The 130998-nt window shown below is 40.9% G+C and overlaps 3 protein-coding genes, 2 non-coding genes and 3 pseudogenes across 7 annotated transcripts; 3 read left to right on the forward strand and 5 right to left on the reverse strand.

The window, feature by feature from the left end:
- The first annotated feature begins 31479 nt into the window (after window positions 1–31479).
- APELA (apelin receptor early endogenous ligand) lies at window positions 31480–56763 on the forward strand. 2 transcript variants are annotated; one of them, XM_025873913.2, is made up of 3 exons: window positions 31480–31694; window positions 33047–33136; window positions 55009–56763. In XM_025873913.2, exons 1-2 carry the CDS (start codon window positions 31619–31621, stop codon window positions 33133–33135), a joined length of 165 nt encoding a protein of 54 aa, XP_025729698.1. In that variant the 5' UTR covers window positions 31480–31618; the 3' UTR covers window position 33136; window positions 55009–56763. The 2 variants fall into 2 exon arrangements, with proteins under 2 accessions (XP_025729698.1, XP_073747332.1); XM_073891231.1 differs by lacking the exon at window positions 55009–56763 and adding an exon at window positions 46592–46696.
- Window positions 51544–51616, reverse strand: TRNAK-UUU (transfer RNA lysine (anticodon UUU)). Its single transcript has one exon. It is a non-coding gene; the product is annotated as a tRNA-Lys (tRNA).
- A 2593-nt stretch (window positions 56764–59356) lies between the features above and the next one.
- On the forward strand, window positions 59357–59824 carry LOC141372552 (ubiquitin-like FUBI-ribosomal protein eS30 fusion protein; annotated as a pseudogene).
- A 2381-nt stretch (window positions 59825–62205) lies between these two features.
- On the forward strand, window positions 62206–72723 carry LOC112825768 (tripartite motif-containing protein 60-like). Of its 2 annotated transcripts, none has more exons than XM_073891232.1 (2): window positions 62206–62502; window positions 70737–72723. In XM_073891232.1, exon 2 carries the CDS (start codon window positions 71079–71081, stop codon window positions 72498–72500), a length of 1422 nt encoding a protein of 473 aa, XP_073747333.1. In that variant the 5' UTR covers window positions 62206–62502; window positions 70737–71078; the 3' UTR covers window positions 72501–72723. The 2 variants fall into 2 exon arrangements, with proteins under 2 accessions (XP_073747333.1, XP_025729705.1); XM_025873920.2 differs by lacking the exon at window positions 62206–62502 and adding an exon at window positions 65148–65250.
- Window positions 65080–65493, reverse strand: LOC112825918 (large ribosomal subunit protein eL31-like). Its single transcript, XM_073891233.1, has one exon. It carries the CDS (start codon window positions 65491–65493, stop codon window positions 65119–65121), a length of 375 nt encoding a protein of 124 aa, XP_073747334.1. The 3' UTR covers window positions 65080–65118.
- Window positions 72724–85108: 12385 nt separating the features above from the next.
- LOC112826290 (U6 spliceosomal RNA) lies at window positions 85109–85212 on the reverse strand. Its single transcript, XR_003208900.2, has one exon. It is a non-coding gene; the product is annotated as a U6 spliceosomal RNA (small nuclear RNA).
- A 15108-nt stretch (window positions 85213–100320) lies between these two features.
- LOC141372553 (tripartite motif-containing protein 75-like) lies at window positions 100321–101703 on the reverse strand (annotated as a pseudogene).
- Window positions 101704–104841: 3138 nt separating this feature from the next.
- LOC112826006 (large ribosomal subunit protein eL39-like) lies at window positions 104842–105001 on the reverse strand (annotated as a pseudogene).
- Between the last annotated feature and the right edge of the window lie 25997 nt (window positions 105002–130998).

Genomic DNA, 130998 nt, shown 5'->3' on the forward strand with positions numbered 1-130998 from the left:
AGTAATTCTCAGTGTGATCGCCCAACCAGCAGCATCAGCATCACCTGGAAACTTGGTAAAAATGCAAATTCTCAGGCCCCACCTTCGACTATTGTGGTAGCCAGCCTCCAAGATGGTCCTCAATGATCCCTGCCTCCTGGTATGCACATCCTTGCACAGTTCCCTCCCACATTGTACCAGGGTACAATTGTGTCCTTTGTTCTGTGACCAATGGAATAAAACAGAGGCTTAAAAGACTGCAGCTTTTGTCCCATTCCCCCCCACCCCACCCCAGCCCATCTCCATCATCTCTCTCATCACTTGCTCTGTAAGAAAACAGCTACCACGGAGAGGCCTATATGGCAAGAACTATAGCCTTTTGTCAACAGACACATGTATGAGCTTGAAAGTGGATCCTCTAGTCAGAACTGACAAGCTAAGCTTCTCCCAGGCTCCTGATCCTCAAAAATGGCATGAGGGTTTAAAAAGGATTTTATAAAGAAAGAAAGAGGAGCACCTGGGTGGCTCAGTCGGTTAAGCGTCTGCCTTAGGCTCCGGTCATGATCCCAGGGTCCTGGGATAGAGTCCCGCATCGGGCTCTTTGCTCTGCGGGAAGCCTGCTTCTCCCACCCCTTGCTTGTGCTCTCATGCTCTCTCTCTGTCAAATAAATAAATGAAATTTTTTTTAATAAACAAATAACTAAAATAAAATAAAAAGAAAGAAAGAAAAAGGAAAAAAGTTTGTTGTAAGGTACTAAGTTTTGAAGTAACTTGTTATACAGCAATAGCTGGTTAATATGACTATTGAATCAGAAACACAAGGCAGGGCCCAGCAATCTGTACAAGACACAGGTGATTCTGATGCAGGTTTCAGTCAGACACCCACTGGGTAGGGGAATGTAGAAGGATTGCAGAGAAGCACTAGAAGCAAGTGAGGTCATGCAACAAGGTTGTGTATTAGATCCGAGGAAATGCGGCTCCCTAGGGACAGAGTAGGCAAGAGAGTAGACTTTAACCAGAGTTAGTGTTTTACCAAGGTTTCATATCAAAGCAAGAAGGCAAAGGACTGGGGGCAAGCTAAAGAGTGATTATAGATGATGGAATTTAAGCTGCATAAGAAGGGAAGTAAAATGATGGGGTAACAGACTGAAAACTGCTACAGAGGCTGGAGAATTGAGGCGGGTGAATCAACGGTGAATACCATAGAGAAGTATTTTATTCACCACCCTAGACTGAGTCTGGAAAAGGAAAGAGATAATTTAGTGAGGACTGAAATTCTTTCCTAATGGAAGAGGACTCTGTATCACAATGAAGCAAGCAGTTGCTGTCTCTCCCAGTTCTTTCCCAACTTTACAAGACACTCACACTGAGAAACACATTTGACATGGTGGTCTATTGCAAACACATGCCTGTAACTAAAACAAGTTTCACCCAACAATACTTGCCCTGACTATAAACCCATGACACACTCTATATTCTAGAATATTCTATTCCAGTCCCTTCTGCTCCATTCTAATCCACCCTGTTTAAAAAATTTAAAAATGATTTTTTAAAAACTTCTGGTTATAGCTCATTAAATTGATTTTAGATTCTCTAGTAGGTTCCAATCCACGGTTTAAAAAATCTCAGGCTACATCAAGATTGTCCAATAGAAATAAAATCTGAGCCACATGTGCAATTTTAAATTTTCTAATAGCCCCATTAAAAAGTAAAAAGAAATAAGTGAAATTAATTTTAATAACATGTTTCACATAATGTAACATATTCTAAGTATTACCACTTCAACAGGTAATCAATATGAAAAAACATTAATTAGAAGAGACATATTTTATGTATTCTTTTCATACACAATGTTTAAGATTTTATCTATTTTTTTAAGATTTTATTTAAACATCTTTTTTTTAAAGATTTTTATTTATTTATTGACAGAGAGAGAGAATGGTAGAGAGAGAGCATGAGATGGAGGAAGGTCAGAGGGAGAAGCAGACTCCCTGCTGAGCAGGGAGCCTGATGCGGGACTCGATCCCGGGACCCCAGGATCATGACCTGAGCCGAAGGCAGTCGCTTAACCAACTGAGCCACCCAGGGACCCTAAGATTTTATTTAGTTATTTGACAGAGAGAGACACAGCGAGAGAGGGAACACAAGCAGGGGGAGTGGGAGAGGGAGAAGCAGGCTTCCCGGAGAGCAGGGAGCCCAATGTGGGGCTCAATCCCAGGACCCTGGGATCATGACCTGAGCCGAAGGCAGGCGCTTAATGACTGAGCCACCCAGGCACCCCAAGATTTTATTTTTAAGTAATCTCTACACCCAACATGGGACTCGAACATACACCCTGAGATCGAGTCACATGCTCTACTGATTGAGCCGGCCAGGCACCCCTCATATACAATCTTTAAAATCCAGAGCATATTTCGCATTTATGGGACATCTTGACTTCACCTAGTCACATTTCAAGTGCTCAATGGCCCAGTAACTAGTGTCTGCTTTATAAGAAGCACAGATGTCCACAATACTATAATATGATAGTGAAGAGCAAAAGTCAGAAAGATCTGGCTTCCAAACTCAGCTTTACCACTGATTGGAACTTGATTAAGTTACTTCAACCTCCTGAGGCATTTTTTTCAACTTTAAAATGTGGATAAAACAAAACCCGTCCTTACAGAATTGAGAATTATATGAGATTATGTTATAAAGTGGTTTCAGTAGTGTTAGCTGCTACTTCACACTCTCCAATTCAAATTAGTCAAGTCGCTTGGTTAAACAAAACCAAATTAAACTTGCAGTCTGGGGCATTCACTCCTCGGATATTTATGGAACTTGTAATACAAAAACAGTTTCTTCCTATAATGGAAACTTCGATCTTGGGAAATGAATTTTCAAAATATAAATTGTATTTCAACTACAAGAAATGTAAAAACAAGAGTATTAATAAAACATCATAGATTCATATTACCTACAGGTAAATAGGAAATCCTAGTAGAGCAACTGACATTATTTTTTAAGATTTTATTTATTTATTTGTCAGAGAGAGAGCATAAGCAGGGGGAGAGGCAGGCAGAGGGAGAAGGAGGCTCCCCGCTGAGCAGGGAGCCCGATGCAGGGCTCCATTCCAGGACCCTGGGATCATGACCTGAACCGAAGGTAGAAGCTTAACTGACTGAGTCACCCAGGCATCCCAAGCAACTGACATTTGAGCTAAAAATTAAACTTTGGGGCAGGGCTGAGGTAAAGAAGTAAAACACCCTTAAAGGCTATGGGCAAATCTTGTGCTCAAGCACAAAGAAATGTGTGAAATCACAGCAACAGTGAACATGTACTGTGGGCCTACTGTGTGCTCTGTACCAGCCATTCACCAGAATTATTTTAGTGCATGACCCCTTCAGGGAAGAGGAAAGCATTGTTTTTCCTTGACTCCCAAAGGCTTGTCCTGATGCCAGTCTTGAGATGAGTTATGAGAAAGTTTTACCATCCAAAGGGAAGTTAGAAAAAGTAAGAAAAATGTAAAGATTTTTTATAAAGCTACTTCGACTTAAGTTTTAAAATGTCCTTTACTTTGCAATTGTGGTCTTCCTAACTTTTTGGCATTATATCATTTCTTTTACTAAATGAATGTGACAGCCATGTTCTTATAGATTTTTTTCTTTTTTTTTTAATATCCTAGCTCTTTCCTTCAGCAAATATTCAGTGAGTGTCTTAGTCAGTTTGAGCTGCTATAACAAAAATGTCATAGGTTAAGTTGCTTAAACAACAAACATTTATCTTTCATAGTTCTGAAGGCTGGAAGTCCAAGATCAAGGTGTCAGGATGGTCAGGTTCTGATGAGAGCCCTCTCTCTAGTTTGTAGATGGCTACCTTCTTGCTATTTCTCCCATCAGAAAGAGAGAGATCCTCTCTCTTATGTCTCATCTTATAGAGGCACTAATCCCAGTCATGAAGATTCCACCCTCATGTCCTAAGCACCTCCCAAAGGCTCCCCCACCAAATGCCATCACACTGGGCTTCAATATATGAATGGGGTGGGGATGGGGGACACATTCAGCCTGTAGCAGTGAGCTTTTGCTTTTTTGCCAGATGCAGTAATAAGCACTGGAGATATATCAGTGAACAGGAGTTAAAAAAAAAGAACCTCTCCTCACAGAGCTACGGTCTAATGGAGGAAACAGATAATAAGTAAACTAAGAAACAAACAAACCAATATTCAAGATAATTATAGAGGGAGATATGAATTAGTAAGTTTAAAACATGGATGGCATGACAATAATTGGGACTGCCTACTTTGGCTGATGGCATCAGAAAAAGTCTTCCAAGGGAATAAAATTAAAACTAAGAAAATAAACTGGAAATAAAACAAAATACCTGGTATAAAAACACTAATTACTGTGCTCGTTGGTTCCTTCTTTTAGTTCTGAAACCGATTCCAGTGTTGTGGGAGGAGAGGGTAGTTGCCCTGCACCCAGCAAGCCTTTCTCAACACCAGCAGGGTGTCCAAGAAGTCAACTCAATTCTGACACTATCTACCCAAAGATAGCATCAGATTCCATAGGTTAAGGGTTCAGTCCCACAGACTATCCTCCCCACCCCCCTTCAGATACCAGTCACAGGCCCGGGTTGCTGCCTGTGCTTCCGACTGACCGGCTATACATCAGAGAGTCCAATGATCTCCTCCTCATGTTCCATTAATTTGCTAGAGTGGCTCACAGAACTCAGAAGCATTTTACTTACTAGATACCAGTTTATTATAAAAGGATGTAACCCAGGAACAGCCGGAAGAAAGATGTGCATAGGGCAACATATGTGGGAAGGGGTGTGGAGCTTCTGTGCCCTCTCCAGACACCTCCCAGACCTCACATGTTAGTAACCTTCAAGCTCTTTCAAGCCTGTTCTTTTGGGGTTTTATGGAGGCTTTAACACATAGTCATGATTGATTGAATCATTGGTCAATGGGGATTGGTTCTACTTCTAGGCTCTCTCCCCTCCCCAGAGGTCAGGGGGATGGGACTGAAAGTTCTAACCCTCTTATCACAAGGTTGCTTTTCTAGAGACCAGCCTCCATCCTTAGGTGATCTAGGAGCATTCCAAAAGTCACCTCATTAACATAACAAAAGATACCTTTGCCACTCTAATCACTTAAGAAATTGCCTTGGAAATTCCAAGAGTTTTAGGAGCTCTGTGCCAGAAATGAAGATAAGAATTAAATACATATTTCTTATTAGAAGTCACAGTATCACAGTTCCCCAATCTCTAGAGGCTCAACAATCAATTATATTGGACTGTAGATCTCATATTCCAAAGCACTAAGCTATAGCAGTATGATTACTTTTTGGCTTTAGGAAGATATATTTAGCAGCACCAAAGAGGTTGCATCAAATGGAGAAGTTTAGCACAGAAACAAATGAGGAAACTATTTTAAATAAACCAAGACTTGAATAAAGTCAGAGATTATGGTGGTGAGGTATTGTGAGGCCAGAATTAAGGCAAAGCCTTAGTTAGAAAGGCAAAGTCAATAGGGTTTTCTGGCTTGGATATGGCAAGAGGTTATGGGAATATCACAAAGGATTCTGAGATCTCTTGCTTTTGTAGGCAAGATTGTGATGTCATTAACCAGGATAAAGCATCTGGGGATAACAGTACTATGACTTGTTGGCCACCTGCTGTTATGTCAGATTGCGTGCTTCATAAACATGAGCAACTGGATAAATCTGGAGATAGACAAAGGCTGGATTCACCCATGGGACTATGAAGTAAAAGGTACTTTAATGCCTGCTGTAGGCTGAATGTTTATATCTCCTCAGAATTTATCTGCTGCAACCTAATCTCCAATGTGATGGTATTTGGAGGTAGGGGCTTTGGGGTGTGATTAGGTCATGAGAGCAGAGCCCTCATGAATCAGCTTAGTGCCCTTATAAAAGAGACCCCAGGGAGCTCCCTTACTCCTTCCACCATGTAAAGACACAGTGAGTGAGATGGCCTACTATGAACCAGGAAGTGGGCCCTCAACAGACACTGGATCTGTCAGTCTTTTGTGTTTTTTTGTTGTTGTTTTTTGTTTTAAGATTTATTTATTAAAGAGAGAGAGAGAGAGAGAGACACGCAGGGGGAGGGAGAGAGAAACTTAAGCAGACTTCATGCTGAGGGTGGAGCCCGACACAGGACTCTTATCTCACAACTCTGAGATCATGACCTGCACTGAAACCAAGAATCAAATGCTTAAAGGACTGCACCACCCAGGTGCCTCAGATCTGTCAGTCTTGATCTCAGACTTCTAGCCTCCAGAACTGAGAGAATGTTGTTTAAGCCACCTAGTTTAGGGTATTTTTGTTATATTCTAGGTGTTATAACACCTAGAACCACTAAGACACAGCCTTTCTGACCATGAACAATTTTATTAAGAAGAATAATGTAAAATCACAATTACAAATTTCTAGGACCCTCCCACAGTCTTGGAAAATACCTGAGCAAGCGGAGAAACCTGAAGCTTATGCTTCATTACCCTGGTAAATCCTCCTTTGAATGCCCATTAGATAGTGAGTTTGAGGGGCACCTGGCTGGCTCGGTTGGAAGAGCATGTGACTCTCGATGTCAGGGTCGGAGTTCGAGCCCCATGTTGGGCATAGAGATTACGTTGGAAAAAAAAAAGATGAGTTCAAGTTGCCTTCAAGACACCCTATGATAACATAACTGGAGAGTTGGAATTTGGGGTCTGTAGTTTGCGAGAGATGGCCTTAGGAGTCATTGGTCATGGTTAAAACCTTGATAGATGGTACTGTCTCTGAGGGTGAAAATGTAGAGCAAGGAGCAAAGAGGGTCATGTGTGGAGTTTTGGGGTAACACAAGGTTTAGGGAAGAATTAATAAAGACACAGTGTATTAGTTTCCTACTACTGCTGTAACCAATCACCAGAAATTTAGTGGCCTAAAATAACATACATTTATTCCTTACCATTCCGCGGGTCAGAAGTCCTAAATCCATTTTACAGGGCTAATGTCAAGGTCAAGGCAGGGCTAGTTTCTTCTGGACCTTCTGAAGGGACAATCATTTCCTTGCCTTTTAGCATACAGTGGCTGCTTGAGGACCCTTCCTTCTCTTAGCACATCACCCCAATGTCTGCTTGCATCATCACCTGGCCTTCTCCCGCTCTAACTTTGACTGCTGCTATATCCCTCATATGAGGACCATTGTGATGACATCTGGCCTATGGGTTAATCCAAGATAATCTCTCCATCTCAAGACACTTAATTTTTTTTTTTTTTTTGGTAAGTAAGCTCTACATCCAACACAGGGCTTGAACTTGAATTCATGACCCCGAGATCAAGAGTCACATGCTCTATTGACTGAGCCAGCCAGGTGTCCCTCAAGACCCTTAACTGAACCAAATCTGCAAACTCTCTTTTCTTACAAAAGATAATATTCACAGGTTCTGGGGATTGGGACATGGATATATTTGGAGGCCATTACTCATTCACCACACATAGTAACAAAGGAAACTAAAATAGGGCACCTGGGTGGCTCTGTTAGTTAGGCATCTGCCTTCAGCTCAGGTCATGATGGCAGAGTCCTAGGATCAAGCCCCATGACAGGCTCCCTGCTCAGCAGGGAGCCTGCTTCTCCTTCTGCCCCTCCTCTGCTCGTTCTCTCTCTCTCTCTCTCTCTCTCTCGCAAATAAATAAACTCTTTAAAAAAAAAAAAAAAGGAAACTAAGATAGAAGGGTAATAAAAGAGAACCAAAAAAAAAAAAAAAGGGTAAATGCAAGGAAAGAGAACGCTCAAGGATGTCTGACTTATCTGTGTCAGTTAACTGAATCAAATAAAGGTACAAATGGAAAAGCACTGGGAGAAGGGCATTAGATTTATTAATAAAGAACTTTGCCAGGTTGGTTTCAAGTAGAAACGATATCTCAGCAAATTGAAGGGCAAATGGGAGTGGAGGACATAAAGCCAGTAACGGTTGACTCGGTTATTTCAGGAAGAAAAGGCGGAAGATTTATTTAAGAAGACAACAAAATCCAGAGAAGTGTTTTGTTGTTTTCAAAGGGAGAAAGAGACTTGAGCATGTGCATACCCTTACAAAGAAGCCAGCGGAGAAAAATGGAAGAGAGAAAGAGAAGCAGAAGAGGGTGCCGAGCAATCAGTGGAGGGGGCGGGGGGGGGGGGACATAGCTACAGTACCCTGAGCTAGGCTCTATCGGTAAGTATGAAGGAGAAAACTGAGCAAGAAATGGCTGAGTGGAGGAAAAATGTAACATCAAGTAATCACTCATACTGCAGTAAATAACAGTCTTTAGACTCCAGATGCATAATTTTAGATACTTCCCTTAAAAAAAATTCATCATGAAGAGATATTTGCATTCCCATGTCCATTGCAGCACTATTCATAATAGCTAAGATGTGGAAACAACCTGAATGTCCACTGATGGGTGAATGAATTAAGAAAACGTGGCACATACATACAATGAAATATTCTGAGCCTTAAAAAAGAAGGAAATTCTGCCATATGTCACAACACAGATTGACCTGGAAGACGTTATGCTAAGTGAAATAAATCAGTCGCAGAAGGAGAAATATTACATGATTCCACTTATATGAGATATCCAAAATAGTCAGAGCCTTTGCTTATGGAAGCAAAGAGAATTGTGGTTGCCAGATGCTGGGCAGAGGGGAAAATAGGTATAAAATTTCAGTTATGCAAGATAAGTAATTTCTAGAGATCTGCCACACAGTAGTGTGCCTATAGATAACAGTATCATGTTGTACACTGAAAACTCTGTTAAGAGGATAGATCTCATGTTAAGTGTTCTTACCACAGTGAAATTTTCAGAATTCAACATGGTAAATATTCACTGTTTTACTGCATACGCTGCATTAAAATCATTTGTATTGCATAACTAAGAATATTTTTGTGGAGAAAATTTTAAAGTACATATAAAAACAAGGAGAAATAAGGGTGCCTAGGTGGCTCAGTCAGTTAAGCATCCAACTCTTGGTTTTGGCTCAGGTCGTTATCTCAGGGTCGCGAGATTGAGCTCCACCTTGGGCTCCACCCTTGGCAGAGAGTCGGCTTGAGATTCTGTCCCTCTCCCTATGACCCTCCCCCACACACACATGTGCTCTAGCTTTCTCTCAATTAAATAAACCTTTAAAAAAATAAAATAAAGAGGGGCGCCTGGGTGACTCAGTTGGTTAAGTGTCTGCCTTCGGCTCAGGTTATGATCCCAGGGTCCTGGGATGGAGTCCCACATCTGGCTCCTTACTCAGCAGGGAGCCTGCTTTTCCCTCTGCCTGCCACTCCCCCCGCTTTTGTTCTCTCTCTCTCTCTCTCTCTCTAATAAATAAAAAAAAAAATCGTTAAAAAAACAAATAAAATAAAAATAAAAAGTTGTTAAAATTTTGGCACATATTTTTCTAAATATATACATACTATATTCCTTTATGTGATTTTTTTCTTCAACAACGTGATTATACTTTACAGTATGTTTTGTAATATTTTTCCCCATTTGCAAATGTTTTATAAACATTTTTCTTTTCTTTTTTTTTTAAAGATTTTTTTTATATATTTATTTGACAGAGAGATAGAAGCACTAGTAGGCAGAGAGGCAGGCAGAGGGAGAAGCAGGCTCCCCGCTGAGCAGGGAGCCCGATGTGGGACTCGATCCCAGGACCCTGGGATCATGACCTGAGCCGAAGGCAGCCGCTCAACTGACTGAGCCACCCAGGCGCCCCTAAACATTTTTCTTTTAATAAATATCGTCTTTTTATTTTTTTAAGATTTTCATTTATTTATTCATGAGAGACAGAGAGAGAGGCAGAGGGAGAAGCAGGCTCCCCACTGCGCAGGGAGCCCTATGCGGGACTCGATCCCAGGACTTGAGCTGAAGGCAGACGCTTAAGGACTGAGCCACCCAGGCACCCTAGACTTTTTTTTAAATATAGACATGTTAATGGCTGTCTAGCGTATTACCGTATTGCTAAACCAGACTTGTTTAACCGGTCTTCTATTTGTTAGGAATTTAATTTTGATTTTTAAATACATAACCAGAGCTGGATTGATATCTTTGTATAAACATCATTGCATATTTGTCCTATTTCCTTAAAAAAATTCCTAGACTTAGAATCACTGGGTCAAAGGTCATACACATACAATATGCATGTGATCATACATATTGCCAAATTGTCAGAAAGGTGTTTAAAGCAGCTTTTTTTCAATACGCCAGCTGTGACTGTCTCCCCTTAGTAAATGTTATACAGCATGTTATGAAGAGTAGGTTCTAGAATGGTATGGTCTTTGTGTGAATCCTAACTCCAATACTTATATTAATGTTTCCCTGCTGTAATCTTGGGCAAGGAATTTAGTTAGCTCTTCCGGGTTCAGTTTCCACATCTATGAAATGAAAATAATAAGTTTCCAGGAACGCCTGGGTGGCTCAGTTGGTTAAGCGTCTGCCTTCAGCTCAGGTCATGGTCCCAGGGTCCTGGGATCGAGCCCCACATCGGGCTCCTTGCTCAGTGGGGAGCCTGCTTCTCCGTCTCCCTTTGCTGCCCACCCTGCTTGTGCTTACTCTCTCTCTGACAAATAAATAAATAAAATCTTTAAAAAAAATGTTTCCACATCATGGGACCATTGCCAGAGTTAAAAGTGAAAAGAGGGGCGCCTGGCTGGCTCAGTCAGTAGAGCGTGAGACTGTTGATCTCATGGTCTTGACTACAAGCCCCACACTGGGGGTAGAGTTAGGAAGGAAGGAAGGAAGGAAAAGAAATATACTTGACTGGTGCCTGACTTAGAGTAACCTCCTTATAGTTATTATAATTATTTTATCTGCTTTAAATTATATTTTTATTGATAGTGAGATCAATAACAATTATATAAATATTCAGTTTTCTATTTATTTATTGTCCATGCTTGTTTTTCCTTTTGTGACTTGACTGTTCAGTTCCTTTGTCTATTTTTATTGGAGTGTTCACTTTTGTTCTTGATTCATAAGTGATTTATATTTTAAGGATAATAACTTATAGGACATATTTAGTAAATATTTTCGAAATTCGTCAGTTGAATCTTAAGTTAGCATTTTTGTGGTTATCAAGTAGAAGAGTTTTTTCAATTTTTTATTATGAAAATTTACACACAAAAAAGTTGGAAGAACAGTAAATGAAATACATTTACCAAACAATTAGATTCAACAATACTTTAATGAATGTCCTTTATCCATCTCTATATATTTTGCTGAGACATTTCAAAATATTTTTGCAGACATCATACCACTCCCATCCACACGGTTTACCATACCCCTCCTAAGAATTGAAACATTCTCATTTTTATCCACAAACATCATTGTTTCAAATATTGGATACAGCTAGTTTAGAGAAGTTTTTAGTTGTCTCATTAAAACTCTAAGGATAAACAAATAAATAAATAAGCCTATTAGTCTTCAAAATCGAAGCTCTTTCAGGGACTAAATTCTCGATTCCTGTAAAATTTCTAGTAAGCCTGTAATAACCTACAGAAATCACAAGTGAAAATAACCAGATCTGACTTTTGCCCACAGCAAACTTCGCACCATGGCTCTGCGAAGAACAGTAGAAGCACAGAGTTCTCCGGAAGCCATGAGATGCCCAAATCACCCTTCATCACCCGGCTCCCTCTCTTTTCTAAATATCCCTCATAAAGTAATTCAAATGAGCTGCAGAGCTAAACAGAAGACACCTGGGAGCAACTGCTTGAAAGGCAGTTGTGGAAGTTGTTAGCCTCATATAAACATGAGCAAACAGACCAAATAGCAGCTTGAAATATTTAGTTTAACCCTCCGTGCATCTACCGGATGTGCAACTCATCCGTCTGGTAATTACCTCCCATCTCCTACGCACAAATCTATCTGCTTCAAACATTCCCCAGGGGAGCAGTCTTCCTTTATTCATCTGGGTGCAGGAGAAAAAGAAGGCGTGATGTTCCCGGAATCTTTGTGCAACCACATATGCAACAGAGACAGATTTGTGTTTTTTTCCAGCCATTTCTCTTTACTCAATATTCCACCAGAAGAAGGGAATATTGTTATTGAAATCTAAACCAAATGATGCAAAATAGAGGTTGTGAAATATGTGCTCATTTTAACTCTCCCACTAATGTGACTATTAAAAGTTAGGAGGAATTCAAATATTTTACTTTTAAATATGACTTAGCAGAGCCTGGAAGTCATTAAAGACTGCAGAGCTCAGCACCTGTTCAGTGACATCTAATGAAAAGCAGAAACATCTCCCTTTAGCCATGAATTCTAACAATTTTAAATTATTACCAGTAATGGGCCTGAAACCCATTATGAAAAGTGTGGGGGTTTTGTGTCCTGGAATTTATATCACCAGCAACTCCTTGGAAGCAGGAACTTGGGCTGCATCTGCAAGAGAGGAGGCAGCATCCCCAATACCTTGTAACCAACTGGGCCTTCGTGACAACCCCTTCCAGCCAGCCCAGCAAGCTAAATACAAAGGGTACTTCCTCCTTTGCTTGGCCACACTCCTTCCTTGCATTTAAGGACTAGCTAATACCTATGATTATTTACAGTTTATGGGATCCCTTTGTATAAATTGTCTTAATACAGGACATGTAAGGGCGCCTGGGTGGCTCAGTCACTTAAGTGTCTGCCTTCAGCTGGGGTCATGATCCCAGGGTGCTGGGATGACACCCTGAGGACTCCCTGCTCAGTGGGGAGCCTGCTTCTCCCTCTGCCCCTCCCCCACTGCTCCTGTGTGCACACTCTCTCTCAAATAAATAAACTATTTAAAATATATATGACGGGTGCCTGGGTGGCTCAGTTGGTTAAGCGACTGCCTTTGGCTCAGGTCATGATCCTGGAGTCCCCGGATCGAGTCCCGCATCGGGCTCCCTGCTCAGCGGGGAGTCTGCTTCTCCCTCCGACCCTCCCCCCTCTCATGTGCTCTCTCTCTCATTCTCGCTCTCTCAGATAAATAAATAAATAAAATCTTTAAAAATAAATAAAATATATATGACATGTAATAGACATGCAACCGAGTTCTGCTAAATCAATTTGCTCATTTTTCAGTATTTCACAATGATCCTTCAAGAGAAGATGGATGAATAATATACCCATTTAACAGGTAATAAAAGTGGAGCTCAAAGAGACTTCATGACTTTTGCAAGTCATACAGGAAAATGATGCTAGGTCTGTCTCAGGGAGTAAGTGACAGCACTGAGACATTACCAAATTTTCTGATTGTCAACCCGGTGCTTGTGCTACCTTGGCTCTTTAGGTAGCACTCTCTTTTCGAAAGCGGCAAGGCTCTAGATATTTCTACCCTGGGCACCATTCACCACTAGGGGGAGCAATCTGGGAGGGGCTGCAGGAAATGTAGGCGCTGACATGCTGCTTGGCTACGGTTGAGTCAAATCCCTACTAAATGGAAAACACAGACATAAACATCCATCACTACGAGAAGGAGCAAGAGAACATGGGTGTTTCACAGAACAGGGGGTTAAGGAAATGGAAACCACACTGCTGAGTTTCAAAGAGACATCATTAAACTCCAATACAGAACGCATTTCAGGTAGAGGATTAAAGTCAGAGCTCTGGAAAGATAATTAGACATTTGCAGTGAAAGTACCAAGATGGCTAAGGATCCGGGAATCATGAAAAGCTTAATGTTACGCATTTCAGTATGTGATGCCATGTCCCCCTAGCTTCTGCCACTGGATAAAAAAGATTCTATTTTGTTCCTTCTTTTTATTGTCAAATCTTTGGGGTACCTGGCTAGCTCAGTCAGTAGAACATGTGACTCTTGATGGGGTTGTAAATTTGAGCCCCAAGTTGGCATTGAGATTACTTAATAAAAAATTTGGGGGAGGGGTGCCTGGGTGACTCAGTTGTTAAGCATCTGCCTTTGGCTCAGGTCATGATCCCAGGGTCCTGGGATCGAGCCCCACATCGGGCTCCCTGTTCCGCGGGAAGCCTGCTTCTCCCTCTCCCACTCCCCCTGCTTGTGTTCCCTCTCTCACTGTCTCTCTCTGTCAAATAAATAAAATCTTAAAAAAAAAAAATTGGGGGGATGCCTGGGTCGCTCAGTCGGTTGAGCATCTGCCTTCTGCTCAGGTCATGATCCCAGTGTCCCATTGAGCTCCTTGCTCAGTGGGGAGTCTGCTTCTCCCTCTGCCTGTCGCTCCCCCTGCTCATGCTCTCTCTCTCTCTCTCTCTCTCTGACAAATAAATAAATAAAACCTTTAAAAAAAAACATTTTTAAATCTAGGGGTACCTGGCAGGCTCAGTCAGTAGAGCATGTGACTCTTGATCTCAGGGTTGTGAGTTTGAGCCCCACGTTGGGCGTGGAGCCTACCTAAAAAATTTTTTTAATTTTAAACTAAAAAATAAAAATCTTCTGTTCCTGGGGCACCCGGCTCCCTCACTCAGAAGAGCATATGACTCTTGATCTTGGGGTTGTGAGTTCGAGCCCCATGGTGGATGTAGAGATTACTAAAAAAAACTAAAAAAAAAAAAGTTAGGGGCTCTTGGGTGGCTCGGTTGGTTAAGCATCTGCCTTCAGCTCAGGTCGTGTTCCCAGGGCCCTGGGATCGAGTCCCACGTTGGGCTCCCTGCTTGGCGAGGAGTCTGCTTCTCCCTCTCCCTCTGCCTGCCGCTCCCCCTGCTTGGGCACTCTCTCTATCTCTCTGTCAAATATGTAAATAAAATCTTAAAAAAAAAAAGTTACAAACAAAATCTTCTATTCCTTCTCTCACACCTCCTACCCTGACAGGCGAATCAGGCAGCAGGAGAAGGGATTAGTGGATCATGTTATCAAAATGAAAGAACTGGACGTTTTGCAAGATTGTGCTCACACTGAATGTCTTTTGCCAGCCATTGTTGTCTCAACCTGAATGTAATTTAAAGTGTAGTAGAACTGCCATTAATAGTGAAAGTCAGGGCTCTCAGCTGGCTCAGTCAATAGAGCACATGACTCTTGATCTTGGGGTCGTGAGTTCAAGCTCCACGTTGGGTGTAGACATTGCTTTAAAAGGGGGGAGAAAAATACTGAAAGCTGGCATTTTGTTTGCTAGGCCCTGTACTGAGTGCTTGACCTGCATTCTCATTTATTCTTCACCCCTTTCCTACCAGACTTGGTCTCTATTATCAGAAAAGAAATCTTAAATACACAGTTAACATGAGCTAAAATTTGCACCCAGTTTTTCTGATGGAAGATTATGAGGCTCTTAACTATTATATTATACTGTCTTTATTGAAATAAAATGGGATATCCAAAAATTAAAATAAATGAAAAGACAAGGAAATAGAAAAACACATGAGACATTATTCACATTCTTTTTAAAAAGCACATTTCATTTTCTTTTTTTTAAAGATTTTATTTATTTGACAGAGATAGAGACAGGGGGAGAGAAGGAACACAAACAGGGGCAGTGGGAGAGGGAGAAGAAGGCTTCCTGCTGAGCAGGGAGCCCGATGCAGGGCTCGATCCCAGGACCCTGGGATCATGACCTGAGCCGAAGGCAGACACCTAACGACTGAGCCGCCCAGGTGTCCCTTTTTTTAAAAGGTTTTATTTATTTGTCAGAGAGAGAGAAAGAGCACAAGCGGAGGAGAGGTAGTGGGAGAAGCAGGCTCCCAGCTAAGCAAGGAGCCAGATCCAGGACCCCAGGATCATGACCCAAGCCGAAGGCAGATGCTTAACCGACCGAGCAACCCAGGCATCCCATCACTTTCATGTGAAATATGCAGATGATGTTTCCTGTCACATGCACAAAATGTCACCACTGGGGAACTATGGTGTCCACAGAGGACAGCTATTACAGCTTAGGATTCTCTCTCCCCCTCTCCCTCTGCCCTTCCCCTTCCCTCTCTCTCAATCCCTCGCTAAGAAAATTAAATTAAAATAAAATCTTCAAAAATATATATATTTTTTAATTTTCTAAGTTTATATGAAAATTACTTTTCACATTTAAATTCCATAGAAAGAAATGGCTGGGAAGAGTAATGGTCAGAGAAGAAGGCCAGCAATTCAGTTAAGTCTGAATTCATCCCTCCCATGCCCCACCCACCACAAACACTAAGTACTCTTGACTTGTCCATCTCAATACATAGTAAATATAGGGGCACCTGGGTGGCTCAGTCGGTTAAGCGTCTGCCATCGGCTCGGGTCATGATCCCAGGGTCCTGGGATTGAGCCCCACATCCAGGTCCTTGCTCGGTGGGGAGTCTGCTTCTCCCTCTCCTTCTCCCTGTCCCTCTGCCGCTCCCCCTGCTTGTGCTCTCCTGCTCTCTCTCTGTCAAATAAATAAATAAAATCTTTAAAAATTATATGTGTATACAGTCAATATATTCTGATAAGATCTCTCTTAATGAGAATGAAACTAACACCAGCTACACCAAAAAAACACATTATCTTATTCTAGGACAAAGAAAAATAGAAACAGCTTTGCAACTGAGCAATGTTGTGGAGTTAAATAAAGTCAGTCTAGTAGGTTCTTGTTTCATGATTTAAGATTTAATTCAGAACTTTATTTTTTATACACAAATGGAAACTAGTGAGAAGTCGAATGCTGTTCTTCTATGAGTCTGAGCACCAATTTTAATTAACTGGAAACCATTAACAGTCCTCTCTTTATTCCTTTACTGTCTTTTTAAAAAATTTTTTTTCAAGAATTTATTTATTTATTTGAAAGAGAAAGCATGTGTGCACATGAGCAGGGGGGAGGAGCAGGAAGAAGCAGACTCCCCGCTGATCAGGGAGCCCCATGCAGGGCTCCATCCCAGGACCCAAAGATCATGACCTGAGCCAAAGGCAGCCACTTAACCAACTAAGCCACCCAGGTGCCCCCTTTGACTGTATTTTCTACTCAAAACCTGGATTCCTTCCAAAAGGAACTCCATTAATTGAGGGGAATCTTTCCTAAGTTTTTGTTTCTCTAGAAGTAAATATCACATATTACCCTAATTTGGAATAATGCAATTTCATAGCAGAATATTTATTTTCTCTATGAATCATTTATTTATTTATAAGTTATTCTGAGCTCTCATTTAAAAAAAAAAAAGGAAAACATCTAGAAACAGGCACAATTTTTTTAGGGCTATTCATTACAGGACAAAATTTAGCCACAGAAACATTCCCATGCTATTACTCTAAAGTACAGAATGAGAACAATTAGTCATCAAGTGCGTAGAGTGACATTTTCATTAGGATACAGGGCAACATGAGAATGGCCAGAAGAGGGGACAAATTTTTTTTTTCTAAAAAAGGGAAGGAATACTCCAAAATATGAATAGCAACTGCCTCTAAGTGGTAATATTATGAGTCCTTTTTTTCTTGCTCCTTGCACTTTTTCTATACTCTAAGCCTTATTAAATTTGACAAGGGTACAGAAAGATCAAGGACTCAAAATTCCAAAATCATAACGAAGGAGGTTTAGATGTTATTGATCAGGAGTCATAGTGCCAAGCTAGTGAGGTAAGTTACTGTCATATGTCCCATATGCGACCCTTCTGTTAGCGCAGGCAAATTTCACGGAGAATGAGACCAGCAGTTTTGCCAACATGATAAAATAATAATTAAGCTCAAATACTTCCTTGTGCTTAAACCCTAAGATTTCAGAGGAAATAAAAATAATATGAAAGGGCCTTTTCGATACCCCTTCTGTAGTTTATTATCGGAAAGCCTGGACATGGTTTTGAAACCAAAGTAATTGATTCCTTCAGACCTAAGTGTTTTAGTTTCTCAGGGTTTAAAAAAAATCCCTGAAATGGGTACTATTAATCTAACTTGTAAAGTACATAGATTGAAGCTTTATACATTTGCATAAATTAAAGGTACCAGTCATTAATCCAGAGCTGACCTTTGTCACTTGGGGGTTGTTTTCGGATTCTCTGGACACAAAGGGAGTGGACAGTATATTTGAATGACTCCCTTTGTCTGGCATTTTGTGATCCACCAGACAGGTCTTCAGCATACAATGAGGCAGCTCTGGGCGGTATTTTCTCTTCTGTGTGGACAGTGACGGAGTACTCTTGCGGGATTTAACCCTTACCTTAGTCTGGAAGCCGTGCAAATTAGATGCTTTCCCAAAGTAAGAAAAATAACTTCCCAACTACATTACAATATAAACATTTGCCCCTGAACTTAATGCAGTTGAGTCATAAAAATGGTTTGTAGCATGGGTGGTCAGAATATAAAAGCATATACAAAGAAGATGGAATCTACTCTGGAAAATATAATTTCCCAATCTGGCAAAGGCCTTCAAAAGTCAGCTATTTTTTGAAGAAATGTTAAATTACCTTCTGTTTGTTCTTTATTTTTCAACCCTTCTTTGCTTTACGATTACTAAAAACAAATCAGTTCCCTTGTACATAGTGCAGATATAAAGTGCATGCATCACTTTTTTCTATTTTGCTACTTGGAGTTAGGTGTTTGGGACTTATAAAGGTTAATGTTTATGAACACAGGTGAAGGTATTATCATGCAGTATTAAAGCAAAAGTCGAGGGGTTTCCTGCGGTGACAACAAAGTCTTCAAATTCCTCTTCTCCACAACAAAAATGCACTTTGGAGTTCCTGTGGTAAAGCTTGGATGTTCAAGTCTGACTGACAGGGTAAACACAGAACAGCAGATGGCAGGACTCCTGTAGAGAATGTCTTTGCATTCCTTAGCCATCAAGTGCGTATTGAGTACTTAACTATGTACCACACATTCCTCTAGGGTCTACGGATAGAATGAGCACAGAAGACAAGATCCCTACTTTCAAAGAATTTATATTCTAGTAGGGAGAGACCATCGAATAAATAAATAAATTTAAGATTGCATTAAATGTGCCAAAGATAAGAAAACAGGACAGTAGGAGAGAATATAAGTAAAGGGAGTGGCAGAGAGCACAAGGAAAAGCTACTGTACAGAAGGAAAAAGTTTTCCTTGACCCTCTTAGTGTCCCTGGCTGGGTCTGAACATTGAAGTGACAGAGTAACAGGAGAAAAGCATATAAATTTATTTAATATCAGTTTTACATGACATGGGAGCCTTCTGAAGAAAATGAAGAACCAAAGAAACAGGTACTTCTATGCTAGGTTTGATGAAGAGTGGACAGTCAGGTAGATATGTGACAGGGTAGAGTATGAGCTAAGTTTAAACTGGAGGATATTTTAGGAAGGCCTATTTGTTCAGATTTTTCTTGGGGCCCCATTGACTTAGGAGATAAGGATGCACCTTTCCTCTAGGTATAGGAAGGGCACCTCTCACATAAGCTCTTTATCACCTATTTCATGAGGTATGGGACGAGGGAACGTCAGAGTGAACTTCCTGCTTCGCTATTTTCTCAAACTCCTTCAGCTTAAGATATTTGGTATGCCAGGTGACATATTTTGGGGTATAATGTCTTAAACCCCATCACTATCCATGTGAAGATCTGAAGAAGAGATTTCTGAGAAAGGGAGAAAGCAGGTGCAAAGACCCTGTGGGAGGAAAAGGTATAGGTTTTATAAGCAATGAACCATACGAAGGGAAGCGGAAGAGTAGAAGGTAAGGGTAGATGGATAGGTTACGCTACAAAGGACTTGGAAGGAATTGGGGCCATATTTGATTTTCTTCTGTGTAGGAAATCTATCCAAAATGCCTCTCACCATTTATGACTTTGCTCACAAAGAGCATTTTTTAAAGATTTTATTTTTCTTTTAAGTAATCTCCACACCCAACGTGGGGCTCAAACTCACAACCCTGAGATCAAGAGTTGAACTCTGTACTGACTGAGACTGCCAGGCACCCCACGATGCATTTATCTTTATATTCTTAATGTTTATTCTTTGTACATGCCCAGCATAGCTGAACTGTGTTGTGTTGAGAGTAATTTCCATATCGGTAAACCAGCTACTTTATTGGAAACTGCAGGTTAAACAGTGGTTATGAGTGTAGGCTCTGGGTCTTAAGTCTGACCCAGCCTCTTAGTCCTCAGGAGGTAGGCAAGTTATTAACCATTCTGTGGCTCAGTTTCACTGCTAGTAAAATGGAGAAAGAGGAGTGCCTGGCTAGCTCAGACTATAGATACGATGTGACTCTTGATCCAGGTCGTGAGTGAGTTCAAGCCCCATGTTGGGGGTAGAGCTTACTTAAAAAAAAAAAAAATGGAGAAAGAATAGTTTCTCTTTTTTTCCCACTTTATTTTATTTATTTATTTATTTATTTATTTATTGAAAGAATAGTTTCGCCTTCCTGGTGTTGTTATGGATGATATAAAACAATGTATGAATTCGTGGTGCTTGTCACATACCATGAGTTCACTAAAAGGTTGCTATTTTTATTATTGAAGTATTTGTTATTGGTGAACTGAACTTTTCTGTCAAATGATAAAATAGCCATATCAAGGATGTTGATTTAACGTCCCCGAAAGCTGTATGTGGCACCTGTGCTAAGTCACTGTCTGAACTATATAACTCAGCGAGCATATTTGCGGGAGGGGGGTGTGGCTGGCTTAGTTGGTAGAGTATGGGACTCTTTTTGTTTGTTTGTTTTTTAAGATTTTACTTATTTGTCAGAGAGAGAGAGAGAGAGAAAGAGCATAAGCAAGGGGAGTGGCAGGCAGAGAGAGAAGCGGGCTCCGATGCAGAACTCCATCCCAGGACCCTGGGATCATGACCTGAGCCGAAGGCAGATGCTTAACCCCCTGAGCCACCCAGGCGTCCCAAGGCATGGGACTCTTGATCTGGGGATTGTAAGTTCGAGCCTCACTTTGAGTGTAGTGATTACTTAAAAATAAAAATCTTTAGAAAGCCTATTTGCTGTTAAGTCATTAGCTGAAGTTAGACCATGAAGTCACGTTGGCATTCTTATTTATGAATCAGTGCATCCTATCTATTATGTACTTGAACAATACCACTTAGTAATGCTATTTATGTTGAAAATAATTGGGTCTCTATGTGTATTCAAGAGGGGCTGGCTAGAATCTGATCGACACTCACTCCCAGGTGGAAGAAGGAAAAACCATTGGTGTGGGAATAAAAAACATATTACCTTTCACTAACCCACCATAGTGGGTTTGTAAGGGCAGGACAAAATTTGCTAACACAGATCTTCATGACAATGTGAGAGATAGTTTATGCAAACCACACCCAGCATTATCCATACTTCATTTTTAATCTGTAGGTAGCATTGAGAAATCATTAAAAGTAAACGGTCTCCAGAAAGATAGAAGAGAAAGCCAACTCTTTAGTAATTCTGCCTTGAGATTCCCCCCATTTTATTGATTGAAATGAAATGATTAAAAAAATGAAACTAAAAAGGAATCTGAAAAACAGAACAGGGATTCAGTAGAAAACAAAGTAAAGAGGTCAATCACCTTTGTCAATTTTATTTTTAAAGTGAGGTTTTAAAGAAAATAACACTCCATTGTCCTCTGCTACAATCAGGAGGAAACATTGATATGTTAACGACCCTCTCTGCCTGTCTTGCTGAGGTGTGATTAGATGACTAGCAAAGTATTTTGAAAGATTGTAACTCCAGCTCCATAACTTGCTTAAGTCCGTTTAACTTGCTATGGCTTTGGGGTTACATTTTACCAAGAGCAATCATGTTGTATGGTAACTACATTTGCAAAACAGATTTTCCTAGAACTAAACAAATACAGACTCCATCGAAATTCCTTCACAGTCAAGCTCTCTCCTTTTAGCCTCCTCTTTGTCCTGGTGCCTCTGCTCTTTCTTTCTCTCCTTACATCTTCCCATTCTTCCCTTTTACTTCACACTTTAGTCTTTTCCTTTTCAAATGACCAGATTGCCATAAACATTTTTCCTTCACACACACACACACACACACACACACACACACACACACACACACACACACACTGCATCTGCTGCAGATCGGCTTCTTCCAAAAAGGACAAAGGGTCAAGTTAGAGAAGCCATTCCTCAGTTTGCTTCTAGAGATTTGGCAGACTGGCTGAAACCAGTAGAAGTGACTGTCATTACAACTCTGCAGACAATTAAGTAATTGGATCCGTATGTGCTGGCTTACAAGATTTTAAAAAGAAGTTAACTTCACAGTGGAGTTCTGATCTCAGTAAGAAAGGGCGCAGAAATAAAAGGACACACCTATAATTATTCATCTAGTTTACTTCTTCCCAAGTTAGTATACCAGTCTTTTATAGAGAATTTGTATTCGTGCTATAACAGATTTTTGTGCTTGTCTTATAGAGGAATTGGACGTCTTAAAGTATTCACGAGAAAGTACTAGCCTAACCTAAATAAATTTCTTTAAGTACATGCCTGCATATTCTATAACTCTCTATTATATTTCTAAAAATAACATTTGACCAGGAGTTTAGCAGAGTCAGAAATCCAGGATGATTTGTTCACTGGAAGACAAGTGCATTAATAAGACATAACATTCAAATAAAGCTTTATTAAAAATACAAAATTATCTTCACTGTAAATACTTAGGGAAACTTCACCAAGTTTAACATGTGATAAGGATTGTTTTACTCCTGCATCTGTGGAGAAGTAGTTAGCAACTCTGTGGTCTCGCTGCCTGGATTCAAATGCTAGGTGTGTTGTTGACTCACTGTATAACCTTGGAAAACCACCTCATCCCTCTATACCTACGTTGCCCAATTCATAAAACAAGTAGAAGAGGGTTGTTATGAAGATTAAGTCAGTTAATTCAAGTAAAGTTCCTATAATGCTTGGCATATAGCAGGTGATACAGAAAGGATCTTTCCCGTTAAACTTGCTTCTACCAAGAACCATAACTGGGGCATGTTTGTTCTATCATTAACTTGCTTTGGTTTCAGCAAGCCATCGGATGCCAGTTTTCTCACTGAGAGAAAGAGAGCAGATTGGACTTCATTTCTTTCTTTCTTTCTTTCCCTTTTTTTTTTCCGACTTCATTTCTAATATTCCTCCTAGATCTATTTCCAGGACTTTTATCAGACTTCAAAAGCACATAAACTGGTTTAAATATTGGGGTGTGTGTGTGTAATATGGGCTCAACAAATCTAAAACGGTCACAGTACTTGAGTGATTGATCACAAACATTTCCAGTTCAGGTGCCAAGTTTGGGGAATGCAGAAGTCACAACATAATATAAACAATAAAATACCCATTCTAGTCAGGTCAAGAGGCACGACAGAGAACCGTATCCAACGTTCTTATCAAATAGCCCATGTGGGCACTTCGGGTAGAAAGGGAGTTGGAAATTATTCTGGACTGGTTATCGGGAACACAGGCAAAGTGTGGCAGTGCTAAACAACTGGGCTGAGCATCCTGGGATAACATTAATTGGACTGGATTCTCTGAGAAAGAAAAATGATATTTTGCAGCATACTACTAGGGAGTGAAATAAGGGTCAGGGTTGAAAGGATAAAATACTTGGAAACTGATCAACAAAAATTTCTGTACTTTGTCAACCACACATCAATTAGTATGATACCACCCTACTGTTAGACATGGATGCTGTGGGCTTACATTTTTTCTTTCTCATAAACTGCAACAAAATCTCTGCATATACGAAGTGTTCGTTTTATGTTTATTAAATAAATTAATGGACCCTCTTAAATTTTCAGCCAGAGGAAATTAAAGTGGAGCCAAAAGCTGGGGTTTCAGAGAACTTAAGATTCTGTAAATTTAAAGTCTAAATGCCGCACTTTTTAAATGAAGGATCTGAAAAAAAAAAACTTGGCCAAAACCATATGACTTAGTGACAGGAACCAGGACTAAAACTTCAAGTTGCCTGACTCCCAAGGTCATGCTATTTCCATGACACCAAACTATCTTCATTTTTGGTGTTGAGCAAAATCATAAGCCAAGTTTCTAATCTGTTGGTTTCATGTTGCACTTTAGACCACTCAAGCTTTAGGGTTCAAAAGACTTTCAAAGTTCCATAATCTCAAAGTCTTAAATACACCCTTAAAGAATTCTAACACAAGGTTTACTAGAAGTTTTATATCATATATATAATGCATCCAATAAACAGTAACTGTTGCTTAGGGGTTACTATGAAAATTCCTGAGACATTTTTTATAAAAATGAGCATATAAGCAAGGTTAAAAGTAGGGGTAGAGAAGATAAACCCAAAATGTCTTACTTATTTATTTGTTTTTTTAAATCCTTTTTTTTTTTAATTGTATTCATTTATTAGAGAGAGAGAAAGGGAGGAGGATCAGAGGCAGAGGGAGAAGCAGACGCTGCGCTGAGCTGGAGCCGGATGTGCAGCTTGATCCCAGGACCCCAAGATCATGACCTGAGCCGAACTCTTGATGCTTAACTGACTGAGCCACCCAGGCGCCCCTCACTTATTTTTTTTTTAAGAAAGAAATACTACTAAGTGGGATCTCTTCTATGTCAATTAAATAATTTTTACCTAATTTGGTTTTCATTGGAAAAATATGTAAAGATCACCAATATCCTTTAGTATGTACCATATAACAAATGTCTTCTTGATGCCATTTGGTCAACCACTTTAACCCAGTAAATAAGAATCACCATAATAAGGTAGGGGGCTATCTGGATGCTCCAGCTATGTTGCCACCTCTATTGCTTTTGTACATGATATAATTGAGAGTCTCCTACATCCATGACCATGTTATTTTTTTCTGGTTTGCCAGGCATATGAGGATTAGGAAGATATCTGTACTCTCAAAAGTGTGTGTGGTTTTTTTGTTTCTGGTTATGTTTTTGTTTTTTTCGGACTTACGGTTTCTTGTGAAAATATATATTTTGGCTCAGATGTTAGCTCGATGCAGCATTTATGATCAGTAATGTTTTTTCAACCAGCGCATATGCCCAAGAACATCCTGGGAAAATGTTTGAGTGAGCATTGTACTGAATACATGTTTTACCACACTCGATATTCTAAATTTATACATTTGATATGTTCAACATGTCTAATTCACCATTTCCTCTAAGTAGGGAGAATGCCAACTTTGGTCACACAAATTTTCAAATGAAAAATTTTTTATTTAATATGTGATTTTGTTTTTCTATAATTTTGGTTGTTAACTCCTCTTCACTGTTAATTTGGGGCCCAAGAACGGCGGTAAATAATTAAGGGAGGCCCGGGAGAACAAATGTGGGGAATGAAAACAAAAAGCAGGGTAGGATTGATCTAGACCCAGAAGTGGTTAAAATGGAACTTAAGGTCAAAAGAAAAATGTATACCAAAACCAGATGTCAACCAACGTATTGGTCCAAAATCCAGCGAGAATCAGAAAGCAGAGAAGTGGAAAAAAAGGAAGACTGGAATGAAATAAGGCTGAATGCAGGTAGCTGAAATCTAGGCAAGGTATTAGGAAAAGTAGTCAACACCAGCCACGCAACCAGGAATCCAAGAGGAAACACTCGTGGGAAGATAGACTCTCGCTGACGCCATAGTCCATCTCCACCAGGATTGGTTTAAATGTCTCCATCCGGGGCGCCTGGGTGGCTCAGTTGGTTAAGCAACTGCCTTCGGCTCAGGTCATGATGCTGGAGTCCCGGGATCGAGTCCCGCACCGGGCTCCCAGCTCAGCGGGGAGTCTGCTTCTCCCTCTGACGCTCTTCCCTCTCGTGCTCTCTATCTCTCTCTCTCTCATTCTCTGTCTCAAATAAATAAATAAAATCTTAAATAAAAAAAAATAAATGTTTCCATCCGTGGGCAGGAGCTAATTCCACCACAAAAAGAGACAGATGGTTAGCCAGGAATCAAGAGCAGATCCTGATACTATTAAGATCTGCTTTACTACACTAGGACACTTAGAAGAGAGGAATTTTACTAATTCATTTATTTAACAATAAGTTATATGGGGTGCCTGTTTGGCTCAGTCCGCCGAGCGTGCAACTCTTGATCCTCTGGTGGTGAGTTCAAGCTCCACCCAAGTTGAGTGTGGAGCCTACTTTTAAAAAAAGAAAAAAGAAAAAAAACAAAAACAAAAACAATAAGCTGTATAATGAAGACACAGCAATGAAGAAAACAGACAAAATTTCCTACCTTCATGGAGTTAACACTCTATGGGTTATAGAGCTATAGTTACAGAATACAGCTTTTCAGACTTGAAAGACACCTTGTTCTATCTTTATCTAGATCAATCTCCATAAACTACCATTCTAGTATTGCTCTAATTAATTCCTGAACTTGTTTCATTTCTTTTTCCTTTTCACCTTTTCCAGGTGGATATTTTTCACATGTTCATTTTCTTTATTCCAGTATTCACTCTGGAGCCATACTGGTTTTAAATTCTCACCCCTTTATTTATTTATTTTTTTAATATCTCATGACTTCTATATTTAATATTTCTAGGTTCTGGAGAAGACATCAAAAGGTGAAAGAACAAGTCTCTCCACTCAAGGAGTTTTTATTTCTGCAGCCGTTCATATGTCTTCAAGAAACTGTCAGACCAGGATGAATGTACTATGGCCCACAAGGGAGGCATTAGGTGCTACGGTGGTGAAAAGGCTATGATAACTAAAGGAAATTTTCCAGATCCCCAGAAGAGAACTGAAATCACTTTCAGTTGGCAGGAATCAGAAAATGCTTATAGAGGAGACCTAATGAGTTTATTTTTAAAAGTTAAATGAAATTAGATAAAATTTAATAAGCATTAAATTTAAGAGTGGGGACTATGTCTGATTCTTCATTTTATCCCTCATATCTAGAACCAGAGCCCAGAACATAGTGGTAATTTAATTACTCAAAAAATAGTTGTTGGACTGATCTTGAATAATTAAACTAAACCCTAAACAATGAGTAGGACTTCAATTAAGTAACATCGGGACACACAGAGCTGGTCTTTCCAAAGAAAAGACACCTACAGCATGAGAAAAATAAGAAAAGAGGAAAATGCTAGCACAGAGTAATCCATCCTAATTTGGGTGGATGAAAGTTTTCACAGAAAAAGCCCTATTTGAAAGTTTAATGATTTTACATGAAACACACAAGTTTCAGTAGTGCGGTGAAAATCGGAGTCTAATATCAGGAAGATGTACAATGAGAAGGTGGTGAGAGAGTAGAACAATCAGGGTGGATTCTTTATTTCAGACTTCTGGCTGCATGGGAGATGAATGAAATTGGGCAGGGAGAGAATTTTTATGTTAGAGAGAGTACATTCATAGGGAGAGAAAGAGAGAGAGAGGGAAATATTAAGATGCAAGTGGAAAAGAAGGCAAGACAGATGGGGCAGGAACTCTTAGGACACATGAAGGCCCAGGATCAAAATCAAAGGAGTTAGAGATCCAGGACTAGATAGACGCAAGCCTCACCTTGGCTTTGCTATTAACTATTTAATTTACTTTGGAGCAGATCACTTAATTCTAAGTTTGTTTTCTCATCTGTAAAATGGAGATGAAACGTAAATCATCAGACTATGATATCTAAAAAAAATAACTTTTGTTAAATATTTGGCATACATTCCATGCCACTATAAAAATAAGTATGTTTTTGGTGGAATCATACAGACCATACATCTGCTCATAGAATATATGAATATAGATAAGTGTATTAGTTTCCTAGGGCTTCTATAGTTCTTTTTTTTTTTTAAGATTTATGTATTTATTTTAGAGAGACAGAGAGAAAGGGGGGGAGGGGTAGAAGGAGAGAGAAACTCGAGCAGACTCCCACTGAACGTGGAGCCCAAAGCTGGGCTCCATCTCAGGAGCCTGAGATCCTGACCTGAGCCGAAATCAAGAGTCGGCCACTTAACCGACTGAGCCACCCAGGCACCCTGGTTCCCTAGGGCATCTATAACAAAGTACCACAAACTGAATGGCTCAAAACAATAGAAATTTATTATCTCACCATTCAAGAGGCCAGAAGTCCAAAACCAAAGTGTTAGCACATTTGATTCCTTCTTGGGGGATCAGAGGGAGAATATGTTCTATGCCTTTCTCCTAACTTTTGGTGGTTGCTGACAATCCTTGGTGTTCCTAGGCTTATAGCAACATAAATCCAATCTCTGCCCCTGCTGCAACATGGCCTTCTCCCTGTGTGTCCCTGTGTGTTCCTGTGTCTCTCCTCTTTTTTCTTATAAGGACTCCAGTCATGTTGGATTTCAAGCCCACTTCAGTATGATCTCAGTCTTAACTACTCACATGTGCAAAGACCCTCTTTCCAAACAAGGTCACATTCTGGGATTCCAGGTTGGCATAAATTCTGGGGGGACACTATTCAATCCAGTACAAGAAGTATGTTCCTAACTTATCCTTACTTTTGTAATGTCTTCAAGAGGCCATTAATATAAGAACCAGGCTTTGGGCCTTAGAGGGGAAGAAAGGAAAATGGCTGAGAGCTCAGTTCATGAACTTTGAATTCCTTCTATTCCTTTTCCCAGTTGTATAGCCGTGGAGACCACATCCTCTTTAGTTGATAATTTTCTCAACCAATAAACAGGGAGTAGTACTTCAAAGTGTTTTGGGGAGGACTAAGTAAAGTAATATAAGTAATGCACTTAGTCTGGTATCTGGCCCAGAAGGATAGTGCTTGGCTCACTCAAAGGAGCCTGACCTGTGCTGTAGGTGGGGTGGAAGTGGGGGTTTCTGTTCACATAAACAAAGATGATTCATCCTTTTCATCTAGTTGCCAGCTACAAGCACTGTTTGCAGAGCCATTTGCATTGTTTTCACTAATCATTTTGCTACTGAGATTTCTCCGTGTCTGGTTATTCAATACTAACATGAATGATTTACCACCACTGGTGACCCACATTCCTTAAAAATGCTGGGTTACATGTCATTGTCCTTCAATGTCTAGCATTTCAGTTTGCCCATCGACTTTATAACACTTTATTGCTGCATAACCCAAAACAACTGCTTAAATATAACCATCACCATCATCATCTTCTTCCTTAAGTTGTTTTTGAAAGAATACTATTTAGACATATAAATAAATAATGTCTTAAGTTTTGTAAATGTAATACATTATCTTATAACTCTTACAGGTAGAAAACCTGGTATTTTATATCAATTTTTTAAAATAAGAAAATTGATGTTCAAAATAGTTACATGACAGAGTTTTTTTTTTTTTTAAGTAATCTCTACACCCAGTATGGGGCTTGACCTTACAACCCTGAGATCAAGAGTCCCATGCTCCACCTACTTGAGCCAGCCTGATGCCCCAAAGTAGTTATATGACAAATACAACACTTCAGTGTATCCTGATCAATGGAGATGTCATGTAAATATATCTTCCCCAGTGCGTGGCTTTTGTTGGCCATATTCTAGGAGTTCATTGTTTATTATCTGGTAATGAAATATAAACAATTTTAATCGATATATGCGGTCTGTGGTAATCACTATTTTATCCTAAAGAAAACTCACTACTCTACCTTGGAATATACTTAAAAGTGGCCTGAAGTTATATTGTCAAAATCTATATTGGTCTCCTGTTGGTTTGCTTGACTTAACACTCCATTTTGTTAGCTTGCTGTTTTCTAATATGCTATACTGAGAAGTTTGAAGGGGAAGTGACAATTTTAACAAACTCTTTGTGATTCATGATGCACTTTTTTTTTTATTTTTTACTACTTTTTTAAAAAGTTTATTTATTTTCGGGGCGCCTGGGTGGCTCAGTCCTTAAGCGACTGCCTTCGGCTCAGGTCATGATCCCAGGGTCCTGGGATCGAGCCCCGCTTCGGGCTCCCTGCTGGGCGGGAAGCTTGCTTCTCCCTCTCCCACTCCCCCTGCTTGTATTCCCTCTCTAGCTGTGTCTCTCTCTGTCAAATAAATAAATCTTTTTTTTTAAGATTTTATTTATTTATTTGAGAGAGAGAATGAGATAGAGAGAGAGAGCATGAGAGGGGGGAGGGTCCGAGGGAGAAGCAGACTCACTGCTGAGCAGGGAGCCCGATGCGGGACTCGATTCCGGGACTCCAGGATCATGACCTGAGCCGAAGGCAGTTGCTTAACCAACTGAGCCACGCAGGCGCCCTAAATAAATAAATCTTAAAAAAAAAAAAAAGTTTACTTATTTTCAAGTAATCTCCACACACAGTGTGGGGCTCGAGCTCATGATCCCAAGATCAAGAGTCACAGCTCTTCTGACTGAGCCAGCCAGACTCCCCAATGGATTTTTTTTTTAAGATTTTATTTATTTGAGAAAGAGAGAGAGCACAAGCAGGGGGAGTGGCAGAGAGAGAGAGAGAGAAGCAGGCTCCCTGCTGAACAAGGAGCCAGATGCAGGGATGGATCCCAGGACCCTGGGATCATGATCTGAGCTGAAGGCAGATGCTTAACCGACTGAGCCATCTTGGCACCCCTTCCTGATGCATTTTTATGTCATAAGTCCAAACTCTTGTATTCCATTGATTTTGTGGAGCGATGTACACATACAGCACAGGAATGTAGTACCCTTTAACACTAGGTTTCCAGTCACACGATGGGCAAATAGTCTTTGGATTTTAAGTGATTTGAAGAATTTCTGTATGCTATTGCCTGTAATAAAGTGCATGCATAACTAGGCAGGCAAGGAATTTTACAGAGTGACTCATGACATTAGGACGAATTATGCATTAATTTCAAATCTCTGAAAGCCCAAGGTTGTGTATCAACTACCTGAACCTAGAGAAAGAAAATGCACTAGAATGCCTTGCCACTTTCAACAAGTTGCACATGCTTTAGATTTGGTATTTTGGCTCTACTTGTATTCCAGAGTGTATCTATACCATCTTTTGGTTCACTTTATAGTAAGTAGAGCGATTTCCATTTATAACAGCTATATACGACAAGGAAATGCTTATAAAAAATCTCAGTGCATGTGTGCGAGCGACAACACTAGGCTGTTCCCGCGTCTTCCAAATTCAGTGGGAGATGAACTGAGAACTCTTTTCTCCACGTCTCATTTCTGTGTCTGTGATGTTAGCCCGGTATTCCACTACATATACTTTTTTTTAACAGAACACAGATTTCATGAGTTTGTGGCTTTCCTGAACTTCCTTTTTAAAAAATCCTGGATGGTATTGCAGATGAAAGTGATCCCCGTTACTTTTTAAACTGAACTTTGCGAAATAAAAATATAAACATTTCTGAAAGTTTATTTCAGAACACTCTAAACCCCCAGGAATGTTGATATTGATAGAAACCCGCAGAGATTAAGCAATTTAGAGATCTGGAATAAATAGGCACCACTTGGCAGTGGGTTTGGTAAAGAGAAAGCATTTCAGCACATGTTCTGCCACAAAGTATTTGGGAGTCTTAAGTCAGAGCTGCAGAATTCCTTCTGAAGAGGACAAAAGAGAGACTTCCTGTCATTTCGATTGGTTTCTGCATGTGGGACCAATATGGGCAATGCAAAGTTTAAACAGATGTAAATGATGAGGGGAGGGGGCCGAGCCCTGCCTTGTTTTACATATTTCTCCACCCAAATTGAATTTAAGTCAGTCTCTCCTAGGCGCTTCCCTAGTAGACTGCCACTAAGTTACCGCACGCTTGAATGGTTTATTTCACCAATATTTGCTTATGGAAATAAAGGGGAGTGCCGGGGGTGGGAGAGGGGGAGGAGGGGAGGAGGGGTTTGCGACCGAGGGAGGCTCGACCACAGCACCAGTAACCTTGTCTGATGTGATCATTAACCTTTCTGGCAGTTGTCTGAGGTTCTTCAGTAGAATGTGAGGGGAGCCACACAGATACCGCACAGACTATTCCAAGACTGGTTTACGTTGAGAGCTGTTGCTCTACTTTAGTGCGGCAGAAAAATGAGGTTGCAACAATTCCTTTTTGCGTTTCTGCTTTTCGCGATGAGTCTTCTTCTTATCAACGGACAGAGACCAGGTAGGACTTTGATACATGTGTACCGAGTAACTTGGTTCTGCCTGTTTGGGCCCGTGGGTGGGGGCATGATTATGTTCCTGCTGAAAATCACTTAGGTGTGTTTAGAGGTATTCGTAAGCGTGTAGGATTTCAGGAGTATGTTCTCTCTCCTGGTAGGTCTGTTATTTGAATGTTTTAAAAAGTAGGTGGGTTTTAAAATGATGATAAATATTTTGCCACTATTTTTTCTAAATTCAAAGAAAATTGATTCCTTAGCTATTTTAGATACATTGCCCTTATAAGTAAAAAAGAAATAGAACTGTTTGGTCTATTCATTACAGAGGTCAACAAACTTTTACGGATTTTTTAGGTAAAATACAAAATCCAAAGCGGTTGATTAGAAGAACATGTTGCTAGCTGGAGTGGGGCAATGTTAACAATTTGAATTAACAACAGAAAAATCATGTGACAAAATGCAGATGAAATCTTAAAACAGTTATGATAGCTGTTATTTCTAGTTATATAATTACATGTCTTGCTTTAAAAATGCAATTTTTAGTATTATTGTGCTAATAGAGCCAAAAATGTCAAAAATATTTATGGTCAAGATAATATTAATTGGTTTGACACATTTTTCAAAGATGATCTGTGTTGTGTTGTTCTTAACCAACAAGAATTAGTAAGCAGTCATTCTAATGCGCTTTTACTTCAAAACCAAATATCTAAGATTTCAAAGCACTGGTGAGTAAAAAAAAATTAGGTTTTCTGACTCAGGAAAAGGCAAACCCACATTTCAATAGAAAGGTGGTAATATTTATTCCAAATACGTTATATTATTCAGTTGGTAATATACTTCTACATTTGGAGCAGAAAAGGGTGCATAACTGGTTAAAAATTCAGTCTCTCCCTTTTAGTTAATCAGAAGTTTGATCACTGAGGTTATTTCAAATGACGTCCCCCGGTTTGCCCTTTTACATAAATAAGAGAAAATGTGCAAATGAGCAATTCAGAAAGCAGCTGACCCCTTCTTACAGTTTATAGCAATTGCTAATCAAACTTTTCTGAACTACAGAACACCTTGGACAATGTTCTTATAAAATATCTGTGATTGATTCATTACATAAGATGAAAGGTCCAAGAGCATTTAGGAAGAAGTCATGTGGAAGGAGGAGGTTACTACTAATAGGTCCTGCTATAAACACGAGCTGTGAGGAATATATTTCGTGTTTTTGCATCACCTTAATTTTTATGTCACAATCACATCTGAACAAGTAGCAAATAATCACAACATAGTTTGGATGCAAAATTTCCCTGCACATTCAAACAACAGTTCATTTTCTGAAAAATGCTAATATTTCCCTTTTTTTCCTCAGCTAATTTGGCAATGAGAAGAAAATCGCACAGACACAACTGCCTTCAGAGGAGATGTGTGCCTCTCCATTCACGGGTGCCTTTCCCCTGAGGTATTTCTGATAGAAAATTGTTTTACTACATCTAGGCAATGTTCCGGATGAGATATAGCAAAGAAGGTCCATTTTTATTTTGTAATATGTGACAATACCTTTAAGGTGATATCAGTTCAAGGGATGCATACTGACAAAACAGTGAATGGCATGATATTTGAGAATTGCTTTAGTCGTTATATGGGACAGATAAAGTAAATGTAGGAAAATCTTGATAATTGTCATTCTGAGTGATAGTATGGGGATTACTACTATTGTTCGTGTTTAGCAATTTCATAATTGAAAAATCAGGTATCAAGAGAATATAATTATGAGGGTATCTTTAAACATGTGTTTTGAAAAACACTGAATAGCTCTGTATGCTATCCAGAACAAGCACATTTCCCACTAAGACCACTGTGTCCTTGAAAGCATCTGGACATATTTGCTCAATGACACCATATAAATGATGTACCATCCTCTGTATTTAAATAATTTATTAAAATAGTTTTTCTTGACAATATTTCTTTTAATGTATAAAACCAATTTAATATTAATACCATGGCAGTTTTCCAGCCTTACTCATAGAATTGGTCTTGATGGTTATTGCATCTTTAAGGATAAATTCTGAATAGAATTTTGCTCTTTCCCTCTCTCTCTTTTTTTTTTATATTCATTGAAAGGCCAACGATTTTATCCACCACCACTACCAGTAATACTGCTTGAACCGATTAACTTCAAACACTGCCCAAGTGTGTATTTCTTCATACTAAAAAATAAGTGACGTGGCATTCCATTGTAATTATTTTAAGCTCTTTAACTCTTATAAAACATATCATCCTTTAAAAAATGCCATTGAAATATCCCTCAGCTGGTTAGCATACACAGGCAATTGCTAAATTAGCTTATTCAGTTGGTCTGTAGACTGTTGTGTTTATGGCACTATTCATTCAAGGAGAATGGTTGCCATGCCTCTTGTTTAATACATGCTTTTCAAACCTGGTGAAAGTCCCATAGTGGGACATTAAATGAAGGAGCAATTCAGTAATCATTTATCAAGAGGGCTAAAACAAAAAGCCAAGTTCTCTACACCTGTATCTGTAACAAATTACCCTTTGCTATCAAAATAAAAATGGGTTTGGTGGAAAAATCCAGAAAACTACAGTAAGAAATTCCTGAGAAGCCAATTAATAGGGGCTAAAACATTTTCGATGCTAACAAATCCTTTGGCATGTATCGATAATGCATTTCAGTCCCACATATAAATAGCGGTAAAATCTGTGCTTAGGAGGAGTGGAGAAGTTCAAGACTTTCCCAGCACTCCTCCACAAATAACAAAGAGGAGAGGGGGCAGTTGGCAGTAGCAAGGGAATTCCTGCATATACTGAGAAAGATACCTTGCATAAAGCAAATAAAAGCCCTCAGTTAGCCACAGGTGGTATCAGCTTTCTCCACAAACCACCTGCCCTAAAAACTAGGGTCGCAAGTAAACAAGATAGAGTAGTGAAATTTGAATTGTCAAAGTTAAGGAAAACTTTGATCTATAAACCAAATTTGTAAACCAAAGGGAAATCTAAATAAAAGCCTCGTAAACCATTTAATAAAAGCAATCCTTTACAAAATTTGGCTGATTGCTGTAAGGGCCTGCTCAGGTTACAGCATCGATTTTCTCATTTGTTTAGCCTAGTCCTGCATTCCAGTTAATAGGTTCTTCAAAGAATGTATAAAACTCCCATTTTGAAATCCAGTGATAGCATAAGAACTCTGTGCAATAAATATTAAGATAATTTTCCAAGATCTTGCTCAGCGAGTGCTCTAATAACACGTGCTACCTTCAGATGTGAAAGCATAATCCTCATTGTCCTAAATACTTGCACACTTTTTTGTATGTCCTGCCAACACAACAACTTGGCGGCTGGCAAAATCGCTATAGAACTAGGTAGTGAAACTGTAAGGCAGAAGCCCCCTTTCATTTTTCCCCCTCTGTATTCTGCATGTTTTATTTGTTTGTTTATTTATTGAGTGTTTTTTAATGTAAGGTTTACGCCCAGCGTGGGGCTTGAACTCACGACCCCAAGATCAAGAGTCACGTGCTCTACTGACCGAGCCAGCCAGGCGCCCCTGTTTTCTGCATGTTTTAGATAAAAATCACACATGGTTATTTGATTCAGCTAGGGTCATGTAAGACTGGAAAAGGACAGGTAAGGTAAACAATTGACTTTGGAAGTTGTCCAGATTAACCTTTGAAGTAGCTTAGACTTTTAGCTCCCTTAATAAGAATGCCCTGTTACCATTACTATGTAACTTTTACCAGCTCCTAGAGTCCTCCTCCATGATCCTCAGTGACATTTCCCAACCTGTACAACTGAGTTAATTAGAGAAATCTATGCTGTGTAAAATTCATTCTCTCTCTCTTTTTTTTTTTAAGATTTTGTTTATTTATTTGACAAAGGGAGAGAGTGCAAGTAGGCAGAGTGGCAGGCAGAGGGAGAGGGAGAAGCAGACTCCGCGCTGAGCATGGAGCCCGATGTGGGGCTCGATCCCAGGACCCTGGGATCATGACCTGAGCTGAAGGCAGACGCTTAACTGACTGAGCCACCCAGGCGCCCCTAAAATTCATTCTCTTGACAACTGTTTTTTCTTGCTGAAATATGTTGGCATCATGTTCAGCCCTAAGTGAATTAGAGTGGAGGAAAACAAGAGAAAGGGTGTCAGGAAATCCAAAGTTTACAGGCTAATGTGAAAGTTTTAGAGTGGCAAAGGAGGTAGGATCCTTAGATTCTAATTTTCCTCTTTTAGCCATAAAATCTCACTGTATCAATGCTTTTCTTTATAAATATGTACTCTAGGGGCGTCTGGGTGGCTCAGTCGTGAAGCGTCTACCTACAGCTCAGGTCATGATCCCAGGGTCCTGGGATTCAGCCCCGCGTTGGGCTCCCTGCTTAGCTGGGAGTCTGCTCTTCCCTTTCCCTCTGCTCTTACCCCAGCTCGTGTTCTCTCTCTCTCTCTGTCTCAAATAAATAAATAAAATCTTTAAAATACATACATACATACATACTCTAGATAACCACATAACCTGTTAAAACATACTCTCACTTTTTTTTTTAAAGTAATCTCTACACCCACCATGGGGCTTGAACTCACAACCCTGAGCCAGCCAGGCGCCCCTCTTTAGCTTTTTAGTGATTATGACATATGTTCATGGTGTAAAATTCTTTCCTAGTATGAAAGAATGTAAAGTCAAAAGTAAAAAATCTCCCAGTCTAACCTTTGGCCCCTTTTCATTCCCCAGAGGCAATGGCTATTAAAAGGTTTTTGGTAAAGTAGATTTATTTTTTTTTAATTTTTAAAAAAGATTTTATTTATTTTAGCAAAAGAGCTCATGAGCAGGGATGGGAGGGTGGGGAAGGAGGTCTGAGGAGGAGGGAGGGGGAAAGAATCTCAAGCAGACTCCACGCTGAGCACCAAGGCAGGGCGGGTGGAGGGTTTGATCTCATGACCCTGAGATCCTGACCTGAGCCGAAGCCAAGAGTCGGATGCTTAACTGACTGAGCCACCCAGGCAACCCTGGTAAAGGTACATTTTAATACATTATTTTAAATTGAGACCAGCTAATATTCTCTTGTCACTCTTTATTACCATTCAGAATGTTAAGTACTTATATGTTCTCTATTTTCTGCCTTATTCTTACCCCTTGAAGTTGTGGGCTTATGACTCTTTTGACCATTCCTCTAGCCCTGCCTGCCAATTCTTTCTATAATTGTCCTATTTATTGTCTCTGCCCTTCTCATTCCATGCTGCCTCTTTGGCTGAACTGTGAAAGCCAACTCTCTAAAGCACAGAATCTCTACTTTTGTGGAGCATTTTATCTTCAACATTAGCAGGACTTTCTGAGAAAAACTCTCAAGTTTTTTTATTTATTTATTTTTTAGTAACCTCTATACTCAGTGTGGGACTTGAACTCACGACTTCAAGATCAAGAGTCCCATGCTCTTCCGACTGAGCCAGCCAGGTGCCCCTGGGAAAAACTCCTCTACTTACTTTTAGGCACCTCTGATCCCTGTTCACCTACATTTAAACCTCTAATGACCTCTAGTTTCCTCGGACTTCTTAACCTTTTCCAACTCACAGCAAGAGATAATTTCTCTTCCCAGAGAAAATGGAGATCATCAAGCTTTAAAATCAGACTCACTCAAACTACATTTACATCTGCTACATTTCTATTTTCCCTTTGTAGTCTTGGTTAATCTCTCTACACCTCAAGAACCTTGATCTAACAATCACTCCCTTTCTTCCTCAGATTTTTCAATATGTCAAAACTGATCTGTTTCATCTTTTATTTTATTTTTTTAAAGATTTTATTTATTTGAGAGAGAAAGAGAGAATGAGAGAGAGAAAGCACATGAGGGGGGGAGGGTCAGAGGGAGAAGCAGACTCCCTGCTGGGCAGGGAGCCCGATGCGGGACTCGATCCAGGGACTCCAGGATCATGACCTGAGCTGAAGGCAGTCACTTAACCAACTGAGCCACCCAGGTGCCCCTGTTTCATCTTTTAAAAAGAAGAAAACACGTGCACCACTGACCCCATGGTGCTCTCTAGTGACTAGGCCATGTTCTTCTCTGCATAGTCAAATTTCTTAAAAAGGTATCTATTTCCTTTCTTACCATCTGCTCCCCACTGCATTCTGGGAAAGATCTCCAGTGACTTCTCAATCCAGTGAACACATTTTGATTCTGGTCTGTTATCTTGCTATGGGTCAAATAGTGAATAGATTTTCCTTGGTTTCATGATGATACCATGCTCCCTTTTGATTATTTATCTCTGAAATGAATCACTACTCCTTGGTACCTGTACAGGGTGTCCACTTGCCTACTTGGAATCACCTTAGCTGTTCTAAGTCACTTCAAGTTCAATACCAGGGCGCCTAGGTGGCACAGTCAGTTAAGCGCCTAACTCTTGATTTCTGCTCAGGTCGTGATCTTAGGGTCGTGAGATTGAGCCCCACGTCGGGCTCTGTGCTCTGTGTGAGTCTGCTTAAGTTTCTCTGTCCATCTGCCCCTCTTCCCCCTGCCTGCTCTCTCTTTCTCTGTCTCTCAAACAAATAAATAAATCTTTAAAACATTTTAAAAAATTAAAAAAATAAATAAGCAATATGAAAATAAACTCAGGTAAAAAAAAGTACCTCATCCTACCTGGGATACCTCTATTTCCCTTTTCCTGGTTTGTTTCTCTCCATGACACCTGCCATCTGGCATATTTACCTTGTTATTGTTTAATATCTGCCTCTCTTCATTAGAATGTAAGTTCCATAAGAACAGAGACTTTGCTTTGATCACAGCTATATGCCCAGTGACTGTGGTAAGCTCCACAGAATATTTGATGAATGAATGAATGCACACTTAAAAGTAAACTCTTCAATTCCTCCCCCTCAGATATGTCTCCTGTGTTCTCAGATTTGGAGAATAATTGTAGAGCTATCATATTAGATGTTTACTATGTATCAAACTGTGCTATGAAATATGTATTTTACCTTCACAATGTAAATTTTTAAAAAAATTTTTAAAGGTTTTATTTATTTATTTGAGAGAGAGAGAGCACACAAGCAGGGGGAGAGGGAGAAGCAGACTCCCCGCTGAGCAGGGATCCTGATGTGGGGCTCAATCCCAGGACCCTGGGATCATGACCTGAGCCCAAAGCAGACGCTTAACGACTGAGCCACCCAGGCGTCCCTCAGTGTAAATTTCTGAGCTGCCGGGGCTCTAATACTCAGTTCTAGTTGGTTTCCCAGGCCTATCATTTCTACCTTGAAATATTTTTTTAAAAATCTGCTCCTTCAGGCGCCTGGGTGGCTCAGTTGGTTGAGCGACTGCCTTCGACTCAGGTCATGATCCTGGAGTCCCTGGATCGAGTCCCACATTGGGCTCCCTGCTCGGCAGGGAGTCTGCTTCTCCCTCTGACCCTCTTCCCTCTCATGTGCTCTCTCTCTCTCATTCTCTCTTTCAAATAAATAAAATCTTTAAAAAAAAATATGCTCCTTCTTCATCTCTGTTACCACTCTCTTAGTACTTGTTATAACTCTCCAGCAGGACTTCAACTCCTTAACTCATCACTCCAGCCTCCAGTTCCAGTACTGGAAAAGCCTTTTTTTTTTCCCTTTTATCATCTGATTCTTCCTAAACTGTAAATCCAACCATGTCACGTCTTGATTAAAATTCTTAACTGTCCCTGTAGCCTTTGGGACAGTGAGAACTCCCATAACTTAAGAAACAAGACCTTATACAATATACCTCTCCAGCATCATCTGCTACCTCTTCTCCCCTCCCCTCTCCCAGAGCGGTAAAAAAGAACACCAGCCATTGTGGATTCGAGCTCCGACCACAAGCTCACTCACTGGTGGTCATTGGTTAAGTCATTTGTCCTCCTTAAGAACCCCTCCACTTCCAGACCTGTAAGATGGTATTAACTTTGCCATACCTTACCTAGCACATGGTAACTGCTAAATCGATAGTAGCTAGTTACTATTATTAACATCACTTTAGTCTAGTCTTCACCTCTTGCTGTTCCTCAAAGTATCTGCCTGCAGTGTCCTTACCCGACTCTTCTCCTCGCTATTAATTCATCCTTCAAGAAAACTTCCCAGAGTTTGATACCCCTACCAATTGTATTAGATGTCTACATTTTCTTTTTTTTTTTTTTTAAGATTTTATTTATTTATTTGACAGAGACACAGTGAGAGAGGGAACACAAGCAGGGGGAGTGGGAGAGGGAGAAGCAGGCCCCCTGCCGAGCAGGGAGCCCGATGTGGGACTCGATCCCAGGACCCTGGGACCATGACCTGAGCCGAAGGCAGACGCTCAACGACTGAGCCACCCAGGCGCCCAGATGTCTACATTTTCTCTCTACCTATTTTGTGTAATTCTGTCACAAAGAACTTGACTCACTGCATTGCAGCACCTTAACTGGCTGTACTCCTCCCTTCCCAGAATGATGTAAATTCCCTGAAGGCAGAGGGTGGGTGTTCTGCTTTGTTAAATTAACTTTGTTAAGTGGAGCACCTAGTACAGAATAAGCCTGGTGAGCCTTAGTTCAAAAGCTGGCCAGTAGGTAAATTGAAATAGAGAAATGTATTACTCATAGGTCCTGGAGGAAGTACAGGGCATACCTGGAGGGGCCACCTGCGGAGGTCAAGGGAGAATGCAGACCTAGGGAGGCACATGTCTTTATTAGGGACTGGGTGGAGTGCTTTGGGGTTCCTGGGCTGGGGTCTGATCTGGTCAATTCAAACCAAAAGAGGCGGGGGGTGGGTGGAGGGGTTGCCCCACAAGGGTTCTTATCTAAGGGGTACGTAAGATATACAGGCCCTGGAAGGCAAGGGAGATTTGATCACAAGGGCTGTTGGGGAAGTGATACCAGGAACTTAACATTTCTTTGCTTCTTTGCGGGTGGCTCTGCGGCTGCTCACCACAGGAGCTTGCCGGAGGGGCTGGTGTCAGTGCAAGGCCCCTGCAGTCCGCTTGGCCACACAAAATAGATCCAGAGGCAGCAGTACCATGGAGTGGCTTAGTGAACCTCTCAACAGTGGGTTGTATTGATCTTTGTATCATTAGCCGATGAAAGTGTCCCGAATACAGCAGGCATTCCAGAAATGTTGCTAACAGAAATGAAATGAAACTTTGAGTTATTATCTTAGCATTTAAGACTTACTACAATGAGACCCTAACACACATTTTAAGCTTTATTTCCTAACATTAACTGACAAACTGAGCTCTTGAGTAGCAGCTACTCCAACCTCATCAGGCCTTCCAAAGGACTGACCATCCTTCTCCAGACCCACTGGTCCTCGAGAGTCTTTACTTCCTCCAGCTAAGATTCTATAATTCATTATTTCCATAATTGCTGCCAACATTGTAGGTCACCCTGTTGCTCTGTCTTCATCACATTGTTCTGGAAGAATCCTGAAGTATTCATCCAGGCATGTTCCTGCTGCTGGAGAATACACAAGTCAGACTGGAAACACTTTTAAATTCATCATCTCCCACTCACCATCCAGCAAGCAAGTTCTACTCACCTCCAGTTTTAGGCCTTTCTCCTTTGCATTTTCAGCAGATGGCCTTGCTTCTTATATTACAAAGAAACGAGAAGTCCTCGGGATGCCTGGGTGGCTCAGTCGTTAAGCATCTGCCTTCGGCTCAGGTCATGATCCCAGGGTCCTGGGATCCAGCCCCACGTCGGGCTCCCTGCTCCGCGGGAAGCCTGCTTCTCCCTCTCCCACTCCCCCTGCTTGTGTTCCCTCCCGCTGTGTCCTCTCTGTCAAATAAATAAATAAAATCTTTTAAAAAAAAGAAGTCATCAAATGGTGTAACCCTCAACTTCCCAGCACCAAACTAGAATCCCATCTAATCCACTTCCCACCCTGCTCACCCCCATCTTCCTCTGCCCTCCTGCTGCCCTGGAAAGCATGGCCATTCCTTCATCTGTGTTGTGGGTCCCGCCCATCCCTTCCCACTTTGTCAGGTTTCTGAAACTGCCACTTAAAACATTTTCTTCCTTCTCATTGCTCTCTGGATTATGTATCAACATACAGGTGTAAACACTGATAAGACTGAGGCCTAGGGTGGCTCAGTCGGTTAAGTGTTTGCCTTTGGCTCAGGTCCTGGGATCAAGTCCTCATGGGACTGAGCAGGGAGCCTGCTTCTCCCTCTGCCTGCCGCTCCCCCTGCTTGTGCTCGCACTCTCTCTCTCTCACAAATAAATAAATGAAATCCTTTAAAAAAGTAAATGCTGATAAGACTACATACTAAAACAACAAACACACCCACGCACTTCTCAGTGAATGGTCTCAAACCAATCTTTTGTACTCCTCATTTTTGATCCACGTTTTCTTTTTTTCTTTTTTAATATTTTTGTTACATTTCTTTTCTTTTCTTTTTTTTTTTTTTTTAAAGTAAACGCTTCACCTAACACGGTGCTCGAACTCACTGTGTTTTTCTCCGTCAGTGTTCATGGTGCGCGGCTCTTCATCATGCTGCTTTGAAGAATGAAGAGGTGGACCAGATGGACTGGTGGGCAGCCGAGCAAGTTTATTGAGTGATAGCAAAGTTCTAGTACAAAGCCCCCGAGAAGGGAAGGGACCCAAGAGAGTCACCACCAGAATTTCTAAGTCTAAGGGTTTCCTTGGCAGGCTGTTTTTTTAATTTGATTAACCCTGCGCCTGTCGCCTGTCGTCCAACCAGGTTTTTGTCACATGGGAAAGGGTGGAGGGCTCCTTCCAGGGTGGTATAAAATCCTTTTAAGGGTGGTTTCCTTTAAGGGCGAGGAGAGCCTTGTCACTGCCGGCCTGCCTGCCTTCCAACTATCCTTCATCATCACGACCCCGAGATCGAGAGTTGTATGCTCTTACTGACTGACCCAGCCAGGGTCTGATCCATTATTTTCCATTCACAACTCAATCCACTCTAATCTGTCTTATACCTTCTTTTAAAATAGCCATGGGAGCACCTGGGCGGCTCAGTCGGTGAAGTGGCTGATTGGCTGACTCTTGATTTCTACTCAGGTCATGATATCAGGGTCCTGGGATCGAGCCCCGCCTTTAGCCTCTGACCTCAGCAGAGTTTTGCTTGAGATTCTCTCTCTCTAAAGTGAATAAATAAATCTTTAAAATAAAATAACCATCAATCACCTTCAGCTTTCTAAATTAAGGTTTTTTTATTCTTTTTATTTCTCAGCAGAATTTGACCACTGACTACTCAGTCTGCAAAAACCCCTTACCTTAAATTTCTGACGCTACTACTTTTCTGCTAAATTCTCAGCTAACCCTCTGGCTCCTAGGCAGGCTTAATCATACCTAAAAGGCTTGCAAGCTATAGCTTTCCTCTACTCTCTTCTACTCTGTTTCAACCATTTTTTTTTTTTAGGTTTCAGCATTTTATTTATTTTACTTTTTTTTTTGAAGATTTATTTATTTATTTGAGAGAGAGCACGCGCACAAGCAGGGGGAGATCAGATGGAGAGAGAGAAGCAGGCTCCCCACTGAGCAGGGAGCCTTATGTGGGGCTCGATCCCAGGACCCTGGGATCGTGACCTGAACCGAAGGCAGACGCTCAACTGACTGAGCCACCCAGGCGCCCCTATTTTAGTTTTTTATTTTAATTGAAAGTAGTTAAAAAAACACAATGTGTTGAGGCGCCTGGGTGACTCACTCATTAAGTGTCTGCCTTCGGCTCAGGTCATGGTCCCAGGGTCCTGGATCGAGCCCCGCATCGGGCTCCATGCTTGGCAGGAAGCCTGCTTCTCCCTCTCCCCCTGCTTGTGTTCCCTCTCTCGCTGTCTTTCTCTCTGTCAAATAAATAAATAAAATCTTAAATAAAACACACACACACAATGTATTTCAACCATTCCTTTGACCTCAATCACCTCTTTACTCTAACTGATAATACTCTGGGGCGGGGGGGGGGGGGGGGGGGGGGGGGGGAGGAGAAGACCATCCACATGAAAACAAGTAAAGCCTATTTATTCAGAGCTTGCTGGAGCAAGGGAGTCAGCTACCATCATTTGTTTTTGGCTGAGGACAAGAGATAGGCAAGGGAGTTGGAAAGTTTTATAGTGAAAAAAGGGAAAGCTTTGAGGTATGATCTGATTGGAAGTTGTTGCTATGGGGAAGTTGGAGTTGGGCTACCTAGAAGTAGGGCTTCCTATGTGATTGGTTTGGGGTGCATATATGGCTTTCTTTCCTTAGTCCTGAATTGGAATCAGAGGACAGAAGGGGCAAAATTAGAGAACCTGGTAGTTATTGAGCAAATCTTGACCATTTGAGGCCAATTGCTACACAGGTTATGGTATGGCTTCTTCGACTGGTTGCTACAGAGTTTGCAGGTCAGAGTTCTGTTTTATGGTCTGGCCGTTGTCTATGTTCAGTCTCCCCGTTCAGACTTATTTCATCTCTAGTTCACACCACCCAAGCCTCACTGCTGTCTGCCTTACACCAGGCTCCTCATACCTACTTTTGCTTCTCTTTTATCCATTCTTCATATTTATAGCATCATACTACTCGGGAACCTTTAGTGATTTCTCATTACTGTTAGGATTAAAATAAAATTCTTTTTAAAAAAAAATTATATTTTTAAGTAATCTCTACACCCAGCACAGGGCTTGAACTTACAACCCCAAGATCAAGAGTCTCATGCTCCACCAACTGAGCCAACCTGGGTGCCCCAAAATAAAATTCTTTTTTTTTCTTCCCAAAATAAAATTCTTAATGTAGCCCACAAAACAGTGCATGATCAAGCACTTCTCTCTCTCCAACCTTATCTGACATGACTCACTGGCTGTGTCTGTGAGTTTGTCAAGTATGGCCTTTTTTCACTTCAGAGTTTTCACACATTATTTCCCTGGGCATAGGATCTAGGATGTTCTAGCCCTTCTCTTCACCTAGTTTATTCCTATTCAATCAAGAAGACTTTGGTCAAATGTCACTTAACTTGTGTGTGTGTGCCCCATATATAACATCTCTCATTACCCTGCCCAAGGAACTTTGGGAAGGAACTTTGGGGTTCTTTAGGTTTCATGTTTCATTATAGTGTAATTGTAGGGGCTCCTGGCTGGCTCAGTCCGTAGAACATGCAACTGGATCTCAGGGCTGTGAGTTCAAGCCTCACATTGGGAGTGGAGATTACTTAAAAATAAAATCTTAAAAGAAAAATGGGGCACCTGGGTGGCTCAGTTGGTTGAGTATCGTCTTCGGCTCAGGTCCTGGTCCTGGGGTCCTGGGGTCAAGCCCTGTATTGTGTTCCCTGTGCAGGGAGGAGCCTACTTCTCCCTTCTCCTGCCCCCACCCCCGCTTGCTCTCAAATAAATAAAATCTTGAAAGAAAGAAAGAAAGAAAGAAAGAAAGAGAAATTGTGTTAGAACTTTCAACTTTATATGTATTCATTTTTTTCTCTAATAGTAACATTTTTATATATACAAAAATTATATATATATACACACACATATAATTTAAACCCATGTGTAATGCATTTATTACCTTGCCTCTTGAGGTTGCTAAACTTAGATTTATTTATCTGTAGATCTGGAGGTAGTCTTTTTTTTTTTTTTAAGATTGTATTTTTTTAAGTAATCTCTACACCCAGCATGGGGCTCAGACTTAACCCCAAGATCAAGAGTTGCAAGCTCTACCAACTGAGCCAGACAGGCGCCCTGGAAGACAGTCATCTTTTTTTTTTTTTTTAAAGATTGATTTATTTATTTGAGAGAGCGAGAATGAGAGAGAGAGAGTACATGAGAGGGGGGAGGGTCAGAGGGAGAAGCAGGCTCCCTGCTCAGCAAGGAGCCTGATGTGGGACTCGATCCTGGGACTCCGGGATCATGACCTGAGCCAAAGGCAGTTGCTCAACCAGCTGAGCCACCCAGGCACCCCTGGAAGAGAGTCATCTTGAATGACTCTTCAGTTTCATTGTATGGACAGCTTTAATTTATTTAACTTGGCTATTGATGGATATTTATTTATTTATGCTATTTTGAATGGTGCAATGAACATATATGCACTCATCTTTTAAACACTTGTGCATTTACTTACAAAACATTTCTAAAAGAATCACTAGGACTTGCATATTTTTTAATTTTTTGAGATATTCACATAATGTATAACTTACCCATTTAAGTTGTACAGTTTAATGGGTTTTACTATATTTAAGTAGTTGTGCAACATCACGATAATTGATTTTAGGCCATTTTCATCACCCCATAAAAAAGTATTCATACCCATTAGCAGGCACTCCCCATTTCTCCCCAGCTCTCTGATCCTAGACAACTACTAAACTACTTTCTCTCCCTACAGATTTGCCTATTCTGGACATTTTATATAAATTTTCTTAAAATTTTTTTCATTTATGGTCTGCTTATTTCACTTAGCTTAATGTTTTCAAGACCCCTCCATATAGTAGCAGATATCAGTACTTCATTCTTTTTTAATGACAAAATAAAATTGTATAGAAAAATCACATTTTGTTTATCCAGTCATTATTATTTTCACTATTTGGTTATCAGGGATCATTCTGCTCTGAACATTCATTTATAATTTTTTTAAGTTTATTTATTTATAATCTCTATACCCAACGTGAGGCTTGAACTCATGACCCCAAGATCAAGACTTGCATGCTCTACTGACTGAGCCAGCCAGGCGCCCCTAGTTTATAAATTTTTGTTTGAACAGATGTTTTCAGTTCTCCTGGGTATATACCTAAGAGTGAAATTGCTGGGTTATATGGTTATTCTATGTTTAACTTATTGAGGAACTGCCAAACTATTTTCCATAGTGGTTGCAGCATTTTACATTCCTACCAGCAGTATATAAGGGTTCCAATTTCTCCACACCCTCACCAACACTTTTTTATTATAACCATCCTAGAGGTTGGTACAGTAGGTCCCCCAACCCCCCTTATCCATGATTTTGTTGTCCACGATTTCTGTTACCTGCAGTGAACTGTGGTCCAGAAGCAGATGATACTCCTGACCTGTCTTCAGAAAGTCAGTAGTAGCCTAACATCATATCACAGTGCCTAAGTCATTCCCCTCACTTCATCACTTCATTTCATCAGGTAGACATTGTATCATCTCACATTACCACAGGAAAGGGTGAGTATAGTATAATAAGATATTTTGAAAGAGACACCACATTCACATAACTTTTAATATAGTTTATTATAATTATTCTATTTTATTAGTTATTGTTAATCTCTTACTTTTCCTGATTTATAAGTTAAATTTTATCATAGATATGTATGAGTAGGAAAAAACATAGTATATGTAGGGTCTGGCACTGTCCATGGTTTCAGGTGTTCACTGGGGGCCTTGGAATACGTCCCTTGGGATAAGAGGGGACTACTGTATCTCATTGTGATTTTGACTTGCATTTCCCTAATGACTCATGATGTTGATATTTTCATGTACTTACTGGCCATTTGTCTATCTTCTTTGGAGAAATGTCTTTTCAAATTCTTTGCCTATTTTCCAGTTGGCTTATTTGTCTTTTTACTGGTGAGTTGTAAGAATTCTTTATATTTTGAATACAAGGACTTTATTTGCAATTATTTTCTTCCATTCTTTGGGTTGTCTTTTGACTTTCTGGGTGTTATTTTTGAGCACAAAAAATGTTAGTTTTGTTAGGGTCTGATTTGTCTATTTTTGGTTGCTTGTGCTTTAGGCATCATGTTTTAAAACCACTGACTAGGGCGCCTGGGTGGCTCAGTTGGTTAAGTGACTGCCTTTGGCTCAGGTCATGATCCTGGAGTCCCTTGAGTCCCACTCCCTTGCTCAGTGGGGAGTCTATTTCTCCCTCTGACCCTCCTCCCTCTGATGTTCTCTCTCATTCTCTCTCTCAAATAAATAAGTAAATAAATAAATCTTAAAAAAAAAAAAAAAACACTGGGGCGCCTGGATGGCTCAGTTGGTTAAGCAACTGCCTTCGGCTCAGGTCATGATCCTGGAGTCCCGGGATCGAGTCCTGCATCGGGCTCCCTGCTCGGCGGGGAGTCTGCTTCTCCCTCTGACCATCTTCCTTCTCGTGCTCTCTATCTCTCATTCTCTCTCTCTCAAATAAATAAATAAAATCTTTAAAAAACACTGACTAATCCAAGGTTACAAATATAATTTACACCTATGTTTTCTTCTAAGTTTTGTAGTTTTATCACTTACATTTATGGCTATGATCCATTTTTTAAAAATTCTTATTTTTATTTATTTATTTTTTTAAGTAAACTTTACCCCAACATGGGGCTCGAACTCACTATTCTAAGATCAAGAGTCACATTTTCTACTAACTGAGCCAGCCTGGAGACCCTGGCTATGATCCATTTTGAGTTAAATTTTATATATGATGTGAGGAGGGGGGGAGATCCAACCTCCTATTTGTGTGGTTATCCAGCTCTAGCACCATTTGTTTGAAAACACTGTTCTTTTCCCCCCATTTAATTATGTGGGCACTATTGTTGAAAATTAATTGACCATAAATGCAAGGGTTTATTTCTGGACTCTCAATTCTATTTCATTGATCTATATGTCATTCCTTGTGCTAATACTGTTCTTTCTTGATTACTGTAGTATTATAGCAAGTTTTTTTTTAAGATTTTATTTATTTACTTGGCAGGGAAAGAACACTAGAGAGAGAGCGAGCACGAGTGGGGGACAGTAGGAGAGGGAGAAGCAGGCTCCCTACTGAGCAAGGAGCCCAACACAGGGCTGGATCTCAGGACCCTGGGATCACCACCTGAGCCAAAGGCAGATGCTTTAACTGACTGAGCCACCCAGGTACCCTATAGCAAGGTTTTATATTTTTATTTTTTCATTTTTAAACTTTTTATTTATTCATTTGAGAGAGAGCACAATAGAGGGAGAGGCAGCGGGAAAGGGAGAAGCAGACTCCCTGCTGAGCTGGGAGCCCAACATGGGGCTCTATCCCAGGATCTGGAGATCACGACCCTAGCCGAAGGCAGATGCTTAGCCATCTGAGCCACCCAGGCACCCCCTAGAGCAAGCTTTTATTTTTTTTATAATTTTTTTAAAGATTTTATTTATTTATTTGACAGAGAGAGAGACAGCTAGAGAAGGAACACAAGCAAGGGGAGTGGGAGTTGGAGAAGCAGGCTTCCCACTGAGCAGGGAGCCCTTAACAACTGAGTCACCCAGTCACCCCTAGAACAAGCTTTTAAATAAGGATGCGTGAGTCCTCCAACTTTGTAGTTCTTCAAGGTTTTCTTTGGTTATTCTGGTTCTCTTGAATTTCTATATAAATTTTAAGATCTGCTTGTCAGTTTCTGCAAAGAGCCAGCTGGGATTTGGAAAGGATTGTGTTGAATCTATAGATCAATATGGGAAATATTGCCATCTTGACAATTAAGTTCTCCAACTCAAGAACATGGGATGTATTTCCATCTAGTCAGATTTACTTTAATTTTTTTCAACCATGTTTTGTAGTTTTTAGAATATGAGTTTTACACTTAGTTTGTTTCTTAAAGTTTATTTAGGTTTTTTTAGTGATCTCCACACCCAGTGTGGGGCTCCAACTCATAACCCTGAGATCAAGAGTCGTACATTCTCCTGACTGAGCCAGCCAGGCAACTCTTCACTTGTTTTGTTTAGTTTATTCCTAAGTATTTTATTCTTTTGATGCCATTGTAAATGGAATTTTCTTAATTTCATTTTTGAATTGTTCATTGCTAATATATAGAAATACAATTTGATTTTTGTTTATTGATCCTATATATTGTAAACTTGGTGAAATTTTTGATTCATTCTCATAATTTTTAGTAGGTTCCTTAGGATCTGTTATATATAAGTTCATGTCATCAGCAAATAGATACTTCTACTTCTTCCTTTTTTCTTTTTAACATTTTATTTTTAAATAATCTCTACACCCAACTTGGGGCTTGAACTCAAAACCCCAAGATCAAGAGTGGCATGCTCTACTGACTGAGCCAGCCAGGCGCCCCTACTTCTTCCTTTCTAATCTGGATGTCTTTTATTTCCTTTCCTTGCCTAATTGCCCTAATTAGAATCTCTAGTACAATGTTGTATAGAAGTGATGAGAACAGTCATCTTTGTCTTTATTTGATTTTAGATGGAAGGCATTCAGACTCTCATCATTAAGTATGTTAACTGTGGGTCTTTGTATATGTCCTTTATTAGCTTGAAGAAGGTCCCTTTAATTCCTAGTTTGTTGAAAGTTTTTGTATCATGAAAGAGGAGTATTGAGTTTTAACTGGTTTTTTTCTTCTTTCTCTGTTGAGATTATCATGCATTTTTGTCTTTTAGTCTATTGAAATCATGTGTGACATTAAAATATTAAATATTTGGGAAAAAAATTAAATAATTGGTAACATTCATCAGTGGAGCCATCTGGTCTAGGGCTTTTCTTTTTTTCCTTTCTTTATCTTTCTTAAATTTTTTATTTAAGTTTAATTAACATATACTGTATTATTAGTTTCAGAGGTAGAATCCAGTGATTCATCAGTTGCATACAACACCCAGTGCTCATTACTGCAAGTACCCTCTTTAATGCCCATCACCCAATTACCTCATCTCCCACCCACCTCCCCTCCAGCAACCCTCAGTTTGTTTCCCATAGTTAAGAGTCTCTCATGGTTTTCTTCCCTCTCTGTTTTTGTCTTTTTTTTCTCCTTCCCCTATATTCATCTGTTTTATTTCTTAAATTCCACATAAGAGTAAAATCATACCTAGGGCTTTTCTTTGTGGGAAGTTTTTTAAATTGCTAATGCAATCATTTTTATTTGTTATAGGCCTATTCAGATTTTTTATTTCTGGGGCACCCGGCTGGCTCAGTCAGTAGAAATGTGACTCTTGATCTGGAGGCCTTGAGTTCAAGCCCCGCACTGGGTGTAGAGTGTACTTTAAAAAAAAAAAAAAAAGTTTAAATTAATTCTTGAGCAATTTTGGTAGCTTGTATCTTTTTAGGAACTTGTTCATTTCATCTAAGTTATCTAATTTTTTGGTACACAGTTGTTCAGACTATTTCCTTATAATCTTTTAAAAATGTTTCTCTAAGGTCAATAATGATGTTTTTACTTTCATTTCTGAGTTTAGTAATTTGAATTTTTCTTTATTCTTAGTCAGTCTAGATAAGATTCATCAATTTTGTTGATCTCTTCAAGGGACCAACTTTGGGTTTGTTCTTTTTCCTTATAGTTTTTCCATTCTCTATTTCATTTATTTCTATTTTAATCCTTACTTTTTTCTGCTTACTTTAGGTTTCATTTGCTCTTCTTTTTCTAATATGTTAAGGTGAAATGTTACCTTATTGATTGAGATCTGTCTTCTCTTTTAATACAGTTGTTTAGAGTTATAAATTTCCCTCTAAGCATTACTTTAGCTACATCCCATAAGTTTTCATATTCATCTCAAAGTATTTTCTTACTTCCTTTGTGATTTCTTTTTTGATCCATTGGTTGTTCAGCAGCGTGTAGTTTATTCCCACATATTTGTGAATTTTTCAAATTTATTTGCTATTGATTTCTAACTTCATCCTATTGTTGAATCATCTGTTTCTCCTTTTAATTCTGTCAGTTTTGCTTCCATGTATTTTGGGGGCTCTGTGGTTAGGTGCGTATATCTTCATAATTCTTAAATCTTCCTCGGTTGACCCATTTTATCATTATGAAATGTCTGTCTCTAACAACTATTTTTGTCTTAGAGTTTGTTTGATCTGACATTAGTATATCTACTACAGCTGTCTTATGGTTGCTGTTTGCATATCTTTTTCTATCCTTTTACTTTCAACCTATTTGACTTTTGAATATATAAGCGTGTCTTTTATACAGTTGGATCATATTTGTTTTGTTTTACTCAGTCTGACAAGATCTGCCTTTTGAATGGATTGTCAGTGATTCACTTTTTTTTTTTTTTTTAAGTAGGCACCACACCCAACATGGGGCTTGAACTCATGATCCTGAGATCAAAAATCACATGCTCTACCAGCTGAGCCAGCCAGGCTACCCAAATTCACATTTAATGTTATTATTGATATAGTTGGATATACAGTTGACACTTGAACAACATGGAGGTTAGTAGCACTGACCCCCTGTGTAGTCGAAAATTCATGTATAACTTCTGACTCCCCCAAAACTTAATAGCCTACTGTTGATGGGAAACCTTTCTGATAATATAAACACAGTTGATTAACGTATAGTTTGTATGTTATATGTATTATATACTGTATTCTTACAATAAAGTAAGCTATATAAAAACAAATGTTATTAAGAAAATCATAAGGGGCACCTGGGTGGCTCAGTTGGTTGAGCATCTGGCTTAGGTGATGATCTCATGGGTTGTGAGATTGAGACCCATGTCGGGATCCACAACTCAGTGCAGAGTCTGCTTATCCCTCTCCCTCTGCTCTTCCCCCCACCCCACCCTGCTCTCTGTCTGTCTCTCTCTCTCTCTCTCATAAATAAATAAAAATCTTTAAAAAAATAATGATAAGGAAGAGAAAATACATTTATAGTATCATATCAAAAAAGAATCCATGTATAAGTGGACCTGTGTAGTTCAAACCCATGTTGTTCAAGGGTCAACCGTGTATCTGCTATTTTACTCTCTTAGTGATTGCTCTCGGACTTAAACAATACATGAATTTATCAGAATCTACTTCAGATTATACTTTTTTTTAAGTCCATGAGATGCAGAAATACCTATATAGCTGTATTCTCTCTCTCTTTTTAATTTCACTGTAGTTATACACATTACATCTATGTTACACATACAAGTTTGTTAAAATTATTACTTTCTACAATTTTAGGTCCTTTAAGGCTGAGAGAAGGAAGGAGAAGAAATACATGTTTATATGTACAGTTTTTATATTAGCCTTTTTATTTACCATTTCCAGTTTTTGTCATTAGTGGATTTTTTTGGTGTCTTAGTCTGTTCGGGGTACTTTAACAAAATACCACAGACTAGGTGGCTTATGAACAACATTCTGGAGGCTGGTTCACAGATATCTGTCTTCTCACATGGTGGAAGGGGATAAGGAGCTCTCTGGATTCTACTTTATAAGGGTACTCATCACAGCCATGAAGGCTCTACCCTCATGGCTTACTCACTTTCCAAAGGCCCCACCTCCAAATACCATCACATTGCCAATTAGGTTTCAATATATGAATTTTGGGGGCATACAAACATTTCATTTACAACACCTGAATTAGTGTTTCACCATTTGCTCTATTCCCTCAGACAATTTCCAGAGACTTTAAAAACTTTTCTTTTTTTTTTTTAAGTAGTCTCCATGCTCAATGTGGAACCCAATGTGGGGCTTGAAATCACAATTCTAGATCAGGACTTGAGCTGAGATCAAGAGTCCAGTGCTTAACCAACTGAGCCACCCAGGCACCCCTTTAAATACTTTCTTAAAACTTTAGGGGCACCTGGCAGGCTCAGTCAGAAGAACATGCGACTCTTGATCTCGGGGTTGTGAGTTCAAGCCCCATGTTGGGTGTAGAGTTTATAAATAAATAAATAAATAAATAAACTTTAAAAAAAAAATTTTTTTCACCAGCTAAGGTGGTTTCATCAGGAGGAAGGGTCACAGAGCTCCTTGTAACATCATTTAAGAACCCTCTAGGCTATGCATTTTTTTGTCTTTTAAGTAAGCTCTATGCCCATGGTGGGGCTTGAACTCATGACCCCCAAGAGATCCCGAGTTGTTTGCTTTACCAACTGAGCCAGCCAGGTGCCTCTGGGCTGTGCATATTTTAAACATGCATACCTAGTAGTAAATTACTCTGTAGAAAAGCTACACCACCTTACATTTCCGATAGCAAGTTGTGAGAATGCTTATTCCACACACTTTTGCCTACATGGGTATTATCAATGTTTGTAACCTTTGCTAATCTGATAAGCAAGAAACTCATCTCATTTTTATGTTCTAAATTTAGGCAGTCTGAGTTGATTTCTAGAAGAGGCATACCTGCAATTTTTAATGCTAAATTCGTTATAGTTGACACCTCACCATGACTGTTAGGAAAGTGAAATGTTAAGGACATGGAAGCTTCCAAAAATGAACCGAGAGGCTGCCTTCATGTCTTCAGAAGGGGGCCAAAACAAATTGCCGAGGGAAACCTTGATACCAATGATTATCTTCCTATAAAAGATCCATTTTTCTCTTTAAAAAATTAGTTATATGTTGCCCTACCATATATTTGTTTTTTTTATTTTTAAAGATTTTATTAATTTATATGAGAGAGAGAGAGAGAGCACATGAGAGGGGGGAGGGTCAGAGGGAGAAGCAGATCCCTGCTGAGCAGGGAGCCTGATGTGGGACTCGATCCCGCAACTTGAGGTTCATGACCTGAGCCGAAGGCAATTGCTTAACCAACTGAGCCACCCAGGCGCCTGCCCTACCATATATTTAAAACCTATTGCTAAGTATTAATTATTAAATAGTTTTATAGCATTAAAAGATTTTTTTTTTCTTTAAAAGATTTTATTTATTTATTTGACAAGAGAGAGACACAGAGAGGGAACATAAGCAGGGGGAGGGGGAGAGGGAGAAGCAGGCTTCCTGCTGAGCAGGGAGCCTGATGCGGTGTTTGATCCCAGGACCCTGGGATCATGACCTGAGCAGAAGGCAGACACTTAACCGACTGAGTCACCTAGGTGCCCCCATTAAAAGATTTCTAGGGACCATTTTATCTGTTAAAATACCCCAAATTAAGATACTGGTTCTGGGGGTGCCTTGTTGGTTCAGTCAGTAGAGCATGTGACTTTTTTTTTTTTTAAGATTTTATTTATTTGACTGACAGCACAAGCAGGGGGAGAGGCAGAGGGAGAGGGAGAAGCCGGCTTTCCACTGAGCAGGGAGCTTGATGTGGGGCTCAATCCCAGGACCCTGGGATCATGACCCCAGCCAGAGGCAGATGCTTAACTGACAGCCACCCAGGCACCCCGAGCATGACTCTTGATCTTGAGATTGTGAGTTCAAGCTCCAGGTTGGACATGGAGCCTACTTGAAAAAAGATACTAGTTCTGATATGTTTTTATTGGCCTGCTCCAAATAAATTGTCTTAGCTGGTATAAATATCAAGAATCAGAATCCAATATATTAAGAAAAATAGCCGAGACTGCTAATGTGGGTCACTGAGCAGAGATTATTAGGTGAAAAATAAATAAATGAAAAAAAATCTCTTTAATAACATAAATTCAGACTTGAAGAAATAGAGGTGCTGTTTCTATATTGAAAGGTAAGAAAATATAAAATTGCTCTCAGTGCTGAAAAACCTTAGTAAATTTTCATAACTCATTATCTATTAAAAAAATTAAGCATGGGTAAATTGGTCTGCTGGATAGCATTTCTTATTATGTTTCTTTCTCCTTTTGCCTTCCCCATGTAGACCTTCTCTAGATAACTGCACCTGGTCTGCCAGAAGAGAAGTGAAGGAAAGATACCCACCCACACCATAGTGTGATTGCTTACAAGTTCTTGTATGAAAAGGAATCATTTGAAAGCACCTGGGATGGTTTATTAGTTTTACAGGATTCTCTTCTTCCTGGTTTCTCTTTAGAGGGAAAAATAACATAAATTCAAAAGCAATTCCAGTCTGAAGCACAATTATTTGCTTGCATAACAAAAATCTCTAATCTTTTTCTGCACATTACTATTCTTAGAGGAGTTAAAAAGAAAAATACTTTTTAATGTGTTAGAACTCTCTAATAATAAAAAGTACAAGAATTAAAATTTTTCTTTCATAGTTCTATAATTCTCCAAAAGTATTAAAATAAGTATTTATATGTTTGAGTGATTTTTTTTTCCATAAATGCTAAATCTAATCAAATGCTTTGACCATTTGGCTTTACAGAATAGGGGTACATTAATTGGTTCATTGATTATTTATATGGAGAGACTAAGAAAGAAGCTATTAATTGCTACCAATTTTATATTATAGGCTTTAATGTGTATGAAAATATTTTTTTATTTTGAAAAATATCCATAAAGTCATAAAAGAAAGTTTGAAATACTAAGATGTTCGTTTCTGAATCTATCTCTCATCATGTAATTATAGGAAGCCAATGTTTTATTTCCTTCCCAACATTAGGTCTTCCCAAGTTGTTAAGTTCACTCTTAATTTGTATTTATTAAAAGACAGATAGCTCATTGCCATAAAGTTACTATTTTACCGTAGGTTAATTCCAGGTATGAAATTTACAAATTCTTTTCTTGATTAGAAATTTTGCTTTGTAAACATTATAGAGTGGAAGAAACCGTAAACCGTTAACCCTTATTTTGATAAAATAAAAGGTTGGGATTGGTATACTACAAAGAATTTGAGGTAGAAATTCTGAAATCACAGAGTTTGTCTCCCTTTCATAGTTTATTAATGGTATCTTTTGGGATGGAAAGTGTTTCTATAAAGCACTGTAATTAACTTTAAATACAAAAGATGTTTTATGAAATGTGGTAACCTCATTTAAATTGGGTACTTTGGGGATATTTAAATAATTTTCTGGACAAATTATAATTCCTTTACACCAGTGCATTTCAGTAGAAACAGAAACTATTATTAGTTAGATTTGTAATTAAAACATGTACTTGTTTATATATTTTGTACCAAAAAAAGAAAAACAATATACAGTTCAGATACATCTCATTGAATACAAGCCGACACTTTTTCAGACTCACATTCACAAAGTTAAAAACCAGCCATACCATTGTAAGGTAATTAAATGGTTGTAGATTTCCACTTATACAACTGCAGTAAGTTTTCAATAAACATTCGAGTGTCTAGTTGTCCTTATTTTGTGTAAGAAATGTTCAAAGTGTTGAGCACAGCATAGTAAAAATACTTCTGATACTTGTCTTTATTTTCATTTTTTGTTCCTTTTAATTGAGGCATTTAAGACTATACATCCTTTGTATATACCCTGCCACTGCAGATTTTTTACTTAATTCAGGATTCTCAGAGTAAGGGCAAAGATTCTCTTAAAATCTATAAAAACTCAACAACCAGTCACATGTACACTGAAAGTGGCATACCAGAACAAATCCGTGACAATGGAGCCAAATTTATTCACTGATGATATGGAGGGGGAGACCAGAGGAGTGTCAAATATGTGTACTTTAAACACTTTAAACTTAACTTTCCCTATGACTTGGTGTTTGTGTTATTATTTTTCTATAAAAGTTTCTACTAAAAGTTCTTTGTAATTTCTAACATTTTCAGAACACGAAGGAAAATAGATTTTACATAGTTTAATCAAGATGGTTGAGGGGATCAGAAGTAATGGTGCCACCCCAATTTGGGGCCATGAGGTGAGTCAGTGAAGTGGAGCAGACGGCGAGTGGTGGACCAAGAAAGAGTTTTAAGTGTTGATCCTTCTCTCTTGGCTTAATTCCTTCCAAACTCTGAAATCAGTGCAGTCTTTTGTCCATTCCTGCACTATTTTTACTCTTTCTCAGGGCCAGGACTAGAATATGTGGACACCAAATTTAAGGGTGTGCTCAAAACCTCACTAAACAAGATAATAGTTCGATACCATTTTTGAGAAAAATAAAAATTAACACCCAAAAATGCATGATGAACAAAATACCACATTTTTAAATAAAGACAGGATCAACCAAGCCATGTTAGAGCCTGAAGCAAAGGGAAAAAATGAGTAATTCTAATTCAGTAAGAAGAACCTTATTTTAGCATCTTGGAGTCTTGAGTTCCAGGCTTTGTTTCTTCCCTTTGTTCTCACTTCCCAAAATGACCTCACTCTGTAAACTCTAGATCTGTATCCCATTTTCCGTTCTTGGCTTCCACCCGGCCAGAATGTTCATGGAAAGAACATTGGATCTGGCCTTGGCATCTTTTTACATCTAAGCTCTCCTCCTACTATAAAACCATAATTGGATTCCAAGGAGTTTTGGTAAGTGGTGGTGAGGTTGATTTGAGGCTCTGGTCCCTGTCAATTGCTCTGCAGAAAAATCCTCAACCTCATCTGGAAGTTCGTTATTTGATTGTACACTGAGAATCCACAAGAACTACCTATGCCATCTCCTCACCACATATTTAGTAGTATTACAGAACTAAGCTTTTGCAAGTTCTCATAATACCTTATATCAACTGTTTTGTGTCACTTGCTATGTAGTAAGTGGCTATAGAATATTCTCAAAAGTTGGTAATGGGTAAAAACAAAGAATATTTTGGGATGTATCTATTTCTCAATTTTCCTTTTTTTTTAAGATTTTATTTGAGAGAGAGACAGAGAGAGAGCATGAGATAGGGGAGGGTCAAAGGGAGAAGCAGACTCCCTGCTATGCAGGGAGCCCGATGCGGGACTCGATCCCGGGACTCCAGGATCATGACCTGAGCCGAAGGCAGTAGCTTAACCAACTGAGCCACCCAGGTGCCCAACCATTTTTCCTCTTTTTAATGTAACATGGCCTGGGAGCATGTGTTAATGTTAATTTCCATACTATTTTTTTTTTCCAGTGAGGTGATGATAAAATTTTTGTGTTTCATAACTCAAAATAGTTATGCTTAACTAAGTATGACTTATATAAACTGAGACATAAGTACCATGGAAAGTTCAAATACAACAAGTAAACCAAAACAAAAATATTTCTAATTCTTTAGCATTTGGTAAGATCTTTCAATAATATTAGTCTTGAAAAATAAGAGGTCCAAACTTGCAATATGATTAAAAGAAAAAAAAGGGGGGTGTTTTCTGTTAAAATACCCTTCCCTCTAATGAGATTGTGGATGATTGTTATTGTCCATGTTGTGATTTTTGGAGTTCTGTTTTTAGTGTGTCTGAGCCTCTTTTTTTTTTTTTTTTAAATATTTAGTGGGGGGCGCCTGAGTGGCTCAGTCGGTTAAGCGTCCGACTCTTGATTTTAGCTTAGGTCATGATCTCAGGGTCGTGAGATCAAGCTCTGCACTGGGCCTGAAGCCTGCATAAGATTCCCTCTCTCCCTACCCCTACTTGCCTCCCCCCTCTCTATAGAAAAAAATACATATATTACTTAGGTTTACTGTTTAATTTAAAAAGTACACTTGAGGGGCACCTCAGTGGCTCAGTCAATTAAGCATCGGACTCTTGATGATTTCAGCTCAGGTCGTGATCTCAGGATTGTGGAATGAGCCCTGCCATCAGGCTCCCCTCTTGGTGAGGAATATACTTGAGCTTTTCTCTCTGTCCCTCTTCCTCTGCACCACTCCTCTTATGCACGTTTTCTCTCTCTAAAATAAATCTTTAAAAAAATTAAAAATAAAAGTGCACTTGCTGAAAAGGAAGGGAGGGGAGGGAGGGAGGGAGGGAGAAAAGAAGGGACTCAGCCTTTTGCAAAGTAGTTTCCACATAACCCTAATGGATTAAGCATTATTTTGCCCATTTTTATCTATCTATCTATCTATCTATCTGTTTATTTGACAGAGAGAGAAAGCACAAGCAGGGGAGATCTGAGCCAAAGGGGGACACTTAACCAACTGAGCCACACAGGTGCTCACCCATTTTTAGATGAGGAAACTGAAACTTGGAAATCATTCTCTTTGCTTTAACTATTTTTTAAAGGGAAAAAGAGCACCTGCATAAAATAAAATTCTTCCTTTTATCTTTAAGCAGAATATTTCAAACTATTCTAAAAATGTATCAAAGGGGCTTGACTTTTTCTCTTTAAAAGGGAAAAAGGCCCATAGATTTTAGCTTAGTTTTGGGTTTTGTTTTTTTGTTTTTGTTTTTGTTTTTTAAGCTTTACAAATGATACAGCTCTTTCTCAACTCCATCTTGAAGGTAGCAGCTGCGTGCACGCAGTTCAGGCATGTGGACGTGCAGCTTTTTGTCCGCGCCCAAGAGCGACACACCCTGGAGATGACTGGCCAGGAGACTGTTGCCCAGGTGAAGGTTCATGTAGCCTCACTGGAGGGTATCACTCCAGAAGATAAAATCGATCTTCTGGCAGGCCTGTCCCTAGAGGCTGAGGTTACCCTCGGTCAGTGTGGAGTGGAGGCTCTGACCACCCTGGAAGTAGCCAGTCCCATCCTTGGGAGGTAAAGTCCACAGTTCCCTGGCCCGCGCTGGGAAAGTAAGAGGGCAGACTCCCAAGGTGGCCAAGCAGGAGAATAGTGCCAGTTGTACTGACAAAGCGGCGGATGCAGTACAAAGTGGGCACTTTGTCAATGTTGTGCCCACCTTGGCAAGATGAAGGGCCCCAATGCCAAGTCTTAAGTGCATTGTAATCCAGGCTTTCCCCAATAAAGACATTTAGTTCAAAGAAAAAAAAGCTTTACAAATGATAGGAAACAAAATGGACCACTTATACCTGCTGCCTCTAAGTCTCATTTCTGCTCTCAGGGAAACAGAAATAAGCATTTTCAGATGAATTTATAGATAGCGTGTGTGTGTTTTAACACTACATTTGCCATGTCAGACACTAGTGCTTTAGCTCATAAAATCTCATTTAGTACTCCAAGAAGTTGTACTGTGTCATGATCATGCTATGAAGGCGCACACATGAGTTGTGACTTTCCACAATGTCCACTTTATTTAGTCATAAAGCAAGGTTAACATAATTATAAAGCAGGCTCAGGATTCCAAACTCAATGACATTTCACCATGTGATTAACTTGTCTACCTACACGGCACACAAAGCTGTACACAAATCACACAACAAACAAGATTGTGAACACAGAGGGTAGGAAGTTAACAAACCACACAGGAAGTCAGTCTGTGGGTGCGCAGTTGAGGTAAAGGCCTGGGTATGGTCCCGGTCAGCTCTGGGCACTCACTGCTTCTGATATTCAAGCAGCGAAGGATCTCGGTTCTGTTCCGATATCAGTCGGGCAGAACCTTTGGTGGCAGCTGCCTTTTTTCAGTGGTCAGACAGAGAGGGGTCATGTCTGAAAAGTCTTGACAGTTTGCTGCCCAAGTCCTCCCCTTTGAAGAAATTTAGTCTTGGGCCCCTGCAGACCTCCTTTGCTTCTGCTTATCAGTTCTGGGGTGTCATCAGCTGCTGCTGGTCTCAGTGATCTCTGGTAGCTGCAGTACCCCTGTTCGTGTCATTGCCTGACACAGGCCCCTACTTGACATGAGTGACTCCATCTTACCCTCTGCATATTGTTACTGCCCCGCCCCCTTTTTCTGTTTACTACATGAAAAACAGGTACAAAAAGATAACCTGCCCAAGGTTAACAGAGCAGTGCTTGGTTTTCAATTCCTGGGAGCCTGGTTCCAAAGCCAGACTTTAACCGTCACTCTTTTTCCTCTCTACATGCAGAAGCACATAAATACACATATGTGTACCCATACATACCCACATACATATATATATGTTTCATACTACATATTAAAACTTTGTCATGTGCCCTTGCAGGCCTTTATTTATCTGCATGAAGGGCAGGGAGAGGAACAGCAACTTGCTAAAACAAGATAGAGCAGCCAGAGACCAGGATTACAAAGCATCTCAGAGAGTAATAAACATGAAAAATAATCCTTGGCTGAGAAACTAGATCACTGATAAACTAGGAGGAGTTTCAGTTGTTACACAGGAGGACTAAGGGTGAAGGCCAGACTGCTTCTGAACTAGTCTTGTTGGATGTTAAATGATAATAATTCTTAAAAGCAATGAGTTCAGAAGAATCCAGTGCATAACAGTCAACTTCTTAATTAGCATATAGCAGGTAGGCTGACCCCATCTGGTTGGATTGTGATGTACCCTACAAAGCATGGTCAGCCTTTCAGGATTTCAGTGTCATACTGATGGGGTTTCCTGTCATAAGTAATTTTTTATGTCATGAACTATGATAGGAAATGACAAATTTTGTATCTCACGGTATCTAAATTAAATCCATATACTCACCCCACAGTAAAAGAACAAAGGAAAAGAGGGGAAGCTGTTGCCACGAGCAATTCAAAAGTTTTAGGAAGCACAACTAACAATATCTCGTGAGGAATCTCTAATTCACGCCTGTATTTTACTTCCCACCGTTGACTCACCACTTCCCAGATCTCTTAAGTCGCTGAATTGTAGCCAATCATCCTTTCAAAATTCAAATTTTATTATATCACGTTAAGGGTTTAAAATGCTTCATTGGCAGGGGCGCCTGGGTGGTTCAGTCAGCAGGGCATTTCTGGGCCATGAGTTCAAGCCCCACATTGCGCGTGGGGATTACCCCTCCCTACTTCCCCTTGAGGTGCCAGCGAAGGGTACATGATCCTTCATTTACCAAGTTCTTTAGAATTACCAGCCTTTCTCACTGGCTCTTCCTTTAGCCTTAAAGACCTGTCCAAGTAACTCAAATTCATTCCTTACATTTCACCGTAAATAGAGGAGCCTTGGGTGAGCCAGAGTTGAGGTGGGGCATAGTTCTACAGGGTGGGGCAGACCCACCCACTAACCCACTGAGATGCAAATTGATCCATTAAGGTGACCGTTTCTCTTTCATTTAAAGCTTACTATCTCCTCACCCACGATCCCAAAGTGACCCAGAACTCTCCCTTCCCTTAGTGTCTGAGAGGAGGAAGGTGTTCTTTTTTTAAAAAACCAACCTGCAATCTTACTGTGATCCGCAAATTGCGCATAGGAATAAAAATAGTAAGACTATGTAAAAGGTTGCCACCGGGAAAAAATCAGTTGATGACAACAACGGCTTGATGACTGAAGGAAACACCCTCAGCTAGCTCAAGAGCTTTTCCCCGTCTCCTCGGCCCCTCAGAGTCATTGAGCATGCGCAGGTGATTACCTACCCACTTCCGGAGGGACAGCCAATCGCTGCAAGGGTCATGGGTTCACTTCTGCCGGGAACCCCCCGTTCATCGGACTTGGGCGTTTCTGTTCTGCACTGAGTCAGGCTCTGGGGCCACCGTGTTGCTGGACCGAGAGGGGCTGAGTGAGTCATCGGTTCCAGGTAAGCCAAGTGGGGTGTCGTGAGGCTCAGCTGAGCAGGGGCTTCCTCAGCATCTACTGGGCGCCAGACCTCGGGGTCACAGCTTGTCCACGACTGGGTCTCCTCAGCTGTGGCGAGGATCTTGTGAAAACTACAGCTTCTTAGTCTCAGACCTGTGGAATACAGAATGGGAATGGTGGGCCTGATTTAATTAAAGTTTCAAGATTTTGGTTTGAACGAGAATTGCGGAATTGCTAGGTTATCACCAAAGAATTACTGTCTATGTTTGATGGAAGAGAGGAGGGAAAGGTGGGAAGAGAATGGAGTGGTAGCCACCATTGGAGAACCCACTACTCCACATTGCCTACACCTCCTGGCCAAGTGAAATATCCTTTAACCCTCACAAAGGTATTACAATTAGGAATTATCATTACAACTTTGCAGATGAGCTGGTTTAGGCTCAGGCATGTTAAGAGTCATTCAAGGTGATAGGGGTTGAAACAGAGCTAGGAATCTACCACAGGTTCTATTTATTCATTTAATACTGTTTGAGCACCCATTATATGCCCAAGGATAAGAATAAAGCGGGAGACACATTCCCACCAAGAAGCTTACAGTCTGACAGAAAGAGTCAGACATACCAGCTAAGGAATTGCAAAAACAATTGTAAAATCAAATCAGAACTATGATGTATGATTCAATGGGGAGCTAGGCAAACAGGCTAGGACCAGATCTTGATGGGTCTTTAAAGCTTTATTTTTCTTAAAGCAGTGGTTCACAAACTATGGTCCCTTGACCAGCAACATCACCTGGGAACTTAGAAATACAACACACCAACTGAATCAGAAACTGGGAATGGCCCAGTAGTCTTTTACCAAGATGTATGTATGGGTAAACATGATGCAATCTAAGGTTTGAGAGCTACTTTCTTAAAATAATAAAGGACTAGTGGAATGTTTTAAGTGGAAGATAAAAGGATTATATTTGTATTTGGAAAGATCAATATAGCTGCAGAGTTAGGGAATTGATTGGAGGCACCATTATGGAGTAGAAAAGGGGCTCATACTATAGTGGGAAGAGAGAAATGGATAGTTTAACTAGGGTGGTAGCAGTGCCTACAAAACGGGTTCTGTTAACTTTATAGTCTGTAAATGGCTTTATTCTGAAAAGTAGTGAAAACTGACCAGTGTGTGCACTTGTAATAAGTGGGGCACAATGATACCTGGAGTGAGTACCTATTTTATGTTCCTTGAACTCTACTGAGTCCTTTTTTTGCACATACTTTTTAAAAAAAGTTTTGTATTTTTGGGCGCCTGGGTGGCTCAGTTGGTTAAGCGACTGCCTTCGGCTCAGGTCATGATCCTGGCGTCTCGGGATGGAGTCCCACATCAGGCTCCCTACTCAGCAGGGAGTCTGCTTCTCCCTCTGACCCTCTTCCCTCATGCTCTCTATCTCTCATTCTCTCTCTCTCAAATAAATAAATAAAATCTTTAAAAAATTTTTAAAAAGTTTTGTATTTTTTTCTTGATTTTTGTTTTCCCATTATGCTTTGCAATTTACTGTTACACTGGGCAAGATTCTTAAAACTTCCTTCAGCCCCAGTTTTCTAATCTCTGACCATTCTATGCAGCCTCATCCCGAATCCTACGCACTCCACATCTTGTTTAGCATACTCAGAAGTACCCGTTTTGGGGGTGCCTGGCTGGTTCAGTCTGAGGAGCCTGCGATTCTTGATCTGGGAGTTGTGAGTTTGAGCCCCACGTGGGGTGTAGAAATTACTTAAATTAAAACAAAGTACTCATTTTGAAAGTTTTTTTTTTTAAAGATTTTATTTATTACCTAGAGAGCAAGAGAGTGAGCACAAGCAGGGGGAACAGCAGGCAGAGGGAGAAGCAGGCTCCCCACTGAGCAAGGAGCCTGATGTGGGTCTCTATCCCAGGACCCTGGGATCATGACCTGAGCTGAAGGCAGACACTTAACCGGTTGAGCCACTCAGGTGCCCTCCATTTTGAAAGTATTAAACAGGAATTGGAAGTCACTGAAGCCTTAGTCATTAGCTATAATAACATAGTGTAGGCAAGTAAAAAGAGTAGAGACTATGCTTTTATTTTATGTAGTTCTGTGTTACTGGAATTCATTACAAGTTGAATGTATTTTAACATAAAATTAAAGGTGTATTTTAAAATTCTGAAACTCCTCTCCTGTGCCTCCAAAATTTGTGTAAGAAAATTTCCTACATCACATTATTATAGGGAGCCTGGTGAAAGTTAATGCCTTTACCAGTCATGAAGGACTTAGCAACTATATGAGACATAGCAACTTTGAGATTTAATATCAGTACTTTTTATATGTAAGTGCCTACACAAACACACAGCTCAGAGCTACTGTGGGATCAGTTCCAGACCACTGTCATAAAGTAAGTCAAATGAATTTTGTTTCCCAGTGCATATAAAAGTTATGTTTACCCTATACTTTAGTCTATTAAGTGTGCAATAGCCTTATGTCTAAAAAAAAATCAATGTACATACTTTAAAAAATAATTTATTGCTAAAAATGCTAACCATTATTTGAGCTTTCAGTAGTTGTAATCTTTTTTTTTTTTTTTGCAGTTTTATACCTTTATTTGACAATCAGCGATTAGTTCTCATCCACATTAACTGTCTGTAGATTTTTGAAAGTGGTGACAGGTACATAGGTAACCAGTGTGTAGAGCTTGTTTGGTGAATCTTCATCCTCGTTACATTTTCTGGACAACCGCACATGGATACGGTATGGAACATTCCTTATTCCTTTGGCCCAAACAGCTTTGTTGAGCCTGGTGTCAATGCGCACATCTGGAGTTCCCATCTCCTTCATGGCAAATTTCCGGATCTCTTTGAGTGCCCGAGGGGCACGCTTCTTGAAATCTGCTCCATGGATGGGCTTGTGAATGTTGATGGTGTATTCTCTGGTCACTACTTCATTGATGGCAGAATGGCCCTTCTTCTCGCCACCCTTCTTCGCGGGAGCCATTCTGCCGGGCCCTGGTTGGAAAGGCTCAGTAGTTGTAATCTTTTTGCTGGTGGAGATCTTGCTTCTATTTGATGGCTGCTGACTGATCAGGGTGGTGGTAGCTGAAGGTTGAGGTGGCTGTGGCAATTTCTTAAAATGAGACAACAGAGATTGGCACTTTGACTTTTCCTTTCATGAATGATTTCTCTGTTGCATGTGATGCTGTTTGATAGCATTTTAGCCACAGTAGAAATTCTTTCAAAATTGGGAGTATGTCCCCAAACCTTGCTGCTGCTTTGTCAGCTGAGTTTATGGCATATTCTAAATCCTTGTTGCCATTTCAACAATCTTCAGAGCATCTTTACCAGGAGTAGATTCCATCTCAAGAAACCACTTTTTTCTTCTTGTCCCTAAGCAGCAACGAAGTCGTCATGGTTTCAAGTTTGATCATGAGATTGCAACAATTCAGTTCCATCTCAGGCTTTACTGCTAACTCTAGTTCTCTTGCTGTTTCCACCAGAACTGCAGTTACTTCCTTCACTGAAGTATTGAACCTACAATTTGTTACACAAAACAAAAAAACCCCACAAACTCAGTATCTGAAAAGTACAATCCTGTGAAGCACCATAACATAAGATGTGCCTGTATGTGTAATGTAGTATGTGATTTCAGCTAGATTTCTAAGAACCTTTGAGATTTATGAGATACCTTATAATACTTTTTATTGTACCTGTGTTAAATGGCAGGCACTGTGACGTGTGCTTTAATTTTATTTTCTTGTTTAATAATTACAATGGGAGAGAGTATTATTTCTCACTTTGTGAAAAGAAAGCTGAAGCTCAGAGAAATTAATTTGACCAAGGGTATATAGCTAGTTAAGTGGCAGACTTGAATGAAGACCCAGTTCTATCAGGTATTGCTGCCTCTCAATTTGTGTTATGTTTTTGCTGTTACAGTGCTAGAATCAATAAATCCCTGTCTTTCCTCCTAAAAATGTTTGGAATATGCTATCAAATGTGAAAAGCTGTGAATATATCAAATATGAAAAATTGGGGCGCCTGGTGGCTCAGTCGGTTAAGCATCTGCCTTCAGCTCAGGTCATGATCCTAGCATCCTGGGATAGAGCCCCACATGGGGCTCCATGCTCAGCAGGGAGCCTGCTTCTCCCTCTCCCTCTCTGCCTGCCTGCCTGTCTGCCTACTTGTGCTCTCTCTCTCTGTCAAATAAATAAAATCTTTAAAAAGAAAAATATAAGTTGCTTTGAAATAGATGTAGAGGGATGCATAGGATGCTGTAGGAGTACAAAGAAGGAGCAGTACAGTTTTGTGATTATCATGCCAATTAATGCAATGTATAAGTGTACTCAAATTATTGTAGATTCATTTTTTACCACTCTAATTGAGGATAATAGCTCCTAATTTTAGGGTTGCTTGGAGAGTTTAATTGAATCAGCAACTACATGAAAGACCCTTAGCTTAGTGCCTGACACATAATAAACCATCCTAGAGAAAACTTGTCTTGGTCAGACTCTCCCAAAGGAGCATAACTGAGTCCCAAGGAAAGAAGGGAGGAAAAGGTAATGTAAGCAGTGAGTGGTTTGTGCAGGAAGGAGAACATAACATCTTTGTTTTATTTTTTTTTCATTTTTTAAGATTTTATTTATTTATTTGACAGAGACAGCAAGAGAGGGAACACAAGCAGGGGGAGTGGGAGAGGGAGAAGCAGGCTCTTGGCTGATCAGGGAGCCCAATGCAGGGCTCGATCCCAGGACCCTGAGATCATGACCTGAGCTGAAGGCAAACACTTAATGACTGAGCCACCCAGGCGCCCCAACATCTCTGTTTTATTTATTTTTTTTAAAGATTTTATTTATTTATTTGAGAGAGAGAGAATGAGAGATAGAGAGCACGAGAGGGAAGAGGGTCAGAGGGAGAAGCAGACTCCCCGCCGAGCAGGGAACCCGATGTGGGACTCGATCCCGGGACTCCAGGATCATGACCTGAGCCGAAGGCAGTCGCTTAACCAACTGAGGCACCCAGGCGCCCCCCAACATCTCTGTCTTAAAAAAATAAAAGACCAACTACTTTAGGGGACCACAAGCCAGTTGAAGATGAAGATACTGAGTGAGGTATGAAGGGCTCTGAATGGTAAGCTAAGGGGAGTACTTTGTCTTGTCTTTTGGTGAGTTACTGACAGGTTTAACTGAGAGGAAAGATTTAATAAGTTTAAAAAGTGAAGGTATGAGGGATAAGTTAAATTATATATCAAGAAGCAGTAGGTAAAATGTAGAACTTAGGATAGCCCACCAGGACAAAGGTAGAGGCAGAAGACACTATTCTAGATTGAAAGGTATTTAAGGGTGCTAATAAGTAAATGTAATATGTGGGCCATATTTGGATCCAGATTCAAACACATGTAAAATAGAAAGCTGCAGCACCTGGCTGGCTCAGTCGATAGAGCATATGACTTTTAATCTCGAGGTTGTAGGTTCGAGCCCCACGTTGGGTGTGGAGATAACTTAAAAAATAAAATATTTAATAAAATCACTTATTGACCAAGAACAGTGGACATGTTGGCTGCCATTTATGTGATCTCCTTATTTAAAAAGGGGTTATAGGGGTGCCTGGGTGGCTCAGTCAGTTAAGCAACTGCCTTTGGCTCAGATCATAATCCCAGAGTCCTGAGATAGAGGCCTGCATCAGGCTCCCTGCTCAGCGGAGAGCCTGCTTCTCCCTCTCCCTCTGCCTGCCACTCCCCCTGCTTGTGCTCTCTCTCTCTTTCTGTCTAAATAATTAAATAAAATCTTTTTTAAAAATTAAATAAATCAATAAATAAAAAGGGTTATAATCCCCATTTTATGGGTCAAAGAAAGGAGATTCAAAAAAGTTACGTGGGTTTTCCGGAAGTATACACTAAGTAGCTGAACCAGGATTCAAACCTAATAGACTTCTTTTTTTTTTTTTAAGATTTTATTTATTTATTTTGTCAGAAAGCGAGCGAGCGAGAGACAAAGGGAGGGAGAGAGGCAGGCAGAGGGAGATGCAGGCTCCCCGCTGAGCAGGGAGCCTAACATGGGACTCAATCCCTGGACCCTGGCATCATGACCCAAGCTGAAGGCAGACGCTTAACCAACTGGGCCGCCCAGGCGTCCCAAACCTAATAGACTTTTACCTTTAGTCCTTACGTTGTGAAACATTGCCTTCCATAGCATGTTGCTGTGATAGCTGTTCTGCAGGCCCAAGACACTGAGTCAGTCCTTGAGTTTGGGAATAATTTAAAAATGGAGGCTTTCTAGAATTATTACATTTTTCCTATTTTGCTTGTAGGAAGAGTAAGTCTGTAGTGAAAGAACTTGCTAGGTCACCAGGACAAAACCAATTTCAGATGTCAAAACCATGCTTCTATTTCTGTTCTCACTGTCTTTGGATTATGAGGGAAGGGAGAGGAAGCACAAAAGTGGAGAAAGTGTCTTAGTGTGGGAAGAAAGGAGAGAATACTGTACTGATGATAAAATGGCTCACAAACTTGGAGGAATTTGATTTGCTTAAAATTGGGTGTGCTGGGTATCTTAAAAACAAGCCAGGAAATTTTCTCCCTTTTTTTTTTTTGGTAAGATTTAATTTATTTATTTATTTATTTATTTATTTATTTATTGAGTAACAATAATATTTATTGAGCATTTATTATGTCCCAGGACCTATGCTAAGCACTTTTTGTTTGGATGAGTTAGAGTTCCTGGCAGAAAGCAACAAAAATTAACTCTAGCTGAAATAAACATGAAGTAAATCACAGAAAAGGTATTGGGGGGGTGCACCAAGGAGGTGGGAGAATTGGTCACAGAAAATAGGAAGGCATCAAAGGGGTCTAACAGGAGCCAGGAACACAATCAGATCTCACCACAGGAACCACCCATCTCACGAAGACACTGCCATTACTCCTAGAAAGCAGACACTGCTTCAACCTCTGATGGGCCACACTCCCATGCTTGCTTCTTTGCACTCCTGATTGCAGATTCATAACAATGGATGGCTGGGGTACACAGTGGGGAGGTTAATTCCTCATTTCAGAGCATGTCCCAAAGGGGCAGCATTTGTGGAGAGACCCCTTTGGGAACAGGGGAGCCCGCAGGCGCCATCTTCCTTTTTCACCCCTCAGCATAAGCACAGGGCCACTTAGTTTCTTAGCAGCCTCCAGAGCTTCCTTTGCAGTGTCTGCTACAAAGAATCTTTGAACTCTGACTCCGGGGTCCGACATCAGTTTCTTGCTCTGGTACTCCTGCAGGTTTAGCCATCTTCGGGGGGTTAACTGAACTGCCTGGGACCTGGCCGCCAGCAGCGGGGCCGGAGTACCAGGTCTCGCAGAACTTTCCGGGCCGGCATTGCTGCGGGAGACGCCATCTTAAACAGGAAACGGCGCGGGGGAGCCATGTGCAAGATTTTATTTGTTTGAGAGTACCAGCAAGAGAGTACAAGCAGGGGAACAGCAGAGGGAGGGAGCCCGACATGGGGCTCCGTCTCAGGACCCTGAGATCAAAGACAGATGCTTAACCAGCTAAGCCACCCAGGCTCCCCTCTCCCTGTTTATTTCGAACATTTCAAACCTATAGAAAAATTGAAAGGATGCACAATATACTTAGATAAACCTTTTGCTTAGATGCACCAATTTTTAACTTTTTGCCACACATCTTAAAATTATTGAACCTTCTGAAAGTTAAGTTGCAGCCATCAAGATGGTGTCCCCACCCCCAAAGTATATATCGCCTAAGAACAGGATGTTTTACCTCTTACCTATGGTAAATTAATATGATAAACACAATTTAATATGATATGTAGTCCATAACTAAAATTCTCCCATTTGTCCGAGAAATGTTCTTTTAGTTGTTTACCTTTTAATTTTAAGATCCCAAATTCAATCAGGTATTGCACATTATATTTGTCATATTTCTGAAACTTTTTTTATGTTTGTTTTTCATGACATTTACATTTTGAAGAACACATACCGATTATCTTGTAGAATGCCCCATAATTTAAGTTAGACTACTTGCTTTCTTACGATTGGTTTGAGATGGAATACTTTTTTGCAAGGATATCTTCCAGGTTTTTTGTTGTTGAAATGTGAGATGAGTGAATCTTTATAACTATGAATTCTTGTTTCAAGAACCTCTACACAATGATTTTAGCATTTATTGATGAGTCTTGTGTGAATGTTTTAATACACTGATGATTGTGGCATATTTTTAACTTAATGTTTTTTCTCACCCATAGGAAAGATTCCTTATCTTGGACGTACAGCTACTTGCTTGAACAGGAAAATCATGCCTGACTCTACATCAAGTGGGAAGAACAGCAGCCCAGCAGATACGTTCTAGTATGCAGTAGACTACAGCCTGTGGACTATTCTTGGCAACAGAATCTAGAGCTAAGGGGCAGAGAAATAAACAGGTTTGTATAGGCTCTCATCAACATGCCAATCTAGTGAAACTGAAAGCTGGTCAGTTTTCAAGGTCTGGGAGGAGATCATCCACTGTTCTCTGGGTCTTGTGTGGTAGAGAGCCAGGCTTTACTAAAGGACATACTACCTTACCCACCATCTTTGTTCACAGCTCAATGGAGTTTGTGACAGCCCTGGCAGACCTCCAGACAGGGGCTAGCTGTCCCATCTGTCTGGACTACTTGAAAGAGCCAGTGACCATCAACTGTGGGCATAACTTCTGTCACTCCTGCATCAGTATGTTCTGGAAGAATCTAAATGATACTTTCCCCTGCCCCTTTTGCCGTTACTGCTCTCCAGAAAGGAAATTTGCAAACAATCCCCAGCTGGGCAATCTGATTGAAATTGCTAAACTACTACAGATAAGAAGAAGCAAGAGGAAGAGGAAGGAAGAGAAGCTTATGTGTGAAAAACATAATCAGATTTTGACCTTCTTCTGTCAGAAGGACCTAGAAGTTTTATGTCCACAGTGTAGTTTCTCCGCTGATCACCAGGATCACTATATTTGGCCCATAGAGAAAGCTGCTCCCTATCACAGGAAAAGATTGCAGAATTGCATTGAACCATGGAAGGAGAGAGTAGAACAAGTTGAAAAGGTGATAACTATGCAAAGCAGAAAATCATTGGAACTGAAAAAGAAGGTACAATGTAGGAGAGAAGAAATAAAGTCTGAATTTGAGCAAATTTTGTTGTTTCTCAAAAATGAGCAAGAGATTGTTCTACGGCAATTACAAGATGAAGAAATGAATATTTTAACAAAGCTAAATGAAAACCTAACAACATTTTCAAATCATCTTTCCACATTAAAACATCTATCAAAGGAGATAGAGGGCAAATATATGAAGTCAGAGCTGGAATTACTGACAGATGTTGAAAGTATCTACTATAGATATAAAACCTTAAAGTCCCCTGAACCTTTTTCATTCCAGTTAAAAGAATATGGTTACCATCTTGCTCCACAATATTCTGGCCTAAATAAAATTATCAACAGATTTCAAGTGCATATAATTCTAGATCCTGAAACAGCACATCGTAAGCTTATTGTCTCAGAAGACAGAAAAACTGTGCAATATGTAAATAAAAGGCATAACTTAACTCATAACCCAAGGAGGTTTTATCTCTGCCCAGCTGTCCTGGGTTCTAGGGGTTATAATTCTGGCAGACAGTATTGGGAGGTGGAAGTAAAAGACAAGCCTGAATGGATCGTGGGTGTCTGTAAAGACTCTCTTCCCAGAAGGAGAAAGAATCAGAATCAACCAATTTTAGTGCAGGATGGACTATGGGGTGTTGGACGATGTAGTCAGAGTAATTATATTGCATTGGGTCCTAAAAAAACTAATCTTCTGCCAAAAGTAATACCTAGAAAGATTGGCATTTTTTTAGACTGTGAATTGTGTGAGGTTTCCTTTTACAATTTGAGTGATAGATCCCTTCTCTATATTTTTAACTATTACTTTACAGAAACACTTTGGCCTTATTTCTACACTGGAACTGACTCAAAACCTCTTAAAATCTGTACAGTAACAGATTCTGAATGATGAATTACTGTAAAACTCTTAATTTTTTTGTTTGTTTCAGGTAGTGGACAAAACTAAGCCAGTGAATCTAGTCTCAACAATTCTGTTGTGGTTTTTGTTGTTAGCTTTTTGTTTTTGTTTTGTTTTAGTTTTACTTTTTCCTTTAAACAACCAGAATGATTTTATCTTAGTTTCAGCAGCTTCTATAAAATGTGGTTATAGGGTACTTGGCTGGCTCAGCCAGTATTGCATGCAACTCTTGATCTCAGGTTGTGAGTTTGAGCCCCACATTGAGGGTAGAGTTTACTTTAAAAAAAAACGTGGTTTTAATGAGACAGAAGAAAGAAAAATTAAGGAGTTGATCCCATTTACAGTTGCACCCAAAACCATAAGATACTTAGGAATGAACCTAACCAGAAGCAAAGGATCTGTACTCAGAAATAGAACACTCATGAAAGAAATTGAGGAAGATACAAAGAAATGGAAAAATGTTCCATGATCATGGATTGGAAGAACAAATATTGTTAACATGTCTATGCTACCTAGGGCAATGTACACATTCAATGCAGTCCCTATCAAAATACCATCAACTTTTTTCACAGAGCTGGAACAAATAATCCTAAAATTTGTATGGAACCAGAAAAGACCCCAAATAGCCAGAGGAATGTTGAAAAGGAAAAACAAAGCTAGTGACATCACAATTCTGGACTTTAACCTCTATTACAAAGCTGTAATCCAGACAGTATGGTAAGAGAGCCCAGAAATGGACCCTCAGGGGCACCTGGGTGGCTCAGTTGGTTAAGCGACTGCCTTCGGCTCAGGTCATGATCCTGGGGTCCCGGGATCGAGTCCCACATTGGGCTCCCTGCTCAGCAGGGAGTCTGCTTCTCCCTCTGACCCTCTTCCCTCACAGGCTCTCTCTCTCTCATTCTCTCTCTCTCAAATAAATAAATAAAATCTTAAAAAAAAAAAAAAGAAATGGACCCTCAACTCCATGGTCAACTAATCTTGGACAAAGCAGGAAAGAATGGCCAACGGAAAAACAGTCTGTTCAACAAATGGTGCTGGGAAAATAGGACAGCCACATGCAGAAGAATGAAACTGGACCATTTCCTTACATCACACACAAAAATAGACTGAAAATGGATGAAACACCTAAATGTGAGACAGGAATCCATCAAAATTCTAGAGGAGAACACAGGCAGCAACCTCTTCCTCTGCCTGCCATTCCCCCTGCTTGTGCTTTCTGTCAAATAAATAAATAAAATATTTTTTAAAAAATATTTTACTTTTAAGTAACTTCCATACCCAACATACGGCTTAAATTCACAACCTCAAGATCGAGTTGCATGCTCCACTGACTGAGACAGCCAGGCACCCCTTTTCGAGACTTTCAAATTTGAAAGTATCTTTATCCTGATATTTAAAAGTTTATCAGTTTCTGGTTTTGAAATAATTTCCAATTATATATTGTTAGCATTTTTTTTATTATGTTTGTCACCACACAGTACATCATTAGTTTTTGATGTAGTGTTCCATGATTCATTGTTTGCATATAACACCCAGTGCTCCATGCAATATGTGCCCTCCTCAATACCCGTCACTGGACCAACCTATCCCCCCACCCCCTCTCCCCTCTAAAACCCTCAGGTTGTTTCTCGGAGTCCATAGTGTCTCATGGTTCGTCTTCCCCCTCTGATTCCCACCCTTCATTTTTCCCTTCCTTCTCCCCTAATGTCCTCCATGCAATTCCTTATGTTCCACAAATAAGTGAAACCATATGATAATTGACTTTCTCTGCTTGACTTATTTCACTTAGCATAATCTCCTCCAGTCCCATCCATGTTGATGTAAAAGTTGGGTATTCATCCTTTCTGATGGCTGAGTAATATTCCATTGTATATATGGACCACATCTTCTTTATTCATCTGTTGAAGGGCATCTCTGGCTCTTTCCACAGTTTGGCTATTGCAGACATTGCTGCTGTGAACACTGGGGTGCATGTGCCCCTTCTTTTCACTACATCTGTGTCTTTGGGGTAAATACCCAGGAGTGCAATTGCTGGGTCATAGGTAGCTCTATTTTTAACTTTTTTGAGGAACCTCCAAACTATTTTCCAAAGTGCCTATACCAAATGCTGGGGTGCCTGGGTGGCTCAGTCATTGGCGTTTGCCATCAGCTTAGATCATGATCCCGGGACCCTGGGATCTAGCCCTGCATTGGGCTCCCTGCTCCGTGGGAAGCCTGCTTCTCCCTACCCACCCCCTGCTTCTGTTCCTCCTCTCACTGTCTCTCTGTCAAATAAAGAAATACTTAAAAAAAAAAAAAAATGCTGAAACCTAAAAAAAAAAAAAAAGACTAAGATAACAGAAGCGATGTTGTAGCACTTGGAGCTTGAGTTTCACATTAGAATGCCACCTGACAATCCTTGGATGTGAATTTCTAATTAGGGAAACTGACTAACTGTATACAGTATACTATACTCTGTATACACTATACAGTATTGATTAAAGTCATGCTTTAGCACATTGTTTCTGTTGATGCATTTTATTTTAAAGATTTTATTCATTTGACAGAGCAGAAGGAATAGCAGGTGCAAAGCCATAAGGAAAAATTGTAAATGGCCTGTAGGAATAGCAAGGAATTCAGAGTGGCTAGGGCACAGTAAGTAAGTAGGAGAATGATAGGAAATAAGATCAAAAGAGCAGGGGCCTGAATAGTATGTCTGGGACAAATTCTAAGGGCCACTAAATGAGATGGGAAGTCATTGGTGTGTTTGAGCAGAAAAGCAGGACATTTATGTTTTAAAAGGATCACTCTGGCCGTTCTGTTGAGGATATCCTGTAGGGGGCAAGTTTAGAACCAAGAAGACAAATTAGGAGGCTATTGGAATAATCCAGGAGAGAGAGAATGGTGCTTGGACCAGTGGGAATGGTAAGTAGTAGTCACATTCTAGGTTTCGTGTGTGAGTTTATTATGAATAAAACATTGATGTTTCATTCCAAGCAGAAAAGACAAAAAAAAAAAACTGTCTTGCTTTGCGTTTCAGTGTTACATCTCACAAGTGGTGGCTTTTGAAATACAATTAAGCCTTTGCCCATTAACAATAATTCCAATGAGCAATCGGGAGTCCCAAACCCGGCAGCCAGTCACAGCTCAGCATTTCCCCCTTCACTGTTCTCTAAAGCCAAGCTCAGTGGCTTCCCTAGCTGAGAAAACCAGCCACAATGCAAAAGCATAGAATCACAAGAATTTCTTGATTGAAAAATCAATAGTGTTCTTCCAGTACCTCTGCCCTGCTCTGTCTCTGCCAGTTTCTGGTTCCTTAATATTCCTCCACCAACATGGGGCCCCATGAAACCATCTCTGTAATAATCTTTTGTCCATTTCCTCTACATCATCAGGCTTGTTCCCAGTTGTCCCCTTTCTAAACCGTCCCCATCACCCAAAGTAAGGCAGTAGAATAATGGAAATGGCATGCATTTGAAATCCCAAACTAAGCTAGTCTATTTGTGCCGGTTACTAATTTATTACCTCTTGATTTTATCTTTTCAAAAAATCAGCTTTGGGTTGTTGATGTTCTCCCATTGTTTCTAATTTTAACCTTTATTGGTCCCTTTCACCTTTATTGATCTATTCAAAATAGTTTTTTAAAAAATAACCTTTTTTTAAAAGATTTTTTTTATTTAAGAGAGCAAGGACAGAGGAAGAAGGAAAGGTAAAAGCCGATTCCCCGCTGAGCAGAGAGCCCAATGTGGGGCTTGATCCCAGGACCCTGCCATCATGACCCCAGTGGAAGGCAGACACTTAACCATCTGAGCTACCCAGGCACTTTACTCCCAGTCCTGCTGGCCTGGCATCACTGCAGGCTTCCCACAGACCCACTGGGAAGAGCCTGTCTTGCGATTATTATGTATGATTAGGGTTTCATTCATAACTAAAGTTTTTTTAAAGTTGGGGGTTAGTAATTTGTTTTACCAGAATGCCAGAGGAGATGTAAACAATTTTATTCTGAAAGCTTTTTATTCCATTATGTAAAAACCACAAATCAGGTACTGTATTTTAGTTAAAAGCTGCTTTAATTCAACACAACAGCTTTTGTGGCTGTTTAATGAAATCTGTAAATAGGAGGTGGAGTTCAAGCCATCCTGGCTGAGCAGTTTATAACCACAGGCTCTAAAGTATGTCGAGTATAGAGAATATTCTGGAACATAACCATTTACTGCAACAAAGGTGTGGCATTTGAAGATGAAACTAAACTTAGATGTGTCCTGGAATGTCCACTATCTAGTGATTTGGTAAAGAGAGCATTCCGCGTCCGTGCTTCTGCCTTCAGGTTTTACGTGGTCGACTCACAACACAGCGGCCCCGACCTTGATCTCCAGACACCTGCTGATGAGCCCGTGTGCCAGGGGCCCATTCACAGCAGTCCTGCTGAGGACGCCTTGAGCCTCAGACCTACTGTTTTGACACCAGGAACCACTGACCCCACTGATCCCAATTTGATCAAATTATGTATAAAATTCTTTTTAGAAGAGATGGTTCATCAACAGAGAGGAGAGCGTTATTTTGCAGTTGTAAGAATAGCCTTAGGTGTTTAATTTTTTAAAAAATATATATGTAATAAGGAAGATTCAGCCATCACTGGAGTGTTTTAGAATCCCAGGGACAGCAGAATGAAACTTCAGTTGTCATTCTTTTAACCATGATCTGTCTTCAGAATTTTTGTTTCAACATCTAGAAAAGCGTTCATTTTCTCATTTTAAACCAATGAAATATTCTGGATGAAACAAGTCACTCATTGGCCTATGACCTTTTAGAAAAGTTGTTTTGTTAAAAAAAATTATTAATCTGGATTTGCATTGACTATGTTTTAGTAGTTTCTGAAATTAAACTTTTTATTTGCAATTTTCAAAAAAATAAGAATAATAGTTTTTATTATTTTCTTCTGCTTGATTTAGGTTTAATCTGTTCTCCCTGTGGTTTACAGTACACATTTTTAAATAATCTGGGGTCTGAGGGGGGGGGAAAGGTGGCGGAGGAGTAGGGGACCCTATTCCAACCAGTCCCCGGAATTGAGCTGGATATCACCAGACCACTCTGAACACCATGAAATCAGCCTGAGATGTGAGAAGATAGATCTGGATCTCTGGCAGGCGGTTGGTTTTAAGGTATGAAGCGAGAAGCCCTTATTCCGCAGGAAGATATCTGAGGATAAACAGCAGCGGGAGGGAGCCTGGCCATGGGGATCCTATACCGCTGGTGAGCAGTAGGGACAGGCACAGACTCGCACACCAGGAGATGCGGGAAAGGACTTGAGGGCAGCCCCCAGGTGGAAACCCGGAGCAGTGGGACTGCATGTGTGAACTGGGGGCAGCTGGCGGTTTTAGAAGCACAAAGGGCAGAGACATGCCCCGACCTGGAGGCAAGGACTGGGAGCACTACTGAGGGGTGCACACCCAGGATGCTGAAGTTTTTAGCAGCGCAGACAGAAGCAGACATAGAGTGGCCTGGAGAGCTCACTGAAGTGAGCTGTGATCTCTCTGCTCTGAGGCAGAGGGTTGGAAACAGTCTCTTCTGCTCTGACACATGGAAGAGATGCAGAAAGCCACCAGGGAATGTTGCCAGAGAACAAAAGCCTCAAAAAACTGGTTTTTACTGAGCCCATCCCCCACTACAGGGGGCAGGACAACTCTGCCAAAACAGGGTGCCTGAGTAACAGCGCAGTAGGCCCCTCCCACAGAAGACAGGCTGGGAAAACAAGAGGCCAACAGCCCTAAGGTCCCTAGAAAACAGGTGCATCTTGCTTGGGTTGTGGTCAATAATTTGGACTCTATACATTCTCTCAACCACCTCTCAACAGAATGACTAGGAGGAGGAACCCCCAAAATAGGAAAGACTCAGAGACTCTGACTTATGCCACAGTTTTACAAATGGATTCAGATATAACCAAGATGTTGGAGATGGAACTCAGGTTGCCAATTGTGAAGACAATAGCTAGAATGGAGAAATCAATTAATGGCAACATAGTCTCTAAGGGCAGAAATAAAAGCTGAATTGACAGACTTAAAAATGCTATCAATGAAATCCAAACCTAATCTAGATAACCTAACAGCTACAGTAAGTGTGGCAGAAGAATGAATTAGTGACCTAGAAGACCAATTAATAGGAAAAAAGGGTAAAGAGGAGGCCAGGGAAAAACAACTCAGAATCCATGAAAATAGAATCAGAGAAATAAGTGACACCATGAAACATTCCAATGTCAGAATTACTGGAACCCATAAGGGGTGGAGAGACAGGACTAGAAGATATATTTGAGCAAATCATAGCTGAGAACTTACCTAATCTGGGGAATGAAACAAACATTTGTGTCTTAGAGGCAGAGAGGACCCCTCCCAAGATCAAGGAAAACAGGCCAACATCCTGGCATGTAATAGTAAAACTCGCAAATCTTAGAACCAAGGAAGCCATCTTAAGGGCAGTTAGGGGGAAGAGATTCCTTATGTACAGAGGGAGGAACATCAGAATAACATCAGACTTATCCATAGAGACCTGGCAAGCCAGAAAAGCCTGGCAAGACATATTCAGAGTACTAAATGAGAAGAACATGCAGCCAAGAATACTTTATCCAGCAAGGCTGTCATTTAGAATGGATGGAGAGAGGCAGAGCTTCCAAGATGGGCAGAAACTGAAAGAATATGTGACCACTAAGCCAGCCCTGCAAGAAATACTAAGGGGCCTTCTATAAAAGGAGAAAGACCCCAAGAGTGATATAGAAAAGAAATTTACTGGGACAATCTATAAAAACAAGGTCTTCACAGGCAACATGATAACCATTAATTCATATCCTTTAATAATCACTCGCAACATGAACGCCCCAAATGCTCCCATAAAATGGTACAGGGTGACGGATTGTATTAAAAGGCAGGACCCATCTTTATGCTGTCTACAAGAGGCTCATTTTGAACCTAAAGATACATCCATATTGAAAGGAAAGGGATGGAGGACCATCTTCCATGCCAATGAACCTCAACAGAAAGCTGGGGTAGCAATTCTTATATCAGACAAATTAGATTTTAAACTAAAGTCTGTAGTTAGAGACACAGAAGGACACTATATCATTCTTAAAGGGTCTATCCAACAAGAAGATCTAACAATTGTAAATATCTATGCCCCCAACATGGGAGAAGCCATCTACATAAGCCAACTGTTAACCAAAATAAAGAGTCATATTGATAACAATACATTAATTGTAGGAGACCACAATACTCCACTCTCCACGGTAGACAGATCATCGAAGCAGAAAATCAACAAAGAAACTAGAGCTTTGAATGACACACTGGACCAGCTGGTCTTCATAGATATATACAGAACGTTCCACCCTACAACAACGGAATACTCATTCTTCTCGAGTGCATATGGAACTTTCTCCAGAATAGACCACACACTGGGTCACAAATCAGGTCTCAAGCAATACCAAAAGATTGAGATTATTCCCTGCATATTCTCAGACAATAATGCTTTAAAACTGGAACTCAATCACAAGAAAAAATTTGACCGAAATTCAAACACTTGGAAGCTAAAGACCACTCTGCTCAAGAATGTTTAGGTCAACCAGGAAATCAAAAAACTTAAACAATTCACGGAAATCAATGAGAACAAAAACACATCAGTCCAAAACCTATGGGATACTGCAAAGGTGGTCCTAAAGGGGAAATACATAGCCATCCAAGCCCCACTCAAAGAAACAGAAAAATCCCAAATTCACCAACTAACTCTACACCTTAAAGAACTGGAGAAAAAGCAACAAACGATGCCTACACCATGCATTAGAAGAGAAATAATTAAGATTAGAGCAGATATCAAAGAATTAGAAACCAGAAACACAATAGATCAGATCAACGAAACTAGAAGCTGGTTCTTTGAAAGAATAAGATCGATAAACCACTGGCCAGCCTTATCCAAAAGAAAAGAGAAAGGACCCAAATTAATAAAATTATGAATGAAAGGAGAGATAACACGACTAACACCAAGGAAATAGAAACAATTATTAAAAGTTATTATCAACTATATGCCAATAAGCTGCCAAACTGGATGAAATGGATGCCTTTCTGGAAACCTATAAACTCCCTAAACTGAAACAGGAAGAAGTTGACAACCTGAAAGGCCAATACCCAGTAACGAGATTGAAGCAGTGATCAAAAACCTCCCAAAAAACAAGAGTCCAGGGCCTGATGGATTCCCTGGGGAATTCTACCAAACATTCAAAATAGAAATAATACCTATTCTCCTGAAGCTGTTTCAAAAAATAGAAACAGAAGGAAATCTTCCAGACTCATTCTAGGAGGCCAGCATTACCTTAATCCCCAAACCAGGCAAAGACCCCATCAAAAAGGAGAATTTCAGACCAATATCCCTGATGAATATGGATTCCAAAATCCTCAACAAAATCCTAGCTAATAGGATCCAACAATACATTAAAAGGATCATCCACCATGACCAAGTGGGATTTATCCCAGGGATGCAAGTGTAGTTCAACATTTGCAAATCAATCAATGTGATAGAACACATTAATAAGAGGAGAGAGAAGAACCATACAGTCCTCTCAGTTGATGCAGAAAAAGCATTTGACAAAATACAGCATCCTGTCCTGATTAAAACTCTTCAGAGGGATACAGGGAACATCCCTCAAGTTCATGAAATCCAACTATGAAAAACCCACAGTGAATATCATCCTTAATGGGGAAAAGCTGAGAGCCTTTCCCTTAAGATCAGGAACACGTCAAGGATGCCCACTCTCGCCACTGTTGTTCAACATAATACTAGCAGTCCTAACCACAGCAATCAGACAACAAAAAGAAATAAAAGGTATTCAAATTGGCAAAGAAGAAGTCAAACTTTCTATTCGCAGATGACATGATACTTTATTTGGAAAACCTAAAAGACTCCACCCCCAAACTACTAGAACTCGTACAGCAATTCAGTAATGTGGAAGGATATAAAATCAATGCACAGAAATCAGTTGCTTTCTTATACACTAACAATGCAACTGTAGAAAGAGAATTTAGAGAAATGTTTCCATTTACAATAGGACCCAAAGCCATAAGATACCTCAGAATAAACCTAACCAAAGAGGTAAGGATCTATACTCTATAAACACTCATGAAAAAATTGAAGAAAACACAAAAAGATGGAAAAACATTCCATGCTCATGGATCGGAAGAATAAACATTGTTAAATATCTATGCTACCCAGAGCAATCTATACCTTCAATGCCATCCCGATCAAAATTGCAATGACATTTTTCAAAGTGCTGGAACAAACAATCCTAAAATTTGTATGGAATCAGAAAAGACCCCAAATCGCCAAGGAAATGTTGAAAAAGAAAAACAAAGCTGGGGGCATCACGTTACCTGATTTCAAGCTATATTACAAAGCCGTGATCACCAAGACAGCATGGTACTGGCACAAAAACAGACATATAGACCAATGGAACAGAATAGAGAGCCCAGATATGGACCTTCAACTCTATGGTCAAATAATCTTTGACAAAGCAGGAAAAAATTTGCAATGTTAAAAAGACAGTCTCTTCAATAAATGGTGCTGGGAAAATTGGACAACTATATACAAAAGAATGAAACTCGACCATTCTCTAACCCCATACACAAAGATAAACTCAAAATGGATGAAAGACCTCAATGTGAGACAGGAATCCATCAAAATCCTAGAGGAGAACATAGGCAGTAACCTCTTTGACATCACCCACAGCAACTTCTTTCAAGATACATCTCCAAAGGCTAGTGAAACAAAAGCAAAAATGAACTTTTGGGACTTCATCAAGATAAAAAGCTTCTGCACAGCAACGGAAACAGTTGACAAAACAAAGAGGCAACCCATAGAACGGGAGAAGATATTTGCAAATGACACTACAGATAAAGGGCTGGTATCCAAGATCTATAAAGAACTTCTCAAACTCAACACCCAAAAAACAAATAATCAGGTCAAAAAATGGGAGAAGACATGAACAGACACTTCTCAAAGGAAGACATACAAATAGCTAATAGACACATGAAAAATGTTCATCATCATTAGCCATCAGGGAAATTCAAATCAAAACCACATTGAGATACCACCTTACACCAGTTATTATGGCAAAAATTGACAAGGCAAGAAACAACAAATGTTGGAGAGGTTGTGGAGAAAAGGGAACCCTCTTACACTGTTGGTGGGAATGCAAGTTGGTACAGTCACTTTGGAAAACAGTGTGGAGGTGCCTCAGAAAATTAAAAATAGAGCTACCCTATGACCCAGCAATTGCACTCCTGGGTATTTACCCCAAAGACACAGATGTAGTGAAAAGAAGGGCCATATGCACCCTCAATGTTCACAGCAGCAATGTCCGCAATAGCCAAACTGTGGAAAGAGCCGAGATGCCCTTCAACAGATGAATGGATAAAGAAGATGTGGTCCATATATACAATGGAATATTACTCAGCCATCAGAAGGGATGAATACCCCACTTTTACATCAACATGGATGGGACTGGAGATTATGCTAAGTGAAATAAGTCAAGCAGAGAAAGTCAATTATCAAATGGTTTTGCTTATTTGTGGAACATAAAGAATAGCATAGAGGACATTAGGAGAAGGAAGGGAAAAATGAAGGGGGGATATCAGAGGGGGAGATGAACCATGAGAGACCACGGATTCTGAGAAACAAACAGGGTTTTAGAGGGGAGGGGGGTGGGGGGATAGGTTGGCCTGGTGATGGGTATTAAGGAGGGCACATATTGCATGGAGCACTGGGTGTTACACGAAAACAATGAATCGTGGATCACTACATCAAAAACTAATGATGTAGGGGTGCCTGGGTGACTCAGTCGTTAAGCCTCTGCCTTTGGCTCAGGTCATGATCCCAGGGTCCTGGGATCTAGCCCCGCATCAGGCTCCCTGCACAGTGGGAAGTCTGCTTCTCCCTCTCCCACTCCCCCTTCTTGTGTTCCCTCTCTTTTTGTGTCTCTGTCAAATAAATAAATAAAATCTTAAAAAAAAAAACTAATGATGTATGGTGACTAACATAATGTGATAAAGTACAATTTAAATAAATAAATAAATAAATAAAATAATCTGGGGTCATCTTCAAATAATATACCACTTCCTTTTCAGGAAGGGAAAGGGATAGCCCTTATAAAAGTATATTATCAACTTCTCTCATTAATTCTTTGTGCTTTTAGGGTCATATATTTCACTATTATATATGCTAGAAACAGATTAATAGATTGTTACTATTATTGCTATAAGCAGCAGTCATCTTTTAGCACTATTACCTTCCTTTATTCCATTTTTTTCATTCATTACATTTTTGATGTACTTCTTTGTGTAGATACACATTTCTGACTTGACCTGAAGAAGTTTGATTACCATTCCTTGTAGTATAAGATGGCAATGAATTCCCTCTGTTTTACTTTTTTTTAAAGATTTTTTTTTAATTATTCATTTGAGAGAGATACAGAGGCAGAGAGAGAGCAAGCAGGGGGGAGAAGCAGAGGGAGACTCCCCTCTGAGCTGGGAGCCCAACATGGGACTTGATCCCAGGATCTGAAGATCATGATCTAAGCCGAAGGCAGACGCTTAACCATCTGAGCCACCCAGGCGCCCCTCAGTTTTACTTTTGTAAGCATTTCATTATCACTTCTGAGAAGTATTTTCATTCTAGTCAAACGAGTTGACAACGTTGTTTTCCTTTCCACACCTTAAAGATGTCACTTAAAAAAATCACACACACAAAAATCTTTCTTCCACTTATAAGTGGTAAAGACAGATTCAGAATTGTAAAGACTGTATGCACTGGTTGAGTTATACAGCCTGTAGTTTCTCTCCTAAAAAGGTAAATTAAGAAACTAAAGCAGAACGCACAATAGTTTTTAAATAGCTCCTTGTTCATAATCTATTACTTGTACATATTGTAAGAGGTTATGACTCATACCCAGTATGACATAAGGTACAAGTATTTTGGTAAAATATCACTTGAACAGATACGAGACCAGGCATTCAAATTATAAAATTAAACTGTGCCAATTTCATAGTTCAGAAAAATGCTAGTCCTGCTAGGTTTTACTTTTAGCAGAAAAAGAATTGTCCCTGTAACTACTGTAGCTACTGCAGCAAAGCTACCCCAGTTCTGTAGCTGAATTCTATAGCCTGAATCCTGTTGTGACGGCATCTTCCTCCTTTTCCTGGGGTTCTTAGCAACTCATATCCTATTCGGTTTCATCTTCCATCTCTTCCTAGTAATGTCAGCCTGACAGGATCTATTTTGGATTGTAATTCTGTGGCATCTTTTGAAATCCCAATGTCTTTTCTCTCCCTAAAGATGGTAAGATCAGCTTGTGCTGTTTTAAGATCTAGAATCAGATTTATCTTGAATTGATAATGTTTTCTGAGCCATAATGTGACAAAAGGTCTGTAATCATCATTCTTTAATTAAAATGAAAAAGCCCTGGAGTTCGTATCAGTTAATACCTGTTGTGGATGCTTGTGTGTGTGTGTGTGTGTGTGTGTGTGTGTGCGTGTGTGTGTGTGTGTGCGCACACGTGCTAATCCTGAGTGGCAGGACTCCAGGGAACTACACAAGATATGGAACGCTTCACGAATTTCCCTGTCATCCTTGCACAGGGGCCATGCTAATCTCTGTATCATTCCAGTTTTAGTATATGTGCTGCCAAAATGTGCACCGTGTTATGGATACTTTTAATATAATTAGTAGTTGTAAATCTGCTATCTCATTTATTAGAGATCTGAGTATGAAAGCATGGTCTGAAAGTTTTGTTTTCATTTAATTTGTGTCTGATATCCTATTCTTTGTACTTTACGACTTTCTAGGCTGCAGCCTATTCACTTTCCAATAAGAGCATCCATTGCTCAAAACCAGAGCTTAATCTTTCTCTCTAATATTCAACTATCTTCTGTAGCTTTAACGTTTTTCTCCTTTACATGGCTATAGTGCTTTTTCTTTGAGGCATCTTGTTCTATGGAAAAGGTGGGCCCAGTGGGAGACTGCACTGCAGACACAAATGCTCTAGGTCCTTCACACAAAAAAAGGGTGGGAACCTGATATTTCTCTTCCTGCCTTTTCCTTGTGCGGTTTCTGATTTGCAATTGCTTGGCAATTTCAGGGATCTGCTGGGGATTGGGTGGGCAGAGTGAGGGGCAGATAAGGCAGGAAGAGGAAGCATTTAGCTTTTGCTGGTACTGGTGGATGAAAGAGCAACAGCAGTTGTACGGGACAGTTGTCATCAAGTCTAGGAGCAAACAGGAACAGCTAGGGTAGCCATACCTCAGTGAGAGGTCTGCAGGATGACTGACATGCCCTCTCAGGGAACACCATGCTCACCCAGCTGACCCTGCATGGCCAACTCCCCAGGTGCTGGGTCTTGGGAGAAGAGGACAGCTTTTCTGTTCACATCTTGTTTCTTTCCATCTTTCTGGCACCTTGTCTTGCTGGTAGTCTCCAAAACCAAGATTGACCTCCTCCTCCTGTCGCACTGGGAACCAAGGCCCAGAAGCCCCCGCTGGCTGCTGCCAATCATGGCTTGGCTAACCACCACTGGTATTCCAGACTCTTAGGAGCTGATGCCCCCCACAGCACCTGAAGCAGTAGGAGTTGGAGGGGGGTTTTGAGGCGCAGAGTTGTCCTGTGGGCTAGAAGTCTTTGCCTTCTTAAGAGACCCAGGGTGGTTGGTTGGTTTGTTAGTTTTCTGCCACCCACCCCCAGTCTGACCAGATGGTGCACTCCATATGTGGAGCTCCCCACAGGCTATCTTCTTCCTTCCTTTCCTTTTTCTTTCTCTTCTTTCACAGGGTGTGGTAGCCTACCTCCAAGATAACAAATAAGTGGGGCCATGTTACTTGCAAATAAGTGGGGCCATGTTACTAGTTCTAGCCACAATGTAAGTGCAGACACCATGAATGCTATTTCCTGCTTGGCACGTAAGAGCCACAGGCCATCACAATGCTCTCTCCCTTTCATATATTTAAATAACTTTTCTGTTTTCTCATAGTTTTAGATGTCCAGCCAAGTTGCACAGATACTGCAGAGAGTACTCATGTACTCCATACTCAGTTTCCCTACATAACTGTAGTATCTTTGTCACAACTAATGAACCAATATTGATACGTTATTAATTAAACTCCACATTTTATTCAGATTTTATGAGTTTTTCCCTACTGTCCTTTTTCTGTTCTAGGATCCCATCTGTGATACCACATTATTTAATCATCATGTAACCTTAGGTTCCTCTGGTCTGTGAGTTTCTTAGACTCTCTTAGACCATTTTGAGGAATATTATAGCAGGTCTTTGGGGGGAATGTACCTCAATTTCAGTTCGTTTTATGTTCTCATGGTTGGACTAGAGTGGTGGATTTAGGGAAGACCATAGAGCTGAAGTGCCATTCTTATCATATCATATCAAGGGTACTTGCTATCAACATGACACATCACTGATGATATGAACCTTGATCACCTGAGTAGTGTTTGTAAGCATCTCTAATCTGTACGGTTACATCTCCTCCCTTACTTTTCCATACTGTAATCTTGGGAGCAAGTCACCGTCCTCCTTGGAAACAGATCATGGTGCTCTCTTGACCTCTCTAAAACAACTCTCTGATTGCGGTGTCACAAGGTCAGAGGGTACGGATCTCAGATTCACTCAGTGGAGCCACAGCTTCAGTCTTGGACATTGCAAGAACAAGACATAAACTTTGTGGTACTAAGCCATTGAGATGTCAGGGTTTACATATTATAGCAGCATAGCCTGGTCAAATTTGACAGACAAACAACATCTTTATCCTGTATTTTGCTCTCTATTTTGTTCTTTTTCAATATCATTTGGTAATATATTAGGGAGCTCTTGCAATACCATATAAATTCTAAGATTTTCCACTTTGGCAAAAAGGCCATTGGGTTTTTGACAAGGATTGCATTGAACCCATATATTGCTTTGGGCAGTATTACTATCTTAACAATTTTCAGGCTTCCAATCCATGAACATCAGATATACTTCCATTTATCTTTGGTAATTTCTTTCAGCAGTATTTTATAGTTTTCACTGTACAAATTTTGAATCTCCTTGGTTAAATTTATTCCTGAGTATTTTTTTTCAAGATTTATTTATTTATTTGAGAAAGAGAGCGAGAGCACACACATGCAAGTGGGAGGAGGCACAGAGGAAGCGAATCCCCAAGCAGACTTCTTGCTAAGCAGAAAGCCTGACACAGGGCTCAATCTCATGACCCACGAGATCAGGACCTGAGCTGAAACCAAGAGTCAGATGCTTAACTGACTGAGCCACCCAGGTGCCCCTATTCTTTTTAAAGCTACTGTAACTGGAACTATTTCTTTAATTGCTCTGTAGAATTGTTCGTTGCTAGTACATAGAAATATAACTGATTTCTAAGTATTTGAGCACTGATCTTGTATCCTGCAATTTGGTCTCAGACTGTACCTTCACAATCTGTTTAACAGGTTACTTTTCCCCTCGGCCCTCTCAGAAGTGGGTGACTCCCAAGTTTCTTACCTGTCTCTTTTCTCAGTTGACATCTTTGGTTCTTCATCTCAAGTCTTCCAGGAAGAACAGGGCCCACCAGACAGTTTCATCCTCTATCACACTGCATTCCTACTCAAGAGAGGAGCATGGAGATAGCAGTAGATCCAGGCTTCCCTATGTGCTTAATATAAAGCAAAGTTTTTGGTTTGAACAGACAGAAAACTCTTGATATGTTCTACCTATTGCTCCTGGTGACTTGATTTACACAAAGACTGAAAACTGTCAGATCTGCATTTCTAACCCTGCTCTCATAAATCCCAGCTAGCATCTCGTTTAATAACTCATGCATGAGACTTTTTATGAGCTCTCACTATATGTGAGGCACTAAACCAGAAGCCTGGAATGCAAAGATCCCTTCTGGAGTCCCCACCATCAGAGAACTGACAGTCCAGAGAATGGGAGAGATGTAAGCTATATGTTTTGTGGACTTCTTCGATGTGGATGGCTGTCTATTCAAGGAATAAGAAAGGCTTTTCCTTAAGCAGCAAAACTAAACCTAGGAATTTTGCAATGAATATCATATAGGTTTATTTGTTGCAAACTTTTTAAAATGAAAAATATAAATAAATTGAGTAAAAAATTTACTTGTTAAGTAGAGTGCCCTCAAAAGCAAATTGCTTTCCCATCCCAGGCCATCATGGCTCCTGGCACCCCTCAAATATTACTGTTCTTGTTTCTCCTGTATCTTTGCAAAACATCCATTTATATCCACATATGAAAGAGCAGAAAATCTTTTTTGTTTATTTTTACAATACAAACATGCTATGTGTAGTGTTCTGTACATGGGTTTTTTTTTAAAGCTTAAATATATCTAGAGACATTTCATATCCACCTAAATAGACTAGGTTACTTTTTTTTTTAAGCATATAATGCATCTTCAATGTAAAGCCAAATGTAATAGATTATAATTATGGTAGATTTTTGTAGAACCAGTAGTATACTTTTTTATTCTTTTTTTAAAATTTATTAACATATTATGTATTATTTGTTTCAGGCGTACAGGTCTATGATTCATCAGTCTACACAATTCACAGTGCTCAACATAGCACATACCCTCCCCAATGTCTATCACCCAGCCACCCCATCCCTCCCACACCCCACCACTCCAGCAACCCTCAGTTTGTTTCCTGAGATTAAGAGTCTCTTATGATTTGTCACCCTCTCTGGTTTCGTCCTGTTTCATTTTTCCCTCCCTTCCCCTATGATCCTCTGTCTTGTTTCTCAAATTCTTCATATCAGTGAGATCATATGATACTTATATTTCTCTGATTGACTTATTTTGCTTAGCATAATGTCTTCTAGTTCCATCTATGTCATTGCAAATGGCAAGATTTCACTTTTGATGGCTGCATAATATTCCATTGTATATATATATACGACTCTTTCTTTATCCATTCATCTGTTGATGGACATCTAGGCTCTTTCCATAGTTTGGCTATTGTGCACATTGTTGCTATAAACATTGGGGTGAATGTGCCCCTGCAGATCTCTACATTTGTATCTTTGGGGTAAATACCTAGTAGTGCAATTGCTGGGCCATAGGGTAGCTCTATTTTCAACTTTTTGAGGGACCTCCATACTGTTTTCCAGAGTGGCTGCATCAGCTTGCATTCCCACCAACAGCGTAGGAGGGTTCCCCTGTCTCTGCATCCTCGCCAACATCTGTCATTTCCTGACTTGTTAATTTTAGCCATTCTGACTGGTGTCAGGTGGTTATCTCATTGAGGTTTTGATTTGGATTTCCCTGATGCCGAGGGATGTTGAGCACTTTTTCATGTGTCTGTTGGCCATTTGGATGTCTTCTTTGGAAAAATGTCTGTTCATGTCTTCTGCCCATTTCTTGATTGGATTATTTGTTCTTATAGATTTTGGATACTAGCCCTTTCTCTGATATGTCATTTACAAATATCTTCTTCCATTCTGTCAGTTCTCTTTTGGTTTTGTTGACAGCTTCCTTTGCTATACAAAAGCTTTTTATCTTGATGAAGTCCCAATAGTTCATTTTTGCCCTTGCTTCCCTTGCCTTTGGTGATGTGTCTAGGAAGAAGTTGCTGTGGCTGAGGTCTAAGAGATTGCTCTCACATTTAGGTGTTTCATCCATTTTGAGTCTATTTTTGTGTGTGGTGTAAGGAAATGGTCCAGTTTCATTCTTCTGCATGTGGCTGTCCAGTTTTCCCAACACCATTTGTTGAAGAGACTATCTTTTTTCCATTGGACATTCTTTCCTGCTTTGTCAAAGATTAGTTGACCATAGAGTTGAGGGTACATTTTTAGGCTCTCTATTCTGTTCCATTGATCTATGTATCTGTTTTTGTGCCAGTACTATACTGTCTGGATGATGACAGCTTTGTAATAAGAGCTTGAAGTCTGGAATTGTAATGCCACCAGCTTTGCTTTTCTTTTTCAACATTCCTCTGGCTATTTGGGGTCTTTTCTGGTTCCATACAAATTTTAGGATTATTTGTTCCAGCTCTGTGAAAAAAGTTGATGGTATTTTGTTTTGTTTTTGTTTTTGTTTTTTTTAAGATTTTATTTATTTATTTGAGAGAGAGAGAATGAGAGATAGAGAGCACGAGAGGGAAGAGGGTCAGAGGGAGAAGCAGACTCCCTGCTGAGCAGGGAGCCCGATGCAGGACTCGATCCTGGGACTCCAGGATCATGACCTGAGCCGAAGGCAGTCACTTAACCAACTGAGCCACCCAGGCACCCCAGTTGATGGTATTTTGATAGGTATTGCATTAAATGTGTAGATTGCCCTAGGTAGCATTGACATTTTAACAATATTTGTTCTTCCAATCCATGAGCATGGAACTTTTTTCCATTTCTCTGTGTCTTCCCCAATTTCTTTCATCAGTATTCTATAGTTTTCTGAGTACAGATTCTTTGCCTCTTCAGTTAGATTTATTCCTAGGTATCTAATGGTTGGGTGCAATTGTAAATGGGATTGACTCCTTAATTTCTCTTTCTTCTGGCTTGTTGTTGGTGTATAGAAATGCAAATGATTTCTGTACATTGATTTTATATCCTGCCACTTTACTGAATTCCTGTATGAGTTCTAGCAATTTTGGGGTGGAGTCTTTTGGGTTTTCCACAAAAAGTATCATATCATCTGCAAAGAGTGAAAGTTTGACTTCTTCTTTGCAGATTCAGATGCCTTTTATTCCTTTTTGTTGTCTGATTGCTGAGGCTAGGACTTCTAGTACTATGTTGACCAGCAGTGGTGATAGTGGACATCCCTGCCATGTTCCCGACCTTAGGGGAAAAGTTCTCAGTTTTTCCCCATTGAGAATGATATCCGCTGTGGGTTTTTCATAGATGGCTTTTATGATATTGAGGTATGTACCCTCTATCCCTACACTGTGAAGAGTTTTAATCAAGAAAGGATGCTGTACTTTGTCAGATGCTTTTTCTGCATCTATTGAGAGGATCATATGGTTCTTGTTCTTTCTTTTATTAATGTATTGTATCACATTGATTGATTTATGCATGTTGAACCAACCTTGCAGCCCAGGAATAAATCCCACTTGGTTGCGGTGAATAATCCTTTTAATGTACTGTTGGATCCTCTTGGCTAGTATTTTAGTGAAAATTTTTGCATCCATGTTCATCAGGGATATTGGTCTGTAATTCTTCTTTTTGATGGGGTCTTTGTCCAGTTTGGGGATCAAGGTAATGCTGGCCTCATAAAATGAGTTTGGAAGTTTTCCTTCTATTTCCATTTTTTGGAACAGTTTCAGAAGAATAGGTATTAATTCTTCTTTAAATGTTTGGTAGAATTCCCCTGGGAAGCCATCTGGCCCTGGACTCTTGTTTGTTGGAAGATTTTTGATGACTGCTTCAATTTCCTTAGCGGTTATAGGTCTGTTCAGGTTTTCTATTTCTTCCTGGTTCAATTTTGGTAGTTGATACATCTCTAGGAATACATCCATTTCTTCCAGATTGTCTAATTTGCTGGCATAGAGTTGCTCATAATATGTTCTTAGAATTGTTTGTATTTCTTTGGTGTTGGTTGTGATCTCTCCTCTTTCATTCATGATTTTGTTTATTTGGGTCCTTTCTCTTTTCTTTTTGATAAGTCTGGTGAGGGTTTATCAATCATATTAATTCTTTCAAAGAAACAGCTCCTTGTTTCGTTGATCTGTTCTACTGTTCTTTTGGTTTCTATTTCATTGATTTCTCTGATCTTTATTATTTCTCTTCTCCTGCTAGGTTTAGGCTTTATTTGCTGTTCTTTCTCCAGCTCCTTTAGGTGTAGGGTTAGGTTGTGTATTTGAGACCTTTCTTATTTCTTGAGAAAGGCTTGTATTGCTGTATACTTTCCTCTTAGGACCACCTTTGCTGCATCCCAAAGATTTTGACCAGTTGTGTTTTCATTTTCATTGGTTTCCATGAATTTTTTTAATTCTTCTTGAATTTCCTGGTTGACCCATTCATTCTTTAGTAGGATGCTCTTTAGCCTCCATGTATTTGAGTTCTTTCCAACTTTCCTCTTGTGATTGAGTTCCAGTTTCAAAGCATTGTGGTCCAAAAATATGCAGGGAATGATCCCAGTCTTTCGGTACTAGTTGAGACCTGATTTGTGACCCAGGATGTGATCTATTTGGGAGAATGTTCCATATGCACTAGAGAAGAATGTGTATTCTGTTGCTTTGGGATGGAATGTTCTGAATATATCTGTGAAGTCCATCTGGTCCCGTGTGTCACTTAAAGCCTTTATTTCCTTGTTGATCTTTTGCTTAGATGATCTGTCCATTTGAGTGAGGGGCATGTTAAAGCCCCCTACTATTATTGTATTGTTGTCAATGTGTTTCTTTGATTTTGTTATTAATTGGCTTATATAATTGGCTGCTCCCATGTTAGGGGCATAGATATTTAAAATTGTTAGATCTTCTTGTTGGATAGACCCTTTAAGGATTATGTAGTTTCCTTCTTCTTCTCTTATAGTCTTTGGTTGAAAATCTGATTTGTCTGATATAAGAATTGCCACCCCAGCTTTCTTTTCGTGTCCATTAGCATGGCAAATGTTTTTCCAACCCCTCACTTTCAATCCGGAGATGCCTTTGTGTCTAAAATGAGTCTCTTGCAGACAGCATATCGGTGGGTCTTGTTTTTTTTATCCAATCTGATACCCTGTGTCTTTTGATTGGGGCACTTAGCCCATTCACATTCAGGGTAACTATTGAAAGATATGATTTTTGTGCCATTGTATTGCCTGTAAGGTGACTGTTACTGTATTTTGTCTCTGTTCCTTTCTGGTCTATGTTACTTTTAGGCTATTTCTTTGCTTAGATGACCCCTTTCAATATTTCTTGTAGGGCTGGTTTGGTGTTCACATATTCTTTTAGTTTTTTTTGTCCTGGAAGTTTTTATCTCTCCTTCTATTTTCTTTTCTTTTTCTTTTTTTTTTTTTCTCCTTCTATTTTCAATGACAGCCTAGCTGGATATAGTATTCTTGGCTGCATATTTTTCTTATTTAGTGCTCTGAATATATCATGCCAGTCCTTTCTGGCCTGCCAGGTCACTGTGGATAGGTCTGCTGCCAATCTCATGTTTCTACCATTATAAGTTACAGACTTCTCGTCCTGAGCTGCTTTCAGGATTTTCTCTTTGTCTCTGAGACTTGTGGGTTTTACTCTTAGATGTAGGGTGTTGACCTATTTCTATTGATTTTGAGGGGGGTTCTCTGTGCCTCCTGGATTTTGATGCCTGTTTCCTTCCCCAAATTAGGGAAATTCTCTGCTATAATTTGCTTCAATATACCTTCTACCCCTCTCTCTTTTCTTCTTCTGGGATCCCAATTATTCTAATGTTGTTTCGCTTTATGGTATCCCTTATCTCTCAAATTCTCCCCTCGTGATCCAGTAGTTGTTTATCTCTCTTTTTCTCAGCTTCTTTATTCTCCATCATTTGGTCTTCCATATCACTAATTCTCTCTTCTGCCTCATTTATCCTAGCAGTTCGAGCCTCATTTTTGATTGCACCTCATTAATAGCCTTTTTGATTTCAATGTGGCTAGATTTTAGTTCTTTTATTTCTCCAGAAAAGGATTCTCTAGTATCTTCTATGCTTTTTTCAAGCCCAGCTAGTATCTGTATAATCGTCTTTCTGAACTCTAGTTCCAACATCTTACTAATGTCTGTACTGATTAGGTTCCTGGCAGTCGGTACTGCCTCTTGTTCTTTTATTTGAGATGAGTTTTTCATCTCGCCATTTGGTCCAGAGGAGAATAGATGAATGAGAGAACAAAATGCTAAAAGGGAAACAATGATACCAGAAAAATAGACACTAAACAAATCAAAAGAGACCCAAAACCGGAGGAGGGAAAGAAAGGGGGGGAAAAAAAGAATATGATCAAGCTGGTGAAAAGAACAGAACTACACACTAGATTTTGGGTGTATTTTGGTCTTTTAGAAGAAATTACCTCCCAAAATTTTAAAGAAAAAGAAACTTACATATATACAAATTAAGGGTAGATGCAATGAAGGGATGGAGTATGACTGTAAAGATGAAAATTTAAAAAGATTTTAAAAAAAGGAGTTGATAAGAAATTGGTTGAAAAAAAATTTTTAAAAAGAGAGAATGTGATCACGCAGGAGACTAGGATGTCATACACTAGATTTAGGGTATATTTTGGTCTGTTAGGAGAAACTGTATCCCATAATTTTAAAGAAATAAAAACTTACATCTATACATATATATATATAATAAGATTAAATACAATGAATGGATAGAATATGACTATAAAAATGAAAATTAAAAAAATATTTTTAAAAAGGAATTGATAAGATGTTGGTTGAAAAAGGAAGGAAGAAAAATTCAACTAAAAAATAGAAAAAGAAAAAAATAAAGAAAATTTTTAAAAAATTAACTTTGAAAGACTAAAGAATCATGAAAAAAAAGCCATGAATTCTGTGTGCTGTATTCTAGTGCTGGAGTTCTGCAGTTCTCATTGATGGGTAAACTTGGTCTTGGCTGGATGTTCTTGCTGATCTTCTGGGGCAGAGGCCTGTTGCAGTGATTCTCAAATGTCTTTGTCGGTGGCAGATTGCCCTGCCCTTGCCACGGGCCAGGCTAGGTAATCTGCTCCGGTTTGCTCTCCACAGCTTTTGTTTCCTGAAAGCTTTCTGTACAGCTTTGGAGGATGTGAGTGAAAATGGTGGCCTCCCAATCTCCACCCCAGAGGAACCAAGAGCTCAGAGCCCCACTCTTCAGTGAGCCCCCAGAGAAAAGCAGTCAATCACTCCCATCTCCCCGGTCTCCAGCCACATTCCATGCTCACCCAGCCTGTGCCCAAGCGTTTTTATCTCTGGCACAGGACCCTGTGTGGAGTCTCCAAATCCAGCAGATTCCTGCAGTGCACGCCGCTCCTCCCTTGGGGGAGGAAGGGGAGTCTCCCTGGATCTGCCACTTTTTGGGTCCCTGCTCGAAAAGTAGTGGCCCGACTATGCACTGGATCTCAGTTTATGGCAACCCCAAGCTGAGAGCCCACTCCTCAGCTCCATCTCTGTAGCTGGCTTCCCTGCTCCGATACCTGGGAGCTCTGCCACACTCAGGCACCCCTGGTCTCTCTGTGACCCTGAGGGTCCTGAGACCACACTGTTCCAGCGAGGGTTTCACCATCCCACTTAGCCACTGGAGTGACATCCCTCAGCGGAGCAGACTTCAAACAAGTTCTGATTTTGTGCTCTGCTGCTCTATCAATTGCCAGTAACCAGCTCCCTCCCCCCAGAAGAAGTCTATCTTCCTGAATATCACCTCGGATTCACTTCTCTGCACATCCTACCTTCCAGAAAGTGGTCACTTTTCTGTTCATAGAGTTGCTGCTGTTCTTTTCTTCAATCTATTGAGTTTGTAGGTGTTCTGAATGGTTTGGTACCTATCTAGCTGAATTCCTGGGACCAGACAAAATTTAGGTCTCCTACTCCTCTGCCATCTTGCTCTTCCCCCCGTGAAAAGCTGTACTTTTTTATTCTTATAAAAGGTTTAATTTAGAATTTCACAGGATTTATCATAGATACCCTCATGTTCCCCATGAGAAATGGGGAATGACAAAATGTTACAGATTGCTGTGGACAGAATTATGTGAGAAAATAAAGAACTGTGAGAAAATAAGCTTGTTGTTTCAGCCACCCAGTCTATAGTATTTTGTTACAGTAGCCCAAGCACACTAATACATAGATAACTACAGAAAAAGAGGAACAAATACCAACTGTCTTGCACCATGCACTTACATGTCCCTCCTTCACACCATGGCATATGGTAAGGGACTGAGAACAGGGCAAGCAGGGGGGATATGCTAGAGGGCCCAAGCGTGGCTCCATCCTGTAGCAAGGCCTCAGTAGCTATGCTGAGTGAGCACAGTGCTGTACCCATGATCCAAGGCATACTGGGCAGATGAGTATTGAAGGTTTAGACTTAGGGCCTATGAGAGCCTCTATTTCAAGGAGGTCTCAGTACAGATCTTCCATGACTTATGATGGGGTTATTTTTCAATAAACCCATCAAAAATTGAAAATATAATAATATTGCAAAATAACCTACCAAACACCATAACTTAGCCTAGTCTCCTTGAAATATTCTCGGAACACTTATATTAGCCTACGGTTGGGAAAAGTCATCTAACACAAAGCGTATTTCATATGAAAGTGTTGAATATCTCATTGAATACTGTACTGAAAGTGAAAAACTATGGTTATAAATGTATTGGTTGTTTACCCTCATGGTCACATGGCCGACTGGGAGTTACAGCTTGCTGTCACAGCCCAGCATCATGAGAGAGAATCACACCACATGTTGCTGGCCCAGGCAAAGATCAAAATTCAAAATTCAAGGTATAGGTTTCTTTTTTTTTTTTAAGATTATTTATTTATTTTAAAGAGAGAGGGAGGGGGCGCCTGGGTGGCTCAGTCATAAGTGTCTGCCTTTGGCTCAGGTCATGATTCCAGGGTCCTGGGATAGAACTCTGCATCGGGCTCCCTGCTCTGCAGGAAACCTGCTTCTCCCTCTCCCACTCCCCCTGCTGTGTTCCCTCTCTCGCTGTTCCTCTGTCAAATAAATAAATAAAATCTTTAAATAAATAAAGAGAGAGGGAGAACAAGGGGAGGAGCAGAGGGAGAGGGAGAGACTCCACAGTAAGCACAGAGCCTCATGCAGGGCTCAATCTCATGACCCTGAGATCACGACCTGAGCTGAAACCAAGATTCAATCACTTAACCAACTGAGCCACCCAGGTGCCCTAAAAGTACAAGTTTGTATTGAATGTGTATCATTCTTTCATGCCATCATAAAGTTGAAAAATTCTAAGTTGGATTGCCTGTATGTGCCCAACAGTGGCTTACAGCATAGAGCTAAGGATCTTGCATTGAGAGCCCAGGGGCAACTTATGGCCATCATGCTGGCCCAGAGTCCCAGGAAGCATCATCTACAATGATGTCTCTGGGGGCACTAATAGGAATGCTTGATATATTCCTATTTAGACAGATTCTAGAGCCCTTCCTTGGAAGTAGCCCCCTTACAGGTGGGCTGATTTACAAGTAACATAAATGGCCTTAAGCAAAATTTATAAATGAGGAATAAGTTGCCTCTAGAACCCAAAAAAGCCTAAAAGATGTTGGGCTTGTTTTCATGTTGTGGGTTTTTAAGAGGGTCAATAGCTATTTCTTTTTTTTTTTAAGATTTTTATTTTAAATAAAAATTTTATTTTTATTATTTATAAAATAAATATTTTATTTATTTATTTGACAGAGAGAGAAAGACAGTGAGAGAGGGAACACAAGTAGGGGGACCTGAGCCAAAGGCAGACGCTTAATGAATGAGCCACCCAGGTGCCCCAAGATTTTATTTATTTAGAGAGAGAGAGCATGAGCAGGAGGGGCACAGGGAAAGGGAGAGAGAATCTCAAGCAGACTCGGGCTGAGCTCAGAGCCCAATGTGGGGCTGGATCCCATGACCCTGAGACCTTAACCAAAACCCTCAGTTGGATGCCCAACCATCTGCACCACTCAGGCACCCCTGTCAATAGCTATTTCTTGACAGTGTCAGGGATAGAGATGCCCTCGGGTTACCAGGTAACTTACAGGAAATTAACCAAGATTATAGTCAGAGATCTCTGGAGGAGTATGTCATAAATGTAAATCATTTATGATTTAGAGAAAGTTGAATGTAATAAAAGTCTTGCCTCAAAGGTTGTATGCCAGGGGCGCCTGGGTGGCTTAGTCGTTAAGCATCTTCCTTCAGCTCAGGTCATGATCCCTGGGTCCTGGGATAGAGCCCCTGCATCGGGCTTTTTGCTCTGTGGGAAGCCTGCTTCTCCCTCTCCCTCTGCTCTTCCCCCTGGTTGTGTTCCTTCTTTCACTATGTCTCTCTCTGTCAAAGAAATAAAATCTTAAAAAAAAAAAAAAAGATTGTATGCCAAGACAAAACTGTTGAGGTAGCTAGAATTGCTGGGTAGAGGTGTATGATATCCCTTTGGAGGTGAAGGGAAGTTATGGCTGAGAAGCTGTTGAAATAAACCCTAATCTAATATACTGGCCAAATCTATAATAGCCAGATATTTACTAGTTGTTGATTGGATGGAATTAGCAATTATGACAACATTGGGTGGGACCACAGCCTTAAAGTTGTAGTAATTCATTGTGAGATGCTACCCATTCTTTTTAAGTTAAAGATAGGCAAAATTTACCTGTTAAACAGTGAAGCAGTAGGGATAACCTCTTCTCTACACAGATCTTCAATAATGTATTTCAGTTCTTGAATGCCCTGTTTTAACTAATGTTTAGTCATATTATCTATTGGGGGTGGGGCATTCATTGGGGTCCATTTTGTGAAGCCAATTTGTGTCAATGATTTAATTTTAATTTATGACTCACTGGGTCAGCTCATCCATGCCTTCTCTTGGGCATTTTAAGAGAATGTGTACTGTGACCATGGGGAATTTAGGCAAGGCAACTGTTCTGTTAGCTAAAATGAAGCATACCTCTTTGATTTCTATTTTGTTTTCAGTAGCATCATGAACATTATAGGGGGTACCATGTTCGAATTTATTGGGATCCCACTAAATCAACATCTAGGTTATAGAGGCATAAAATAGAACCTCACTCTTTTATTTTGTTTGTTCTATAGATTCTTTTTTTTTTAAGATTTTATTCATTTATTTCAGACAGAGAGTGAGCGAGGGAGAGAGAGCACATAGGGTGGGGAGGGGCAGAGGGAGTCTGATGCAGGCTCGATCCCAGGACCCTGGGATCACGACCCAAGCTGAAGGCAGCCATTTAACTGACTGAGCAACCCAGGCACCTGTTCTATAAATTCTTATAGTAAATTTTGACTTGCCAATTAGATCAAATTGAGGACCTCTGTTCTGTTTGTTTCTTTTCCTTCCCCTCATTCCAGTCTTTCCTTCCTTCTTTCTGACTTGGATTCTAGAGCCTTTCCTTAGAGGAGACCCCATTGAAAATGGGCTGATTTGCAAGTAAAGGCATAAATGCTCAAAGTACTTGAATACTTTGGGCAGAGGAGTCAAAGAAAAAAAGAGGAGAAAACCCCCTGTGGATGTTAGTCAGCATTTCCATAAGTCTGCTCAGACACCAATGTTAAGACCAGGTTGTATGGCTAGGATGGACCCTCACCGAAAATTTTGTTCGCTGTAAGGACTGATGACACCACACACCAGAAAGATATGAAGAGGTTTATTACTCATATAGTCTGGATGGAGACACGTCTCTATCCTCCAAGGCTGTTCCCCATATAGCATCCTTGAACATATAATGTGCAGCAGTCAGTGCTTTATTCCCATGCAGAAACATGACAGACCCACTAAGAATCGTCTCCCTACACTTGTCTTTTCTCTACCTGAAGTATAAAAAGGTACTTATGTATAGGACTATATCGTAAATATACAAAGTTTGTAATATATGTAATATATGTAAATGTAAATATGTAAATGTACAAAAATTTATTGGGGCTATAAAATTATAATGTATATACTCTGATCTTAGAATTCCCGAAACAGTTAATCTCCACATCTGTGTTAGTTTCCACAACACCCCTGTTGCTATTGAAACAAAACAAAAGAAAACAGAAAAAAAAACAGAAGAAATCAAAATGAGAAACCTTTTCCCATGTGTTTAAGTCAAATAAGCATCTAAAACAAATTCTGGTGCTAGATTCACGGATAGTTGTACAAGATTGTACCCACCGTCCATAAATCGCGGACAGAAAAGGAAGCCAAGTCACAGCTCATCCTTCACAATCTCTCCCTGCACAGGTCGTAAGAGGTGTAGAGTCGCGCCCCACACAGAGGTGAGGCTTCGGGACTTCAGAAAACGTACCCATGAAAGAACGGATGTGAGACCTGCCATTCAGACTGTAAAAGGAAACCTCCCCCAACTCACAGTGCAGATAGACGCCAACGCCCCTGGGCTTTTCCTTCAGCGCCACAGGCGCCGTCCCGCCGCCGAACTGTCGCGCGTCTGCTCCGGCCTGACGGGGGCCGCCTGCCCTTCCTGGAAAGGGAGCGCTGGCAAAGCCCCGCGGCCCACGCGCGCTTGCCCACCCACCTGCACCTCCCAGGATGGCGGGCCGCCGTCGAGGCGCTCGGAGCCCAGGACCACCGCATCCATCAGCAGTCTCTTCGGGTCTGAGGGACGCCGGGCTTTTTCCTCACAAATGTCACAGACTTTTTACCCTCGGAGGCAAGCAGATTCGGGTGCGCTGTCTCGGGATCCAGAGTAACTTCCCGTCTAAACCTCTGGAGAATTTTCTGCAGAGCCAAGTCCTGCGGAGGAAGACTGCATCCTTCCCTCCTTAACTGGAAAGAACAGGGAGCTGGGGGCTTCAGGCTTTCGCCCCTGTCGCGGGCGCTCCCGATCTCCGCCCGCCGTCTCACCTCGGACGCCGCGCTCCTCTCGGCCACCTTGTTTGGTAGGCGCGGGAGGGTGGAAACGTGCTCTGAAAACGCCGTGCTGTTCGCGCGGACTTTCTGCTGAAGGTCCCTGTCTTCTTCAGCGAGCCGTGAGAGAACAGCCTCTTGCTCACGGTCTACGCACTCGTGCAGGTGCTCAAACTCAGAGGTCACTTTCTGTCCCTGGTACTGCACCTTTTCTCTCAGGTCTAAGAGTTCTCTCTCTCGGGTGGCTACTAGTTTCTGAACGTCTGCCCCCCGCTTCTTCAGGGCCTGATGTAACGACTGAGCCTCTGCCCGTGATGAGAGGCGGCCTCCCCCAGGGGCCTCACCTGGTGGCCCCGCTGATCAGGGGGCTGTGTGCACTTGGGACACGACACCTCGAGGTCCTCCTCGCAGAAGAGGGTCAGGACCTGTTTGTGCTTCTCACAGCAATGCCTCTCTTCCCACCTCCTCTTCTTGCTCCTGGTGACGTGGGGGAGCTTGGCCATGTCAATCATCCTTCCCAGCTGGGTGTTGCTCCTCAAGTGCCTCTCTTGGCACGCGTGACGGCACACGGGGCACGGGAACCTGTCCTTGCGATCAGCCCAGGACTGCTGGATGCAGCAGTGACAGAAGTTGTGCCCACATTCGGTGGTGACGGGGTCTCCGAGGTAATCCAGACAGATGGGACAGTTGGCTTTGGCCTGGAGTCCTGCCAGGGCTGCCGGGACTGCCATTGGGCTGTAAATGAAGGACTGCACTGAGGTGGGTTTTCCTCAGGAGCTGGACTCTGAAGGCTCTTTCCGCTGAAAAGCCTCAGACACACTCTCAGATCTCACTGTTCTTCCTGTCTTGAACGTTTCATTCCTATGAGGCAAAATGACCTCAGGTACAAAGACCCAGGGAAGCTACAGGTGATCACAGGTTAGTTGGGCAACCAGCTGCCCTTGGCAGCTCGGAGGATGTGAAGCCAAGTTATGCAATTCTCTTGGTCAAATTGTAGACACAACTTTAAAGTGCTTCTTCATCCCTAGAGAGGAGAAAATACTGTTTCATGTAAAAAAATTTACCATTTGTTTTGTGGCCCTGCTCACTGCCACATTTGAGACAGCCACCAATTCTTCTCTCCACTCCCAGGATTCTACCTACACCCACATCAACCACAGGGGGGTGGCCGCATGGCACTGCAGAAAGTTAAAGGCTTTGCAAATTGAGCCTCCACCTTGAGTAGGATTTCCCCTTACTTGTTATCTGGGGGATCTGGGAGAAGTACCTAACATCCTCATCTCTAAGAGAATCAAGTAAATAAGGATATAAATCCTGACTTCAATCATTTCAATCTTTTCAAAGATCCAATAAAAGAACCTGGTATTTTTTGGTTTAAACCACATTTATTTCTTAAACCACAACACTGAATTCATAGTATGTCAAAATTTACTTTTCACATAAGCATCTCAACTGCAGGATACATTCAACTGTGTACATAAAAGTGGTTTGGACTAGATTAGATTTACTCTGAGGATGCTGCCAAGTCAGAAAGCTGTGATTTTGACAAGAGGCATAGAATGAAATTGGAAATCAGGAATTCAATGTGAGAAAATACTAAGAAACACACACACAGATACACAACTACCCTCCAAAGTAATTGATGAGACACCAGCTAGTAAGGATTGGTAGGGACATGATCCCCAGAAAAGGGCATGGAGTTTTCCCTTAGTACCAGTTATTGATTCTGAAATACAGGCTGAAAAGCTGAGGCCAGCTCTCAGGGTTGAGGGAACAAATATGGACTTAAGGGCACCCAGTAGAGGATGTGTTCTGGTAAATGTTCCACAATTTAAATTGGTATCGTTGAAGTGTTACATACTAGAAGAGTCATAAATGGGATACCCCTTAAAAAGTCCATTGATTTAATCACCTCAAACCCTGATGGGTTCAAGACAATCTCTGCTTAACTGCCAGAGACCCCAAAATGAATTTCAAAATATGAAGATATAAAGTCTTAGTGATCTGTGCTGTCACTGAAACACCCATACACAGGAGGTGAGCATGTAAGTTGGTACCACCACTTGAGAAAACTGTTTTGCATTATCAACCAACTTGGAAAACACACATATCTTAAGACCCAGTTATTCTACTCAGGCTGTATAACCATCAGAAATATGAACCAGAAGGGCTTCAAAATATGTGCACCAAAAGACGTACATGGAGATTCATGACAACATTTTTCACAAGTCTAAACTTAAAATAATTCCAATGTCTGACATTAGAATGCATGAAAGAATTGTGGTGTATTCATACAGTGGAACATTAATTAACAATGGGAAGGTGCTAAGTATTCTTCACCCCAAAACTTGGATGAGTCACAGAGATGTGTGAAAAAAAAAGCCAGGCACAAAATACAGATTGTGTATAGGAAAAATTACTTCATGGCGTTAGACCTCAGCACAATGCAAATATTTGGGGAGGAGGGACAGGCTAATGATTGGGGAAAACATTAGAAAGTTTTCTGGGGATGCTGGTAATAATTTTTTTTCAAACATATAAATAGCTCTTATACCAAGTAATCCACACAAACATATGAATAATCTGGATATAAAAATGGGTAAAGGAGATAAACAAATGGCCAATCATGAAATTGAAGCAGATCATTTTAATAATGCAGAGACATGGGAATGAAAAACAAGACAGATTGTTCTTTGCGTCTCATGAGATTGGCAGAGATTTGAAAGACTGCACATAATGGGTAGTGGAGCCAGAAGGATACCACAAGACCTTTTAAAAGTCAGAAAGCGTTTACAGAGAAGGAGAAAATGTTCCTAGCAGCAGGCCTGGCACATAGAAGGTGACCAATGATAACTAATGATACCTGAAACTTTCCATACTCAGGACCCTCAGAACCTGTCTCTGACTGCTGAGTCCATCAGCACCCATTTGGGCCTCCACCCATCTGCTCTCCACGCCCTCAGATCTAATCATGACCCTCTCCTACAGGACTGCTGCTCCCATCTGGAGGGCCACATCCTTCCATCAGCTCCAGCTTCTCCTACCACCAAGCTCTCCACAGCTGTCACCTGCCTTCCCTTTTCTAGGAGGTTGTCACACACAGAGACAGTCTCCCTGTTTTCTGACCCCTAGGGTAGGACAGGACAAGAACTGACTATCTGTACTTTTAGGTGACTTAGGACTAGGCTCACTGAGGGACTGGTAACCTTAAGAACCGGCACCTCTTTTAAAAGAAACCAAACTCAAGATGGGATTCCCTTGCAAGGTGCAATTTTCGGCCCTGCACAGAGCAGGAGCTCAGGAGATCACAGCTCATACATACCACTCTCCAGCCCCCTCTCCCCATCCCTACATTGTCCCAACTCCCTGCTTACCTGGGGCAGGAGACTCTGGACAGCAGGCTTGCCATGAACACAAGTCTCACTGAGAGGCGCTGAAGCGACTGCGCGGATCAGAGTGAGACCACTGCATATACACACCACTTGGAGGGTGGAGCTGTTAGGGTCCTGCCCACCAGACTGGTGGCTCCTCCCCCGTGGAGGAAAGGCAGGGCCACGCTACAGGTGAGGAAGTTCGAAGGTGCTGTTTGGTGCCGGAGGGGATCTCCTGTGATTCAATCAGACCAGGCGGAGCGGGCTGTGGTTTGTTTGTTTGTTTGTTTGTTTTTTAGAGCCGAAAGGTCTCGCATTTATTACTGAACCAACCTACCGGTGCAGAGGCATAGTCACAGAGAAAAATCATTTCCATGATAAGACAAGTCTATGGCCAGGTAGGAAGGATGCTTACAGAATGATAGAACACATGATCTTCATGCAGCTTAATTAAATATGTGTGCCAGTTAAGTGTGTCATCTCATGATGTGTGATGCCTTATAGACCCAGCTTGGTTATTCTCCAGTGCCTCCTCTTGCAGTTCTACCTGATTTTATTACCAGTTTTCATCCGAATCCACTGGGGAGTGGGACGATTCTGCTTTTGTTTCTTGGCCAGGAATCGCTTGATTCTGAAAGTCTTGTGAGAAGACATGGCGAGAAGCAGTGAGCCACGCAGAGCAGGATGGTGGAGAAAAAGAGAAAGTGGAGCGGGCTGTGTTAATACACATAATCTCCCTTGTGCCTTTGCCATCCTCCCTAATCCCATTTTCACTGATGAGGAGACTGAAATCTGAAAGGCTAAATGAGGCCAGGTCATTCCCTCCCCAGGGATGTAATTCAGGTCCCGAGTGACATCCTCTCCTAGCAGTTTGTCCCATCCAGCACCATGCAGCACAAGGATTGTGGAGCATTCCGCAGGCAGCAGGTTGCAGGTCTGCAGCTCCTAAGAACCCTCAGAGGCTGAGCCTGTGCCATGGATGCTCATGTTGCCCAAACTGCCTTTTTCCTAAGTGGAGCCAAGGTGAGAAAGCCAGGCCCATTAGTCCCTCTGTCCGTAATTCCTTACGTTGTTGGGAGTCAACAACTAACTCCTTCTTTTGCCTCATGTGCATGCCCTGTTCTGAGGCCCGCACCTCCACTCAGCACTTCCCACCCGGCGCCCAGCCCCACCATGTCTTTCACAGCTGCTTGAGGGAGTAAGTCCTGAAGGTCATGGGTCTTTGCTGGGTGGTGGGTGACTGGCCCTCACCTAAAGTCGATGCAATCTTAGGGGCTTCATCCACACAGTGACTGTGGTTCTCCGTAGTGGACCGTGAGGCAGAGGCAGGGAACAAAACTGCTCTGGGAATACCGGGTGCTGGAGGAGGCTCAGCCTGTGACCTGAAATAAGTGACATGTGTCCTTGCTCTAACTAAACACATTTCTTCATTTCACATAGCCCTCACAGTAATAATGGTTCCCAATTCAGAGATGGGAAAATTAAGGACCAAAGAGGTTAAGAGATGGAGAGGGGTTGCAGCCCAGGCAAGTCTTACTCAGAATCCAAAAGCACAGCTACCATGGATCCTGCCCCCGCACCCCCACCCCTACCCCTACCCACAGGGGCAATGACGAGCCCTTCTGGTGGAGCCCCCTGGAGGCATTTCCTTCCCAAGGAGCATAAGCCTGAGGTTACACATATACATATATATATATATACATAGGTGAGATGACCTTATATATATTATGTCATGGATTTGCTTTTTTTTTTTTACAACTTAACTTGGGCTTGTACACCTAAAATGAGTACAATGTTAAAGATATAATCGGTATTTAACATTGTACTCATTTTAGGTATACAACATAATGATTTGATATGTTTATATATTGCAAAGTGATTACCACAGTAAGTTTTAATCAACATCCATCAGTACACATAGTTACAAATGTTGTGTGTGTTGTGTGTGAAATGAGAACTTTAAAGATTTACTGCTTTAGTAACTTTCAAATATACAATACAATTAACTATAGTCATGGTACTATATAGTACATCCCAGGACTTGTTTATCCTATAGCTGGAAGGTTGTATCTTTTGATCACATTTATCCATTTTGCCCACCCCTCCCACCTCTGGCAACTGCCAGTCTATTGTCTGTATCTAGAGGGGTTTTTTGTTTGTTTTTGTTTTGTTTTGTTTAGATTCCACAAATAAGTGAGATCATACAGTATTTGTCTTTGTCCAACATATTTCATTTTTAAGATTTTATTTATTTGACACAGAGAGAGAGCACAGCAGGGGCAGGAGGGGCAAAGGGAGAGGGAGAAGCAGACTCCCTGCTGAGCAGGGAGCCCAACACGGGGCTTGATCCCAGGACCCTGGGATTATCACCTGAGCCAGAGGCAGATGCTTAACCTACTGAGACCACCCAGGTGCCCCCTGTCTGACATATTTCATTAAGCATAATGCCCTCAAAATCTATCCATGTTGTTGCAAATGGCAGGATTTCTTTCCCCTTTTTTTGGCTGAATATTTCATTGTGTGTGTGTGTGTGTGTGTGTGTGTGTGTGTGTGTGTGTATTATGTATATACATCCGTTTACCTGGTCATGGACACTTAGGTTGTTTCCATGTGTTGGCTATTGTAAATCATGTCACAATGAAAGTGGTAAGGCAGATGTCTCCTCAAGATTGTGATTTCATTTCCTTCAAATAAATAAATACCCAGAAGTATAATTACTAGATCACATGGTTATTTTTAATTTGGGGAGGAACCTCCATACTGTTTTCCATGGTGGCTGCAGCAATTTACATTCCCACCAACAATGCACATGGTTCTTTTTACTCCACATCCTCACCAACACTTGTTATCTCTTGTCTTTTTGATAACCATTCTACTAACAGGTGTGAGGTGATACCTCACTGTGGCTTGTTTGGTTTTTTTGAAAAGATTTATTTATTTAGGGATGCCTAAATAAATAGGTGGCTCAGTTGGTTAAGGGTCTGCCTTCAGCTCAGATCATGATCCCAGGGTCCTGGGATCGAGCCCTGCATTGGGCTCCCTGGTCAGCAGGCAGCTTACTTCTCCCTCTGCCTGACACTCCCCCTGCTTGTGCTGGCACTCTCTCTCTCTCTCTGACAAATAAAATCTTTAAAAAGATTTATTTATTTGAGAGAGAGTGAGGAGGGGAGGAAGGGGGAAGAGGGAGAGAAAGTTTTAAGCAGACTCTGTGCTGGATGTGAAGCCTGTCTCGGGGCTCAATCTCACCACCCTGAGATGGCGACCTGAGTGGAAATCAAGAGTCAGACACTTAACTGACTCAGCTACCCAGGTGTACCCATCTCATTGTGGTTTCGATTTGCATTTCCTGATGATTATTGATGTTGAGCATTTTTTCATGTACCTGTTGGCCATTTGGATATCTTCTTTGAAAAATGTCTATTCAGTTCCTCTGCCCATTTTTTAAATCAGATTGAGTTGTGTGACTTCGTTATATATTTTAGATATGAATCCCTTCTCAGATATATGACTTGCAAATGTTCTTTCCCATTCAGTAGGTTGCCTTTCATTTTGTTGATGGTTTCCTTTGCTATACAGAAGCTTTTTTTAATTTGATATAGTCCCACTTGTTTATTTTTGCTTTTGTTTTATCTTTTTTAAAGTATTAAATATTATGCATGCTTATTTATGGCACTCATGCATAATTGGCACAGCCAAAAAACAGTTTTTGGCAATTTTCTAAATTGCTACCAATTTTGCACACCAACAGAATATTCAAAATTATAAGCAAGAATGGAAAACCAACAACTTTAGGTTTTATGGAAACCAAGTTGTTATTTGTCATTAGTAGAACATGTGAGTCTTGATCTCGGGGTCATGAGTTCGAGCCCCACATTGGCTGTAGAGAACATTTGAAATAAAAACGAATATCACAAATATTCATTGAGCAATTATTAGTGACCAGGCACCATCACAGGAGCTGGAAATACAGGATTGAAGAACTGCAATTCCCCACTGCCGTGGCTCCAACCACTCACACCCTGCCCTGCCTCAGCGTCTTTGAAAATATTTTCCCTCAAATGTGAAAAAAAAGTCACTCGATTTACCACCAACCTTCTCTGCCACATCAGAAAACTATTCATCTCCACGTCTCAGTAGTGGACCTCCATTTGACTAATAGCAAATGTAGAAATCCTTGGAAGCATATTTGAATTCTCTAATTCCTTAACCCCAACCAATCAAGCCAACAGCAAGTCCCATGGGCATTAGCTTGAAACCGTGTCACTGCCTTCCCACCTCCCTTGAGTAGGGCCCCTGTTTATGCCCTCCTCCTCACTCCCCCCAACTTTAAAACCACAGAATTTTAATGGAGGAATGTCCCTGTTCATGAGTCTTGGCAAGCAGAAAACTCCTGTAGAGTCACAGTTGATTTCTTGTCAATTTCAAGGCCAAGAACAGAGTGAATAAGCAAAGAAAAGTAAATGAACAAAGACTAGTATTCAAGTGACTTTGCTGCCAGATCACTCATGAAATCACTGAAAAAGTGTCAACCGAAGAGTCTTTTAATTCTTATTTTACTCTAAAAGAAGTATCTCTGATGTGGGTGAATTTATTGAATAACTGCTGTCAAATTGAGCCAGAGTTATTAGCAATGTCTATGTCAATCTAGTTACAAGTTCTAATTGGAGAGTTTTAATTCTAGCAAATTCTAGCACTTACTATTAATGTGATTTTCACTAATGTCTAATTGGATTCAAGAATTGTGGCAAATGATAGCTTTTCACCTCATATTAATGTATTCTTTCCAGCCACTTTGCAGATAAGTGAGGCCTTGCAATTAATTTTAGAAAACGGAATAATCGAAAATGTGTGTCACTTCCTGCTGTTGGTTTTTCAGCCTCAGTGTGCCATTTTAATGCTCTTTTTCTAGTTGCAGTGACCCAGTGCTGAGATCACATGAGTGATGGAGTTAGATTGCTGGGTGGAGTACTGGAGAAGTGCCCTGCTGACCATCACTGCACCTTACATAAAAAAATACTAGATTTTGTCTTACTAAGCAGCTGAGACAACCACTACAGGCTGTCCTGATCGAGGTACAGATTCCTCCTACTTCAATGAAAGAGGTTCCCCAAAACTCTGAGCATCTTCCTCACATTGTAGACAAAAATTACAGATAGACAAAATGAAATTTTTCCACAAAGATTTCATTTATTTTAGACAGAGGGAGCATGAGTGGGGTTGGGGTGTTGCCGAGGGACAAGCAGGGCAAGCAGACACCATGCTGAGCACAGAGCCAGGAGGGGCGGGAGGGGCTCAATCTCATGACCCGAGATCACTACCCAAGCCTCAATCAAGAGTCCCACGCCCAACGGACTGAGCCACCCAGGCACCCCACAAAATAAAACTCTTTATTACCAAGATTTGTAAACAATACACATAAAAGTCTCCAAATAGAAGTATTTTCTAAAATGAAAGTTTAACATAATGTAATACAACACAAGTATGTGGTGTTTTGTGGTTATATATGAATATGGTTTTCAAACCTGCAAGACAAAAGCAAAACAAATAGAAATCTGTAAATACCTTGTATAAACAAAAACAAAATGAAAAATTGACTGTGGTCCTTTTTGTACCTTAGAGTATTATAAATTTGCTTAGGCTGTAATCCTGGCCACTGGTTAATAAAGTAGGGTCTGTACACACTGGTTTCTGCAAAACTACTCTAAAACTTTCTGGCATTAAATGGGTTTCTTCAAAAAAAATGAAATAAAACAAAATGAAATGAAATGAAATAAAATGGCTTTTCCAAGTATAACAATTTGGAAAGTAAAAGACCATTTTCTTCAATATATTGGAAAGCATAGAATTTATAATTGATTTAATCAACTGGTGAATTTCTAGAAATGGAGAATACATAGGAAAATTATAAATGTTGCAAGTGCATTTATGAAAATTTGAAGAGATAATGTAAGAAAAAACTTGTAATTAAAAAAAAAACTTTTTTTAATTACATAAACTCTACACCCTACATGAGCCTTGAACTCACAACCCTGAGATCAAGTCACATGTTCTACTGACTGAGCCAACCAGGCGCCCCAAGACCTGTAATTTTTATATATTTTACCTTGAAACTACAAAAGCACTTTGCATCTGTTTCCTGCACTGTTTCTGTGAAGTAGTCCTGCTAAGTAATAAGTTATAGTTAGTGAAAGAGAGGCACCATCTCTCCGTGAAAGATGACTGTCTTCTAGGTGTTAACACAACACACTGCACTATCTTTGCAATTTCCTGTGAATTCAGAATCACTTTTAAAAAGGTGAAAACCACACACAACCAAAGCCCAAATTACCAGAATTCTTGAGATCATATCATCCCAACAATTTGTAATTATATAATTAATATTCCAAGTGGCATGCGTGAATAACAGAGACCTGCAAAGGTGTCCTCCCTAGGTGGTTCTTTATGAGTTACTATATTGTAAGGTCTAAAGTAGGTCCAATATAGAAATAAGCCCTAAATTAAAAAGAAAAAAAAAAGAACTCCTAAGGTTTTTTCTAAATGTATCAGTCTAAGTATAGATATGGGACCTGTTACTCAAATTAAACCTTCCGCAACTCATAGTCCAGGAAAATGTCAGATGGAATTTATTGGACCAGACAGAACTGATTTGCTAGCATCCATCTTTTGGGGACAGGGAAGTCATTGCATTTCTAAGAAAAGATTCCTTACAGACAGCTACGGCCCATTGACCATTGCCTCTTACTTCCACCTGCCAATAATACCTGCCAGAAACAACTCTCTGGAGACTCAGGACTGCTGGAAAAAAAGTAAGGTTGCTGAGATTGTAAGAAAAGTTTGTTTTCACCTCTCCTAATGTTGCACTTTTTCTATCTTCTGAGATAATAAGACCGGGGTGAGCAGTTTCAATATCTAGTGTCAAACTGACCTACAATAGATTATTTTCTGTAGGTTAAAATATTGTTCAGGAGAACCAATATATTTTTTCTTGAACTTTTTAAAAAGATTTTATTTAGGGTGCCTAGGTGGCTCAGTTGGTTAAGCGACTGCCTTCGGCTCAGGTCATGATCCTGGAGTGCCAATCGAGTCCCGCATCCGGCTCCCTGCTCAGCAGGGAGTCTGCTTCTCCGTCTGACCCTCCCCCCTCTCATGCTCTATCTCATTCTCTCTCTCAAATAAATAAATAAAATCTTAAAAAAATAATAAAGATTTTATTTATTTGACAGAGAGAGCACAAGCAGAGAGAGCACAAGCAGGGAGAGCAGCAGGCAGAGGGAGAGGGAGAAGCAGGCTCCCCGCTGAGCAGGGAGCCCGATGCGGGGCTCAATCCCAGGACCCGTGGATCATGACCTGAGCCGACGGGAGCCGCTTAATGACTGAGCCACCCAGGCGCCCCATTTTTTCTTGAATTTATATGAAAAGAAGGCTGGAGTGTTTAGGTTTTTGTACTTGTTATAGTTACTTACTTTCTTTTTTTTATTTTTTTTAAGATTTTATTTATTTATTTGACAGAGAGAGACACAGCAAGAGAGGGAACACAAGCAGGGGGAGTGGGAGAGGGAGAAACAGGCTTCCCGCTGAGCAGGGAGCCCGACACAGGGCTCGATCCCAGAACCCTTGGGATCATGACCTGAGCCAAAGGCAAAAGCTTAACGACCGAGCCACCCAGGCGCCCCTACTTTCTTTTTTTTTTTTTTTAGAGATTATTTATTTATTAGACAGAGAGAAAGCATGAGAAAGGGGAGGGGGGGGAAAGGAATGGGAGGGGTGGAGGGAGAGGGAGAAGCAGACTCATAGTTGAGCAGGGAGCCCAAAGCTGGACTCGATCCCAGGACCCTGGGATCATGACCTGAGTGGGAGGCAGATGTGACTGACTGAGCCACCCAGGCGCCCCAATTATAGATACTTTCAATACTTGTGACCAGCTCCTGTTCTGGCTACACACCTTTCTGCTATTTCAAACAGGAACATTTTTAGTGTGCTCACATGGTCTGAGAATTTTACTTGGTTCCCTTCAGTTTCTCCTGAATGGCTTTCTCTTCAATCTGTAATTTGAAAAGAATTCCTTCTCTTTAAGAAAACTTTTTTTTAATTTTTTAGCCTAAGAAAACTCAAATTATTTAAAGTCAGAATGTAATTTCCCCCTTTGAATTTTTATCTTCATTCGAAATTCAATAATTTTGAGATTAACCCCCCTCTCAGCGTCTTCAACCCGCTTCTGCAGGGACTTGATGTAGCTTTGGAGCTGCTTCCCGTGGCCAGCTGCAGCTTGCTCCATGGGCGTCAGGGGGTGGCCCCGGTGGCCGCAGGAGACCTTGCACTGCGGACACAGCAGCTCCAGGTCCTTCTCACGGACCAGGGCCAGAGCCTGACTGTGCCGCTCACACAGGGCTTTCTCTTCCCGCAGCCTCCTCCTTGCTCCTTCTGGCGGGAAGCCGCTCGACAAGATCAGTCATGTGACCTAACTGCATGTCCCTCTTGGGACAGTGGTGGAGGCCGACAGGACAGGGGAGGATGTCCTGTGGATCTTCCCAGCACTGGTGGATGCAGGAGCCACAGAAGCTGTGTCCACTGTCCGTGGTCACCGGGTCTCTCAGGGAATCCAGGCAGACAGGGCAGCGGGACTCGGCTTGGAGCTCAGCCGGGGAGGGGGCAAAGGGCATTGTGTACTCAGGGTTTCTGGGTGAGGAGACTCCGTTTAGTAAGTGTGATCCAAGTGGAGCTAGGAAAGGTGAGAAACTGATGTCTCCTCAGTGTTCACTTTCTTGAAGAAAGCCTGAAGTCTTCCAGGGTCCCAGGAAGCCAGAACCCCACAAGCCTGTTTCTGCTTCCCTTCCTTCAGCTCTAGAAGAAGCTGCCAGCAGTAGGCAACCACTGATCCCCTAGCTCCAGATCACCTTGACTCAAATTCATCTTGGCTTCTTAGTCCTCTTTGTCAGGAAAGAGACACAGCTTCAAGAAGTGATGGAATTTGGGGTTGGGAGGATGAGTTAGCCTGGTGATGGGTATGAAGGAGGGCACGTTCTGCGTGGAGCACTGGGTGTTATACGCAAACAATGAATCATGGAACACTACATCAAAAACTAATGATGTAATGGTGATTAACATAACATTAAAAAAAAAAAGAAGAAGGAATGGAATTTGATTGCAGTACACTGAGCTCCACAGAGACTGCGCTGGGGCAAGTGAGAGCCAGGCAGGCACTGGTGACTCTGCCTTGCTGAGGAAAATAATTAAACGTGGGCAGAGGAGGTCCTAAGAAGCCGAGAGGCAACAGGTCATCCTATGCATTCTTTTGTGCAAACTTGCAGAGAGGAGCGCGAGAACAAGCACCCGGATGCTTCTGTCCACTTCTCAGAGTTTTCTAAGAAGTGCTTGGAGAGGTGGAAGACCACGTCTGCCAAAGAGAAAAAGGAAAATTTAAGGACGTGGCAAAGGCAGACAAGGCCTGTTATGAAGGAGAAATGAAAACTTATATGCCCCCTACAGGGGGAACAAAAAAGAAGTTCGAGGATCCCAATGCAGCCAAGGGGCCTCCTTCCGCCTTTTCCTTGTTTTGTTCTGGGTATCGGCCAAAAGTCAAAGGAGAACATCCCGGCCTATCCATTGTGATGTTGCAAAGAAACTGGGAGAGACGTGGAACAGCACCACTGCAGATGACCAGCGGCCTCACGAAAAGAAGGCCGCTTGGCTGAGGGAAAAAATGAAAAGGATATCGCTGCACACCACGCTCAAGGGAAGTCTGAGGCGGCAAAAAAGGGAGTCATCAGGCTGAAAAAAACAAGACAAAGAAGGAAGACCCGGGAGACGAGGAAGACAAAGAGAAGGAGGAGGAAGATGAGATGATGATGAATAAATTGGTTCTTGAGCAGTTTTTTTTCTTGTCTATCAAGCATTTAAGCCCCCTGTACATAACTTACTCCTTTTATTTTTTTTTATTTTTTTTTCAAAGATTTTATTTATTTATTTGAGAGAGAGAATGAGAGACAGAGAGAGAGCGCATGGGGGGAGAGGGTCCGAGGGAGAAGCAGACTCCCTGCCGAGCAGGGACCCCGATGCCGGACTCGATCCCGGGACTCCAGGATCATGACCTGAGCCGAAGGCAGTCACTTAACTGACTGAGCCACCCAGGCACCCTACTTACTCCTTTTAAAGAAAAAAAATTGAAATGTGAAGCTGTGTAAGATTTGTTTTTAAACTGTGCAGTGTCTTTTTTTTGTATAGTTAACACACTACCTCATGTGTCTTTAGATAGCCCTGTCCTGGTGGCTATTTTCAACAGCCACTAACTTTGCCTGGTGCAGTGGGGGGGTGGTAAATTCTGAATGCTTCAAAGTAAATACAATTTTTTAATTAAAAAAAAAGGAAATGCAGTAGGAAACATAGAAGTATGTATTGATATTACTTGCATTTTGCTTCAAGCAAATACATGGTACAATCAAACAGTAACAACAAGAAAAGTAACAGCCACAACTAAAAACAACTCAAATGGCCAACAAATGGGTGAATGTATCAAAAAATTGTGGTATATCTTCAAAATGGAATAGTATTCAGCAATAAAAAGGAATGAACTATTAATTGTCACACACAGAGGATCTCTAATTATGGTGAGTGAGACCTTCCAGCTGGGTGGACCCTCCTCTTCCCTCCAAAAAAGTATATACTGTATTATTTTATATAAATTCTAGAAAAGGCAAGCTAATCTATAGTAATAGTACAAGTGAGTGGTTGTTTGGGGATGGGGTTGGGTGGTTTTATAGTGTAGAGAAGGATTGTAAAGGAGCATTGAGAAAATATTTAACGTTGATTTGTGGATATATAGTCACTCTCTTGAATGTGGTGATGGACTCATGGATGCATACATGTCAAAACTTACCAAATTTTACCCTACAAAAACCTATAGTTACTTTTACATCAGTTATCCCTCAAACAGCTATTTTTGTTAAAAGATAAAACTCTTTCCTATTATGCACACATATTCAATCTTCAGTCAACTAACTAACGTCCTGGCTGTTCCATTAGCTACCTCAGAAGGTGGCCTGTCATCTATGTCACCAGTCAACACTGCTTATGACAAAAATGACCTCTAATTGGTAAATTGCATTGGGACTGGGAGGAACTAAAAATACACTATAAATACCTGGTGGGAATACTGTAGCATTGGCCTTTGTTGAGTATGGCGATCTTGTAATTAGGTATATCCTCTGAAAGGACCACAGAAACTATGGCCAGATTTAGCAAATAAAAATGCAGGACAAACTTACATTTGAAATATTGCATGGAATATCCTTATCCTAAAAAGTCATTTGTTGTTTTACCTCTAGCTTGGATCTCTTCCCTAATTTCTTTTTTTTTTTTTTTTAAGATTTTATTTATTTATTTGACAGAGAGATACAGCGAGACAGGGAACACAAGCAGGGGCAGAGAGAGAGGGAGAAGCAGGCTTCCCGCAGAGCAGGGAGCCCAATGTGGGGCTTGATCCCAGGACCCTGGGATCACGACCTGAGCCAAAAGCAGACGCTTAACGACTGAGCCACCTAGGCGCCCCTCTTCCCTAACTTTCGATCCATGTATCCAACCATTCCTTGACTTCTCCACTCCTGCATCAAATAGGCATGGCCACCTTAAATCTGTTCAACAGAGCTCCTGCTATTCCTATGCAACCCACCTCCTGCTGCACCCTTCCTTTCTGTTAATGCTTCCTCCATTTTAGCAGTTACTCAGGCTAAACACATTCATGCCATCTGTGATCCTTCTTTTATGTCCCAGGATCACCAACTCCTGTAGCCTTTCTTGCCAAAATGGACCCAGAAATCGATCACTTCTTATCCCTCCCACAACCACGTGCCTGCTCTGAGCCACCATCATCACTTCTGGCCCGAATTACTGAAGTAACTTCTAACGTTTCCCCTGAATCTTCCATTTTTCTTTTTTTTTTTTTTAAGATTTTTTATTTATTTACTTGAGAGAGAGAGAACGGGCAGGGGCAGAGGGAGAGGCAGAGGGAGAAGCGGACTCCCCGCTGAGCGGCAGCCTGACCCAGGGCTCCATCCCAGCACCTTGGGATCATGACCTGAGCTGAAGGCAGACGCTTAACTGACTGAGCCACCCAGGCACCCCTTCCATTTTTCTATTTTCCATCTATTTTCAACACAGTAACTGATGTTCCTGGTAAACTATGAATGGATCATGTCATCCCTCTGCTCCAAACCTTCCAGTGGTTTTCCACTTGACTCAGGAAAGTTGACCTATGGGACCCTCCCCATTTTTGTCTTCACCTCCTAAATTCTCTATCTCCGGTTCTCACTGTTCCAGCATTCTGGCCTCCTTGCCATTCCCTGAACACTTTCCACGCATTCTTATTAAATACTTAATTCACTGAGTACTTAATTCACTAAGTATTTGATTAATTCACTCCTATATGCTCTTACTTAGGAGACAAAATGACTTAGGAAGTAGTACTATTATTGCCTCTGTTGTATAGAAGTGAAAACAAGATTCTAGGTGGTTATAATTTGTCCAGGGTCTCACAACATAATTGAAATACTGTAAAATAATAAAAAGGATGTTTACATAATCATGTATTTGTATCTACAGCTATCTTCAGGTATAATATTTAGCAATAAGGAAAAAGCCCAAAGTGGGGGGAGTCACCACTCAGGAGCAGCTCACACTACCATCCCCCCTCCTCACATCCCACCCTTACTCCTTGTGCAGTCCAGCAGAGGACACAGAGATGTGGGGTCATGGTCACACCCACAGACAGAACAACCCTCCCTGCTTTTCCAGAACTGCATCCCCTCTGGATCAGACTAAAGTATCCACCCTGCAAGCCAAGTGGCTTTTTAAAGGTCAATCTAATCTTTCTCTCCCCAAACCCTCAAGGTGCACATAAAGCCTCCCAGGTCCCCCTGATTGGGTCGCTTCAACCATCAGAGACTGTCAGAGCCCTCAAGTTCCTTCCTTCCTAGAAGGAATGCAGTGGAATGAGGCATTTCTGTCTGAGTCTTCGGATGAAGTCTGGATCCCCATTACCCCAACTCCCACTCAGGGTGAGTCTGAGTCCGGTCTGGCCTACGGGATCCCAGCACATGAGATCCATGGGCCATGGAGGAGGAATTCCAGAACCCGTGGAGGGTGGGGGCCCGGGGACCTGCACTCCCTGTTACTCAGGTGACTGAGGAACCCTCCCCCGCACCCTGAGACTGTTGCGAAGTGCCCTGGCCAGGACACCCCACTCCCAACCCCGGCTGGCGGCTGCGCAGTCATCCACGCAGGCCCAGAAACCTTCCCGAGGCCCTATTCAGCTGTGGCTACCGTGCTCATGTAGCCGGTTCTGCCCCGGTTCTGCCCCAGTTTGCAGCTCTGCTCATGAAGAGCGGCTCTTACACCTTTATGACCCACCCGGATGCTGCCGCCGGGACCACCCGCCCAGGATCGAAGACCCCTCACTTCCCTGCGGCGCTGACCCATTTTCTCTGCCTCGTGAGAAGAACCAACCTCCCAGTCACTGTAAAGGTTGGAGTCGGTCCAATTCCCCTTCAAAACCCTGTAGGAAGTGTCCTTTCCTGGGGCCTTCGTGGAGAGTCAGGGGGAGGGAAGAAGTTCTGGCAGGTAATGATAAGGGAGGGGTAGAATCCGATTTGTTTGGGGGATGTATCCCAGTTGTGCACTAGGGGAAGCAGGGTGTGTGGTTTTCAAAAACATTCAGATATGTTGAGACGGGGTAATCTCAAACAAAACTCTTTTTAGTTGACACCTGCCTGGTAACCGCCGAGTAGTTGACCTTCAGCCCTGTGCTTTGTTTGGCTCCATCTTCTTCATAGACTGGGTCATCTCTTTCTCAGCCCATTCATTTGGCCCTCCACTCAACAGACTGTAAGTGCTCTCTTCGCTTGATCATTAGACTCCTGGAACACAGACACAATAGCCAGCGTGGAAACCAGACATCTGACCATTCAGGGAGAGGAAAAGCAATGCAGATTTTGCCCTGTTTCTGTGTGGATGACCATCCATTCAGCAGACAGGATAAGGCTTTGCTTTTCATCTGGAACCCAAATCCCTGCCTTCAGAACTGTGCACTGAATGGCATCTAGCACCATCTGCTGGAAAACTTGAACAATCACACTGACATATGGTTCTAAAACTTCACATACATTAGAAATAATGTGGAAAAAAAAAAAAAGGGCGCCTTGGGTGGCTCAGTTGGTTAAGCGACTGCCTTCGGCTCGGGTCATGATCCTGGAGTCCCGGGATCGAGTCCCACATCGGGCTCCCTGCTCAGCAGGGAGTCTGCTTCTCCCTCTGACCCTCTTCCCTCTTGTGCTCTCTGTCTCTCATTCTCTCCCTCTCAAATAAATAAATAAAATCTTTTAAAAAATAAATAAATAAATAAATAAATAAATAAATAAATAAATAAAAAGAAATAATGTGGATATTCAATCCTCTAGTGGCCACTGCAGCAGGTGTCCAAGATCATAGAGCTGTAAAGTTTCCAGCCCTTGGTCTTTCCTGGAAGCGGTGTGTGCGCATTTAGGTAGCTGTGCATTTCTTCTTTTAACCTACAGAGAGCACAAGTGTTCGGTAACTTCCCCTCACCTCTTTTGTTCACCTAACATACAGTCTTAGAAATGTTTCCATATTGGGGCACCTGGGTGGCTCACTTGGTGAAGCCTCTGACAACTCTTGATTTTGCCTCAGGTCATGATGTCAGGGTCCTGGGATCCAGCCCCAACGGGTTCCCAGCTCATCAAGGAGTCCACTAGTCCCTCTCCCTATGCCCACCCCCTCCCCTCCCCGCTTCCTTGCATGTGTGCTCACATGCTCTCTCTCTCTCTCTCTCAAATAAATAAATACATAAATCTAAAAAAAAAAAGAAACTTTCCCATATCAGCACTGATATTTCACTTTTTTGAGTCAACTTTGAGCAAAAGCCTAAATGGAAAATATATTGAGGGTAGAAAAAGAAAGTTTTTGGAGAAAGGATATCCTCCCTGCTAGATCAGTGTTTCCTCTGGTATTTTCCTACCTTTTCATTTTCAAATAAAAACCACCACGTGGGCGCCTGGGTGGCTCAGTTGGTTAAGCCACTGCCTTTGGCTCAGGTCATGATCCTGGAGTCCAGGGGTCAAGTCCTGCATCGGGCTCCCTGCTCGGCAGGGAGTCTGCTTCTCCCTCTGACCCTACCCCCTCTCATGCTCTCTGTCTCATTCTCTCTCTCTCTCAAATAAATAAATAAAATCTTTAAAAAAAAAAAAAAGAAAAAGAAAAAACACCAAGTACTGGGTACTTTGTTAGGTACTATGTTAGGGACCCTGTACTCTATGCTTTACGGAGATACACCATGGAAGCTTCACAAGAATTCTGTATTGTAGAAAGAACTGTCTCCCATAAACTAAAGGGGAAAGGGAGACTCAGGATGGCGACTTGGGGCCACAGGGATGCAACTCACTTCTCTGTGCTGGCACCACAGTCTCTCTCTTTCAAAACGCTTACAGGTCTGTAACTTTTGTTTACCCCTTGACCTGGCAATTCCTGATTTGAGAATACTCTCCCCAGAGAAAGTCAAAGAAGAGGAAAATCATGATTTGTAAGATTTCCGTGCAAGCAGTATTTATCAAATGGAAAGATTAGAAACAAGCCACATACAGGAGAAACAGAATGAGCTTGAGCCTCAGTGTTGAGACAGGGAATCTACAGGGATCCCATGAAAAATTGCTTTTTTTCTCCTTTTCCTGCTTCTATTTTTGCTAGGACCCACACCCCAGGCCTTACACATGCCTTAGAGAACAGATAATGTATGTTCTCCTTGTAAAGGTAAAGGAGTTAATGATTTCTTTGGAGTCTTCTAGCACAATAGATAACATCTAAGGGGTGGTTGGGCAGGGTCATCATGAATGTTTTCACAGACCACTGACTCATCAAGACCCCAGGCTCCAGTGCATAAGTGATTCATGAAGGGCACCTAAACACTCGTTTTTGTTCCTGGATTACTGAGAAGATACGTGAGCCAGACCACAGCCCTCAATAAACAAGCAAAAGACGAGACTGTCTTTCCAAGTCTCTTGGACACTCTGTCGGTATCTATCTACACACTATGTCTTTTTTTTTTAAGATTTTATTTTTCTTTATTTTTTGAGAGGGAGAGAGGCAAGGGGGCAGAAGGAGAGAGAGAGACAGAATTTTTTTTTTTAAGATTTGATTTATTTATTTGAGAAAGTGTGGCAGAGGGAGAAGCAGGCTCCCTGCTGAGCAAGGAGCCCGATGCGGGACTCAATCCCAGGACCCTGGGATCATGACCTAAGCCGAAGACAGATGCTTAACCAGCTGAGCCACCCTCTCTATGTCTTTAATAAACTCTGCTCTCACTTCCTCTCTGCTTGCCCTTGATTTCTATCCTGCGTAAAGCTAAGCATGCTCTTGGCCGGTCCTACAAGACAACCCTCCAGGTCCTCAGACCCGGACAGCCTGCATCAATGTGATCTTGGCTCTGTTAGTCACTAACTAGGTGTCTCAAGGAAAAGTTACTTAATTCCTCTGAACCTCAGTTTCTTCTTTTGCCAAATAAATGTAAGACAAAAGTCGCAGTGATGTTGTTCACCACAAAAGAGCGTGTATATTACTCTGGTAATAGGTACAATATAGTCACTCTATTAATGATGTTAGCATTAGATCAGTGTCCCACAATAAGGAAATAGGTAAGGAAAGTAGTAGATTATAAACAAACTCAGAGCATAAAGACAATTTAGCAATTATTGACCCCAAAATCACACTTCTTTTTTTAATTATGTTATACTTATAGACTGATGGAAGTGACTAGAACTTAGGCATATTTTTACTCAATCCACAGACATGACATGTTGTAAACACTTTTCCAATATTCTGATTTTGAGGAGAGTGGGAGCAAAGATAGGAAGGAGATTGTTCTGTGTAATTTAAAAAGATTTCTTCATTAGTTTTTTGTAGAAGATAATATATATATATATACAATACAAATGGGTATAATTGTTTTTTAAGTGGCTGTCTCTGAGCTTGTTCCAACCCACTATTTCACTCAATTTCACCAATCCATCTCTCTAGGTGCAGACACTCCTATTTTTCTACACTTTTTTTTAAATATCAAACTTACAGAAAAAATAATAGTACAATTAACACCGATATACCAATCCCTTAGATTGTCCAATGAACATGGTTGCCATATTGCTTTATTTCTCTCTATATAACTATTTTATCTGTTAGTTTTGCTAAATCATTTTTTTTAAAGATTTTATTTATTTATTTGACAGAGAGAGACACAGCGAGAGAGGGAACACAAGCAGGGGGAGTGGGAGAGGGAGAAGCAGGCTTCCCGCGGAGCAGGGAGCCCAACGCGGGGCTCTATCCCAGGACCCTGGGACCATGACCTGAGCCCAAGGCAGGTGCTTAACGACTGAGCCACCCAGGCGCCCCTATTTTTTTTAAGATTTTATTTATTTATTTAAGAGAGAGAGAGCTCAAGCAAAAGGGCAGAGGGAGAAGCAGACTCCCTGCTGAGCAGGGAGCTTGACTTGGGACTCAAACCCAGGACCCTGAGATCATGACCCGAGCTGAAGGCAGACATTTAACAAACTGAGCCACCCAGGTGCCCCAGCCCTTGACTTTTTTAAAAACAAGTTTATGGAGGCATAATCGACAAACAATAAACTTCAAAACAATGTGCAGAATTTCATGGGTACTGACATGCGTAAGCTGTGAAAGCATCAGCATCATCGAGATAATGAAAGTCCTCATCACCCCCAACTTATCTTTAATCTAGAACAGTGCACTTGTCTGTCCTGTCCTCCCTCTCTTTTTTTCTCATGACTTTTTTTTTTTTTTAGAGAGAGCACACGCACATGTGTACACGCACAGGAGGGGAGGGGCTGAGGGAGAGAGAGAATCTTAAGCAGATTCCATGCCCAGCGCTGAGCCAGACATGGGGCTCAATCTCATGATCCTGAGATCATGACCTGAGTTGAAAGAGTCAGATGCTTAACCAACTGAGCCATCTGGGTGCTCCTTTTCTCATGACTTTTATGAAGACTCAGGCCAATCGTCCCGTTGAATGTTCCACATTCCAGATTAACCTAATTGTTGCCTCGTGATTAGATTCAGGTTAAACTTTTCTGGCAGAATATTACATAGCTGGCAGACACACAAGGTCAGTTTAATCACTTCGTTCAGGTGGTGTCTGCAAATGTCTCCATGATAAAGATCCCTTTCCCTTCATAATTAAAAGTAGTTTGTGGGGGCGCCTGGGTGTCTCAGTCATTTAGTGTCTGCCTTCAGCTCAGGTCGTGGTCCCAGGGTCCTGAGATTGAGCCCTGCATCAGGCTCCCTGCTGAGCAGGGAGCCTGATTCTCCCTCTCCCACTCCCACTGCTTGTGTTCCCTCTCTTACTGTCTCTCTCCCTGTCAAAAAATAAATTAAAAAAAAAAAAAAGTAGTTTGTGGATGGACACTTCGGTGGTTCAGTCAGTTAAGCCTCTGCCTTCGGCTCAGGTCATGATCCCAGGGTCCTGGGATCGAACCCACATCAGGGTCCCTGCTTAGTGGGGAGCCTGCTTCTCCCTCTGCCTGCCACTCCCCCTGCTTGTGTTCCTTCTCTCTCTGAGACAAATAAATAAATAAAATCTTTAAGAAAAATAGTTTGTGGAATGGGGATACCCTTTCCCTAACAACGTGTCCCGAAAGGCTTTAACCAGTGATGATTCTTGCTTGAATCAGGGATCACATTGTGCACAGCAAATGGTTGCCCTCTAATTTCTGTGCTTCTACATTTACTTGCTGGCATTCTTCTCTAAAGAAAAGTTTAGGGGCGCCTGGATGGCTCAGTCATTAAGCATCTGCCTTCGGCTCAGATCATGATCCCAAGGTCCTGGGATCGAGCCCCGCATTGGGCTCCCTGCTCCCTCCCCCACACCCCCTGCTTGTGTTCCCTCTCTCACTGTGACTCTCTCTGTCAAATAAATAAATAAACCTTTAAAAATAAAATAAAAGAAGAGTTTATTTAACCTCCCTGACTTTCCCCCTACCTCTTTAAAGTAACCCTTTGGACTCATGAATTCTTTTTCTATCTAATGTGTTATAATCCATTACTTTTCTTTCTGAGTCTCAAAGTCTTCCACATTTGGCCAGTTGAGCCCCTTTACACTGACTTTGTGTCCTTATAACTAGTCTTGCTCTGACACAAGAGACTTCAGTCTCATCTTGCCCTTGCCTGATGCCCATCTAGAATTAGCCGTTTCTCTGTGACACCCTGCTTCATTTGATTGGTGAAGGACATTTAAAAATCAAGCCCTAAAGGAGTAAACTTTTTTTTTTAAGTAGACTCTACACCCAGTGTGAGGCTCAAACTCATGACCACAATATCAAGAGTTGCATGCTCTACCAACTAAGCCAGCCAGGAGCCCTGGGAGTAAACCCTTTTAAATGTTCCATGTAAAACCTTTGAGGGCGTACATTTTAAGATCTATGAAGAGTAAAAAAAAAAAAAAACTATGAAGGATCTGAGATTTCACCTTATTTTTCAGCTAACAATTTAGCCTGCCCCTCTTTCACTGATGCCCACAGAAGACACCATCACCTTGCATCAAACATAAATTACATTCTTACTCATGCTAAGTTTTACATTAGCATCGGTGCCCCATTGCCCCTTATTTCCCCATCCCACGGGGTGGACCTAGATGAATGATGTGCACACAGTGAATTTGCATGTCAGTCAAAGGACCTCAGGTTCAACCTCAGGGGACCTCCCAGTCTTCTCTAATAGGCTGCAAACAAACCTGCCCAAACTTCACCCCACAGGAAAGCATCATCTTTATTATATCATACAGCAATCGTACCTCCCTCTCTGGAGGGCAATTCTATATCTGTCTTCCTAAGCACTTTCTCCTTCCAAGCACACACCCTTGAAAAGATAGTCCAGAACCAAAAGGCAGTCAGTGCCTCTGCTCACAAGATGTGCAGAAACCCAAGAGACCCACAGAGAATTGTCTCCTAACATTAAACAGACCAGGAAGAAGCAGTAAACCTGAATGAGCGTGGAAACCGGGATCTTTGATGAAAGTAATAAGAACAATCATGGGGATGCCTCAGTGGCTCAGTCAGTTAAGTGTCTGAGTCTTGATTTTGGCTCAGGTCATGACCTAGGGGTCATGAGATTGAGCCCCAAGTTGGGCTCTGTGCTAGGCGTGGAGCCTGCTTAAGATTCTCTCTCTCACTCAGGGTGCCTGGGTGGCTCAGTTGGTTGAATGTCCAGCTCTTGATTTCAGATCAGGTCATGATCTCAGGATTGTGGGATAGGGCCCCATGGGCTCCGAATTCAGCAGGGAGTCTGCTTGGGATTCTCTATCTCCTTCTCCCCCTGCCCCTCCCCCCTCTAAAAAAATTCCTAGTGGAGTGGGGGATGAAAGTGTGAAGAAAACACAATGTAGATCTTCAAGCAGTGGTCTGCGACAGTGATTCTCAAAGTGTGCTCTCTGGAACAACAGCATCAGGACCACAAAAGAATTTATTTATTTTTATTAAAAAATATAATGTATTAATACATAATGTATTGGTATATAATGTATTATTTTATTCAGGGGTACAGGTCTGTGATTCATCAGTCTTACACAATTCACAGCGCTCACCATAGCACATACCCTCCCAAATGTCCATCACCCAGCCACCCCATCCCTCCCACCCCCCACCACTCCAGCAACCCTCAGTTTGTTTCCTGAGATTAAGAGTCTCTTATGCTTTGTCTCCCTCTCTGGTTTCATCTTGTTTCATTTTTTCCTCTCTCTGCCTTGTTTTCAAATTCCACATATCAGTGAGATCATATGATAATTGCCTTTCTCTGATTGACTTATTTCGCTTAGCATAATACCCTCTAGTTCCATCCATGTCATTGCAAATTGCAATATTTCATTTTTGATGGCTGTACAATATTCCATTGTATATCTATACCACGGCTTCTTTATCCATTCATCTCTTGATGGACATCTAGGCCCTTTCCATACTTTGGCTATTGTGGACATTGCTGCTATAAACTTCGGGGTGCATGTGCCCCTGCAGATCACTACATTTGTATCTTTGGGGTAAATACCCAGTAGTGCAATTGCTGCATTGTACGGTAGCTCTGTTTTCTTTTCTTTTTTTTAATTTTTTTATTGTTATGTTAATCACCATATATTACATCATTAGTTTTTGATGTAGTGTTCCATGATTCATTGTTTGTGCATAACACCCAGTGCTCCGTGCAGAATGCGCCCTCTTTAATACCCATCATCAGGCTAACCCATCCCCCTACCCTCCTCCGCTCTAGAACCCTCAGTTTGTTTTTCAGAGTCCATCGTCTCTCATGGTTCCTCTCCCCCTATGACTTACTCCCCTTCATTCTTCCCCTCCTGCTATCTTCTTCTTTTTCGTTTTTCTTAACATATGTTGCATTATTTGTTTCAGAAGTACAGATCTGGGTTTCAACAGTCTTGCACAATTCACAGCGCCCACCATAGCACATACCCTCCCCAATATCTATCACCCAGCCACGCCATCCCTCCCACCCCCCACCACTCCAGCAACAATCAGTTTGATTCCTGAGATTAAGAATTCCTCATATCAGTGAGGTCATACGATACATGTCTTTCTCTGATTGACTTACTTCACTCAGCATAACACCCTCCAGTTCCATCCATGTCGTTGCAAATGGCAGGATCTCATTCCTTTTGATGGCTCCATAATATTCCATTCTGTATATATACATCTTCTTTATCCATTCATCTGTCAATGGACATCTTGGCTCTTTCCACAGTTTGGCTATTGTGGACATTGCTGCTATAAACATCGGGGTGCACATACCCCTTCGGATCCCTACATTTGTATCTTTGTGGTAAATACCCAGTAGTGCAATTGCTGGGTCATAGGGTAGCTCTATTTTCAACTGTTTGAGGAACCTCCATACTGTTTTCCAGAAGGGTTGCACCAGCTTGCATTCCCACCAACAGTGTAGGAGGGTTCCCCTTTCTCCGCATCCCTGCCAACATCTGTCGTTTCCTGACTTGTTAATTTTAGCCATTCTGACTGGTGTCAGGTGGTTATCTCATTGAGGTTTTGATTTGGATTTCCCTGATGCCAAGCGAAGTTGAGCACTTTTTCATGTGTCTGTTGGCCATTTGGATGTCTTCTTTGGAAAAATGTCTGTTCATGTCTTCTGCCCATTTCTTGATTGGATTATTTATTCTTTGGGTGTTGAGTTTGATAAGTTCTTTATAGATTTTGGATACTAGCCCTTTATCTGCTATGTCATTTGCAAATATTTTCTTCCATTCTGTCAGTTGTCTTTTGGTTTTGTGGACTGTTTTTTTGCTGTGCAAAAGCTTTTTATCTTGATGAAATCCCAAGAGTTCATTTTTGCCCTTGCTTCCCTTGCCTTTGGTGATGTTTCTAGGAAGAAGTTGCTGCAACTGAGGTCGAAGAGGTTGCTGCCTGTGTTCTCCTTAAGGATTTTGATGGACTCCTGTCTCACGTTTAGGTCTTTCAACCATTTGGAGTCTATTTTTGTGTGTGGTGTAAGGAAATGGTCCAGTTTCATTCTTCTGCATGTGGCTGTCCAATTTTCCCAACACCATTTGTTGAAGAGACTGTCTTTTTGCCATTGGACATTCTTTCCTGCTTTGTCAAAGATTAGTTGACCATAGAGTTGAGGGTCCATTTCTGGGCTCTCAATTCTGTTCCATTAATCTATGTGTCTGTTTTTGTGCCAGTACCATACTGTCTTGATGATGACAGCTTTGTAATAGAGCTGGAAATCCGGAATTGTGATGCTGCCAGCTTTGCTTTTCTTTTTCAACATTCCTCTGGCTATTCGGGGTCTCTTCTGGTTCCATACAAATTTTAGGATTATTTGTTCCATTTCTTTGAAAAAAGTGGATGGTATTTTGATGGGGATTGTATTGAATGTGTGGATTGCTCTAGGTAGCATTGACATCTTCACAATGTTGGTTCTCCCAATCCATGAGCATGGAACGTTTTTCCATTTCTTTGTGTCTTCTTCAATTTCTTTCATGAGTATTTTATAGTTTTCTGAGTACAGATCCTTTGCCTCTTGGTTAAATTTATTCCTAGGTATCTTATGGTTTTGGGTGCAATTGTAAATGGGATCGACTCCTTGATTTGTCTCTCTTCTGTCTTGTTGGTGTATAGGAATGCCACTGATTTCTATGCATTGATTTTATATCCTGCTACTTGATTGAATTCCTCTATGAGTTCTAGCAGTTTTGGGGTGGAGTCTTTTGGGTTTTCCACATACAGTATCATATCATCTGCAAAGAGTGAGAGTTTGACTTCCTCTTTGCCGATTTGGATGCCTTTGATTTCTTGTTGTTGTCTGATTGCTGTGGCTAGGACTTCTAATACTGTGTTGAATAGCAGTGGTGAGAGTGGACATCCCTGCCGCGTTCCTGACCTTAGGGGAAAAGCTCTCAGCTTTTCCCCATTGAGAATGATATTTGCTGTAGGTTTTTCATAGATGGCTTTTATGATATTGAGGTATGTACCCTCTATCCCTATACTCTGAAGAGTTTTGATCAAGAAAGGATGCTGTACTTTGTCAAATGCTTTTTCTGCATCTATTGAGAGGATCATATGATTCTTGTTCTTTCTTTTGTTAATGTATTGTATCACGTTGATTGATTTGCAGATGTTGAACCATCCTTGCAGCCCAGGGATAAATCCCACTTGGTCGTGGTGAATAATCCTTTTAATGTACTGTTGGATCCTATTGGCTAGTATTTTGGTGAGAATTTTTGCCTCCATGTTCATCAAGGATATGGGTCTGTAATTCTCCTTTTTGATGGGGTCTTTGTCTGGTTTTGGGATCAAGGTAATGCTGGCCTGATAAAATGAGTTTGAAAGTTTTCCTTCCATTTCTATTTTTTGGAACAGTTTCAGAAGAATAGGTATTAATTCTTCTTTAAATGTCTGATGGAATTCCCCTGGGAAGCCATCTGGCCCTGGGCTTTTGTTTCTTGGGAGATTTTTGATGACTGCTTCAATTTCCTTAGTGGCTATAGGTCTGTTCAGGTTTTCTATTTCTTCCTGATTCAATTTTGGTAGTTGATACATCTCTAGGAATGCACCCATTTCTTCCAGGTTATCTAATTTCCTGGCATAGAGTTGCTCATAATATGTTCTTAGAATTGTTTGTATTTCTTTGGTGTTGGTTGTGATCTCTCCTCTTTCATTCATGATTTTGTTGATTTGGGTCATTTCTCTTTTCTTTTTAATAAGTCTGGCCAGGGGTTTATCAATCTTGTTAATTCTTTCAAAGAACCAGCTCCTAGTGTTGTTGATCTGTTTTACTGTTCTTTTGCTTTCTAGTTCATTGATTTCTGCTCTGATCTTTATTATTTCTCTTCTCCTGCTGGGTTTAGGCTTCATTTGCTGTTCTTTCTCCAGCTCCTTTAGGTGTAAGGTTAGGTTGTGTATTTGAGACCTTTCTTGTTTCTTGAGAAAGGCTTGTATTGCTATATACTTTCCTATCAGGACTGCCTTTGCTGTATCCCAAAGATTTTGACCAGTTGTGTTTTCATTTTCATTGGTTTCCATGAATTCTTTTAATTCTTCTTTAATTTCCTGGTTGACCCATTCGTTCTTTAGTAGGATGCTCTTTAGTCTCCATGTATTTGAGTTCTTTCCGACTTTCCTCTTGTGATAGAGTTCTAATTTCAAAGCATTGTGGTCTGAAAATATGCAGGGAATAATCCCAATCTTTTGGTACCGGGTGAGACCTGATTTGTGACCTAGGATGTGATCAATTCTGGAGAACGTTCCATGGGCACTAGAGAAGAATGTGTATTCCATTGCTTTGGGATGGCATGTTCTGAATATGTCTGTAAAGTCCATTTGGTCCAGTGTGTCATTTAAAGTCTTTATTTCCTTGTTGATCTTTTGCTTACATGATCTGTCCATTTCAGTCAGGGGGGTGTTAAAGTCCCCCACTATTATTGTATTGTTGTCAATGTGTTTCTTCGCTTTTGTTATTAATTGCCTTATATAATTGGCTGCTCCCATGTTAGGGGCATAGATATTTACAATTGTTAGATCTTCTTGTTGGATAGAGCCTTTAAGTAGGATATAGTGTCCTTCCTCATCTCTTATTACAGTCTTTGATTTAAAATCTAATTTGTCTGATATAAGGATTGCCACCCCAGCTTTCTTTTGGTGTCCATTAGCATGGTAAATGGTTTTCCACCCCCTCACTTTCGATCTGGGAGTGTCTTTGGGTCTAAAATGAGTCTCTTGCAGACAGCATATTGATGGGTCTTGTTTTTTAATCCAATCTGATAGCCTCTGTCTTTTGATTGGGGCATTGAGCCCATTTACATTCAGGGTAACTATTGAAAGGTATGAATTTAGTGCCATTGTATTGCTTGTAAGGTGACTGTTACTGTATATTGTCTGTGTTCCTTTCTGATCTATGCTGCTTTTAGGCTCTCTCTTTGCTTAGAGGACCCCTTTCAATATTTCTTGGAGGGCTGGTTTCGTGTTTGCAAATTCCTTTAGTTTTTGTTTGTTCTGGAAGCTTTTTATCTCTCCTTCTATTTTCAATGACAGCCTAGCTGGATATAGTATTCTTGGCTGCATATTTTTCTCGTTTAGTGCTCTGAAGATATCTTGCCAGTCCTTTCTGGCCTGCCAGGTCTCTGTGGATAGGTCTGTTTCCAATCTAATGTTTCTACCATTGTAGGTTACATATCTCTTCTCCCGAGCTGCTTTCAGGATTTTCTCTTTGTCTCTGAGACTCGTAAGTTTTACTATTAGATGTCGGGGTGTTGACCTATTTTTATTGATTTTGAGAGGGGTTCTCTGTGCCTCCTGGATTTTGATGCCTGTTTCCTTCCTCACATTAGGGAAGTTCTCTGCTATTATTTGCTCCAATATACCTTCTGCCCCTCTCTCTCTTTCTTCTTCTTCTGGGATCCCAATTATTCTAATGTTGTTTCATCTTATCGTATCGCTTATCTCTCGAATTCTGCCCTCGTGATCCTGTAGTTGTTTATCTCTCTTTTTTCAGCCTCTTTATTTTCCATCATTTGGTCTTCTATATCACTGATTCTCTCTTCTGCTTCATTTATCCTAGCCGTAAGTGCCCCCATTTTTGATTGCACCTCATCAATAGCCTTTTTGATTTCGACTTGGTTAGATTTTAGTTCTTTTATTTCTCCAGAAGCGTTTCTCTAATAACTTCCACGCTTTTTTCAAGCCCAGCTAGTATCTTTAAAGTCATGATTCTGAACTCTAGGTCCGACATCATACTAATGTCCATATTGAGTAGGTCCCTGGCTGACGGTACTACCTCTTGTTCTTTTTGCTGAGGTGATTTTTTTCGTCTTGTCATTTTGTCCAGAGGAGAATAGATGAATGAGAGAACAAAATGCTAACAGGTTAACAACGTCCCCAGCAAATATACTGTATACAAATCAGAAAAGACCTGAAACCAGGGGAAAAGAAAGGGAAAGAAAGAAAAAAGAAAGAGAGAGAGAAAAAAAAGATAAAAACAAAAACAGAACAATACAAAAAAAGCAGAATATGATCAAATATGATCAGGCTAGTGCATAGATCAGTGCCACACAGTAGATTTTGGGCGTATTTTGGT

Source organism: Callorhinus ursinus, unplaced genomic scaffold, assembly GCF_003265705.2.
Source record: "Callorhinus ursinus isolate GAN/ISIS: 27379988/994484 unplaced genomic scaffold, GSC_fseal_2.0 scaffold4, whole genome shotgun sequence".
Taxonomy (NCBI): domain Eukaryota; kingdom Metazoa; phylum Chordata; class Mammalia; order Carnivora; family Otariidae; genus Callorhinus; species Callorhinus ursinus.

What these genes read in the sequence shown, in the direction of transcription:
- LOC112825768 (XM_073891232.1), top strand. Translation starts at nt 71,079, where the DNA reads ATGGAGTTTGTGACAGCCCTGGCAGACCTCCAGACAGGGGCTAGCTGT.
- APELA (XM_025873913.2), top strand. Translation starts at nt 31,619, where the DNA reads ATGAGGTTGCAACAATTCCTTTTTGCGTTTCTGCTTTTCGCGATGAGT. An exon ending in TATCAACGGACAGAGACCAG is followed by an intron (nt 31,695 to 33,046) that starts GTAGGACTTTGA and finishes TTTTTTCCTCAG; the next exon opens with CTAATTTGGCAATGAGAAGA.
- LOC112825918 (XM_073891233.1), bottom strand. Translation starts at nt 65,493, where the DNA reads ATGGCTCCCGCGAAGAAGGGTGGCGAGAAGAAGGGCCATTCTGCCATC.